Source organism: Lynx canadensis, chromosome D2, assembly GCF_007474595.2.
Source record: "Lynx canadensis isolate LIC74 chromosome D2, mLynCan4.pri.v2, whole genome shotgun sequence".
NCBI lineage: Eukaryota > Metazoa > Chordata > Mammalia > Carnivora > Felidae > Lynx > Lynx canadensis.
The window spans coordinates 69,503,427-69,637,609 of NC_044313.2; the positions used below are offsets into that span (position 1 = coordinate 69,503,427).

Genomic DNA, 134,183 nt, shown 5'->3' on the forward strand with positions numbered 1-134,183 from the left:
GGTCAGCATAGAGACCGACTCGGGGCTGGAACTCACGAACCGCGAGATCATGACCTGAGCCGAAGTTGGACGCTTAACCGACTGAGCCACCCAGGCGCCCCACGGATGTCTTTTCTTTTCATGTTCACATAGGTTGTGGGTCATAGCTAGGGCGGTCTCCCACTGAGGTTGTTTCTGGTCATCAAAGGGACACCTCCTACTGGTTGGGAGGTGGGGAGCTTGGCCCCACAAGGTTCTTGCTGGAACCCTCGTGGCCATCTTACCCAGTGCTGCAGAGGTGTGGAAGGGGAGGTTGAAACCACAATGAAAATACATTCTAATGAAGCTATAGGTTACCCTGGGGTAGCGGTTGAAGAGGAGGGCGCATCTGTGTTCCGCGTCTGTGGCTCTTGGTCTGTGAGCCCCGGGGTGGGGGAAGCCATAAGGCCAAGACGCTTAAAAGCCACAAAGTCAGGATGCTGTGCCCTCAGGCTCCTCATGTGTCACATATTTATCACCGCCATTCTCTCATGTCGAACTGCCCACTCTACCAGAAGCAATCCAAGTGTCCACTGATGGGTGAATGGACAAGCGAAATGTGGTCTATACATCTAACGGAATCTTGTTCAGCCTTGAGAAGAAAGGAAATTCGGACACAGGCTAACAACATGGATGAATCTCAGGGCGCCTGGGTGCCTTCGTCGGTTAAACATCTGACTCTTGGTTTTGGCTCAGGTCACGATCTTACGGGTTTGTGATTTCAAGCCCCGTATCGGGCTCTGCACTGACAGTGTGGAGCCTGCTTGGAATTCTCTCTCTCCCTCTCTCTCTCTCTCTCCGCCCCTCCCCTGCTTGTGCGCGCACTCTCTCTCTCCCTCTTCTCTCTCAAAATAAATAAACTTAAAAAAAAAAAAAACCAAACATGGATGAAACTTGAGGACATTATGCTGAGGGAAATAAGCCAGTCACGAAAAACCAAATATTGTGTGATTCCACTTATCCTTAGAGTAGTCAAAATCATAAAGATAGAACAGAAAGTGGTGCTTTCCAGGGTCTTGGGGGACAGGAAGGAATGGGGAGTTAGTGTTTCAGGAGCATGGAGTTTCAGTCTTACCAGATGCAAAGAGTTCTGGAGACGGGGCGATGGCAGCACAACCTTACCAACGTATGAAATACCGTGGAAGGGGTACACTTAGAAATGGTTAAGATAGTAAATTCTTCATTACGTGCATCTCACCATAATAAAAAAAAAAAAAACTGAGAAAATTAACGAGCCAATACGTTCCTTTTTTGCCTAAGTCTGTGTGGGTCGGTCTTTCTGTGACTTTGCAGGGGAGTCCCTCTGTACACCTTTTACATCCCGTTTCACACCGATCGTGACGGATGCTGTTGAACATGAAAGAGCTGTGCCCACAACTCCTTTAAAACCTCCCTTGAAGCGGACATCGGTCAATGAATCAATACACTCGGGTATGGTTATTAAACCAGTGACTTTCTCCACTTAATTATAAACAGCATATAATCCATATTTCTTTGCACAGCCCATAAGCATGTCATGAGAAATCGTCAAATTCCTGGTGCCCTTTCCGGACCTACCTGTCGAGCAAGGCCATCGAGGGGGAAGAAAAATCTTCTAAGTGACTGGTTCTCGCTGACCCCGTGCAGCCATCACCATTGACAGCACTGCGGGGGATGGTGATTTTCTCATCTGTGTGGTCTTCCTCGATGGCAAGGAGTTTGTAAAGACTCTTGGTGGAGTTTCTTAACTTGCTTGTTTTTTTTTTTTTTAAGTGATTGGTTGCAGGGCTGACCCAGAGTGGCTTAGACTCTTGATATTAAGAGAGTGGCACCATCGGGGAACGCGTTAGAAATTCAGAATCTCCAACTCCATCCCAGACTTTCCGAAGACACATCCGCATGTCAACAGGACCTCGGGTGATCTGCACGTTAAAGTTTCAGACGCATGGACTTAACCTTTCCAAAACGGAAGGGCCCCTTTGCCCGGTTCTTACCAACAGCGGGGGGGAGTCGTGTTCTGTGTTGTTGTCACCAGTTCACGTTTCCTGTGATCTCTCGGCATATGTCCTCTTGAATGGCAACTCTTATCGAAGAATTGATCTTACAACGCCCACGTTATTAAATAAAACGAAACAAGCTTTAAAGGTCCCTTGGGTTTGCCTCAGCTATTTTATTCCCCTGAACAAACCCTCTGGTGCAGAGACCTGCTTCCTGCTGTTACTCCCACGTGTCTGGACTGTTCTTTTCCCTTTGTGCGTGGCACCGGCCATGTTTCCATTGTTTGCATGCTGTCTTCAGAACTGTTGGCTCAGTGCTATGCTCTCTGCACGTGGGGGTTTATTTGCTAGGTACCACCCCCTTTTCTTCCAAGATCAATCGCAAATGCATTGTTAGAACTCTATCGGGGGACCTTTCAAACCTGTAAGAGTGCCTCCTCTTTACCGTCTCCTGACCCAAGAACGTTCTCATCTGTGCTCCCAAATCAATATTGCCTCTGAAATAAGTTTGCGTAAGATGCGTGCATCGTTAAAATGTCAAATAACGCTGAATCATTTGTAACAGAAAAGGATTAGGGGTAGTCTCTGCCTAAAATGAGCACCCACTGTTATTTGTTTTATGCTTAAGTTAAGACGCTTAAACATATGTTTATGTTTTTTTATGCTTAGACCGAAATGTCTTTTATCAACTATAAGTATAATCTGTTTTTTATATTAGACCAAAGACTTAGCTTCTTATATCGCTTTATCGACACCTGTGCTTGCTTCCCCCTCCCTTTCGACCACAGGTTTAACACAGTGTGGATCGAATCATTGTAATTATTACTTCATAAATATTGGGTTTTTAAAAAAAAATTTTTTTTAATGTTTATTTATTTTTGAGAGACAGAGCGACAGAGCATGAGCAGGAGTGGGGCAGAGAGAGAGGAAGACACAGAATCTGAAGCAGGCTCCAGGCTCCAAGCTATCGGCACAGAGCCCAACACGGGGCTCGAACTCACAGACCGCGAGATCGTGACCCTAGCCAAAGTTGGACGCTTAACCGACTGAGCCACCCAGGGGCCCCCTACTTCATAAATATCGTTAACTCCACATCCAGGTAGCATATTATGACTGTATTTCCTCTCCTCTATAATGTTTTTAGGTTTATTTATTTATTCTGAGACAGAGAGGAAGCAGGGGAGGGGCAGAGAGGGAGAGAGAGAGGGGAGAGAGAGAGAGAGAGAGAGAGAGAGAGAGAATCCCAAGCAGGCTCCACAGTGTCATCGCAGAGCCCAACACAGGGCTCAGTCTCATGAACCATGAGATCACGACCCAAGCGGAGATCGAGTTGGACACTGGACCAGCTGAGCCCCCCGGGGGCCCCTCCTCTCCTGTATAATTAATTGTTAATTCTGGGTTAAACAGTTGCATGATTTTCATTTTCGCTTAGGCTTTGAGGTACCTGTAGCTCAGGTTCTCACTTTTCCCACAGCCTCACAGAAAAATTTCCCACCTCGTCAAATAAATTTTAATATTCTTACGATTCTATGTATGGGTAGACAATTTTTCCCATGCCCTCCACAGCCTTTCAATTACATTATCTGTGTGATGAGAAAATCTATCCGTTCTAGCCACATCCGTTCCACAGGCCTCTGGCTTCCTGTTCCAGTCTGAACTAATTGATTGGTCGGCCACCTGCCTGCTAATATTTTGGGGCTTCCCTTCATTATCACCCGGCACATCAGTTTGGGTCCAATCACCAAGACAGAAACCACCTAGTCATTTAAAATCAGGACGTTTAAGGGCGTCTGGGTGGCTCCGTCGGTTAAGCGTCCGACTTCGGCTCAGGTCACGATCTCGCGGTTTGTGAATTTGAGCCCCGTGTCGGGCTCTGTGCCGACAGCTCGGAACCTGGAGCCCGCTTCAGATTCTGTGTCTCCTTCTCTCTCTGCCCCTCCCCCACTTGTGCTCTGCCTCTCTCTGTCTCTCAAAAATAAATAAAATGTAAAATCAGGGCGTTTAGGATAAAGGATTATTAAACTATTTCAGGAAAGTAACTACAATGATGTGAAGAAAATGGAAGAGGGTCCTCCAGGGGCTGAGAGAGAGTCCCCTGATGTAAAGAAAATGGAAGAGGGTCCCCCAGGGGCTGAGGGAGAGTCCCCTTGGAGAGGCAAACATGGAAGGGGGCCTCCTCATTGGAGAAGGTGTGGTTGCAGTCCCCGGATGGCAGAGAAGTCGGCTGGGCTCCCGGGCCGGAGCCAGCCCACAGTCCCCAGGTAAGCAGAAAACAGGTCTCTGGGCACAAGCGAGCCGAGGCTGGAGGTGAGCACACAGAGGGAATTGAGGCCCCACAGCAGTCTCCAGGCCTGTCGTGCAGTGTCTGTGTCAGGAAGGACACAAAGATGATCCCTGGGACCCAACCAGAATAGCAAAGTCTCCAAGGGGCTCATGCTCGGGGCATGTGGCTGGGGCAGAGCACCACTGATGTTTCCACATGAACACCTTGGTGGGCAGTGTGGGAGGAACACGCAAAAGCAACAGCCAGCAACTGGAACTAAGGAGAAAGGCTTTCTTCCAGTGCCCTCTACTGACAAAGCTTAACATCACAGTCACCGTAAAAAGAGGAAAGCTTCAAGAGCTGTGTCCATTACTGCCGAGCAGGTACTGAAGGGTGAATGTGGAGCTGAGAGGCTAGAAGTGGGTACCCGGCCGCCTCAGTCTTGGGACTACTTGGCTTCCTCATGCACTCTTTTGCACACGTGTGACTTTCATACAAAACCGAAACAACTCAGTGTTTCTCGGTAGGAAGATATGGTATTCCCCCTTTTAAGAGAAGTTCTCACCTTTCCCTCAAGAGAAGACACAGACTCCCAAGAGTTCTTGTATCCACCGCTGGCTAAATCTTCAAATTTAGTCATCGTCCCATGGAACGTTCTGTTACCTAAAGACTAAATGATAAAGCTGACTTCCAACAACTTGTATAAAAAATTAAAATGGGAAGGATACAAGAGAAGAAGAGGGCTGGTAGATGCCAAAAAACATAGGCACATAACAAGTGCAGAAAAAATACGCAAAGCTTCCACAGAATTCATTTCTATAAGTGGTCACATGGTTGTGCTATCTTTGGCTATCTTCTTCCACTGCCCACTTCATATTTTTCTTGCCCTCCCTGCTAACACCTCAGCTTCTCAGGATCCTTTACCTGGTATAGTGACCCAGATCTTCATTCTCAAAGGGCCCCAGTTGTCTTGCCTTTTTGTTATTGTTGTTGTTGCTATGTACTTTTCCATTAATCTTTACTGTTGGCCACGTAGTACTAAGAGAAGATTCAGTGAAGCCCCCTGGCTCCCAGACGGAGTCCTGTGTGCCTCTGTTGTATAGCAGCAGCCCAATTTACCCAGCTAATTGGGATCGATCACTTCAGCTGATCAGCATACTGTCATCAGTGTGGTGGGCCTGTGTGATGTTTTGTGGAATGTCAAGATGATGAGGCTCCCTGCAGACTACATTATGGCAGAAAGCAGGGCAACCGATGTGGCCCCGAGACAACACTGTGACGTCACACCATTAGCCCAATAATGGCAGACCAAGTGCCCAGAGTTATGCTGATTTGCTCCAGTAATGATGTTACCCTGGGTTCGGCAGCTCCATGTGGAGTCTTACCACTTGATTTAGTTTAGGATGATCCCCAGTCCTTCTCGAGGGTCCACGTGGCTTCTACACAGGCCAGATTGGTGAGTTAAGTGGGGGTGTGATAGCGATCGCTCCCCTTTCAAGCCTTCGACGGTGGTAGTAATCTCTGTAATCCACCAGGAGTACAGTATTGCTTCTGGCTTACTATTGTGGTAAGGAGGGGACATTCCAGGGATTTCTGCTTAGCATTTCCTACTACAATGTCCCTTGTTGCCAAGTATTCAGGAACTGGAGAAGTAGGCACAGAATGGGCTCACTGTTAGACTCCAATCATCACCTGACCACCATAAACCTCTGTTTTGGCTGGAGGCTACTGTGTCATTTTGAGCAAGTTGACCTTGACCCATACTTTTCTTCTGGAGTCCTTTGTCAGTTCTAAACTCACAGCTAGGAGGCTGGGAGGCTAAAAGAAAAAGCAGCGAAAAGGCTGAGAAACTGAGCAAAGTTTCCAGTGCTTCCATGGGGCCGGAGAGACAAATATTATGACCCACCAAAAAGGAGAGTCCCTGGTAAACCACCAGGGGGTGCATTTGGGACCCCAGAGGGCTATACGACGGAAGGAAGGGAAACCTGGAAATATACCTGCTTTCCCAAGAGTGGAGGTCTCGCTTCCAATCAGCTCCACCCTTGATTGGATTGGGATAATCTGCCCTGATCTGTCTGCAGCATAAAAACTAATCCTTCCTGGAAAAAGATTAAATCATTCAAAGCCTCAAATTATCCCTCAGAATTTTTATGCTCAAAGTCCAGTACTCAGTTAAAAATAAACACACACACAATAATGCAAAGATGAAGGGAAAGAATGCGTTTTATCTTTTTTCTTTTCATGTTTGTTTATTTTTGAAAGAGAGGGAGAGAGCAGGGGAGGGGCAGAGAGAGAGGGAGACAGAGGATCCGAAGGGGGCTCTGTGCTAACAGCAGACAGCCTGATGCGGGGCTCAAACTCAAGAACCACAAGATCATGACCTGAGCTGAAGTCAGACGCTTAACCGACTGAGCCACCCAGGTGCCCCAGGAATGCTGTTGTCAATAAACGATGCTGAATTAATTGCATATCCAAAAGGGGGGAAAAACTCACACCCTACACCAAAAATAAGGCTTCTAGAAGATAATGTGGGAAAACAACTTCAAGACGCTGAGTGGGCAAAGTAGGCAAAAGAATTTCTTAAACAGAACCCAGAAAACATTACCCATGAACAAAAAGATAAAGTATATCACATTAAAATTGGAACTTCTGTTCTTCAAATAACATGGTAAAGGGAATAAAAAAAGAAAGACACAGAGTGGGAGGGAGGAAATGTTTGTAATAATCATAATGAGAAAAGTCTCGATTCCAGAATACATACTTTCTAAAAATTCCAATACATCAAAAAGAAAAGGCGAGTAGGGGGATGGGTGAAACAGGCAAAGGGGATTAAGAACACATATCGTGATGGGCACTGGGTGATGTGTAGGAGTGTTGCATCATTGTGCTGTATATCTAAAACTAATATAACACTATATGTTAATTACTTTTAAAAATCTTTTATTAGTTTTCTTTATTTTTGAGAGGCAGAGAGAGACAGAGCATGTGTGGGGGGAGGGGCAGAGAGAGAGGGAGACACAGAATCCGAAGCAGGCTCCAGCGTCCAAGCTGTCGGCACAGAGCCAGACGCGGGGCCCAAACTCACAAGCCATGAGCTCATGTCCTGAGCCGAAGTCGGACGCTCAACCGACTGAGCCACCCAGGCGCCCCAACACTATATGTTAATTATACTCGCGTTAAAAAAAAGAAATGAGAACAGAGTGATTAACTAAATGAGTTCTATTTTCATATAAAAAGTATTTGAGATGACGCAAAAGAAAATAAAAGATCAAACAACCCAATATCGAACCAATATCAAAATGGGCAGAGTGGACTCAACCAAGAACTTCACAGTAGAGGACATTCGAAGAGTCGATAAGCCTATGAAAATCTGCTCTAGTCATAAGGAACATGCTAAAACTACAGTAAGGTTCTGATACTCATCCACTGAAACGGCCCAAATGAAGAAGACTGACCCCATCAAGCAAAAATGCAGTGTAACTGAAATACTCTGATATTTTTCCAGAAGATAAATTGGGACCACTTGGGGAAACGACGGGGCAGTATTATCTAAGGCTGAATATAGGCATATTTTACGGGGCAGCAAATTCACTTTTATTTACTTTCTTTTAATTTAAATTTTAGTTAGTTACCATAGCAATTTCACTTTTAGAATCTGTCTGTGTCAAGCAGAATAAAGCCCCCCCCCCCCCACCCCTCCAAAGATGTGCAAGTCCTAATCTCCGATACCGGTGATTAGGTTACCTTACATGGCAACAGGGACTTTGCAGTTGTGAGTAAATTGAGGCTCGTGAGATGGGGGGATTATCCTGGATTATCCACGTGGGCTCAGTCTAATACATGGGTCCTTACAGGAGGGAGCAGGGGGTCAGATTTGGAGGAAGAGCTGTGACAGTTGAAGCAGGGGTTGGATTGCTGGCTGAAAGGGGCCATAGGTCAAGGAAACATGGGAGGTATCTAGAAGCTGCAAGAGGCTGACAGATTGTCCCTTGGACTCTCCAGAAGCAATGCATTCCTGCCCAAACCTTGATTTTTAGCCCAATGAAACCCATTTTGGGCTTCCGATCTCCAGAATTGTAACATAATAAACTTTTGTTGTTTTAAGGCACTAAATTTGTGCTAATTTATAGTACGAGCAATAAGCAACTAATATCATACATAATAGAAATGAGTACAGATGTCGACTTGAAACAACAGTGTTTCAAGAGCATTATTCGTTAAATCTAAAACCAGAAATCCTCCGAACATTACTCAACAGTAGAATGGATAAAAACATGGCAGAATAATCAGGCAGTATAATACCATGCGGCAAGTGGAAATAAATGAATTACTGCTCCTTGCAAAATACGTCATATAGATGAATTCAGAGGCACACTGGTAAATGTCTAACAACTATCTTTCTGGGGAAAAGAATCTACATATATCTACACTTATTATAAATTTTACTATTACAAAGGATATATAGGACACAATCCACAAATAATAAAATCTATAATACTTATTGGATATTCTGTATTTCCGATCGATTTTCGGTCAATTTTGTTGATTTTCGGCTGAACCCTTGTGTCTGTGGCCGGCCTGTGGATGCAACTGATGAATAAATCAGTTCATCATGAATGTTAGTTGATCGTTTTACTGACATTAAAAAACGAGACAAAAGGAAATAAAAATTTTTGTCAAGACTTCTCTCACTTGTCAATGACTGACCATCCTCTATACTGAACGGATAATAGTTTTGAATACCGGAAGAATATTTCCTCAGTTTTTTGTGTGTGTTTTTCACAATGTAATGGCTATAGACACAACATACTTATATGTTTAAACTGCTCTCTCTCTTTCTCTCTCTCTTTTTGAGAGAGAGACGGAACGTGAGCATGAGCAAGTGTGGTAAGAGGGGCAAAAGGAGGAGAGAGAGAATCTCAAGCAGGCTCCACACCCAGGGCGGAGTCCGAGGTGGGGTGCGATCTCACAACTGTGAGATCATGACCTGAGCTGAAATCAAGAGTCAGATGCTTAACCGAATGAGCCACCCCGGCACCTCTATGTTTAACCTGCTCTCTTAATCAGCGTTTTCTCCATCCCTTTCTTAAGTCCAAACAATCAACAGAACACTACAAGGAAGCCCTAATTTATAGCATTTGCTAATTTCTGTGATGTGAATACTCCCACTGTGGTCAATTTCAAGCCACTAATGTGACACTGTTGAACACAAGATTGGGAAGAAAAACACAATACTGCTCCTTTCTACAATGCTTATTACATGCAGTTACAATTGATATAAATAACCCCAAGAGCAGAGGTAATGGTAAAGTGTAGTTGAATCATTAGGAAGCAAGGAGTTTTGAGTATTTATTACCTCTGTACCTCTGTTTTTAATGCAATTTGTTTCATAATGAGTTTTTATAATTTAACTTTTAATGTTTATTTACTTTTGATTTTTAAAAAAAATTTTTTTTAACGTTTATTTATTTTTGGGACAGAGAGAGACAGAGTATCAACGGGGGAGGGGCAGAGAGAGAGGGAGACACAGAATCGGAAACAGGCTCTAGGCTCTGAGCCGTCAGCCCAGAGCCTGACGCGGGGCTCGAACTCACGGACCGCGAGAGACAGACACAGAGTGTGAGCGGGGCAGGGTTAGAGAGACAGGGAGACACGGAATCCGAAGCAGGCTCCAGGCTCTGAGCTGTCAACACAGAGCCCGACGTGGGGCTCAAACTCATGAACTGTGAGATCATGAACTGAGCTGAAGTCAGACATTTAACTGACTGAGCCGCCCAGGCACCCCATAATTTAACTTTTAGTAAGTTCTGTTTGACAACTGGCTTTCAAAACTTAACAACCAGCTCTTCCAAGTTATTACGAGACACACTGCTGGACAAACCTCAAAAAAATAATATTGGACGAAATGAGGTAGACATAAAAGAATACTTGTTGTATGAGTTCATCTACAGAAAGCACTAAGAGAAATAAAACTTTATTATGTTAGCTGTTAGCTGTTAGGCTGTTAGCTGTTAGGTTATGTTATGCTGTTAGGGCAGTGGCCCCGCTAAGCCCAGTCCAAATCAACTGATCTCCAGACACATAAATGAACCCAAGTGAAATTAGCTAAACCGCACATCCATGGCAAGAGTGACTGCTGTCTTCAACGAGGCCTTGTATTTTGGAATGGTTTGTTCTTTGCATTCTTGTGACGATAGCTAACTGGTTCAGAAATTGTACCCCCTCCTTTGGGGAGGCAGGTGAGGACAAGGACCAGAAAGTGACACAAAGGAAGGGTTTGGGGCGTTGGTAATTCTATTTCTTGACCTCTGTTCTGGTTTACACGCCTGTGTTCACTTTGAGATAATTCACTTGAGCTGTGCTGATGACTTGTACACTTTTTACATGTGTTTCTGCGTCAACAAAAGAAGTTTACTTACGTATACAATCGGCAGATTAATCCATGGGAAAGTGCATTAGGGTTCTCCAGAGAAACAAACCAAATATGTATGTATACAAATATGTATAATATGTATTTGTATACACACACACACACACACACACGCACACTGGCTCACGAGAGGTTGAATAGTCCCACCATCTGCTATCCGCAAGCTGGAGACCCAGGGAGCCAGTCTAATTATCACAGAGACTTGGCCTGAGAACCAGCAGAGCGGATGGTGAGTCCCAGTCCAGGAGCTGGAGAAGGTGAGTTGAGAAGTCCCAGCACAAGCAGTGAGGCAGAAAATAAAATGGGTGAATTTCCTTCTTCCTCCACCTTTTGTTCTGTTCAGGCTTTCAACAGACTGAATGGTGCCCACCCACACTGGGGAGGGCAAACTGCTTTACCGAATCCACCAGATCAAATGCTATCTCATCCAGAAATACCCCCACAGACACACAGAAATAATGTTTAATCTGTGCACCCTGTGGCCGGTAAGGTTAACACAAAAAATTAACCATCACAGCCAGGAATCAAAGATATTAAAATTAAAATGAGTGTGTGTGTATTTTGCGTAACTAAAAGTTACTAAAATGAGCACCACCACCACCACCAAAAGAATGTAAAAAGCTTCACGTCGAGTCAGGTTTTGCTACCAACTGAGCTTTTCAGAGCTTTGTGGATTTTGCAGTTTCGGCTAAAGGATCACTGGCTGTAACATACTGCATCAGAACTTTTTTTTTTTTTTAAGTAGGCTCCCCACATGTGGGGCTCGAACTCATGCCCCCAAGATCAAGAGTTGCACGTTCTGTCAACTGAACCAGCCAGCCAGGCGCCCCTGCGTTAGAACTTTACTACCCATTTCCTCTGCCTGATCAGGTGGCCTGCAGAATATGCCCCTGGGGTATTGCTTTTGTCATTTCTTTTCTCCGATCCTTACCTCTATGCCCCGCCGAGGCCCTATTTCCAGGTCCAGATTTCTAGACACACAGTAGAAATCCATGCTGTTGTTCAACAGCTTCTTCTGCCAAGAACAAGCCCCTGCGTCCTGGGTTCCATTGTAAACAGTATCGTCCCAATCTTCCAGGATCATCAGATTTACGACTCACTGTTATAACTCAGTGCACTTTATTTACTCGGCAAATTCTATGTAATAAACATCCGCGGTCGTTAAGTCTTACATCCAGCTCTCTTCCTTAGTGTTTTCTCATGTGAATCACCAGGTACCCATTTCCTTGCTATAACTGCCTTTTTTCCATAACAGTTCTATCCAGGTAGGTGTTTCCCCTTTCTAACTCATATTCGGGGTTGTTGTTGTTGTTGTTGTTCGGTCTTTTTGTTTGTTTCAAGTTTTTGTTTAGATTCTAGTTAACACATAGAGTAACATTGGTTTCAGGAGAATTTAGTGATTCATCGCTTACATACAACATCTGGCGCTCATCCCAACACGTGCCCTCCCAACTCCCTCCAGCAACCCTCAGTTTGTTCTCTATAGTTAGGACTCTTTTATGACTTGTCTGCCTCTCTCTCTCTCTTCCTTTTCTCCCCCTCCCCTACGTTCATCTCTTTTGTTTCTTAGATTCACTCACATCCGGATTAAAAGGCTCTTGGTCTGATTAACCAGCCTTTCGGCAAATAATAATACAACAGCTGTTAAAATGGATATCATATGTTTATGTCACACCATGTTGTTTTTTTTTTTTTATAAAAGAGCTTCTTAAGTACTCTCAAGGATTTTATTTTTAAAAAAAAATTTTTTTTTCAACGTTTATTTATTTTTGGGACAGAGAGAGACAGAGCATGAACGGGGGAGGGGCAGAGAGAGAGGGAGACACAGAATCGGAAACAGGCTCCAGGCTCTGAGCCATCAGCCCAGAGCCCGACGCGGGGCTCGAACTCACGGACCGTGAGATCGTGACCTGGCTGAAGTCGGACGCTTAACCCACTGCGCCACCCAGGCGCCCCTCAAGGATTTTAATTACTGATGAAATTAGAAACTAGGATCGCTTGGCTTCAAAACGTCTGTTTAAATATAGGGAGGATGTTGTCAGAATTCCCGAAGGTAACACTGAGAGAGAGAAAGGGACAGTCTGGGTGTCCACATCAAGGCACCAGGGGTACCAGGATTGAGAAGGATGCTGGCAGACAGAGCTTGTTCGGACCCCCGCAATGTTGCTGCGTTAGAACTTTCCCCAAGCACCCTGATGCATCATGGCCCCTTTTCCTTACAAAGCCACCCACCTGCATCACTTCAATCTTGTGCAAACTATACAAGTTTGCCTTTGTAAGGCATTCTTTACCTAGGTTTTCTAGAATGTTCTCTATGGCCTGCCTTTACCTAAGAATGTGCAAGAGTTTTATAAACTGCACTTGCACAGAATTACAGATGCTTCAAATTTGACCCTGAGATCATTAAGTCTGCAAATGAAAGAAGGTGAGAATACTTCACCTCTTAACATGAACTGTCATAAGCTGATTCTCAACATCACACATCTGATTCTTTAAATACAGCTTAACCCGCGTCTGATCCGTGTGACACGGGGAGCTTCGGCAGCAACGCCAGAATGGCATTTCCAGTGATTTTGTGGGAGGACTTTTTCCGTGAGCTGAGGATTTGTGGCTTAGAGAGAGAGTTAAGAGTGATTTGGGTGCATCCCTCAACTTTTACTTTAGACTCCTAAACCTCTCTAAGACATTAACAACTTTCAGTCATAGGGAGATCACGGGTTTCGTATTTTTCTCCAATGCAGCATCATAATCTTCAAAGCATCTGTGTTTTGAAGGCATTAGTTATTGCATGTTATAGTTTGGGGGGAGAATGTGGGTGGGGGGTGATGGACTGGAGTGAACAGATCAGAAGTGACCTGCCCAGCGCTCTCTGTCAATAGCTCTGGTCAATAGCTCCCAGGGTTTGAAAAATGACAATTCCATCTGGACTCTCTTACCTTAGAATGCAGAGGGCAGACAATGGGAAATAAATGTCCAAATAAACAGCGTGGCTACTAAAAGCTAATATTAAAGATATGGAAACAATGAGTTTTAAAGGTAACATGTAGAGGTCAAGAATTCAAGAGAGTGACTAAGCATTCTCTACCACAATCACCACGATCCTTTTCTTTCATCCTTGAATCTCTCCTGGTGGGCTTTAGTTTTCTAGTGCTTTCCAACACGCATCCCAGGGATTTGCAGGAAGTCATAAGAGAAATGGGATGAAAGGCAGCCATGTTGTCCCTCCAAGCTCCCCCAGGCTGACCCTAACCTTATGCTACCGCCAGACATTCTGAGAAGGGATGACCTTCCCCTCTTGAAACAAGAGCTGACCATCTGTGCCAATTAATTCCATGTCTTGGCAATAAATTAGCCCAACTCAGGGTCTGCATCTGGCCTCCATGTTGATGTGCCTATCATAGCTCAAGTGGAAGCATCTAAGAATCCCACCGTCTGTTCCTGGAGAGGCTTGTCCCAGGATTGGCACAGAACCCAAAGCCTGGGGGAAATGATGCTGACTGATGTAACATGGGGCCCTGGCTACATCAGTGTTAGATCCTAGTGACTGGCTATGTGCTCTCCTTCCTGCTTCGCAGCTGCAGACAAAACTACAGGAGGGCCGGGTGGATGGATTTGTTACCTCTTGCTCTGCTGAAGGGGGCCACTGGCAAGACCCAGCCCCCACCCGTCTTCACCAGCTCCGTCCCCTGGTTCTCAGCGTGGACTTGGACATCAGGCAGCTTGGGTATACATCTCCCTTGCACTTGTCAGCTAATGATCTAACGTAACGAAACCTTAGCTTCCTCTTCAATGAAAGGAAATAGTATTAGCGACTCCCTCATAAGGTCATTTGGAAGATTGAATGAGATAATAGACGTAAAGCGTGTAGCACTCTATCTCATTAGTGTTGGTCATTGTTACTGGCTGTGGAACAGCAGGGCAAGGTCAAAGTGCATGCCTTCCCCAGCAGGTAGACCAACAGAGAGACCTTCTTAATGGGTGGACAGCCAATGTTAAGTAGGATTTTCCTCTCTTTGGGCACCAGGATGATAGTACCGCTCAGTACTTGAGAACGCAGGCTTTGGAATCAAGATGGAATTCTGACTTCTCTGCCTACAGCCCCATGACCTTGGGCAAAAGGCTTATCATTTCTGAGTCCCATTCTCCTTGCCTGTGAAATGGGGATAATAATACCTGTGCTTTACAGGCGTGGTGCCTAACCTGGTACACGGACAAATCATATGTGTTCCGTAAACTGGTTCCATAAATAGTCCTACTGCCATATTATTTTTCTTATCATCAGTTTCTCTGCTTCCGGCATCGTAGGTCAGGAAGATCAGTTAGGTTATGGAACAGAGACTTTTGCTCATGTGTGAATCATTTCTGATAAAATGAGGGAGGAAAATCTAGAAAAGCAGCTCTAAGAAAAGAGGTAAATGGAAGCAGGGAAATCCAGTTTTTTTGGTATCTGGTCTTTCTTCCCTTCTTTCATACATCATTTCTTTCAGTTTGAGCAAAGGAGTTTAGTTGAATGGTAATACATTTTCAGAGCATTTTGGGTTTTGTTTCCTGCAAAAAAAAAAAAAAAACAAAAAAACCTGTCAAGTATTGGTAAGTCATATGTCTGATAAGGGATTAATATCAAGAATATGTAAGGAACTTCTTCAGTTCAATAAGAACAGTAACACAAGCACCCCAATTTAAAAATGGGCAAAGGACTTGAATAGACATTTTCCCAAAGATATGAAAATGTTAAATAATATATATATTTTTTTCCATACACTAATCATTCACTGACTAGATGTGTAGCAAATATATTCTCAAAGGTTGTCTGTCTCTTTAGTCTGAGTCTTTGATTTGAAAAAAAATTTAATTTTCAAATTGTTGAGTTTGTTTAAGTTATGGCTTCTGCTTTTTCTTTAATAAATTCTTTTTTTAATTTCATTTTTTTTAATTTACATCCAAATTCTTGTCTTTCCTCAAGTCATAAAGATATTTTTCTATATCACTTTCAAAATGTTTCACAGAGATCAAGAGTTATATGCTTTACTGACTGAGCCAGCCAGGAACCCTCCCTTTTTTTTCTAATATGATTTTTCCTCTAAGTTTTCCTTTGACTGTAGAAATAATACATTCTTTTTATTCTTCTGCTGTTTCCTTAATGCTTATTTAATATATCAAAGCCTAGAGTTAATAAATATTTTTATCTCCTTCCAGTCATTTCAAGGATTTCAGAATACTTAAACTCCATTTGTCACACACTGAATTTCATGCTATTGTTTTTACGTATTTTAATTTTATATCATATTTAGACCCACAAAACATCACTGTTAAGCACCCCTTATAAATATTTATCCATAGGGGTGCCCAGGTGGCTCAGTCGGTTAAGCGTCTGACTTCGGCTCAGATCATGATCTCACAGTTCGTGGGTTTGAGCCCCGCGTCAGGCTCTGTGCTGACAGCTCAGAGCCTGGAGCCTGCTTCGGATTCTGTGTCTCCCTCTCGCTCTGCCCCTTCCCTGTTCTCTCTCTCTTTCAAATAAATAAACACAAAAAATTAAAAAAAATTTACCCATATAATTATCATTTTCTCTTTTTTGTTTATTTGTTTATTTTTGAGAGAGAGAACGTGGGAGCACGAGTGGGGGAGGGGCGGAGAGGGAGAGAGAGAGAATCCCAAGCAGGCTCCCTGCTGTTAGCACCGAGCCATATTTGGGGCTTGATCTCAAGAGCTGTGAGATCATGACCTGAGCCAAAATCAAGAGTCAGATGCTCAACCAACTGAGCCACCCAGGTGTCCCTATAATTATCAGTCTCTTTGCCCTTTATTCCCCGCATCTAGTATCACCTTCCTCCTACTTAAAGAACACGCTTTAAAATTTCCCTAAATTCTCCAGGGTCTGTTGGTGGCAAGCTCAGTTTTTATTAGCCTAAAAATGTCTTTACTTAGCCTTCATCTTTGAAATACATTTTGGCGGGAGGTGTGTGTTTCTGTGGCTGTGCACATGTAGTGATTTTCTGTCAGCACATTGAAAACATTTCGTTTTTGTCCAGCTTCTATGGTTGCCATCGAGATTCAGCTGATCTGATGGTTGTTCCTTTGAAGGTACACTCCGATCCCTTTTAAGACCTCCTTCCTGTCATTGTTTTTCTGTAGTTCCATTATGTTAGGCATTTGTTGGACCTCTGTCTGTGGATTTGTGTCTCTTGAAAGTTCTCGAAAAATTTTAGTCATTATGTCACTAAATATTGCCTTTGCTTCATCTCTTCTGTCTTATCTCTTTCCTTCCCTTCTCATGTTTTTGTTACACCCCCGCCACGTTACGGCTTCATAACTTTGCTTTCAAATGCCCCATTTCTTCCTCTTTCTGTGGGACATTTAGTAACTCCTTAAGATCTGCTTTCCTCTTCACCAATTCTCTCTTCAGTCATGTCTAATGTGGGGTTAAATTTGTGCGTTCAGCTCTTTACTGCGATTACTACATTTCTTTCTAGACATGCAACTTCGTTCTTTTTCAAACTGTTAAAGTTTGTTTATTTTATTTTCTAAAAATTGTTTAATGATTTTTTATTTATTTTGAGAGACAGAGAGAGACAGAGCATGAGTGGGAGGGGCAGAGAAAGAGAGGGAGACACAGAATCCGAAGCAGGCTCCAGGCTCTGAGCTGGCAGCACAGAGCCTGATGCGGGGCTGGAACTCACAGACCTCGAGATCGCGACCTGAGCCAAAGTCGGACGCTTAACCGACTGAGCCACCCAGGCACCCCTGTTTATTTTTTAACATCGGAAACATGGTCCTTTTAATTCTGCGTCTGGTAATTCCAGGATCTGAGATCTTTGCAGGTCCGTTTCTACTGTTTGCTTCTGATGGCTCTCGCTCATGCTACCGTGTTTCCTTGAACATCTATGATATTTTTCTGTGAGCTGCTTGTTTTCCTTGGAAATAGGAAGTTCTTTGAGAGTTAAGAGCTCCTAATTCTTCTGGAATTCAAGCAGATTTTCACGTACTTTGTCAGATGCCCAGGAGACTCTTAGCGGGGTATCTCTGCGAGCTGCATTTTACCTCGAGGGTTGCCCCCCCCCCCCCCCGGGCCGTGTGACACTGATGCAAATGTGTGCAAGGTCTGGTCTATCCATACAACTTCCTGTGGGTGTGGTCTCCCCGTCTGCTGCTGCGCACCAAGGAACTGGGTGATTTTCCCTGTGGTGCTGCGGTGTGGTGGCAGGGAGAGCTGGGTATATTTCCAGGTCAAGCTTACACGGAAGGTGTGGTTCTCTGGGGTCCCAGCTTTGTGGGAAGGGGTCTTCCTTGCTTTCCTCTTGTAAATTATGCGTCCTACTCTTGTAAATCGGGCTTCACCAATGAAGGAAAGAAAAGAGCATCAGAGGCAGGGTCAAGGAGATCCACTGGTTGCAACTTAGCGGCAGAAAGTCTACAATAATCACCTCATCCAGCAACTGTTTCTAACTTGTCTGGGAACTGTTTCCCTGTTCTGTTCCCAGGTGATGATAAAAGAATGTGATCGGCCATAAAAACTCTGCACCCCGGCTGTTCGAGGCCGCACTCTTATCAAGAGTGTTGGTCCCGATCGGTCGGCCTTGCTTCTCATTGCAATAAACTTTGTTGTGACTGTCACTGGTGCCCGTGGCATTCTGTGTCAGGAGTCGTGTGGATGCAACACTGTCCAAGTCTTGATGTCTTGCCAGCTCGTCAGCACTTTGAAGAAGACTTTGATTTTCAACGCTTCTATAGTTATTTTTAGCCAGAAGGGTGATTTGGGTAATTAGATTGCCATATTGCCGGAGAGAGAACCCCGCAGAGCTGGTCTGTGTGAAACGTAGAGTGAAGAAAATGACGCCTAATAAAATGTGCAGGTTGCTAAATAAAACTCTGCTATTAATTTTGTAAACGGGTCTTTCAATCAGATTGTGTGACTAACACACAAAGTGAGTTTTGCTTTCTTCCTAGGTGGTGGGACCCGTATGACTTCCTAAGGAAGGGAGAAAAGGCGTGCGTAGAAGGAAATTGATTACAAAATGCAAGCGAGTGGATTTCTTCCCCTTGTTTAGGATTGTGACAGTTCCTAAGGCAAGGTGAAGGAATCTGTACCAGCGCTCGCTAATTACACAAATAGTCTCGAACCAATAACATTAATCTTCTGACACTCTTAAATCGGACTTATAAAAATACGTAGAGTTCACCTGCTAACTTCCCCCTGAGTATAGTCACAGAAAGTAAACCAGACTTGAATCCTTTCCTCCTTCGCCCACGTATAAAAACGATTTTTGTCCAGGTGAATGCGGGAGTTCTCCTCCAAGTTCTCATGCTGAGTTCTCCTATTTTAACTCATCAAAAAAGTGAGCAAAACACCCCAGTGGGAGTCTGCTTTCTAAGGAACCGGGTGCTGTCTCCCCCCTCCATAGATGTTCCCCTTCCGTGCGGGTGGACACTGAGTTTTCTTCTTATGGAGGCAGAGGTGGTCTGCAGGTGCTACTAGGCTGGCCTGGGGGACTGGGGACCAGAAGTCGAGACCCTTCCATGGATCGCGTGTTTAAGCCGAGGCTCCATGCCTTGTTAGCGAAAGTATGAGCCGAATCAGATGATGTGCAATTTATTTGTAGGGAGCTTTTGTTCTTGTAGACTTTCATCTAGAGTCAGCTGTTTGACGACTCCTTCAGGAGCTCCTCCTGCCCTGTCCTCCCTCTGCAGGGACTTAGCATGCACCGTATCCTCTCCCAGAGCCTGGTCCCGCTTTGGCCCTGGGCTCTCAGCATACTTGCCCCAGACGGACTTCAGCTGCTGGAATGGTCCCATGGAAGGACTGTTATGAGGGAGGACGTGGCAACGGGAAGAGAAATTTCTATCTGGGGTGAGGTGATAGCAAGGCACTGGGAATGGAGAAGCCGGGCTCGCCTCGATGCTGAGCCCGGCAGGTGGCCTGAAGGACAAGAAAATGAGGATTCTGCTGAGTCAAAACTGACGTCCTCCTGCTGGAAATAAGCCACGGCGTTCATAACCTCTCCAGCTCAAATTCCTATCGCAAGCCCTGATCGGTTTCCGTCTTCCCAAACCTTGTTATTATCACCTAGCTCTCATGCCCCCAAATCGTTGCAGCTGCCTTCGGCCTAAGAAAGTCTGGTCCGCCCCGCCGAATATGGGAGGGTACAGCCCAGGGTGCTGATACCAGGACGTGGAAATCTTTGCAGTCACCCCAGAGGCTGGCTACCACACTGACCGACCACGCTTTTACCACACCTTTTAACGTCTTTGAAATTGGGACGCGTCTTACCGTGAAAGCTATGTCACGGTTTGACAGGCAAAATTCCCATTCAGTACCATACAAAATACGCATCTCATAATCGTGATATCCTAGCCAGGGAAATAGGGTGTGTGTACCTTCAGGATTTAGGGGGGCTGCCTGTCTCCGGGCTGCTTGCCGGGACCACAGTTTCTCCATGCCCCACCCGCCAGTCTAATCGCCACCCGCCGCAGGCACGCCACTCTCCTTCTGTGCCCTTGCTCCCCGAGCCATCCCTTCTGTCATGCCCTCTTCGGGACTCAATGATCGCATCAGGCACCGAATCCTCCAGGAGCTCTCCCTGAGCACTCAAAAGCATCACAGCCTCTCCTTGATACTCCTATGCCGGGTGGGTTTTCTTGTTTGTTTCTTACGGTCTTGAGGTCTTTTATTTATTTATTTATTTTACACTTCTCATGCCGTGAGGTCATAGGGCATGGGTTCCAGCAGCTCGGGCTCCTCTCCTTCGGTTCTCACGAAGTGTGCTTCGCTGGGTGGGGCCGGCTGGCGCTTCCGTTGCACCCAAGTATCTTTCTCCTTGGCTTCCTTCTTTCTCTGATCGCTTTCCTTCACGCGCTTCAGGAAGGTGTCTCAGCTCTTTGCGTGCTTGACGGGCTCAGCATGTGCATTAATTCTCTTAGCAAGACTCTTGCCCGCAGCTTGTTTCTTTACGCGATGCCAACAGCATGCTGGGTAACGTCGGAGACTCTTCCAGTTTTGCCATGGGAACACTTGTGGGGCGTTCCTTTGTGAGCAATGCCCATTCCCTGGACGTCCGCAATATCGCCTTTCTTGTAGATTCGCATGTACGTTGCCAAAGGAACAACTCCGTGTTTTCTGAAAGGCCGAGAGGACATATAGCGAGTACCTCTCCTCTTTCCCTTTGTGTGGGTCATTTTGGCGAGTCACTGGAAGATGGCAGTCCTGGCCGAAAGGAAGGCTAGAGGCCTGGTGTTTTTAAGAGTGGAATTTCTAGACTCTTCCTAAAACAGCTACAACACACCTCTGCTCCTCAGGGGAAACCCTCTAAGTAATCTTATACACACCAATAATGAACTGCTATCCAAGAGTGTACCAGTCAACTGTTATAAGCTAAAGCTGCAAAGATCCCCATTTCCAGCGGTTCATCAAACTGGTGGCTGTTCTCTTCTCTATGACATCTAGGTTCTAGGATTTATTTGGACATGGCTTCTATGCACACCATTGCACAGGATGGGAAAAGGGTGCCTGCTCTGTTTCTTTTTCTTTTTTTCATTTATTGTTTTGGAGAGAGAGAGAGAGAGAGAGAGACCATGAATGGAGAGAGGGGCAGAGGGAGAAAGAGAGAGGATCTTAAGCAGGCTCCACGCTCAGTGGGGAGCCGAACATGGGGCTCGATCCCACGACCCTGGGATCATGACCTGAGCCAGAATCAAGAGTCAGAGGCTCAACCAACCAAGTCACCAGTGCCTGCTCTATTTCTGCTAAAAAAAATAAATAAAAAATAAATAAATAAATAAATAAATAAATAAATAAAAATAGGGCTTTTGTCCAGCCATGAGGTTGAGAATAAAAGTTCAGTACTTAATGAAACTCTTTTTGATTTTTTTAAAACATTTTTTTAATGTTTATTTATTTTTTGAGAGAGAGACAGAGACAGAACGCGAGTGGGTTGGGACAGAGAGAGAGGGAGACACAGAATCTGAAACAGGCTCCAGGCGCTGAGCGGTCAGCAAAGAGCCCGACGCGGGGCTCGAACTCACAAACCGAACTCACAAACCGCGAGATCATGACCTGAGCCGAAGTCGGACGCTCAACCGACTGAGCAACCCAGGCGCCCCTCTTTTTGATTTTTTGAATGTTTATTTTTGAGAGACAGAGACAGAGTGAGAGTAGGGGAGGGGCAGAGAGAGAAGGAGACACGGAATCTGAAGCAGGCTCCAGGCTCTGAGCTGTCAGCACAGAGCCAGATGTGGGGCTCGAACCCACAAACCGCGAGATCATGACCCGAGCCGAAGTCAGACGCTTAACCCACTGAGCCACCCAGGCGCCCCAATACGACTCTTGTGTGTACTTTAACTTGTTGCCTTATCATTTCCTCAGGCTTGATTTAAACAGGTGAATTGATGCGGTCTACAGGAATCAGTTTGAAAAGGGGAAATGGATAAAACGCACGAACCACCATTGAAACTGATTAGAAACCCAGTAGGGGATGTTATTAAATTTGAGGATTTTCTTTCAGTTACTCGATCGGTTATTACCACTGGCCTGCTCAGAAGAGAAGCTATGCTGGACCACTGCCAGGAATACACTGGGAAAGATCCAGACTTGTTCTTCTCGGGGACTGGCTGGAAAGCATTTCTCTCATTGACTGGATGCATGGGAAGACAAATCATCGCCGTTACCTCACACCGTATCCAAAAATTAACTAGAAACGAATCATGGGCTTAAACATAAAGGCTGAAACCAGAAGACCTCCAAAAGAAAATGCAGGACAAAAATCTTCCTATCATTGGGGCAAGCAAAGGTGCATTGGGCTGGGTAGACTACTCCCTGGGAATCACTTCTCAATCCAGGGTGCAGGAAGCAAGGAGTCCTGTTTCAGTCTTAAGCCTAAGCCATGTTGACCCATCTCGCCCTAAACGCCTATCACATTTGATTGCATTCAGCTGTATCTATTGTCCGGATTAGAACCCAGAAGGATGATTCGTTGGCACCTTCCCTCGTCTCTCTCTGTTCTGACTTGTTGCCGAGGACCTGTCTTCGATCTGTCTTGGGATGTCTGTGTTCAAATGCACACAGTTAAATTCCTGGGCTGGTGGTGGGGGCGGTGAGGGGACGGTCGTTTGACACAAGGTGCCTCACCTGTTCTGTGCCCTCTATCTTCCTCCCTGGTCTCCAGCTCCGCTTTGGCGTGTGATGAGCAGAGTGAGCTCGCATGAAACTATTAAAGAATCCTCTCGCTGACTTCGCCCCGCGTGTCAGAAGAAACAGCCTGAGTCCCTGCCACATAAAATGGAGACGTGTCCCTGGCTTAGCGATGTAACACCCCATCCCTCCCACGCCGCACGCGGTGGGAAGCACTAATCATATCCATTAGGGACCCGGCTGCAGAGCGTGTATCAAAGGAGCAGGGCAGAAGCGAGGAGAGAGAATTGTGTTTCATAAACGAATTAAAACAATTATGCAGCCACCCAGCGAGTACAGACCTTTGAGCTCTGCTTCAAACGGGGTTTGAAAGAATCAACCGGGAAACTGTGGCAACCAAAGCTGGCCAGGTCTTTCAAAGAACTCTCACAGGGTCAGTACACGGACGTTATTGGTTAGAGAAATCTAAACTGGTGCTCTTTTATCAGATCTCTTGTGAATCTACAGTAAATGATTGTCTGTAATCATCAAGAACTCAACAATAACCATTTCAAGGCCTTAAAACCCCACCTCTGCCGGTCTGGCGACACTTCATCGTGTTTGTCATCATCTGTGACCGCCAGCATCCCTTGGACACTCTTCCTACATCTGAGGAATTTTCCCACGGTACCTTTTGTCCCCAGAAGAGAAGCCAGAAAAGCACTTTCTCACTCTACCTTGTCCCCGATGCAAGCTTAGCGACCTGAGCTCCGCCGATCACACTTACCCGCGTGAGGCTTTGGTGGGAGGGCAAGAAGCACCAATGGGATCTGCTTCTAAGGGTGGAGGCAAAGGACTGGAGTTTTCTGAGCAGCTGTCGTCGTAGCTCCATCCAGGGTGCACTGTTGGGGTGTCACTGCGGTATCTCCCCTGGGCAGTCCTGGGGTGGTACAGCCCCAAAACTTGGCCTGGGCCCCCTGCAGGCTCTTCGAGGCCCCTGATAATGTTCTAATAAAGTCCTTTGCCGCCCAAACTAGTTAGAACGATGGGGCGCCTGGGTGGCTCAGTCGGTTAAGCGTCCGACTTCAGCTCAGGTCACGATCTCGCGGTCCGTGAGTTCGAGCCCCGCGTCGGGCTCTGGGCTGATGGCTCGGAGCCTGGAGCCTGCTTCCGATTCTGTGTCTCCCTCTCTCTCTGCCCCTCCCCCGTTCATGCTCTGTCTCTCTCTGTCTCAAAAATAAATAAACATTAAAAAAATTAAAAAAAAAAGAATGGTGACGGATACGCATTATTTTTGAAGCTAAAATAATAAAATGATAGGGGAAGAACTAAAAGGGCTTTGAAACTTGTAAAAGGCTGTATCCATCTATGGGAGCAATTATAGTAGTTGGTTTTTAAAGACAAGAAGCATCAACCCGAGCTCGCAAATAAGTCGACCACTCACTAGCTTTGCTGAACGTTCAGCGTTCTAGAAAGTAATACGTGGGTCACGGGATAAATGTCATAGGAGTTTCTTTATGGCCACATGGCAGGGAGTCTTACCGGGATGATAAGATGGGTCTTCAGAAGTTTCCGAAGCTACTCTTAGTATAAGAGCTAACTCAGACCATTCCTGTCCCCCGTGCTCTGACATTGGACACTTGTCCTTTGGGAGGGCAGACAGTAGGAAACACCACATTGGTGGGCCCATGCAGGGTTTCAGGCTCGCCCTGGCTGAGGTCCCAGCCGAGAACCAGCATGAACCGTGAGACACATTAGCCATGCTCCTTCCTCTGTCCGGCTGAATAATATTGCATTGTATGGATTTACCACATTTTGCGTATCCGTTCATCTGGAGTCGGACACTTAGGCTGCTCTCTCTGACATGGGTCTCTCAATTCATTTTACCACAGCCTGCTGGGATGGCGGACAGAGCGATTCTGTGTCAGCTGCCACACGACCCAGAAGGAAGTCGGCTTCCTTGCCTTCCCACAGCGATTTTTCTCTCACGGCCTCATTGCCCCACGCAGGTTCGGGGGCTTGATTATCAGAGTGACTCTGGCACATGTCTGTGTTTGCCCCCACTCGGTGGAGGGAGAGGGTGCATGCTACCATCAGTGGGAAAAAGATAACATGGCTTCTCCATTGACTTGTCCATTCTTCCTTGTGGAGCCCTGTCTTGTAGGGAGAGTGAGTTGGGAAACTTCCCGCATCTCAGCACCTTCTCGTTTAAGTAGAATGTTGCAGACCATTCCAAGTGCAGCTCCCTCCCTAGGTGGGGTTAAACACCTCATCCTCCTCCCCATCGCGGGTCTGGGTGTAGGGTGGGTTGGGATTGGAGGCAGTGGGGCGCAAAGCCTTTGGTTTCCCGCTGTATCCTGTGTCACTGGAGGTCTTTCCTCACAGTGCTGGCTTGCGGACGGCCCTGGGGTGGGTCTCGTGGGCTCCCCTTGCTGGACACTGGCTCCTATCATCAAGTGCTTGCATCCTGTGGCCCCTCAACCCAGCCCTGTTCCTCTTGGTTTTGTTCTGTTCCTCGCCAGAAGCTGGAGGAACGCTGGGTCATCTGTATGCCACACACAGGCCGTATGGAGCCAGGAGCCTGCCTCGGCCTCTTCTGTCCAGCCAACTCCGCACCCTCCCCTCCCCCCCCGTACCTTCCTCCACCCAGACACTAAGCGTCTTGACCCAACTTTCATGACAAGAAGAACGTTCCCCCCACACTAGGGAAGAAACACCCCTCTGGAGTCCATCCTAGGGACTGGCTCCTCGTAGGCCTGGCTTCTAGAAGATTAAAAGGAAGAGACTTTTTCTAACTGTGGATTCAAAAAAAAAAAAAAAAAAAATCTCGACATTGCGACTCAGATGGTGAACCACTTCTTCGATTTCGGTGGTACCTGTGGTCTTCCCTGAGGCTTACGGCCCGGCTATAGGGACGGAAGTCCCCGTGGGAATGTCACCTCAGGCCCAAGTGGGATTACGTTGACTTCCTTTTTGAAAAAGATGGTCTCCATTACTTGATGTCAGTCTTAGAACAAGCAGAGCTGGGGCACTTGGGTGGTTCAGCCAGTGGAGTCTGACTCTTGATTTCAGCTCAGGTCATGAGCTTGCGGTTGTGAGATCGAGCCCCGTGTCGATCCCTGCTTGGGATTCTCTCTCTCCCTCTCTCTCCCCTCCCCTCCCCCTCAAAGTAAATAAATACATAAACGAAGATTCAAAAATAAAAATAAAAAAAGAACACGGAGAGTTGCTGTCCCCTTCCCTTTGGGACACTCTGCTCTGTTTCTGCGTATCTCCACACGCAATCCCAGCAAACCTCAGTGACCATAGGGAAGGACGGATGTGGGGTAGGGGGAGCTCTACTTAGGTGAAAACACCTGCTTATACTCTCACTGTCAAATGATGGATGGATACTCGCTTAGCTTTTAAGCGTCTTTTTAAGGACTTAAAATGTAAGTTGATGTTTCCATCTTCAGAAACCGAAACTTGCCAGCAACCCCCAAAAATGGCTTATCCGGGATACGTAACACTTACGCCACCTTCCCCAGCTCCTTGCCTCACTGACGACGTCCGCACCTCTGGCCCTGCATCCGTGAGAGCTTGTTTGGAGGTTCTAACTCGTATACCCTTGACCGAAGAACTGTCCTCTATCAGGGAAGGTCGTCCTGTTCGACCTAGTGCGCAGCTTCTGGAGGGACACGCACAGAGTGGTGAGGGGACACCTGCCTAGCCAGCCAGATCAGCCAAATCAACCCTGGCGATCAATGGGGTGACAGACGTCGCAGCCAGATCACCCTCACGTCCTGGCCCCGCATCCTGAATCGCCGATGAAGTCCGCAATCCTTTCACACGGCCCAGTTCACTCCCGGTCTCTGCTTTTTGAAAGTCTGGAAGGCACAGTAATACGTGAACCAAAGTCCTTGAATGGACACTCCTTCCGAAACACCCACAAATACCCTCAGTGCCTTCGGTTTGCACCTGCGTTCTCTCAAGGACCCAGCCTCCCAATAAATTTCTGTAAGGGATTTCTGTAAATCACGCCATTTCACTTTATTTTGTGTCTAGTTCATGCCAGACTAGAGCTGTTCTTTCCATTTTCCATGATTTTGAGTCAAATGTACAGTATTCAAAGTAAATGACAGATTGGGAACAGTTTTAGGAGGGGCTTACACACAAATCAGTTATTTTAGCCCACCAATTCACAAAATAACTTTCTTTAATATCATAGGAAAAAATATATAATGTCAGAAGGGCAGGGAGAACTTCCTCTTTGCTACTGTTTGTCTCTTGTGTCTTGTATAGTACCTGCTTACCTATTTATTTGTTGCATTTAGCTATTGATATGATAATATAATATGATGATTATATTTCACATATTCTATTTAGTGTGTCATATTTATATTAATATCATATATTATTTTATAATTCTGCATTATGTTATTACATATTAATACATATAGTAATATTTTGTTATATAATAACTGATATTCATATTGAGTATTAAATATTTATTGAAGCAGACTCCAATAAATATCAGTGAAATAAGTGAGGGTTCAGAAACAATAGCTTCAGACTCACACATCTGTCTGACAATGCCAATTTTAACTAAAGGAAATACTTTCTAAAAAGTTTTTTTTTTTTACTTTTTTTTTTAACGTTTATTTATTTTTGAGACAGAGAGAGACAGAGCATGAACGGGGGAGGGGCAGAGAGAGAAGGAGACACAGAATCGGAAGCAGGCTCCAGGCTCCGAGCTATCAGCCCAGAGCCCGACGCGGGGCTCGAACTCACGGACCGCAAGACTGTGACCTGAGCTGAAGTCGGACGCTCAACCGAGTGAGCCAGACCAGGTGCCCCTAAAAAGTTTTTATTAAAGTGACAGAAGGGGCGCCTGGGAGGCTCAGTCAGTAAAGCGTCCGACTTCAGCTCAGGTCGTGATCTCACGGTTTGTGAGTTCAAGCCCCGTGTCAGGCTCTGTGTAGACAGTTCAGTGCCTGGAGCCTGCTTCGGATTCTGTGTCTCCCTCTCTCTCTGCCCCTCCTCCACTTGTGCTCTGTCTCTCAAAAATAAATAAATGTAAAAAAAAAAAAAAAGGGACAGAAGCCCTAAGTCTGCTTGAGTCTCTCTGTCACCTTGAAAATCTATTGAGCAGAAATCCCAACAGCTAGAGGATTATGCAAAAGGAAGGCCATAGATTAATTTAGGGGTGAATCCTGGCACTCATGATTGTGTCTCATCATCTTGTAAGAAAAAAGAACCAAGAAAGTGTTTCATAGAAGAAAATAGAAGAAAGAATCATCACATGGTAGTTAGGGACATATGTTCTAGTCACGGTTTTGCGACTATTTGCTGTATGTCTTTTGTGAACACTTAACTTTTTTCTTCTCTTTTTTTTTTTTATTCTCAGAATGTAGCCCAATGCAGGGCTTGAACTCACTACCCTGAGATCAAGACCTGAGCTGAGATCAAGAGTCAGACGCCACCCAGGCACCCCATGTGACCACTTAACTTCTAATGAAACTTTATCAATGAAACAAGGAGATTCACCTATAGTCTGGAAAACTACCAAAACAGTACTTTTTGACTTTTGAAATCAATGGCATCCCCCTTTTTTTTTTTTTGAGCAAAAATACCAATTGATCGAGAGAATAAGAAGATAAGCCACAGAATGGGAGAATATGTTTCCAAAACACATATCTGATAAAAGAGTTGATATCCAACATATACAAAGAACTCTTAAAACTCAACGATAAGAAAACAGCAACCTTATTAGAAAATGGGCAAAAGACCAGAACAGACACGTCACCACAGAAGATCTACAGATGGCAAATAGCAAATGAAAAGATGCTCAACATCACGTGTCATTAAGAAGTGCAAATTGAAACTACGGCACCATTGCACACCTGTCAGAGTGGCAAAAAATCAAAACACTGACAACGTCAAATTCTGGCAAGAATGTGTAACAATAGGGACCTTCATTCATTGCCGGTGGGAATACAAAATGGTACCACCACTTCGAAAGACGATTTTGCAGTTTCTTACAAAACTAAACATATTCTTATCATCAGATTCAGCAATCGTGCTTCTCAGTATTTGCCCAAATGAGCTGAAAACATATGTCCACGCAAAAACCTACACAGAAATATTTCTAGCAGCTTTATTCATAATTGCCAAAACTTGGAACTACCCAAGATGTCCTTCAGTAGGGAAATGGATAGATAAACTATGGCGCATCCATACAATGGAATATAATTCAACACTAATAGTAGAGATCAGAGAAAGAGGAATTTGGCTCTCTCTTGTCTCTTCTCACAAGGGCACTAGTCCCATTATTAAGGCCACACCCTTGTGACCTAATTACCTCCCAAGGGCTCTATCTTTAAATATCATTGCACTGGAGATTAGGGTTCCAGCATATGAATTTTGAAGGGAGGATGCAAACATTCAGTCCATAGCAGAACCTAAATAAATTCTATTTTTAAAAGTGGGGGGGGGGGGAAATTAACCAAAATCCATTAATAGAAAAGCAATAAAAGTGCATTTTATTACTATAAATTCATTTTATAACTGCAAATGTATAAAATATATTTACTTAAAATAGTCAACGAACGAGAACCCTGAGGTGATAAAATGTGGAATCGGGAGTTGTGGTCGACAGTTTGAGCCAGAATCCAAACTATATCTGTGCTTTCTTTTGTGTTTACTTGTGTTTCTTCAGAAAATTTTGATTATAGAGATAAGTAATTGCAGATAAATGCTGACTCATGACAATCTCAGGGCACTCCTTAATTCAAGTGACCCAAAAGCTTGAAGAAAAGAATGATAGAAATCTTTGCTTCAAAGCTGAATCCCTAAGAATGCCAAATGCATGTTCACGTCCCTAAACGGAGAGTAGCTGAAATGTACACCGTGATGTGTTAGTCCCTCACTTGCTATCGTATAGCTGGCTATCGCGTCCCATTGAAAGCATGAAGACCTCAGGGACGAACACGAATCGAGCTATGCCCACTGGCGCAAACCAAGTGCACAAGTAGCATCCTGGTGTACGATTTTACAGGTTTTATATGCACAGATATCCACAGGCCTGAACGGTTTAAAAGGGCATCTCAGAGTTTAAATATTGCTAATGAACTGCGTATTGTGAAGGTCAAATATATGCACCACAATGCAGAGAAAAGAGATAGCTTCTGTACGAAGATGAATGAACGGTTGGCCGCATGAGTCAATGTGGGGGCGGCCGGTACTGTGTCGAAATTCAGGATATAGCACATCGAGAGTGTTGTCTTCATCACTTTGATAAAATACATGATGAAAAAATATTTTAAAGACGCGTGAGTGACGACTCAATGTGCAGTCTTATAGGCTATCAGCATAAAGTGAGGTCACATACCCATTAAATCTAAACTCAAGCAGCTTTAACTTCTCAGCCACTTCCCTAGAAGGAATTCGAAGGTCAAAGTTCACTGGAGCTGTTGCTGGCGCCTCCACCTTGCCGTGACAGAGTTTTGTACAAGTGATTATAGGATCACAGAGAAGAGCTGCATAAATCTGATTTAGGGGAAGAGGCTGAAAAAAATGTCAGGGAAGACTAGTGACCAAGTCTTTTATTTTCTGTTTTCTGATGCTTTGACAATCTGGGGCCTTGCTGACCCCGGAAGGACTGCCCCTCCCAGGGTTGGTCAATTCCCGGACGGAGTAAACAACACACCTGGGGGGGGGGGGGTGCTTTTTAAACGCAAAGCAATGAATCCAGAGTCGGATCCCTAACCTCCTCTCCTGTGGAGCTCGCACATTCAGGGACCAGATCATACCAGAGCCAGGTAGCAGCAGGGACAGCCCCTGTGCCCCAGCACCTGCTGAAAGTATTCAAACCAGCCGGTCCTAACCTGCTGCCCCTGCTTCCCCCATTCTACCTGCAGAAACCACAATAAAGGCTCTATCCCCAGCCCCATCCTGACAGACGCTGCTGCTGTCCTGTGTCCCTGTCCCATCCCTCCCTGGTGACTTGGCATGCTCCCTCCTCATGGGGTCTGTTAGTAACCAAGGGTCTTTTCAATGAAAGGTATCTCCTGATCTGTTGGCCTTACTATCCCTGAATAATAAAAAATCCATAAATCAAAACCGACTTCCTGGAGGAGGTGATGTATGAGGAGAGTACTGAAGAATGTCAGGGAGTATTTTTTTTTTTAAGATTTTAATGTCTATTTTTGAGAGAAAGAGAGAGAGAGAGAGGAGAGGGAGCAGGCGAGGGACAGAGAGAGAAGGAGACACAGAATCTGAAACAGGCTCTAGGCTCTGAGCTGTCAGCGTAGAGCCCTACGTGGGGCTCAAACCCACGACCCACGAGATCACAACCTGAACTGAAGTCAGAATGCTCAACTGACTGAGTCACCTAAGCACGCCATGGAAGGATTATATTTGTAAAACAAGCCAGCAAAGTGTTTTAGGTACAGGGAGCAGTAGGTGTGACCTCCTGGAGGTAAGAGATAGCCAAAGGCATCCAAGAATTCACAGCAGTTCACTGTGGTTAGAATACGGAACCCAAGGGGCACCTGGGTGGCTCAGCCGGTTAAGCGTCTGACTTCGGCTCAGGTCATGATCTCACGGATCGTGAGTTCGAGCCCCGCTTCGGGCTCTGTGCTGACAGCTCAGAGCCTGGATGGAGCCTGCTTTGGATTCTGTGTCTCCCTCTCTCTCTGCTCCTCCCCCGCTCACGTTCTGTCTCTCAAAAATAAACATTAAATTGGGGCGCCTGGGTGGCGCAGTCGGTTAAGCGTCCGACTTCAGCCAGGTCACGATCTCACGGTCCGTGAGTTCGAGCCCCGCATCGGGCTCTGGGCTGATGGCTCAGAGCCTGGAGCCTGTTTCCGATTCTGTGTCTCCCTCTCTCTCTGCCCCTCCCCCGTTCATGCTCTGTCTCTCTCTGCCCCAAAAATAAATAAACGTTGAAAAAAAAAATTAAAAAAATAAAAAAAAAATAAATAAATAAACATTAAAAAAAAAAAAGAACATGGAACATGAGGGAGGAGTGGATAAAAGTGGAGTTGGAGAGATCGTTAGGCACCAGATCTGTAAGGTCGTTATGTGCCACGTTCGGTAAGCAGTGGAAGCTAGTGGCCATTATGTTGCATCTGACCACTGTGCTTTCTCATCTTCCTTTTTCTGGGGACAGCATTGCATTGACTCTGGGTAATTTCTTCCATGCTTTACGGGGTCTGGGGACCACACACGTAAACACACACAGTGGTGGGTCCACCTGACTCAAAGAGGGACCAATCAGAATCTCCCGGGGATAGATATGTAAATGGCAGGAAGGAGAGGTGATCTTTTTAGTGACGTTACCGGCCTTGCTGGTGGGGATTCAGGACTTGGCAACGGCCATCCTCCCTAACACTCGAAGAGACTCTGACCAAAGAAGAAACCAGCCACATGAAGACAAGTAAACATGAGACACGGATAGGAAGAACATGTGTTCTGCTGATTTCCAGTCCCTAGTTCTTGACTCTGAAATTCCAACTCTTCAGCTCTTTTGATTTGATGAACCACAGTATCCTTCCCTATGCGAACCTGGAAATCCCTTTGTTTTGTTTGGTTTGTTTGTTTTTCCCTTTCGTTCCGTCCACTTCGCTTTGGATTGCTGTCACTTACATCAAAGAGTCTAGCAAAAGTCCTACACTAGGGAAACTTGGACATCCTTAGGAGGTACTATTTTCAATAGGAGATGGACATAATGAGATGTGTGTTTTAGAGTGGTCATTTTGGAAGAAGTGTAGAGGATAGATTGGTGTGGGGAGGGAAGGAAGAAAGGAGTATGGCTGGAGATGGGAAGACAGCTTGGAAGACTAGTTCTGGCAGGGTGTGGGGAGTGCCGGAAGCAGAAGGGAAGAAGGGGCAGTGGAAAGATTAAACACACACAGGGTGGGAAGATTAATGCGATTTCGTGAAATCCGAAATTGTTAGGCTTTTAACACACTTACTTTGGGATCTAATATTTAAATTTTTTTAAATTATCTCTGGTGGCGATGACATCATAATCTTTTCCGTGATTAAGAACTCTGAAATCTTGGGGCGCCTAGGTGGCTCAGTCGGTTGAGTGTCTGACTTCGGCTCAGGTCACGATCTCGCGGTTCGTGAGTTCGAGCCCCGCGTCGGGCTCTGTGCTGACAGCTCGGAGCCTGGAGCTGCTTCGGATTCTGTGTGTGTGTGTGTGTGTGTGTGTGTGTGTGTGCGCGCATGTCTGTATCTCTCTGCCCCTTCCTGTTCGTGCTCTGCCTCTCTCTCTGTCAAAAATAAACAACAAAACATTAAAAAAAAAAAAAAAGAACTCTGAAATCTTGATCTGCCCTGGTCTGTAGACTGTCAACTGGGGCTTGAGTGAAATGGAAAGTGACTGAAGGGTTTTACCCTGGTGAGTGGAAGGTGGTGATGGGATTATTTTTGAATATTTTTTAAGTTTATTTATTTATTTTGAGAGAGAGAAAGAAAGAGAGAGAGAGAGAAAAAGAGAGACACAGGGCTCGATCCCAGGAACCATGAGATCATGACCTGAGCCAAAATCAAGAGTCACATGCTCAACTGACTGAGTCACCCAGGTGCCCTCCTTTTGCATTTTTAACAGTTTTCTTTTTTTAATTTGTTTTTGAGACAGAGGGAGACAGAGCATGAATGGGGGAGGGTCAGAGAGAGAGGGAGACAAAGAATCTGAAACAGGCTCCAGGCTCCAAGCTCCGAGCTGTCAGCACAGAGCCCAGCACAGAGCCCGACGCGGGGCTCAAACTCACAAACCGCGAGATCATGACCTGAGCCGAAGCCGGATGCTTAACTGACTGAGCCACCCAGGAGCCCCTCCTTTTGCATTTTTAAAAGTTCACTTTGGCTGCTGTGTAGAGAACAGATGAGGCCTGCTTCGGATTCTGTGTGTTTCCCCGTCTCTCTGCCCCTGCTCGTGCTCTGTCTCTCTCTCTCAAAAATAAATAAACACTGGGGCGCCTGGGTGGTGCAGTCGGTTAAGCGTCCAACTTCAGCCAGGTCACGATCTCGCGGTCCGTGAGTTCGAGCCCCGAGTCAGGCTCTGGGCTGATGGCTCGGAGCCTGGAGCCTGTTTCCGATTCTGTGTCTCCCTCTCTCTCTGCCCCTCCCCCGTTCATGCTCTGTCTCTCTCTGTCCCAAAAATAAATAAACGTTGGAATAAATAAATAAATAAATAAATAAATAAATAAACACTAAAAAAGAAAAGAGAGAGAGAGAGAGAAGAATAGTTAACAATAGAAAAAATAAATTTGCTGCCCCCATGGAGCTTCCACTTTAGCGGCCGAATCGGAAAATAAGCAAATAAACACACACACATGTGAGATGTTGACAAGGACTAGGAGGAAAAGTAAAGCTGGGTAAGGGGACACAGAGGCTGGGGGCTTAAGGGAGCAGATTCGTATTTATTTCTTATTGGTATTTTATAGAGGACTGTGTCAGAGAAGACTCTCGTTTGAGCAAAGACCTGGAGGAAATTGAGGAACGAGCAATTGTGCTGTCTGGACAAGAACATTCCAGACAAAGCAAACAGTAGGCACAAGGTAGGAGCACATCCGGTGCGCTTAAAGAATGGAACAGAGACCAATAATTCTGGACAAAGAAAACGAGCAAGAGGGCAAGTGGTAAGAGGCACGTAAGGGAGGCAGTGGGGTCGTGTTCAGTCTCGAAGGCCCTGAGAAGGATTTGTCTTTAACTTTGTGCCAGACGAGAAGCTGTTGGATGGCTTTGAAGAGGCTTGACTTGACTTAGATTAGAAAAGAATTATGCAGGCTACTGTGTGCACAATAGACTTGTGGGGTGGGGAGCAAGGGTGAAGGCAGGGAAACCAGTCAGGAGGTTATTCGCATTAACGTAGATGGAGGTTTCATGACCTCTGTACTGTTGACATTTTGGGCCACATAGATTTTTTTGTCGTGGGGGCTATTCTGTGCACCGCAGGATGTTTATTTAGCAGGACTCCTGGCCTCTGACCACTAGATGCCAGCAGCACCCTTTCCCCCAGTTGTGACAACTAATACAGTCTCCAAGATTGTCAAAGTCCCCTCGGTGGACAAAACCCTCCTGGTCGAGGACCACCGATCTAGGGTGAGTAGAGTGGTGGAGGGACCGGAGTGGTAGATGTGAGAATGGGGAGAAGTGGTGAGATTCTGGGTGAATTTTGAAGGGCAAACTCGCAGGATTTGTAGGTAAATTAGGTGCAGAGTGTATGGAGAAGGTAAGAATTGGGATGATTCTACGATTCTTTGGCCCGAGGCACTGGAACAGCGAAGGTGCCATTTGCTAAGATGGGAAAGACTACAGGGGAGGCAGGTTTGATGGGAAACAGGGGTGGTTGGCTTTGGAAATATTACTTTTGAGATGGCGGTTGAACCCAAACAGGAATGCCAAGCAGGCAGCTGAGTACACGCGTTCGGAGTCCAGGGATGAGGTCCAGGCTGGAGACACAAATACGAGCGTCATTAGGATAGAGGTGATATTTCAGGACGTGAGAAGGAGTGGGCTTATCTACACAGTGAGTACGGACAGAGGTGTGTTCAACAGCCCCGTGGTGTCTGTCCCCTTGTGTTATGTCCTTTGAGTGTGGACGGGACCTAGGACTTGCTCTTAACTTAGTAGAACTTGGCAAAGTAAGAGGTTATCACTCTTATGATTACATCACATTAAATCAGACTCTGGTTTCGCACGATAGTAGGAGGATCTCCTGCTGGCCTTGAAGGAGCAAAGAGCTATGTTTCAAGCCACCTATGGCAGGGAACTGCAGGTGGCCCCTGGGAGCTGAGGATAGTGTCTGGTTCACAGCCGGAATCTCCTCCCGACCTCCCACCAAACCGTACAGATGCGAGGAAGTGAGTTCTGCCAACAGCCTGAGTGAGTTTGGAAGCGGATTCTTCCCCAGGTGAGCCCGTCGGTGAGAACAGCCTGGCTGACACCCTCACTTCTGCTTTGAGTGAGAGCTTGAGTGGAGGACCCCATAAGGCTGTGCCTGGACTCCTGGTGACAAATGATGAGATAATAAACTGGGTTGTTTAAAGCTACTCAACTTGCTGTTATTCGCTATGAAGCAACCATTAAAAACAAGGCAACAGGCCCAAAATGGCGTCGCTTATGCTAAGCGCATGTCACCAGACTGAGACTTAATTACAGCATGGGCTCCCCCCTCTCAAACGAGTCAATCAGGAGCCACCGGACCATCTGCATGATGGACCCCTGCCATCCCCTGAAGGAAAGTCACCTGGCCGTGACCAACCTGTCTTTGTTTTTGTTTTTGCCTGGTGTCGCTTCTATGCTCTTCCTGCCCTGTGCCGAACAAGCCTTTCATTTTATACAGCTCCTCAGAGCTCCTTTCGATCTGTTAGATGGGATGCTTCCCATTTCATGAATCATTAAAGAAAGCCAGTAAGTTCTCTAAAATTTACTCAATTGAATTTTGGTTTTTAACGCAACAGGAAACTCAGACCGAAGGTCTGGGTCCTGGAGCCCACTGACGTTTAAAGGTCAGGAAGTTCAGGAGAACCCAGCCAAGTCGACCGAAAGCAGCCATCAGTGACAAGGGTAGAAAACGAAGGAAGAGTCAGAACCTAGATGAATAAAGTGTAACATTCCAAGCAAAGTGAAAGGCCTTCTGTGTCATTTAGGACAGACGGGTTGAGTCACTTGAGATCTGGGAATTAATCATTGGATTCGGCAAGGTGGTAGTTCCTAACGGTCTTGTGATGCACCTGTACGGGTGTAGTCGCGAGACCAGAGCCTGTCTGCAGTATCTGAAGTGCAAAAAAAACTTCAGGTTTTGGATTCAAATGGGAGCTGTGGATATGAAGAGCAGTGATCAAGTCTGACATCGCTTTTGGGGGTAAAATCAGCAGGTTTTGTTGATGGATTGGATATGAGATAAGGGAAAGGAAGGAGTCATCTCAGGGGTTGAGGCTTTAGCCACTAGGTAGATGGGGATGCCATTTACTAATATGAGGAGACTGGGAGACGAGCTGGTTGAGGAGGAAGCAGGTTAGAAATCATGTTGAGGGACGCCTGGGTGGCTCAGTCGGTTAAGCTTCCGACTTTGGCTCAGGTCATGATCTCGCGGTCCGTGAATTTGAGCCCCGCATTGGGCTCTGTGCTGACATTTCAGAGCCTGGAGCCTGCTTCGGATTCTGTGTCTCCCTCTCTCTCTGACCCATCCCCGCTCACGCTCTCTCTGTCTCTGTCTCTCAAAAATAAATAAAAATGTTAAAAAATTTAAAAAAAGAAATCGTGTTGAAAATATGACTCTCGTGGGGCACCTAGGTGGCTCAGTAGGTTGAGTATCTGACTCCTCAGTTTGGCTCAGGTCATGATCCCGTGGATTGTGGGATTGAACACTGAGTCAGGCTTTGTGCTGTTAGCATGGAGCCTGCTTGGGATTCTCTCTCTCCCTCTGTCCCTCTGCCCCTCCCCCACGCATGCTTGCTCTCTTTCCTTCTGTCTCTCAAAATAAATAAATAAACTTAAAACAATACGACTTCCGTTACATATTCATATGGAGAAAAACGCTGTAGGCAGTTGGACATGTGAGTCTGGGCTCCAAGGGCAGGTCAGGATTGGAGACACTAACTTCAGAGCCTCAGTCTGTACAAAGTACTGAAATCAATAATGCCAGATGGAATCATCTAGAGCAGTGATTCTCAAACGGGGGTTGGGAGGCCGGGGGTTTGGCTCCCAGGGCAGATTGAACAATAGCTGGGGACACTTTTGGTGTTTTGAACATTGTTTTTAATGTTTTATTTATTTATTTATCTATCTATTTATTTATTTATGAGAGAGAGAGAGAGAGAGAACACAGGTGCGGGAAGGGGCAGAGAGCAAGGGAGGCACAGAATCTGAAGCAGGCTCCAGGCTCCGAGCTGTCAGCCCAGAGCCTGATGCAGCGGGGCTCGAACTCACGAGTCGTGAGTTCATGACCTGAGCCGGAGTCAGATGCTTCACCAGCTGAAACACCCAGGCGCCCCACGCCTCGAACATTTTTAAGCTGACGTCTGAAATTTGTAATTAGAGACTTTGCATCACAAGCTCGTGTATAGTTTATTAACTAGACATCGACAATATTTAAAAAAATAACATAGGAAAGGATTGACTTCACTGGAATAACATTTTCCTGATACCATGTCATTTTTTGAAAAGAAGAACAAGCTAGTTTTCTATTATTTTATTTACCAAACCACACTGGAACAGAAAGAAATCATTACAATGCTTACTTGTGTTTTTTTTTTCCTATTGTGTCCCTAAAGGATATATATATAGTTTAATTTAAATATAAAGGCATCCGTGTCACGAACCCGAACTGATCGTCCTTCTGATTTCGCAGCATGTCAACATCAGCCCAAACACCTTCTCTCCAATGCTAACCTTCAACCTTAATAAGGAGAGGAAGCACTAAATGCGGAGCCCCAAGATTACTCACTGAAGGGCATTACTTAAAACAAAGGCGGTGTTTCAACTTTGGTATCAGCCCAAGTCATATACTCTAATAAGATTTGGGAGGTGTATGTTGCTGTCCCAGGGTGTGAGGGGAGTATCATGATATCAGACCCATTCTCGGACATAGAATTATATTACAGAGGATATATGGAGTATGGATCTGGAAATGGACTCCCTTAAAATGATCTGGGCACACTGGGGCGCCTGGGTGGCGCAGTCGGTTAAGCGTCCGACTTCAGCCAGGTCACGATCTCGCGGTCCGTGAGTTCGAGCCCCGCGTCAGGCTCTGGGCTGATGGCTCGGAGCCTGGAGCCTGTTTCCGATTCTGTGTCTCCCTCTCTCTCTGCCCCTCCCCCGTTCATGCTCTGTCTCTCTCTGTCCCAAAAATAAATAAACGTTGAAAAAAAAATATTAAAAAAAAATGATCTGGGCACAAAGCATTTTTTTAAGTTTATTTATTTTGAAAGAGAGAGCGCACGCACGCATGTGCAGGGGAGGGGCAGAGAGAGAGAGAGTCCCAAGCAAGTTCCACGTTTGGGGCTTGAATTCATTAACCATGAGATCACAACCTGAGCTGAAACCAAGAGTTGGACGCTTAACTGACTGAGCCACCCAGGTGCCCCTTTTCAAGGATTCTTTAGAGAGTTTTCAAGTATCTTTGGGGACACGGTACCCTAATTAGGCACCCACAGGTATAGACAAATATTTTACAAGTTATACTGTGAATGAAGTGGGGAAAGAAATAAAGAGGTTGCTGTAGGAAGATGTAAGGTCAAAGGAAGTCCGTTTTGTTTTGTTTTGTTTTTAAGACAGAAGGTCAATTGTATGCTGACGGCAACAATCCATTGGAAAGGAGACCTTGATGTCCCTGGCAATGCCGAGAAAGAATCCCAAGCAGAAGAAAGGGCACCCAGCTGGGTAGGTTAGAGCTGGGGCACGTCCTCCCCTTTAATAGTCTCTCACTGCTCTTCTCAATAACCCCGAGCTATCTTCAGCTAACATTGTCTTTGTTTCTTGTACATTTCTCCAATTGCAATGTAAATTCCATAGTGACGGGGACTTTTCTGTAGTGTTCCCCACAGATTTGCAAACACTCAGGGCAGTGTGGAGCGCATAGCAGGTACTTACTAAATATTTGTGGAATAAATGCTTAGAAATGAACAAAAATGGATACAAATGCAGGTATAGGTTTGATTTGATGGTGACAAGAGGAATTCCTCCATAATTCGTTTTTATTTCCTTGAAGTGTGACAGTAGGCATGAGCTTAGAGGGAGGAGACATTGTTCAGAAGAGGTGGGGGGGGTTGTTGAGGCAAGTCTTGAAGATGGTCATCCATTAGAGGGGTAGCAAACCCCCTGGAGAGACAAGGGAGTTTGTAGTCAGTGTTGAATACCCATCGCAGGTTTGTGGTCAAGTGTTTCAAAGTACAACAGGTTGGCTCGGTTGTATGATTGATTCCCGGCTTTCTGGTACATGCAGTTGGCATTGGCGGAGGCCATTTGTAAAGAAACAAAATGAAGGAGAAGCAAGCCTTTCCGAAAAGATGATGTATCATCGTTTGGATGATCTTTGCAACATGCCGAGTTTTGAGGCACCGGTGGGATATGAAAGTGAAACAGTATAAGGAGGTGGTCAGTTACATGGGTCTGGTGGGGAGGAGAGAAGCCGATGGTTGGTGGTTAAGCAATTAGAGAGGTATTAGCTCGTGAACGGGAGCTGAAACCAAGGGCACGGTTGATCTCACGACAGGAAAGGGGAGCTGGGAAGAGAAAGGTTAACCGAACCCTGAGGAACACTGATGGGAAAGAGTCCTATACATTTGTCAAGCATGCCAGTGTCTACACAGATTCTTCGAACGCCTCAGGGCCACTGCCCGGTCTTGAACTTCATCCATTCTTTCCCTCGGGCATAGGACTGGGGCACAGAAGGTGATTCTAAAATTCACTCTGATTTGATTTCTCTGCACTTTCATTTACTAGAATCCTACCATAGTTTATTAATTGAAATGCTGCTTGTATATAATTTCCTTTTTTTAATACATATTTCTTTTTTTTAATTTTTTTAATGTTTACTTATTTTTGAGAGACAGAGAGACAGAACACAAGCAGGGGAGGGGCAGAGAGAGAGGGAGACACAGAATCCGAAGCAGGCTCCACGCTCCAGCTGTCAACAAAGAGCCCGACGTAGGGCTTGAACCCATGAACCGTGAGATCATGACCTGAGCCGAAGTCAGACACTTAGCCGACTGAGCCACCCAGACGCCCCAATAATTTTCTCAAAAAGATAAAATAATGACCTTTATGCAAACATAAGATGAACCCTTGTAAGGATTTTACTTAATTCGTTAATTAACAAGGGAACCACTAAGATGTTACCACCACAATTACGTACGATTTACAGAGTTGCAAAATAGCTCAAACACAAGAAAGGCACAGAATATCCCACAGAATCAGATAGCCCAGAAGGGTACGTGAGACAACACCTAACGTCCCTCTGAAAACACTACAATCTTTCAGGTTCATTTCATAGTCTTTCATGATTTTCCCCATAATGCTTTTAAAAAGTTATCCCCATCATTTCTCTTCTTTGAAGAAGACCGATAAAATGTTAGTCTGTTATAAAATACACATGGGAGAATATTCCGGTACTGTCATACCCCATTTGGGTACTCACTGATTGGGGGGAAGAGGCAGAATTTGGGATCCCTTAGGATTAATCTGTTTTCTAGTTGGAATGGGAAATATTTAAGAATCAAACCAAATGACCCCAAATCCACTCTGGAACGAAAGAGGGTATAATTCAATTACAGAAGATGTTGAAATGGTCTTCTTGGCTTATTGTGAGATTTTCAAGTTGAATGGAGCCCTCTGCCACGATGTCTGTCCTCCACACCCCGCCTCACGCTTGCTTTCCTGGGAATTTGGGGCTGGCCGACTATACATTCAGTTCCAGTTCAAAATGGAAACTCTCCTCCGGGCGCCTGGGTGGCTCAGTCGGTTAAGCATCCGACTTCAGCTCAGGTCACAATCTCACGGTTGGTGAGTTCGAGTCCGGCGTCGGGCTCTAGGCTGACGGCTCGGAGCCTGGAGCCTGCTTCAGATTCTGTGTCTCCCTCTCTCTGCTCCAACCCATTCTCTCTCTCTCTCTCTCTCTCTCTCTGTCTCTCTCTCTCTGTCAAAAATAAAAAAAAAAAATTAACATTTTTTTAAAAAAAAAATGGAAACCCTCCTCTCCTGCAGTAGTGAACAAAGACAACTCTGGTTGCCGTTGGAGGATTTGGCTGCTTCAGTCCAACAGTTCAGGAAAGGATCAGAAGGGGCAGATGGATGGTATTGGAGAAAACGCTCGTGTGAGTTCCCGGAGCACAATATTTCTCTTTGCGATTTTTGAGTGTTCCGCAGCAAAGCTGCCAAAAATATGAAAAGTATAAATAGAGAAGAGTGGGAAGGAGAAATGGGGACCTGTCACATTGGCAGAGAAAATAGGGAACTGAGAATTTTCCAGAGATGCAAAGTCACAGGGGGTTAACAGTTACTTAGAAATGAACTCGCAGGCACAAGCTTTAGAATGAGATTAAGGCAAGAAAGACAAATTAGGGAATAGATAAAAAAAAAAAAATGTCAATTTCAAGCCTCTCTCGTGAGGAAAGTACAGATCGGAGAAGAGAGGAGAAACTAGGATAGACTGACTGCCGATCATGTCTTTACTGATTAGGCTACGTACCTACTTTTTTTTTTAATGTTTATTTATTTTTGAGAGAGAGAGACAGACTGTAAGTGGGGGAAGGGGCAGAGAGAGAGGGAGACACAGAATCGGAAGCAGGCCCCAGGCTCTGAGCTGTCAGCACAGAGCCCAATACAGGGCTCGAACTCACGAGCTGTGAGATCATGACCTGAGCCGAAGTGAGATGCTCTCCATCAGCATCTGGGGTCTTTCCTGCAGCTCCTGGCTTTGATAGGATGCATCATTACCACAGCCTACGATTCCAAGCCCACTCTGTGGGGTCTTGGCTGTTCCCTATTGACTCTTGGGAGGAGAGCAGGTAGCGGGGTCTTTATCCTTCTTTGCCACCTAACCCCTTCAGCCTCCCCGACATTAGCACCCCAGGCGGCACACGTTCAGGTTCATTTCTTTACCAAAGGCCTGGCAATACTTGCGGAAGGGAATTATAATGGAGGTAAGGAGCAGTTCAACTCCTGGCTCAGCTAGAGTTCCTCAGCTTTCTTTGAACTATAAACCAAGGTATTTGGGAGCCAGGAATGATGCGGTGCCTGGGATTTGCTTTAAAATATATTCCAGGAACGCCTGGGTGGCTCAGTCGGTTAAGTGTCTGACTCCTGATCTCAGCTCACCTCACGATCTCGCGGTTCGTGAGTTCAAGCCCCACATGGGGCTCTGCACTGACCGTGCCGAATCTACTTGAGATTCTGTCTCCCTCTCTCTCTGCCCCTCCCCTGCTTGCTCTCTCTCTCAAAATAAGTAAATAAACTTAAAATATGTATTTTAGACACTCCCCCCCTCCCCTTGTTCGTGGACAGGCTCGGGAAGGCTTGTGCTCTCCACCCTTTTTTTTTTTTGCACGTTTGCAAAATTTCATAATAAGAGTCAACGAACGAAAACCAAATGCTGAGGTTTCCATTCCCTATAGCTGCAGAAACATAATAGGGCCACAGAGTGCGCTCCTCATAATTGCTCCTCTGGCACTTTATTCTGATTTTCTGGACTGACTCCAGCTCTCACGCTCTGTCACATTCTCTGAGTATTGGCTGGAAATATTTCCTTCGCGAAGCCTTGCCAGGCCCGATGGTAGGGAATAGGTTGTTGCAGATTCTATACCCACATGTTTAAACCGTGGCCGGTTTCCTGTCTGGAGTGACTTGAACACAAGACTGTCTTTGTAAGGCATTGTCTTCCACTGGTCCACCCCCTTTTTAGGACTATTAAGGGTTAATGGCATCTCCAACAGCAGCCGAGGCCTGGTTTCTTAAAGCAAGGCTGCAGGAAGCAAACAAAGACTTGCAGGGCGAAGAGTGTGAAGCCTGATTTGTGGTTTGAGTTGTCACAGATTCGAGGAGGAAAAAAAAAGAAAAATGAATCGTCATTTGACCATGGCATTCACACGAAAGGGCGGGGGGGGCAGCAGTGGGAGAAAGAACAAAGGAAGAAGAAAGAAAACCTCAAATAAATGTTGGGGATGGGTGGCGGCGAGGAGGAGAGAGAAAGTCTCAGAAACTGCGGGGAGGTGCGGCGATTGCACCAATACTGGCCACAAACACACACATTTGCCAATTCCTGGCTTAGATTAGAAAAAAATACGCATGCACTACTTGTCGGCTGTGTTTTGTCAGCAGGTAGCGACAAAATCTCGAGGTTTTAAGAACCCTGAGGACCCAAAGTTGTTCTCCGAAGCTGCCCACCCTGGACCTGAGCCCGAAGTGGAGCAGGTTTCTGCCCAGAGGACCTAAGGCTGTGTGCCCAGCTGCCCACCTTCCTCCCGGCAGTTCCCAGGATCGGAGCCCACGGGAGGAGAAGCTACGCTCGCCTGCGGGTGCCGGGGCTAAGGGCGGTGGCCCAGTCTCCCACCGAGGCCTCAGCGCCCAGGCGGCAGCGGCGGCGGCGCACGGGGACCGGAGGAGTGACATGGCGATGTGCCCAACTCTGGGAGACCGGCCTCAGAACCAAGGGGCCAGCATCCGCCCACGGCTATGCTCTCCGCGGAACAATCTCAGGGAGAAGACACGGGCTGCGAGCCGATTTTCCAGTGAAAAGGGTGGGGTGGGGAGGGAGCGCCCCTGACCCTTCCCGCCGGTCCCCTCCCGGGCTCACCCCGCCTGGCCCGGAGCTGGGCTACCCGGAGGAAGCGTGCGCGGGGCCGCAGTGCCGCCCTCCGACGCAAGGGGGCAGCACCACCCGCCGAAGCAGCGGCGGCGGTCCGCGCGCCGCTCTTGGCGGCCGCAGGCGGAGGCGGACCCGCGGCGTCCTCGCTCATTGGCCACGGCGCGGGCGCTGCCATGTTGGCGGAAGCGGTGCCTCTGTGCCGTGGAAACTGGTCGTGGCTGCGGCCGCAGCGTCCGAGCGCGCAGCCTCCTGCTTCTCCTCGCTCGAGTCTCGGCGCCGAGAGGCGGCGGCCGGCGGGATGGAGAAAAGTAGGATGAACCTGCCCAAGGGGCCGGACACGCTCTGCTTCGACAAGGACGAGTTTATGAAGGTGCGCGCCGGGGGCTCCGCTCCCTGGAGCCGGGCCGTGGGTGGTCTGCCCTCCTTTGCCCTCCGGGGCCTCTCCTCGGGCCTCTCCTGCGCGCTTCCCAGGCCGCGCCCGCCGCGGACGGGCCCTCGGCGGGGACCTCGCTGCGCTTCGCAGTGAGTCTCTTGGCCTCGGGTTTGGTAGGTGTAGCCTGGAGACAGCACTTCTGTGAAATCGCGCGTATGGAGTGAAAAGGCCTGAAAGTTTTGAGCTAAGCGTAAACGCCCCTGTTAGGACCCGACTCTGTTACCGCGCGGGGTGCGGTCAGATTGCCGGCCCCCTTGTCTGACAGCAGCTTGTTGCCAGTGCCTTGCCCCTAGAAGCTCGGTGAGCGTGTCTTGAAAACGTCTCTAAACGTACGTGCTCACCCAGGGATCGGGTCGGGTAAAAAAGGCCCTTAATCCAAAGTTTTTGCCTGACATTCGTCTACAGCTCCTGGAATGAGAGATATAAAGACTGTACTGTCCTTACTTCTGTTTCAGGGCTACAGAGCGGACCATTGTCCTTTTCTAAAATTGCCCCATTTCTCTTCCTAAGGTGAACTTGAAACTTGTCTGCGGATAATTGTAGGACATAAACGTACTGATTAGAGATCTAAACTGAGAACGTTTTACTGACGATAAAGGTTCATCAAAGCACAGCCTTGAAAATGTCCAAGATTTGAATCAGAGCCAGGAGGAACTTTGCATACCCAGTTTGTGTATCCCTCTGGGTCTGTACTTAAACTATCAAAAAAAAATATGTGTACTTTTTAAGGATTGGGATTTTTGACACCACTTAGTAGCTGGCTTCGGTGTTAAAAAGTTAAAAGTTTCGGTTCTGTAGGCACCTAAAATTTTGAAAGAGTGAGTTTAAGTGTCTTATTTTTTGGTGGCTTCAAGTCCCAATATTTTTTTTTTTCTTTCCTTTTCAAGGCTAACCAGCTTTTGATATTTGCATTCAGATCATATCTCTCAAACTCTGGCCTTAAAAAGCATTTCTATCTGGATCCTCTGTATTGTGGCCATTGTTGTTTTTAATATGTAGGGCTGTCTAGACTGAGGAAGAAGGTACTCTTGTTCTTGTACAGTGGTGTTTCTAAACCACTGTAATAAAAGGTGTAACTCGAATGGAATGTCTAAACTTTAATGTTTATTTATTTTTAAGAGAGAGAGAAGGAGATAGAGCATGAACAGAGGAGGGACAGAGAGCGAGGGAGACACAGAATCTGAAGCAGGCTCCAGACCCTGAACTGTCAGCACAGAGTCTGATGCGGGGCTTGAACCCACGAACCGTGAGATCATGACCTGAGCCAAAGTCAGACGCTTAACTGACTGAGCCAGCCAGGTGCCCCTCGAATGGAACGTCTAAAAGAGAGTACAAAGTGAATTCACTGATCCGGAAGCCCTTTGCTAACTAAGGATACATGATGACGAGACATCACAGGAGCATTTTCTCAGACTTCCCTAGCCCCGCCATGTTTCTCACTGTGAGCTGACAAAATGCTTTTGGTCAAAGCAGGTTCAGAAAATAGAACTCTCAGAATAGAAGTCCTAAAGTAGCGCTTCGAGGTAGGGAGAGAGCACACTGGCCAAGTGGCTGGAATCCCAGCGGCTCCGTGTTCTCTCACGGCTCTAAAACTTCCGAACATGCCACACAATCTGTAGGGCTAATTAACGTGACCACTTCGTTGGTAGAAGGAAAATACACGGAACAGCTGTTCTGTGTATTTTGCTATTGATTTTCTGGGTGGGACCTGGAGATAAAGGTTACCTGCAGCGTGGGTTTCCTTCAGAGGGACGTTTTAGAAGTTACAGTTCCGTGGCAGAAAGGATGGGTGGAGAGCTTCCCGTCGGCGTTCTGTTTCTACACGTTTTGTAACTGGAGAGGTTTTGTGCCCGAGGGAGAGGGAGAGAAAATCGTATTTTCACTGGGAGAGCGGAGGTAACTTGCAATCCGGTCAGTTGACTAGAAATGGGCCCTCAGTCGGTCACACGCGAGGTGGACCTCCTTGGGCAGTGGTAGCAGTTGCTCATCGGTCAGCAGACACTCACTGATCACCTGCTGGGTGCCAGCCAGCAATTTGGACGTGGTGGTACACACATTGGCATTGGCTGTTGAGCATGGTGGTAGGACGAACGTGTGTGCCCAGAATCCACCCTTAGTCCAGAGAGGCCGGGGCCTGGAAGAGTGGCCAGGAATGAGACCAGCAAGGAGGCCAGGTGCATGGGGTGGGCTTGCAAGTTGTACCTTGAAGGCTGCAGCCAGGGGTCTAAGTGGAGACAGTACTCATCGTGGAGTTACAGTCAGGTTTAAAGCAGGAAGTTACGTGGTCCCGTCTGTTGCATTGGAGCTGAGTGGCGGCAGGAGACTGCTTACAAAGTTATTTCAGTGGTTTTTATGAGACCTAACGAGAAACACAGAGGAGGGGAAAGGTTTGTGAAAGACGTAGGTGATCAACACACAGGAGCGGCAGATCCGGAAGGGCCACTTGGGGCCGAGGGGGTGGCAACATCATTCTTTGTGACCTTAAAAATACCAAGATCCTTAGGCCTGACAGCCAACTCATAGACGAATAGGACGTAAGGTGTTGGCAGTAGGGAGAGAAAGTGGCAATGCTGACCAAGGTAAGTTAGACCCGTTTGCGTGGGTGTGCTGTTGACGTCATGGCCCTCCCCTTCCATCCCGATGTATGACTTCATCTCCAGTTTGACAGAAAAAATAGCGGCCATCAAATGGGAACTCCTCCGTCTTGCTGATAACAAGCCCATCCTTGTGTTTGTTCCCTTCCCCTCCTTCCCTGGTCTGTGGAGGGGCTCTCCTCCCTCCTCCAGGTAGCTTTTCACCCACGCCTGGAGCCCGTGCCCTCTTGCTTCCTCAGCACCCTGTTCGCATCCTCTCCTGCACTCCTTCCTGTTGGTTTGCACCCCTGCTCCTCTTTTAGCCTCTTCCACTTGGCCCTCCCGCCTCGAGGGGTCGCCCTGACACTGGAGCACATCACAGCCCGTGCTCAGGGGTCATCTTTACTTTCTCACTTGTCGCTCTTAAGGCACCCTCATCCCATTAAAGAGTTCTTAACGAAGTTAACCGGATGTAAGTCAATCCCGCTGGCCTTTTTTCTGTCTCCTTACTTGCCCTCCCGGCAGACCAAATGCTCTGCATTGCTTTCTGGCTTTCTTCCTCTCTCTCTGGTCCGTCTCCTGTCTCCTGTAGCTGATGAATGGCTGGTTATGGGCTCAGTCACGTGTCCTCTCTTTGCCCCAGGTGGCCCTTCATGCAGCTTTAGTGACCAGCTGTAGGCAGGGGAGGCAGATGCCTCTTTCTGGCCCAGATGTCCCCTGAGCTCCAAACCTATGTACTGCATTTGTTGTCTCTTCTTGGATGTCTCTGTGGTCCCTCAAACTTACCATGTTCGAAACTGAATTGGTGAGCACCTCCTCCCCTGAAAGCCAGCTTTCTTGTCCTATTGCCCGTCTCAGAACATGCTCCACCATGCATCGAGTTGTAAGTCAGCAAACCGGAAGTCCCCTGCTCCCTCTGTCGCCTTTCCAAAATCCAGTCTGTTACCAAGTCCCGTGGATTTCGCTTCCTGAATACCTCTTGAATCCATCTACTCTCCATCTTTTCGCGTACCTTCACGGTGCTGTCTGGCCATCACACCATCAAGGCCTCTTACCCGGTCTCCTTGCACCCGTCCTCGCCTGTTTCTAGTCCCTCGTCTACACTACAGGCAGAGCGCTCTTTTCGAAACACGTATCTGGTCTCGTGTAACAGGTGGCTGGTTAGTCCACAGGCTCATGAGGAAACATTTCCGAAACATTTGAACCTATTTCAAAGAGGCTCATTCCCCTGCGGGATAGTTTTGATTGGCAGGCAGTGTAGTGCGTTTCTATGCTGAGCCAGTCTGCTTCTTCTGAACTGTATCAGTTCCTTTCCTGCACCCCCAGCGCATGGTGGCTTTGTTGGCACCCTGGGTAGGCACACAATACCTTTTTAATGAGAAGCGCCATCAGGAACCCTCTTTATGGTGACTGTAAGCATCCACGAGAGAATACAGATCTAGGGGGTGAGTCACTGAGGCTCCTCCCTTATTGTAATTGGGTGAATTGGGGATATTGAAGCAGGAAGTGTGTCAAGGGCGTTCCTGTTCTCAAGGAGCGTGTATTCTAATGGGGAAATAGAAAAGGGAAAAATGACCAGCTGCTCAGATCTTGTATTTTGCTGGTTGAGTGGCTGTGACCTGGAGACAGTGGGTCCCACTTTCAGCCCTGCTGTCCATTGGCCTGTGACTTGGGACCGATCACTTGCCTCTGGGCTTCGGTTTCCCCAGTATCTGCATAATCTCTGCGGCCTCTTCCGGCCCTTGACATTTCATGCTTCTGTGAAAGAAGGACGGTAGTCACTTTTTCCAGTTCGAAGACAAGGAAACTGAGGCCTGGGGTGTCATGACTTCCCCTAAAGTCACACAGTTATTTGGGGGCACATCACGGGCCTTATCTCCTGACCCCCATGCTTCAGTCTTGGGAAATAATACTGTATAACGTGTTCCTTTCCAGAGGCCACAGGTGGGAACTTTGGGAAGTGGGATAACCGGAATATTGAGAACAGCCCAGAAGATGGCACAGAGTCTGAATGCCTGCATTCCACCAGTACGGAAGAGATCGAGGGCTGCCTCCTATTTTAGAAGAAATTCTGACAAGGCTGGTGATCTGGACTCTTGGCCTATAGCTTAGGTACAGTAGATGAGACGAGAGGGAAAAGGTGGCCTGTTCGAGGTGGACTTCGTTGACGGCACCTAGAAACTGACAGAGCGACTGACGGAGAAGGAAAAGAGGAAAGTGGTGAAACGCAGACAGTCTGAAAGCAGGTCCGCAGCCGATGCCCAGTGACCTCCACCCCGGGGAGTGCCTTCATCTCACAGGAGCTGAGAGCTCTACCTTGTAGGTTCTTAGTTTGATGCCACGTCTCGATGAAAAGATTCCTTTCTCTTCCGCATCAGTTTGAGACATCATAATATTTTTGAGACTGACTGCCACAAAAAAATTGGGATTAGCCACATCTAGAACTTAGGTTACATTTCATTTTCATAGAAAAGTTTACTGATGTGAACTACTTTGGACGATAGGTAAGTGACGTTGGACAAAGTTTATTTGATTGGCACTTTTGCAAGACGAGGTTCTTGCAAAAAGAAGTGGTTTTTTGGTTGTCCTTGCTTTTGATTTTCATCTTTTTTTTTTTTATGTGAGCAGTCCTCTGATTTATAAAAAGATCCAACAAAATTTAAAATGATACAAAACGTCAGTTTCAAAACAACATCAGAAAGTGAGTATTTAACCGTACTCCGCTCGTAACAGAGCAAATGGGTAAGTAGGATAATTCATGCTGTGGCATATTGCTGTACAAAATGGAAGCAAAAAGTTGGTAAAGGAAGGCTCAAGAACCCTCTCTTTTAAGAAATAGAACTGAGGGGCTCCATAATCATCGGGCATCCGCTCAACACTGTACCTGTGGTTAGAAATGTACGTGATGGGAACTCCAGGGATCTTCCAGATCCTTCCTTTAAGGTCTGGGTTCACTGAGGCCACAGTGTCAAACTTGTTCTGAATTACTCCCTGGACGAAGCAGTCCTCTGCATGGGTCCCTTTGTGTGTGCGTGGTCGTCGTTCACATCTTGGATCCTTGGCAGTCCTTAGAGCCACTCGTTCTGCCCGAATTCCTCAGTTTCAGCCATTACACAGTCCGTTCTACAGGGGATACACTTGGCATACACACAGTCCATCACTGATTGTACTAAGCCAAGTTTGGCTTTCGTGGAAGAGTTGGTAAAGTTGGCATCAGCCAGGATGTGGTTGCATCACAAGAATAAGCAGGAAGGGTGTTGGGGGACTTCTCCTTGAGTGCACTGAGATCTTTCTTTTCTTTCCTTTTAGGTTTTAATCCTACTCTTCAAGCCTCTGATCTCAGAGACTGAGCATTCGCTTCATGGTCACGTACTTTCTTGCTTTTGCTTCCCCGTGTTCACGCTGCAGTCTTGTTTTCCTTGCTTTTTTTTTTTTTTTAATTTTTTTTTTTCAACGTTTATTTATTTTTGGGACAGAGAGAGACAGAGCATGAACGGGGGAGGGGCAGAGAGAGAGGGAGACACAGAATCGGAAACAGGCTCCAGGCTCTGAGCCATCAGCCCAGAGCCTGACGCGGGGCTCGAACTCACGGACCGCGAGATCGTGACCTGGCTGAAGTCGGACGCTTAACCGACTGTGCCACCCAGGCGCCCCCCTTGCTTTTGATTTTCGAATCCACTCTTTGTAATCCTGTTATAAAATTTCTCATTTGAATAAAATGTTGCACTTCTAGCCTACCGAGTTATTGATTATTAGTAATATTCAAAATTTGAGAGCAAGAAGATCTTTTTGTTATTTAACTAGTTTGATAGCATTTAGCATCGAATTTCTTAAAACATTTAAACAGATTAATCACAAACTGGGACATGGGCTCTTTTTTTTCTTTTTTTTTTAAGATTTTGTTTTTAAGTAGTCTCTACACCCAACATGGGACTCGAACCACGCCCCTGAGACCAAGAGTCATACGCTGCACCGACTGAGCCAGCCAGGTGCTCCTTGGGCTTGGGCTTTTTTTTTTTTTTTTTTTTTTAAAGTTCCTCAAGCAATTCTAACGTACGACCGATGTTGAGAACGTTGGAACTAGATAGTTCCACTAAGTAGCTCAAGAAATTAAGATGAAAAAGTAAACTAAAACCCAACATAGATTATGATTAGTGTTAAATTGAGGGGAAAAGGAGAGAGAAAGAGAGGAAATCAGCTGGAACAGAGCATAATTAGGTGCTCAAATACTTGTTAGATGGGTGAATAAATTTACAGAATATAGGTTTCCTTTGCCTTCTCATAAGTATGTCAAACGGGTATATACATATATATATATGGAACGAAGGAGTTCGATATAAAATTGATTAAAATAATGTTGGAACAACAGCAACAAAATGTTAGAACAGATGTTGCTTAGAATTTAAGTGTTACTATTTCATGATACTTTTAAGATGATCTGTCTATAGATGGTGGAAAGAACTCATTAGCGTATGTTTTTAAACTTCTCAAGCTTGAATAGCTTAGTAACCAAATAAAGTTGTCTTTGGGAGGCACAAGTCCTAGGCTATGTCATGTGTCCGTCACCCTGCCACAGTGAGAGATTAGAGGACAGGGATGCGAGGGAAGAGCTCCAGGGACCTTCTTGCATACATGCTGTTCCCTCGGGCAGGAACACTGTTCCCACACTTTCCCCAGGCCAGCTCCGACGTGTCATTTGGATCTCAACTCAGATGTCTTTGTTCTGTGTCTTTCCTGGTCATGCAAGTTCAGGTACCTCCCTGTCTCATCACTCACCTTCACAGTGTCCCATTTTCTTTGTAACTTTGATCACTATTCATTAGTATCACATTTATTTGTTTACATGTTTGTTTTCTCATTTCTGCATTAGAATATATGTTCCTTAAGAGCGGAGACCTTCTCATGGCTGTGTCCCCAGGTTTTAGAGCAGAGCTCGAGTTGCGTGGTCAATATTTAAGTAATATTTTGGGGATATACAAGGACTTTTATTCGTCTCTGTTGTCCTCTGGTCTTCAAGAAGGTTGGAAACACACATGGGCTCACACTAATTTCTTAGGTCTTTTGAGCTGTATTTTATGTAATGTGTGGGTTAGCATTTATTTTGTATTTGTGTTTCGATGAAATGGAATCTGTTTCAGGGCAGAGATCATAAATTTTGTGTGCCTTCTTCGTACCTCCCATAATTTGTAGGTGCAGAATGGTAGTGCCTGGGGCGAGGGGGGGGGGCGGGGGGTTCTGTTGTGGATGTGGTAGGTAGTGACTTTACATTTCCATGTATTTGGGGGAATGTTCTGCTTGGCAGCTTAGAGCATTTTGATCTTTCCACAGTCTTGCACAGTTATCACCGTGTTAAGGATACTGATATTTGGGTCTTTGGTAAGTTTTAAATGCTTAATTCCCTGGTTATTTTGTATTCGTCTTTGTTTGCCGTCCCGGAATGCAAAGGCATTAAAGTAGCTCAACTTTTAAACTCTGTTTGGTTTTAAATTTGAGTGATGTCACCGCTACTCTAGTGGTTAATGGTTCTTAATTGTCTGCAACTGGTCTGTTTTGCTGATTTAATATCCTGTGTTCTAGCGCCTCTTGTGATTTCACAACTTCTGGCCTTTTGGGGCATTTGTACTTTACCTGGGTTCAAGCAGGAAATACCGCTGAGGATAAAGAGAAACTATTTTTCTTCTTATTTCAGGGCTTACAGACCTCTAGTCTTAACTCCTTCCAGCTTTTCGGACATGGGAGGTTTTAATGTTTATTTACTTTTGAGAGAAAGAGAGAGAGTGCGAGCGAGAGCATAAGCTGGGGAGGCACAAAGAGAGAGGGAGACCCAGAATCTGAAGCAGGCTCCAGGCTCTGAGCTGTTGGCACAGTGCCTGATGTGGGGCTTGAACTCATGAATTATGAGATCATGACCTGAGTCAAAGTCAGATGCTCAACCGACTGAGCCACCCAGGCGCCCCTAAATTAGTGTTTTACTTTAGATTTTTTAAAGTATCTGCACATTTGACTTGTTGATGCTTAAGTTGTTTCATTTTTCCTTGAGCTGTAATTCACGTGATACAAAATTTACCGTTTTAAACTGTATTCTTCACTGGTTTTTAGTACATTACTCCACTGTGCATCCGTCACCACTGTCTAATTCTAAAACATGTCCTTCCCCCAAAAAAGAAACCTATCAGCTCTGATTCTCCCCTCCCCCCGTTCCTTGGCAACCACTAATCTACTTTCTGTTTTTATGGATTTGCCTGTCCTAGAACATCTCCTATAAATGGAATCATATGATATGCAACCTTTTGTATCTGGCTTCCTTTAACCTTAGAGTAGAATGTTTTCAGGGTTCATCGATGTTGCAGCACGTAACAGTACTTTATTCCCCCCCTTTTTTTTTTTGGCTGCGTGATAGGCTTCACCACCTTTAAAGTATCCTCATCAATGGACGGACATTGGGTTGTTGATACTTTTTGGCTGTTATGAATGATGCTGTGAGTGTTTTTTGTGTGTGAGCATCTGTCGTCAGTTCTATCAGGTATATGCCTAGATGTAGAATCACCGGGTAGTTGTATGTTTCACTTTTTGAGGAATTGCTGAGCTGTTTTCCACGTTAACTGCACCATTTTCCATTCTCGCCAGCAATACAGGAGGTTCCAGTTCCTTTGCCTTCTTGCCAACACTTGTCTTCGGGGTTTTTTTGTTGTTTTTTTTTTTTTTTTTTCTTATTTTATTGGATCCTGGTGGGTGGGAAGTGGTAGGTCAGTGTGGTTTTGATTTGCATTTTCCCTAAAGACTAATGATGTTGAACATCTTTACATGTGCTATTGGCCATCTGTGCGTCTTCTTTGGGAAAATATCAGTTTGAAGTCTGTTGCTTGTTTTTAAATTAGATTATTTCTCTTTTTATTGTTGAGCTATAAGGGCTTTTGCATATTCAGGTCATTAGATCCTTGTCAGATATACGATTTGCAGATATTTTCTCCCATTCTGTGGGTCGTCTTTTTTACTCTCTCAGTAGTATCCTTTGACACACAAAAGTTTTTATTTTGATCAAGTTCAGTTTACCAATTATTTTTTATGCTTTTTGTGTCATGTCTAAGAAAGCATTATGTAATTCAGAGTCACACAGGTTTTCACCTCTGTTTTCTCTAAGAGTGTTATAGTCTTTGCTCTTTTATTTAAGCTTTTGATCCACTTTGAGTTACTTTTTTGTGCATGTGTGAGGTTGGTGTTCCAAATTCATTCTTTTGTGTGTAGATATTGTCCCTGCAGTGGGCACTTGAAAAGACTGTTTCTTCCCCCAGCCATTGGTCTTGGCATCTTTTGAAAAATCAATTGACCATAAGTCTATGGGTTGCAAAGTCTTCCTTTTAAATGTTTAGCAGATTTACACTATAGAGTAAAACCATTCCTGGTAAGTGAAGTGTGTCTGTTGCTCGATGCCGCTGTGAGTTTGGGCTTGTTGTCACAGCAAAAGCTGCCTAATTCAGTATTCACAGATTACTGGGAAGTGATTTAGTCTTGTGTTGAGCAACATTTGTTTATCTGAGAACAAATACATAAATGGCAGGTTGAGAACTGATGCTACCTAGTAGCATTTGTTCAAGGGTCTGAGTTACATGATTTAGAATGCCATCGTCAAGTTCAGAACTTCAGAGAATACGTAATGAGGCAGGAAAAATGATCTACCTAAAGGCATACAGCTGGTTAGTAGCACGGCCAGGATTCTGAGCTGAGTCCTGCCTCTGCATTCCTTCTCTGATGTACTTCATAGCCATGAATGTAAGGTGTTGTCTGAGGTGGTCTCAAGAGGCAAAAGTCCAGGCTAATTCTGGCCCCAGTTTAAGAAGCAGGTGGTTTTTCAGTAGATGGCTGTGAAATTATGGTTTGGTATGAATTGCTCTTCTCTGACACTATCAGGGTAGGTGTTTGGCTGATTAAGAAAGTCAGTTGAAACAAGTAACTCTTTTTTTTTTTTTTTTTTTTTAATTTTTTTTTTTCTTTTCAACGTTTTTATTTTATTTTTGGGACAGAGAGAGACAGAGCATGAACGGGGGGGGGGCAGAGAGAGAGGGAGACACAGAATCGGAAACAGGCTCCAGGCTCTGAGCTGTGAGCACAGAGCCCGACGCGGGGCTCGAACTCCCGGACCGTGAGATCGTGACCTGAGCCGAAGTCGGACGCTTAACCGACTGCGCCACCCAGGCGCCCCGAAACAAGTAACTCTTAAGGAATGGTGCATATGGTTCTTAGCATTTACGTTAACATTTATGCCAAAATGTAATAAAGGGGAAACAAGAGTGTAACTAATCTGTGAGACCGGTACTTGGAAATTGATTATGAAAGGTTCTGAACATCTGTTCAATGGAACACTTAACATCCATGTAAAATATTAATACAAATGTATACATTTTATGAAAAGACATTGAAGTTACATTTTTAAATGGGAAATAACAGTTGAGAAGAACATGAATATTAAGCTGCCGTGTGTGTGTGTGTGTGTGTGTGTGTGTAGACACATAAAGAAGGTCTGGGTTTCAGTTCAAGATGGCGGTGTAGGAGGATCTTGAACTCCTCTCCTCCCACGGATACCCTGAACCTACAGCTACATATGGAACAGTTTCCTCTGAAAAGTACCCAAAACTAGCTGAGTGACTCCTACACATTAGGTGAATAAAGAAACAACCTACGCTGAAGTGAGATGCAGTCTTGCCATAAATCCCACCCCTGGCACAGTGACCCACAATTGGGAGGGAGCTCACAATCCAGACTTTGCCCCTAGGAGCAATGGTTTGAACCCCACATCCAGCACCCCAACTTTTAAGACCTGCACTTCAGACACAAGCCCCCAGAACATCTAGCTTTGAAAGCCAACAAGGCTTGCATCCGTGAGACCCACAAGGCTGTGGGGAACAGAGAAACAGTTCTTAAAGCAGTCACGTGAGTGGAGTCCCCCAACTCCAGGACTCAGCACAGAAGTAGCCGATTGGAAAAGGTTCAGATTTTCTGTAAAAGAGGCCCATTTGCTTATCATAGAGCACTGACGGGCTGGCATCTAATTTAACACTCATCTGGGGCCCACTCTGTAGTCTGCAAAGACGGAACTGGCAGGTGTTACCTTTGTGCCGTCTCTCTGCCTCCCCCTGCTCACTGGTATCTCCGGAAAAGAAGCTTGAATGCTCATCTGGTGTCCATGTTTTGCAGTCGCCACCTAAGGGATTCCTCTAGGTCATGTGGCTCCAGTGACCAGCAAGGCTTACGCTCACAGGCCCCTCATGTTTATTACAGTATTTACAACAGCCAAGACTTGGGAACAACTTAAGTGTCCATCAGCGAGTGAATGGAAAAAGAAAATGTGTGTATATACAGTGGAATAGTATTCAGCCATAAAAAGAAGGAAGTCTTGCCATTTGCAACAACATGGATGGACCTTGAGGATATTATGCTAAGTGAAATAAGTCAGAGAAAGACACATGTCGTGTCATCTCCCTTATATGTGGAATCTGTAAACAAAAACAAAAAATGAAGTCATAGAGAACAGATTGGTGGTTGCCAGAGGTGGTGGGGAGGGGTGTGGGGAGGGAATGGATGAAGGGGTCAAATGGTACAAACTTCCAGTTAGTAAGATAAGTTTTGGGGATGTGATATACAGCATGTACTTCTAGGAAATACCATATGGTACATTTGAAGATTGCTAAGAGTAACTCCGAAATGTTCTTATCACAAGAAAAAATGTGTGTGTGGTGATGGATGTTAACTAGTCTTGGGGTGATCATTTCACAATAGATGAAACCATGAAATCATTATCTTGTACACCTGAAAGATTATGTGTCCGTTGTATCTCAACTTTTGAAAAAGTAACTTAACATTTTAAAGAGAAAAGACCAAAATACAACAAGTCTGGGAGGATGTGAATCACAATGTTAAATAGTAGGTGGGCGGGGGGGCGACGTGAACAGTGTTTATCCGTAGAGCTTCAGAGAGCAGATGATTTTTTACACTCTTTAATATAATTATTTCCTTATTGGTTGAAAGTTTGCCATTGAGCATTTGTTACATTTAAAATAAAGAAGCAAAGGCTGTTTCTGTTTTGAGACAAGCCTCTGAAATGTATAATAAAAAAAAAAAATCCCTTGTGGAACTTAGGCAGCAGGAGAGAATGGTCTTGGTGAGGCCCCCTTTCCCGCACCTCTGTGACGTGAGCAGGCGCCCTGGTGTCACTGTGTGTCCCTAGACACTCCCCCCCCCCGCCCGCCCCGCGCAGCCGCAGAGCCCCTTCTAAATGAGTAGAATGGCGTTTCTCTCTCTGTCTCTGATTTGATTTTTATACGTAAAATGTGATGTCATTGGCGATCATTTTTTCTTTGTGGTTTGATTTTTCAGGAAGATTTCGATGTGGATCACTTCGTGTCCGACTGCCGGAAGCGCGTGCAGCTGGAGGAACTGAGAGGTGACCTGGAACTCTATTACCGACTCCTCAAAACAGCCATGGTGGAGCTCATCAACAAAGACTACGCGGATTTTGTCAACCTGTCCACAAACTTGGTAAGCCTGAAATCCGCAAGGCCCTCTCATCCATATTTATTCTTCAGAGTGGAGTGTACTAAAAGAAAGCTTTCAGAAAGTCGATTCCCCCTGCGCCACCCCCCCCCACCAAAAAAAAACCCTAAAGAGATTACTAAGTTCACGAGTAAAATAACTAAACTGTTTGGTGTGCATTTGTTTGGTTCTAGTGTTTAAATTCATTTCAGGCCGCTCTAGCTTGATTATTTTTTTGAAATCGTTAGTAAAGAGGTCAACAGCAGAGGATAAGAATATCGGAGTCGTCGTTTTTGGTAGTTGCTAAGTGATTACCCTGAAGTCTTACTTGGTTGAGGCTAATTTGCAAGAGCAGATACCAACCATTCTGAAGGAAGTGTCGAATTTACTTTCAGGTGGATGCGTTAGCCAGAGCTAGGTTGAGGGGACGTGGGCCAGTATTGATATTTAGAAGGCGTGGTTTTATAAAAACATAAGAATGATTTGTAGTGAGCATGTCAAGTGTTTGTGAAAGCTGTTTAGAAATGCTTGGGTTATAATATTTGCAGAAAAGTCTCCTTGTTCTTACTTCATTTTGTTTAAAATCTGCCGAAAGTCGGCAGCTCCGTGGGGATTTCAAGAAGCATTAAAATAATGAGGCATATTTGCTTTTGGGAAATACACCCCTAATATAAATGTTCCAGTGGGATTAGAAACCCAGATAATTTGATTTCTGTTCTATTTAATTTGGATTTTTCTCAAGGGTTATAATGATGCTTAGGAGAGACATAGCCCATTGGCCTTTCACATCAACTGGCTGGGTATCATAAATTACGGACAGATAGCTGTGCCCCTTCCGTTACAATTTTTCACATTCATTTAAAATGGCATCTAAAGGCAAATTGTTTGAAGGTTTCATTTATTAGGACTTCCCTTGTTTGTATAGTTTCATGTATACCAACAGATTTTTTTCGTATTCTATGAACAACATTGATGGCACAGTAACATTTCCGTTATTTAACTAGTTACTCAGCAAAATACAGTCATACCAAAAAAATAACTTAAGTCTAGTACTGCTTTGATCATTAAAAGATACTTCACTGTTATTCCTGATTGTGATGTGTGTGTGTGCCAACGTGATTTTGCCTTTAGGTTGGCATGGACAAGGCCCTCAATCAACTTTCTGTGCCTTTGGGACAGTTACGAGAAGAAGTTCTGGTAAGTCCCTACATAGTATAAAACAAGCTACTGGAAAGCATGTGGTCCTCGTTTGCCTTCTCCAAGAAGAATTCCTTTCATCTGTCAGCTCGTGGTGCGGTGGTTGTTTTCTCATGGTTTCATGATTATTGTATTTGCCTTCAGAAAAGTTGTAAATGATTTTCTATATTTGCATGTGGTATTATGACCTAAAAAACATGTTCGATCTGAAGAAGACAGATTCTCAGAGTAGACAGCCTTAAAATGTCAGGGGAGAGGAAGAATATTTCCAAATTCAACTTATTAATGCCACCTGACTCCCATGTAAGTGGTTTCCAGCTTCTGAATGGCTCATTTGAACAGTTCCTAATTTGTAAGTATCCCCTCCCCTCCCAGACAGTAATGTACAGCTATGAAATCCTTCATGTAACCGAAGGATGATATAGATGTAATATCTAATAATGTTTCTCTGAGAAAATCCCTGCTGTGGGAATAGAACTCCCCACTCCCAGACGTTGGGAATGGGAACTCCGCCTGGTGAACAGCGGAGGGGAACTTAGGGCATCACTTCCAACAGAAAACTGTGCCGTCCTGTCCTCCCCCACCCCCCAGTCTGTGTCGATGCCCTGACTCGCCCCCCCCTCACCCCCCCGACCCCTCTGTTTGGATGCACTGTTGTGAACTTGGTGCTCTGCACCGTCCTGTCCTGGGTATGTCACCCCTAGCTTGAGTGGCCTCGTGCATCAGCCCATAAGACAGCGCCTGGAACCTGAGGAGATACTAGAAGTGGAAGATGATCTAAGGGAAGGCCCGGTGCATGGATAAAGCTGGAAAAAACGTGGAGTCCCAGCAATGTCAGTGCTGAGAAGCCCAGAGGAGGGGTAGGCAGGAAAGAATTCATAGAAGAGGGAAATTTGGAGCCGTGCCTCGAGCTAGCTAATACTCTTCCTTGTTTATGTCTCGTTTGAATGTTACAAAATCTTACTGAGATGCTTTCCCCCGGAAGGGAAGAGTGATTTTTGTGGTCCACTATTGGATTCCACGCCTGCTGCCGCGTGTCTCTCCTGCCTCCTCCTTGGTGTGCCCCTTCCTCCCCCAGCCCCATAGCCGTGGTGTCCCCCGAGCCCAGCCTTCGTTTGGCCTTCCGCTCCTCTCTGAAACCCCTCTCCCCAAAGGTAGATTTGCTCTGCCGACTACTGCTCTCGCCTCGCACACAGGTTCCTGTCCTGCCTCGTCCCTGCGAGCACCGTATCCCCTTCCTTTTCCACAGCCGTCTTTATAGCTGCTTTTGTCCTAATGAGCCACAGACCTGACCTTCCTTTCTGGTCCCAACTCAGAGACCAGATCTAAGATTCTGAGAGATTCTAAGATCTTTAACGGATAAGACTGTTTCTGTCTTCGTTGTTGTATCCTCATGTGCTGTCACGACAGCTGACATCTAGTAGGTATTTCATGATGTTTTCTGAGTGAAATAATTCACCTTTCTGTAGAATTTTTGTGATGTGTCCAGTTTATCCCAGCTGTTTCATGAGCCTTTGTTTTGGCTCTAATTCCTGTCTTCTACTTGGTTTCATTCCTCAGCTTCCGGCCCTCTTTCTCCACCTGTGAGCTCTCCCTTTTCCTGGCCATTCTGTTCTTACTCCTTGATTCCTAATATTTCCAAAACATTTCCTACGATAGGTCAGTGCTTCAACAGTCTCTAGTTCTCCAGAATGTGTGGAATCCCGTCTAAAGCCCTCATCTGAGTGAAGTCCTCCTGAGTTGACCCCTCCCTTATTTCTACTTCTCTCCAAAACGAAGCCAACAGCGCACCCGGGTGCATGGCTGCGACCCTGAGTGTGGACGTGTCTACACCTTCTTACCTCTTGTCTTCTGAAGATCCTCTCTCCGCCCATGCACGGCTTCAGAGCCGGGTTTGAGTCCCACCCCTTTTCCAGACTCTTCTGTACTTTGCTTCAGACTACCTATTCTCCACTCTGACCACCCATGACATTCACTGTATATGTATTATTATTCTTCTGGCCGTTAATACAGTGCGACCCTGGCTTTATGTCATTTTGCCCCTAAATCATGAGTACCCTCAACAACATTTGTGTCTGATATTTCGTGTTATTGTCAGTGTCTGCATAATACTGGTCTGCAGGTATTAAGTTCTGTGAGGTTGAATTAAATGTATAAACCTGATCATGTTACAGAACAGTTTCTGCAGTATACTTTGTTTATGCTTTTAAAGAGCCTCAGGTCATCTGTCAGTGAAGGCATTCGGGCAGTGGATGAACGGATGTGTAAGCAAGAGGACATCAGGAAGAAAAAGGTATCCCTTAGTAGATTTCCCACGTTACGTGCCGGTTACGTGTCCCCTCCTCGTGTCCCTTCATGCTTGTCAGTACTATGCAGCTTTGTTTTCAAAGCTCTTTTGCATGTGCATATTTCGCATTATAATGTCACGTTATCTACTTGAAATAGTAAGACGGAATTTTAGAGGTACCCACATGGTCTCAAGGTCCCTCACTTTTTCCAGAACAAGAAATAATAATAACTGATGTCAGTGGAGCACTTGGTGGTTTAACAGCCACGTAAATGTTCTCCACCCCTGTATTCTACTGCAGGTTAGTTGTTCTAGAAAAGGCGGAGTATTGCTGTCTCATGCTCGGCCATGTTTGTTTCTTTTTTCGTTTCCCTTCTTTAAATACACGTCTGCGTGCACTGCCTTTACTGTTTAGTGGCCCTGGATTTTAATTTTATTTTCTGATTTTTTTCTTTATGCTCTGGTTTTAGCTCTTATTATTGGTTTTTGAATCCCAGTTATCAACATACAGGGTTATATTAGTTTCAGGTGTACAATGTAGTCATTCAGCACTTCCGTACGTCAGCCGGTGCTCATCACAGCAAGGGGACGCCTTCATCCTCGACACCTGTTCTTCACAGCCCTGGTTTTATTCATGATCATAAGGATGTCAGGGCAGAGTTGGAATTGGGATTCCAGACTTCTGACTCTATCCAGTGTTTTGTACATGTATTTATTAGCATATTTTATTATTATTATTTTTAGTATTTTTTGAGAGAGAGAGGGAGCAAGTGAGGGGGAGAGAGAGAAGTGGGGCTTACCCGAAGTGGGTCTCAAGTTTACCCAAAGTGGGGCTCGTGCTCACCCGATGTGGGGCTCGAACTCACGAACCGTGAGATGCTTAACTGACTGAGCCACCCAGGTGCCCCCTTATTAGCATATTTTCTTAAATCTCACGGGGGAGAAAGAAGCTTATTTTAGAGACTGTCTATTTCTCCTTTACTTCTTCTCCCAGCTTTTGTCCGAAGAATTCATGTGGTGTGTTTCTAGACAAGATTGTAAGCTTCATGAAAGCAGACATTTTTCTAGTTTTATTCACTGCTGTCCCCACTGTCTGGAAGAATGTCTAGCTCCCAGGAGGGGTTCTCAGGTACTCTTTGTTTAACGGGTGACTTTGTATTTTTCGTTCTTTTAAGGATAAGAGTTCTTATAACGTCCCTCAACCTCTTGGCAATATTTGTAGCATAAAATGCCTTCAATGAATTGACACTAGGGCATATAGGTGTATCATGCGCATGTAAACCAAGAGGATAAGTACGATCAGAAACTGAAAAGGTGAAGAAAGGGCCATAAGAAAATAAATGGACTGCCCATAGAGAGATTCAGGATGGGAAAAAGAAGAAATAAGAGTACAGAGCAGTGAGAAAGCAAAAGTCTAGGGGTTTTTCGTTTGTGTGTGTGTGTGTGTGTGTGTGTTTTTTACTACTAATTTGCAGTAGAATATTGAAATATGCTTGTTCCAGAAAGCCAAAATTAAGATTTCCATTCTTGGCAATTCAGTGTTTTATAGAAATATTCAAAATGTAGGATGCTCTATATATTCAAACTTGACTTTTGGTTTTATATTTTCTGGCACTTAGCATGGAAAACAAGATGATTAAGGTTAAACATTATAATAACTTTTTTGTTTGCTTAATTTTTATCTTTATAGATGTGCGTGTTGAGGCTTATACAAGTTATTCGATCAGTTGAAAAAATTGAAAAAATCTTAAATTCTCAAAGCTCTAAAGAAACATCTGTACTAGAAGCAAGCAGGTAAGTATTTTTTTTTTTTACTAAATAGCACGTAAATTAATACTTCACATCCAGTTTAAATATTGTTTTGTTTCGTTTTAGTTAGAATTCATTTCTGAATAAGGAGAAAATCCACGTCTGTAGCTTAGCGTTTTCAAACAAAGCTCCGGGAGAGTAGAGTGCATGAAATGGTAAAGTTTATTATACGTCATTTTAAACCCTTTGTGGTCCTAGGCCATATAGTTCCAACACTGGGGGTCAGAGGCAGTGTGCCTCCCGTGGAAAGTTTTTACATTTGGAATCCCCTTCCCTATTAGAGCTAGCAAAATCCTTGTTGATCTTCAAGGTATAGCCTTCATCTTTCTCAGATTTTCTCTAGACCTGCCCAGAGTATTAACCATTGATGTGTTTTGCACCAGCATTATATCGTTAACAGAAACAGTATAGGGCACGTCTAGGTGAAATGCACAAACGAGGAAGAAAAAGCTTCTGAAATCAGAAAAAGATGACCGCTGTCTGTGTTACGCTGCGACTTACCGCCTTCTTAGTGTGAATTTTCAATCAGCCGGGTAGATGAGGGACTCGGAAAATGAGTTGTCAGAGCACGGCGGCACCAGCGGGACGCGCTGTGGAACAGTGGGAAGAACGCAGGCTTGGGGAGCCCGAGTCCAGGTCCTTCGGTGCCCTGTGTCCCCTGGAGTGTAAGGCTGACAGCAACCCCACGTGCAAGGTTGTCTCAGCCAGTGAGGGACTGTCGGCCATACCTGGCATACACAGGCCCTCCCCCTTAGGAAATCTGGGTTTAACGTGAGCTGTCTTGTTGAAATCACCCTGATAGCTGTAGCGTTTTTCCACGAGGAATACTGGATCATTGAGGCAGCACCACCCACAGCCAAACTGAATATACCTAGAGTTCAAAGGTTTGGTCCCACCAAAAAGGCATGGGGGATTTCTTAGTTTTAGGAACTAATGTTTTAGATTCGGAAAGGTGCCCAGAGACCCCACGCTCCACATCTCTCGTTATGGAGTAAAGAAAGGAGACATCCCAAAGGAAGGGGGTTCTCGGGTCCTCCATCTCTGCCTCCTTTCATAATCCAGACGTGAAAATGGGGACTCGCTGCCTGCCGGGTGTGTTTCTTCGGCCCACTGCTCTTGTGCCCCTGACCCCTTCGTCACTTATCAGACACCCCGGGAACGTCCGTTCCCGTCCGTCTAGTGGAACCGGCTCGTCTTCAGCTGCTCTGCTCTGCTGACGGTCCCTCTAGCCGCATCCTCATTTGGCCTCTCTGTTGCTCCGATGCGCGCCTTCCAGTTTTCTTTGTTTTTGCCCGTTCCTGCTGTGTTCCTTCGATAGAAATCCCTCAGTGGTTTCTGTTTCTGTAATTTGTTCCTTTGGCAACTCTGCCTTTAATGTAATAGATATTATGCTCTTTCTTGCTCAGAATCACCTTTGAGGCTTTTTTCTTTCCTTTTGAACAGCAGCTTTGAGCTGTAGACAAAGGAAAACCAGAGCCATGTTGGTGAATAGTAAACAGATCATGCTTCCTAGGCCAGGAGACGTTGAGATAATTGGTAAACAACACGTCCACGCTAGGTTACTCAAGTTAGAGGTTAAGCTTCGGGGTTGGTCACGCTGGGCACTTTCCCTCTACGCTCGTTTGGATGCTGCGGAAACAGGGCCGGGTGGATCACTGCTGGTCTGCATATAGCGTTTTGTATTTCCTGATGGTGTGGGTTTTCCCCTCACTGCCTGCTTGTGCCTCGTCAGATGTGGGATGCCTTAGAAAAGCCCAGCGGGGGGGCGCCTGGGTGGCGCAGTCGGTTAAGCGTCCGACTTCAGCCAGGTCACGATCTCGTGGTCCGGGAGTTCGAGCCCCGCGTCGGGCTCTGGGCTGATGGCTCAGAGCCTGGAGCCTGTTTCTGATTCTGTGTCTCCCTCTCTCTCTGCCCCTCCCCCGTTCATGCTCTGTCTCTCTCTGTCCCAAAAATAAATAAGCGTTGAAGAAAAGCCCAGCGGGTACTTTCAGTGCCTTTATGGTTTTCATCTTTCACTATTCAGCTTCCTCTTAAGTGATGTTGATGCTTTATAACGTGTTTGGAGGGAGGGGGAGTACATTTATTACACGTGGTAGCCGATACAAACGCGTGTTTTCTCGGTAGGACCCGGAGCATGTGGATTGCTCTTTCTGCTCTTTGGTACACGCAAATTTAAAGTAAGCTACTTTGAGGTGTTTCATTTATTGCTGCTGGAGGGCCAGTTTTATTTTATTGAAGGGACAACAGGATTTGGTGCCTGAGACGTATTAGAGGTCTTTTGGAAGGAGGGAGAATGAGGCAGGTGGAGAAGAGGAGGATTCAGCTATGAATGATGGGAAAGGGCAAGAGAGAGAAGGGGGTTAGAGATGAAGACCTCATGAATGGGAGAGCCTGAGGAATGTGGTGGAAACACGCAGTTGCACCCACACTCCCCCGGTCCGGCTCCTGCTGCTCGTGTGGGCCCTGTGGCTGGGGCCAGGCAGTGTCAATGGCTTGCTTATACGTGATGACCTCCCCACCACGCCTAGAACATGCTTTGCTTACGGCTTGTAGTGAAAATCCACAGCACGGAAGATACGTTAGCTTTCACCTTGTGACAAGGGGTCTGTGGGAGAAAACACCCTGAAGAAAAGTTACGACACCGTGGGTGCTAAAGCCTCCCTGTTGCTAATTGGGTGATATCGTCTGTTGGAAGTTAAATAACTCTGGGAACTAAATTTCTGTAACTGTCTCTACTAGCCCACTTTTGACTGGACAGATTTTGGAGAGAATTGCCACAGAATTTAACCAGTTACAGTTTCATGCTGTTCAAAGCAAAGGCATGCCTCTTTTGGACAAAGTAAGACCGGTAAGTGTTGGTTTAGATTTTCACAGTTTGCTGTTTGGGAATTTGCTGAATGATTTTAGTTAAATCTCGTATTGCCCCTGATAATTGTTGCCGTAGAGGACTTTGAAACCAACGTTGAATTTTTTCTTTCAGTTTTTGTTTCTGGGGACCCTGCTTCTCTCATGTCATGTTAGAGAGATTTTGCGTAAAGTCACAAGCATATTCTCCAAATTACACGAGTAAAATGAATTCTGAATTTCATGTAACTCGACACATTGTACGAGGTAGTCAGAATTAATTTACCCAAAGCCCTTGGCTGGGTTTAAACACATTTGTCGGATTTACTCTGTAGCTTAAGAAGAAAATAACTTTTTTTTGTCATTTCTTAGATGAAGCAAAGATTTACTTGTAAAGAAATCGTGGGGAGAAGAGATATCACTGTTAACTCTCCAGAAAATGTTAATCTTTTAATCTTACGTATATTCTAGTAGAATAGGAGGTCTGTTGTATACATATTTGAATTTTTAGCAATTGGTCTACCTGGAACTTTCCTTACAGCTGTTTTTGCTTGCAGCGGATAGCCGGCATTACAGCCATGTTACAGCAGTCACTGGAAGGCCTGCTCTTAGAAGGTCTCCAGACTTCCAACGTTGATATAATACGGCACTGCCTACGGACCTACGCCACAATTGACAAGACACGGGATGCCGAGGCCTTAGTCGGTCAAGTTCTAGTGAAACCCTACGTGGATGAGGTGTGTGCACTCGTTTCTTTGTTCAGACGCTCCTAGAGCATCTACTCGGACTTGGATTCTTCACTGGCTGTGGGGGGATAGATCAGAGATCTTTCTGTACAGTCTCATAGTTACCGCACTCTCGGTCCCCCCGTTGGTTACAGTCAGAGTGCCAGGAACCGAGCATGCTCTCCAGTATTCTCTAGTGATGTCATAACCCAGGGATCATCCTAATACCATAGGGATGAGGGTCTTGCCTAGGGAGAAGGTCCGGATCCGAACATTTGCAGGTCAGTTTTAAGTTGTGTCAATTCTACGTCAGTGAGGTTGTGAAAAAGCATTTTTGCACTGCCAGGGTAGAGGAGTAGAACAGTTAGGCCGATGACCGCTCCGCAGCACGTGCCTGGTGGCGGAGTGTGTGGACAGCCCCGTGAGCTTGGAAAGTCCGCGAGGGAGGTGTCTTCCCAGAATAGATTGGGCCTAAGTGTTGAAAACCATGGGGGCGTCTGCCAGGCCAGGAAGTGGGAAGGAGGGAATGTTCAAAGATGAAGGGCTTTTCTGGGCAGATTAGTTCCTTAAACCCGAACTTGGTTGTCCAGGACCCTTCACCTATCGGGGTATAGTTAAGTTACAGGCAGGGAGTATATCCTGCCTTTGAGGAGCCAGAATATAGGTCGTATCATACAAGGTTGCCAACACTCAACAATTTCCGGCTTAGAAAATGGCAGTTCCGTCTGGTTCAAACCGATAGAAGCCATAAAGCCAGTCCTCAGTGTTTGAAGACCCTCTTGCAGTCACCTGTCAGTGTGAATGTTCTTCCTGTCCCAGTCAGTACAAAGCTTCCAAGCCCTGTGACTTCAGGATGAAAGCCTTCCATTTTTAAAATGGGACAGTGAATCCTGTTGGTAAAAGTGAAATTTAAGGCTTAATTTCAGTAAGCCTCTCAACTTCATTAGGATCACTAAAAATAAATGATCTGCCAGTTCCCTGTGTGTATCCTGTTCTATTTCATGGCTATTTTTGTGGGGATGAAAAAGACCGATTAACTACGTTATGCTTTATCCGTAAGTGAAAGTAGGGTAGTTCCTAATGTATGCTTTTTTCATTGAGCTGCATCTAATGTGCCAAATTAAGAAAATATTTTAAGTTTCAGTGGCATATTAAAGGGACGATGGCCACGTTTGTATTTTAAGTTTGTGTGCTTGTCCTTTCTTTACCTCTTGACTCTCAACCTTCCCACAAAAAATAAAATAATAAAGTAAAATAAAATGTGTTTTCTTCCATCGTTCTCTGTCCCAACCCTTTCCCTAATCTGGTGGTGGTCGGCTAGGCCAAGGTCAAGACAGTACAGAGCTGTTGTCGGGACACACAGTATTTTGCTTTCAAGCTCAAGACGGGAAGCAGATGAGTGTGTGTGGTGTTTCGGCTCTAGGCCAGTCTCTGTCACCCAGCCTGTGTCTCCCCCGGGTCAGAGCTGTGTCCCCTAACCCTAGGAGCCGATGTTGAGTGAAGGTGTGCTTTACCTTCTGTTTCGAAGGCATGTCAGCTGGGGAGGAGGGTGGGCAGAGAGGAATTGTGTTTTTAAGGTTTTCTCTGTTCTTTCCTCTGTAGTATATAGTTCATACTTCTCTTTTAGGTGCTTTAAAACAAATGATGCTCCTTTTGATAGGTGATTGTAGAGCAGATTGTTGAGTCTGATCCGAACGGCCTTCAGATCATGTATGATAAGCTCCTGGAGTTTGTTCCTCACCATTGCCGCCTTCTTCGAGAAGTCACAGGAGGGGCCATCTCCAGGTAACTGAAACCGCTGAGCTTCCCGGTCAGCGCAGCTCGGCGATTGCACTTGGTGGCTCCCAGTGCGTACTGCTTACTGGCTGTCTGGTCTGAACTGGGAACGAGTCGCTTTCCTATTTAATTGTTACCAATGCCATGAGGCGGGTGTTGTTAGCCTCGGTTTCTAGGTAATGGAACTAATAGTAGGAACTAATCTTGAAGGTTGCATTTCTCTGAATCCAAAACCCCTTTTACCTTCTCTATACTTCTTCCTTAATCGGGTTCGAAATCAAAATTGGTTTCCTTCCATTATTCTGATGTCTATAAATATCAATTCAGCTTTAAATCAACAAGTTGGGTTTTTTTTTTTTTTTAAGTTTATTTTAAGGGAGGGAGAAAGGGGGAGAACGAGCGAGCGAGCGAGCATGAGCAGAGGCAGAGAGAGAGAGAATCCCAAGCAGGCTCCGCTCTGTGCTCTGTCAGAGCAAGCCCCATGCGGGGCTTGAACTCAGGAATTGCGAGATCATGACCTGAGCTGAAACCGAGAGTCTGACGCTTAACTGACTGAGCCACCCAGGCGCCCCTCAGCTTGATTCAATAAGTTTTATGCTAATAGTGATTAAGGTTATCTTCAGTTTCCCCACCTTCTTTTACTTAATTTCCATGACTTTCCAGTTCTGCTTCATAAATATCCCATTCCATTTCACCATCGCCCTGGTCCAGGCCTTTGTCATGTTTTCTCTGGAATAACAGGTTCTCCCCTCCTGGCCTCCCTGGCTCCACCTGTCCCTCTTCATTGCAGCCCTTGGCTGTCATATCTGCCCAGAGCTCTGCCACCTTCGTAAGTCTTTAATGGCTTCTCGTTGCTTATAGAGGAACATCCAGTCTTCTTGGCACAGCCCGTGAGGTCCTTGATGCTCTGGTCCTGGTGGTTCTCCACTGTAGACCTTTCTACTGTGGAACTCCACCCCCCACCCCCGCCCCCGCAACCCCACCCCGTACCACTATGGTCCCTGGCCAAACTGTAGCACTTGACCTTCCCTAACACAACTTGTACAGAAGATCTCTGACTTCACAGCGGTTCAACTTAGGACTTTCTGGCTTTACGATGGTGCAAAAGCGATACGCATTCAGCGGAAACCATATCGCAGACTTCGAATCTGGATCTTTTCCCGGGCTAGCAATACGCAGTAGGATCCCCTCTTGTGATGCCGCGCAGTGGCAGTGAGCACAGCTCCCAGGCACCCACGCCATCACGAGGGTCCACAACCGACACACTGAAACCCTCCGGATTCTCACTTTGAGTATAGGCTTCAGCAAGTTGCATGAGGTGGCCAACACTGTGTTGTCAAATAGGCTTTGTGTTAGGTGATGTTGCCCGCCTGCAAGCTGCTGTGAGCGTTCTGAGCACATTTTAGGTAGGGTGTGCCGAGCTCTGATGTTCAGTAGGTTGGGTGTGTTTTCATTTTCAGCTCATGATATACTTACGAGGGGTTTATTGGGATGTAACTCCATCGTAAGTCAAGGAAGAGCTGTACTGTGGGCTTCTGTGGTTTTCCTCGTTGCCTCCTGTGCTTCCCGTTGCCTGTGGCTTTTGGTTAACCTGTCAACTCCATCTGAGCTCCCGCTCAGATACCACTTCCTTCAAGAGACAGCTTTCCCCTGATGTTCAGCATTCACCATGTCCTCGGTTCCAGTACATGTTGGCTCTTAACCTCTGTGGAGGGGTCATTCCCGGAGGCTGAGGATGTGCTCTCCTTCCGCGCTGCCCACACCTTCCTCACCTGTCACCGTGTCTTGAAGATAGCGACTTCCCCGTGTTTTCAGAATGAAAGACTTGGTCCATTTTCATCGTCAGAAAGGCAGAGGATGGGGCGCCTGGGTGGCGCAGTCGGTTAAGCGTCCGACTTCAGCCAGGTCACGATCTCGCGGTCCGGGAGTTCGAGCCCCGCATCAGGCTCTGGGCTGATGGCTCAGAGCCTGGAGCCTGTTTCCGATTCTGTGTCTCCCTCTCTCTCTGCCCCTCCCCCGTTCATGCTCTGTCTCTCTCTGTCCCAAAAAAAAAAAAAAAAAAAAAAGTTGAAAAAAATTAAAAAAAAAAAAAAAAGAAAGGCAGAGGAGGTCTCAGATCTTTACGAAGTAGGCAATCAGTGCATTTGGTCTTGAATTTTTGTTCTTTGGAAAGGGAACTTTTGTTCTTTGGAAAGACAAGAAAAAGAAAAACTATATGCCACCTGACCTTTGAAGTACCCTCTCTATTCCCACCACGTGATTTCGGCCTGGTTTGCCGCTTGTGTTTAGTCATCATGAAGATTTAGTTGAATTTGGATTTGGGGTAAGAAATCAGTAGAAGTCGTGATGTAAAACTAAGGAAGCCGCAATTCCGAAACAAAACAGTCATTAGATTCGACAAGGCCAGTCTTGGTCCTGAAAATGCCGAGTTTCAAAGCTTTGTGAAGGCCTTTCCATAGTTTTCAGCATGGCAGAATTCACGTCGAAGCCTCGGAGGGTTGGGGAATCTAATCCGTGCGTTGGTAGGTCGTCATTTGCTTCAGGCACCTTTGTCCTGCTGGCCCTGACCTGCCCTCGCTCGGCTCCGGCCTCCAGGATTCCCCACTCTCGGTGCTTCCCTCGCACGTTCTGTTCTTTTTCCCTCGTGTCGCCCTCTGTATATGCCTTTTATATCTGTAGCGGCAGCAGCATGCAGGATCTGTCTTCCAGAGAATGTGGATTCGCTTTTCTCATTAGTCATCTGTTTCAGCTGTTAATCTTGTAGATGTAAGTTTTCTCTTTGGGGCTTTAAGTAGATATTTGCTTTGGGGATGAGGGGATCTTGTCATTTGATATTGCTTATATTCTGTGCATCTGTAGTTTTAAAATTCCCAGTTTTATTCTTCTCTTCTCCAGGTACCTTAATAGAGCTCGTTCTTAGCATGGCTGAAAGTATAGACTGCGAGGTGTGGAATTGGGTATGTGGGAAATAGACATGTTATTGGCCCTCCCCAGCCCTCCTCCAACCGGCCAGTGATTTCTTACCAGTACTTAACTATAGTAAGATTGTTTGGTAGCCCTTGCTGGCCAGTAAGGCCTGGCTTCCTGGATAATCTATCTTTCCTGGCAATTTTTGCTAAGGAGGAAAATTAGGAAAGCTTTTATCTCTGTTTTCATTTTTTTTTTTTTAATTTTTTAAGTGTTTGTTTATTTTTGAGAGAGTGGGAGGCACAGAATCCGAAGCAGGCTCCAGGCTCTGAGCTGTCAGTACAGCGCCCGACGCAGGGCTCGAACTCACAAACCGCAAGATCATGACCTGAGCCGAAATCGGATGCTTAAGCGACGGAGCCGCCCGGGTGCCCCTTTTTTCTTTATTTTCAATACCCAATTTCATATCGCAATATAGCTACAAAACTCCCAGTTTTGCCGAAATAAGATCGTATATTGGGGCACCTGGCTAGCTCACTCGGAGGAGCGTGTGACTCTTGGTCTCGGGGTCATGAGTTTGAGCCCCTCGTTGGTTGTGAAGATTACCTGAATAAAGACTTAAAAAAAGACCATATATTGAATTGCTGGCCATTGTTAAAGAAAGTTATCTTAAAACTGAGCATTCAGTGAGATAGTATTTACCTAGGAGTTATTTTTGTGTCTTTAAGTGCAAGAGAAAACTTGAGCAATCTGCCTTACTTATTTATTTACTTATATATTTAAGCTCTACTATCACAGCACTTCCTGTATGCTAGGCACAAGCCTAAATGCTTTACAAATATTAACCCATTTGAAGATGCGCTGATCTCCATCCTGTCGTCTCAATTTAAAGGTGAAGAAAACAAAACAGAGGGTAAAAGGCCCACCATTTGAACCCAGGTACTCTGGCTCCTGAGTGAATGCTTTCTTCTCAGTGTTGCCTCTCATCTGAGTCTGTGAATTAGAAATCCAGAGTCTAGACTTTTGCTTAAAAAAAAAAAAAAGGCGAAATAAAGCATGGATACACAAGAAAACACGACTGTGACAAGTTTTTTTGCATCAGGGTTTGGAATCAAGATTTTACATGGAATAGTCACAGAATTTGAGAACTGAAGGTAATCTTAGAGATAGCTTAATCTTCACGAAGCTGTTAGTAACTGGCAAATTAGCATGATTTACAGGGCTTTAGAGCTTAGTGGTATTAAGATTCAATGCAAAGAGGGGCGCCTGGGTGGCTCAGTTAAGTGTCTGACTTCAGCACAGGTCATGATCTCGTACTTTGTGGGTCCAAGCCCATGTCAGGCTCTGTGCTGACAGCTCAGAGCCTGGAGCCTGCTTTGGATTCCGTGTCTCTCTCTCTCTCTCTCTCTCTCTCCACCCCCCCACTCATGTTCTGTCTCTGTTTCTCTCAAAAAAAAAAAAAAAAGATGAGGAAACATTAAAAAAAGACTGCATGCGAAGATCGCTTTTCTTGTGTTATTAGACTACTTCTTTTCCAAGATAGAGTGTAAATACGATAGCCTGCTTCCAGGGAGAAATCCTGCCAAGGCAATTCGATGTAGTAGTTTTGTCTTATCCTTGACACTAGCTTGCTCTCCTATGTGATAAATACAGGAGTCAGAATACAGAGGGCGTTCAGGTTCAAGGTGAGACTGGGATCAAGGAGTAAAATAGAAGTTGAAGGCTATAAACAAGCTAACTGACGTACAGTTTTTTAAAAAGGTGGAAGTAAGTTTTAGGCTGAGGAACTTTGAGTTAAAATACCACTGTAGAATTTTGCCCTTTGTAAATAGGAGGGTGCCATGTATCTGACTGAAGTGTTGCTGTTTCTTACAGTGAAAAAGGCAACAGTGTTCCTGGATATGATTTTTTGGTGAATTCTGTCTGGCCAGAAATAGTACGAGGATTAGAAGAAAAACTGCCTTCGCTTTTTAATCCTGGAAATCCCGATGCGTTTCATGAGGTACTTTTCCTCCATCATCCTGATTCTCGAAGATATTAACCAGAGGCTTGAGAAAAATCATGCTTTCTGCACAGACTTCGTTCTGTGCTTTGTTAAAAATAAAAATCTGAGTTTGTGAGTGAGCATTTCCTTAAAATACACAAAATGTTTCATCCAAGTAGTAGTCTCTGATACTGTTGGGACTATATACTATAATTTTAAAATGCAGGGTAAGATTCAGCCTAGGTACCAATGTGACAAGATGTGTATGCACATCATTTTCTCGCTTTTTCAAAAAGATCCTCGAGACCATTAAAAGCCAGTCCCTTTGCAGTGGTTTTCTATGGAAAATTAGGTTTGCAAATGTGTACGGTATAATTTTAAAGGAAAACAGGGTATTGATTGGATTTTAAAATCCTCATTAATTTGTAGTGTATAGAGGCAGACGGTAAGGTGTGGTGAGCCTGGGGCCTGCTGGCCTTCAAAACAGACGAGAAGACACATTTGGAGCCATAGTGTCACAGAAATACCACTTCCCTGTTCCGACTAATTGTGCGACGTGACAGTATGCTGAATCATGTGATCACATGCTATCGTTTTCAGTGAGTCGTGTGACAGTGATTTTTATTATTTGAAAACAGTAGGGCTTTTAAAAATAGACCCCAGAAGCAGAATGATACAGTGGTCTTAAGCATTCACCATTTAAGACCCTTTACGTTTTGCTGTCCTCTGGAGTTGTGCTGGTCACGTTATGCTCAGGAGATGTTTCAGCTCAGAAAGGAAACTTTCTCGCAGAACTTTGACTTCAGAATTCTAAGCCAGTCCTTAACGTGGCTGGGTCTGTTTCCAGTGAGCACAGCGTCGGTCAGTTCCTTTCACAAAATGCTTTCAGCTTTCAGTCTTGCTGTGACGTGCTTCTCGTGAGGAGAGAAATATCTCGTGTTCCTTTAGCGTCTCGTCGTGTGCAGAGGTCTGTCTACTTTTATCCCCAAAGGATGAATAATACCTTGGTCTCAACTCCTCAACACCTCGCCCAACCAGTTGAAAGAAATGAAAAGCCTGTAGTGTAGAGTGAACTAAAATTCCTGCCCAAGCGCAGACGTGAGGAAGTTTCGGTGAATGGTTGGGTGACCCAGAAGGATATGGAGTGTCCACACATGTTCCCTGTAGAGCCTGGGCCCTGGTGGGGGGGGACCAGAGGACCCACGGAGGAATGCGCATTTCCGACAGCTGCGGTTCTGCTCTGCTGACCAACCAGGGTGCTGTTTGCTCTATTTCTCAGCTTTGTCTTTGGGTAAATTCTCTGTGAGCCTGAATAGAAGAGGAAGCGTCATCCTCCAAATGATAATAACAGTAGTTAACCTGGGAGGGTACTTTTGTGGGTCACGTTAAAGAATACAGTTTTAGGCACAGCGCGCGGGTGATGAATGTTAAGTAAGTTTCAGCCACGGCTCTTCATGGTGTCGGTAGCTTCCCGTCCGTTTTTGTGCTGTCTGGTCTATGGAGATCATGTGATGGCTCACCTGCCTTTTAAAAATGTTCTACTTTTAATGTTCTTTCCTTTTAAAAATGTTCTACTCCTTCCTCTGGAGTGGCAGTGACAATTATACCACTTAATTTACTGGCTCTTCCAGTTCCGGTGGACGAGGTTAGGGGTGCCGAGAATACGAGAGCTGTCGTTTGCAGAGCACTGGGTTTCCAGGGAGGCTTGCCGCGTAAAACCTCGAGCGTGTCACCGACCCGCTTTGGGCAGTACCGAATTTTCAAGTCAGGACCTCGGACGGGCGACCCCTTTCAGGTCTCTGTCAGTTTCGGAAGCTACGAGTCAGAGTGTTCTCCTTCTTTATCTTGATTACAGTTTTCCCTGTATGTGCTCGTTCCTGGTTAGTTTCCTCACAGTGAAAATTCCGCCTGTTCTTATTTTAGAAATACACCGTAAGCATGGATTTTGTAAGAGCATTTGAACAGCAGTGTGGAACACAGGCCAGCGTGAGGAGATTAAGAGCACATCCCGCCTATCACAGCTTCAGTAATAAGTGGAACTTGCCTGTTTATTTTCAAATAAGGTCAGTGATTTATTCCTCCCCCCCCCCCCCCCCCCAGCCTTCTGAAATGGGACTAGAATACCAGGTCAGGGTGTTGCCTCCAGGAAACAGTCCTCGGAGATGATCGTGCTGTTCCTTGGGAAACAAGATCGAAAGTGGAAACGTGCAAGAAGTGTCGTCATTGCCGGCGTTCTGGTTGGCATGACAGAAAAACCATTTGGTAATTAAAGGGCTGAGGACCCCGGCCTCGGACCGAGGTGGGCCCCGCGCCCAGCTCCGTCCTCCTGCGCTCCGTCCGCGGCAGCCTGTCCGTTTTGCCCTTCTCCCCACCCGCCTTCGTCAGGCAGCAGGCCCGGCCCACGTGGGTCTGTTGTTGGCTTCTCTGTGCTGGTTTTTCCCTGAGAGTGGGGAGAAGCGTATTCTTCGCAGCCGGTTCCGTCAGTCGGTTTATGAGAATCCTAGTTATTATTTTGGCCGTCTCTGACATCTTTTGGATGTCTTTGACATCTGTGACATTTGTTCTCTCTGTTCTGGAAAATGGTGACACTTCTAACAGATGTCGTGACGATACCACGTACGTAAATAAGTGCTTTCATAAACTGGGGACATTTAGGATAAACTCTTAGCAACATATGTTCTGTTAGAAAAACAGACGAAAACAGCCATTTTTGCAGAGTGTCTTGAACGAGGTCATGGTAAGTTCCTTCATCGAATGACATTAACTAGAGCATTTTACTTAGGAAGGTCTGGAAAGAGTTGCAGGCTTTTTGTTGAAATCGCTGAGTGCTTTCATTCATTACGATGCAGTCCTTTTCCCTAGAGTTCTGGGGGGAAATTACAGAGGGGGAAATATGTTAAGGATTAGGTCCCTTGATTGTAATTGCTTGCCGTGATTGAGAATGTATGTAATCATCTTCTGATAATGAAATCACAGCTATCAGAACGTTAGTGAGGCGCCCTTGCTCGTACCACACTGTATTTTATGCTTAATTTTGCCAGCGTGACATCACCACGGAGCTTGTCTCTCAGTAGGAAATGAAGGATTTGTTCTTCTAAGGTGTTCATGGACTGCACTGGGAGTGGTTGTTGCAGGGTAATGAAGATCAACCCAGGGCAGGAAGCCCTTTTGATGCAGGAGCGGAATTTAAAACAGTGAAGTATTCTTTCATAGTATAAGACTGCAATAGAGGGGCGCCTGCGTGGCTTAGTCGTTTCAGGCCCAACTTTTAATACCAGCTTAGGTCGTGTTTCCGGGGTCATAGGATCGAGCCCCGCATCAGGCTCAGCGGTGAGCATGGAGCCTACTTAAGATTCTTTCTCTCTCTCTCTCTCTCTCTCTCTCTCTCTCTGCCTCTCTGCCCTTCTCCCCTGCTTGTGCCCTTTCTCTCTAAAAATAAAAATAAAAAAAATAAAATTGGGGACTAACGTGTATGTATGTATGTACATATGTATGTGTGTGTATATATATGACCGCAGTGGAGAAGAAATGTCTAGCATTTCTTCTGTGGTCCGGGTGTGGAGTTAGATTGCTTTAGATGTCCAATACTGTCACATCATGTAGTCTCGCCTGCTGCCTCCAAACTCCTCTTCCTAGTCATTTCCCCAGATCCCGTGACCCCACCCTTGGGGATCCTGCACTGTCGTCCCCTCCTCGCCCCTCCCCCCCCCCCGGACTTGCCCCCCAGGAGCTCTGGTGGCTGTTTCGGGGCGTGCTCTGGGCTCGCCAGGCCGGACGCCACAGCGACAGCACACCCTCCCCTCAGCCGCCTCTCACAGGGCCGGCAGCCGAGCTGGGTTTAAAGTCAGCCAGTTCCCTGAATGATTTTGTACGTCCACCAGATTTTAACAGTAAGCAATCAAAAGGATCGGTGAGCCTTTCTCTGTAAACCATTTTACTTAAAATTTGTGAAATTTGTAAAACATCACGTCTGAGTTGCGAAGTGTGGAACTTGTATTCACTTATGTTTGTTTTTCCATTAAAAAAAAAATAAGTTCAAGTAATACTTTGTGGGACTGCCCTATTGATTTTTACCAGGCGTCACATTGTTTACTCTGAGTGACGACCAGAAGTTTCACAAACATGACTAGGGTCAGAGTTACATTGTGAGGGGATTCACTTCAGGGCCATTTAAAGGAGGCCCAAAACCCGTGGGGTGGCATACTTTGACATGTTCGTAGGGAGGAACATGAACATTGCTCTCTTGGGAACAGGCTCACGCCACTGGTCTGACGGTAAACCTGTATCCCGTCATCCTAGGAACCGAGGTGGCCCTTCCAGCCAGCGCCATCCGGGGGTGCACTTGAACCCCTCACTGTTCCCGATGCCCTGCCTGGCCTTCATGTCACTTGTTCCTGTAGGCGTAGTAGAAAGCAGGTTTAGGGGCGCTTGGGGGGGGGGCTCCGTCAGTTAAGCGTCCCACTATTGATTTAAGCTCAGGTCATGATCTCGCCGTTCATGAGATGACAGCACGGAGCCTGCTTGGGATTCTCTGTCTTCCTCTCTCTCTGCCCCTCCTCTGCTCACGCTCGCTCTCAGAATGAATGGACAAACTTCAAAAACAAGAAAAAAGGTTTACAATTCAGTTTCTCACAGGAAGAAAGTAAATGCAAGTATGACCCAGTGGTCTCCAGTGCAGTGAGCCGGTGGCTCCGCAAAGACTGGGCTCAGTCCCTGAAATGCCGTAGGCTAAGTTCTCCGCCATCTTTAATTGAAGTCTTTCTAGAATATTGTATACACCCGGAACATTCACTGTAGATGTATTGCATTCAGTACATGCTGAACATAATATAGCTCCTCCTAGCGATGTGGGCTTTCTGCAGCATCGACGTGCTTTCCCTTTGCCCCGGGTACGCGTGTGTGTGGAGTAGACGTGTGCCCCGCGACGCTTCGGATACTACGGGGCAGAGATTGCAACGCCCGGCAGTGTTACCTTCACCGCTTTTATTTTTATGGAAGCGCTTTGCGGTGATTGCGTACCTGTGGCATGCGTGGAGGGATAGGTCTAGAGGCCTCCCCCAAACCCAGATTTCAGAGTGTAGAAACATCCTGTCTGGGGTCACCTCTGTTACAGATACCCTAGCAAGTGCTGTGGGCATCACACGCGCGTTTACAAACTCCAGCGTGGCTTCTCAAGGGTCCCCAAGGTGGCCTCTCCCTTTTTGCTGTTTTCCAAGAACGACAACACCTCACCTTAGTCCTGGAAGTTAACTGCCCAGCAGAGCTGCGCGAGGGGCTGCTGCCGGGCTCCCGGCTGGGGAGGCACAGCTCTGCCAAGTGACCTGGGCAGTTTTACTTTGATGGGTCTTCCAGCGTGGTTGCACGGTCAGATGGCTGTGTCGAGGCTGCGACATAGCACCCGTGCCGCTCACTGGCAGGTTCCCCTGGGCAGTAGGAGGGGGCTTCCTTCCCCAAGGGAAAGCAGCCAGCTCTCGCAGTTCGGGGCGGCCCGGGGTCTGGGGCTCTGGGCCGTGTTGCACGTTCATGGAGGGCACGGCTGCTGCTCTTGGTCTGACGTGCTGTTCCTTTCACCCTCCAGACAGATTCCTTAAGCTCAGGCTCTGAACTGCTTTGAAAAAAATTTGTACTATAAAAAACCCAAAAGGCTCAGGGAAATTAATCTTCAGCAGGTGTCAGCATGTGTTGCCAGCAAGGGAACTAGCAGGTGACGGGTGTGCTGGGGAAGGTCCGACGGCGGAGGTTCCGTAGTTGGGACCCGATGCCACGTGCGCAGCTTGTTTCCAAAACACAGCATTTTCATGTCACACAGCCCTGAAAGCATGCCCACGCAGTTACTAAAACGGAATTCTGTGACGGGAGAAGGCACTGCCTGGTGGGCCAGCTGACAACCCAGGAGGACTGACCCGGGAGGCGGGGGCCGGACAGCACGGGAGGCTGGGCAGCAGTGTGAACAGCACACGCAGCGGGCTTTTGTAATGTTCACCGGCTGCTCGCCGTGACTTTTCTCAAACTGCAAACAGATCTGGAGTCCAGCCTTCCCATTCCTTACTTTAGAAACGTTTCCTTTTTTCCCTACGGCAGCGTGAGTCGAGGTGGATCGGAGATCCCGCGGTCTTGTGGCCGCGAGGCGACGACACCAAGTACAGCCACGTGGGCCTGGCCTGACACGGGCATCTTGATGGCGGTCTAACCGGGTGGTTTGTTTAGTTCGAAAAACACGGGGTTGGTTGTGATTCCAATCAGCCGCAGATAACAGAGAAGCCCTGCCTGACGGTGGCTTAATCGGGAGAAATTTATTCCTTGCTCAGTTGAAAACAGTGGGAGAATGGGCTTCCTGGGGCCGGCCGGCATCTGTAAGGGTGTCTTTGGGACGCTCTTCGGGACAAGCCAGTGGAGGAAGTTCCTGTGGCTCAGGAGGAAGGGAGAACGGGGAGGTAAAGGCATGCAGCAGCAGCATAAACCCTAATCTGTGCTCTTGTTTTTCTCTCAGATTTAGAGAGATCGCAGGATCCTTAGAAGCAGCACTTACAGCTGGGTTGGAGGACGCTCCAGGTAATTTCCGTAAAGCGATCAATGGCGGATGTCACGCAAGGGGTTAGTTAAGCTCAGCGCTTACCTAAGCCTTCGTTTTCTGAGGGTACTTTCACCTTCTTCTGTCGCGCAGTAGGTGAAAACATAGCTTAAAAACACAGCTCAACCTCTTTTTTTTTTTTTTCTAAAATGCTAAAAGTATATTTTTTGGTCCATAAAGCTTCTTTCCTTATAGAGAGGATCAAAAGAACGGACTATTACGCAGCCATAAAAAAAAAAGAACAAAATCTTGCCGTTTGCAACGACACGGAGGGAGCTAGAGAGTGTAATCCTAAGTGAAATAAGGCACTTGGACAAAGAGAAATACAACGTAATTTCACTCATAGGGTGGAATTTTAGAAACGAGACAAATGGACAAAGAAAAAAACGAAACAAACCAAAAAAACACAAGACTCTCAGATAGAACAAACTGGTGGTCACCGGAGGCGAGGGGGGTGGGGCGGAGCAGGGGTGAAGTAGGGGATGGAGACAAAGAGCACACGTATCTCGAGCACCGAGCGATGTATGGAAGTGTTGAATCACTATGTTGTACACCTGAGACTAGTACAACACTGTATGTTGACTCCACTGGAATTAAAATAAGATTGAAAATAAATGCTTTAAGAACATAAGAAGCAGACCTCAGTTTTGTTTCTGAATATAACCTGTCACGGGGGATTAGCCCCTGGTGATCAGCGCTTTTTATAGAAAACTGGATTCCGTCCGTTTTCCTCCCAGGCTAAGGTAAAGCGTCAGGATGGCCCTTCCCTCCTGGGGGATGATTTACAACTGGGGCTCCTGCCTCAGGCCTCCTGAGCCCTCGGCCCCAGTCCTGGGACACTGGGCAGGTGACGGTGGGTCGTGGGTTGCAGACAGGTTTGGTTTTCTTAACAGCCTCATTGATCTCGTGTCATGTAGTCACTCCCAGTGGCCACTCACGTAACGCACGGCTGTTTCGATGGCCACACGGGTCTCTAGGCCACTCCCACTTAAGTTTCTGCTCCCCTCTGTGTAGCTAAGTCAGCCTGACTGCACCGTTTTAGGCTCCGAGGTGGTTTTCCGTCTGTCTTTGCAAAACATGGTCCTGTGTGATCGACTTCCTGTATGTAGCGAGTTCCGGTAGAGGAACGGAAGAGCAGACAAACGAAACTGGACAAACTCAGAATTGTAGTTGAGATGCTTGCAGGGGACCACTCCAGCTTGGGTTTGTGGATTTGGTACAAAATACCTGTTGACAAGTGATTTCCGAATGCCATTGATGTTCAATCTCAAACATCCGGAAGGGGGAATTGTGTAAAATTAGAAAAACGCACTGCCTCAAAAGATGAAACAGCATGGATTATGGCCGCGTTCTTCACTCTTGAATTAAGCATCGGAACTATTAGAATTTAGCTGGGAATTGCCTGAGATTCTTTACGTGTCTGTCTGTTTCTCTAGCTGGCAGTTCGTTTTGCCTTTTGGCTTCTCACAGAACATGGAGCAGCCTTCAGAGGTGCTGGTCAGATGAGATGTTCTTGCCGGTGCTGGCGCATCGTCTGTGGAGGCTCACGCTGCAGATTTTGGCTCGGCACTCCGTGTTTGTCAGCGAGGTGAGGGCTGGCCGCGTAGCTCGTCCAGAATCACGACCATTGGGAATTAAGGGGGGGGGGGGGCATCTCGGTGGCTCATTCAGTGGAGCGTCCGACTCCGGCTCAGGTCACGATCTCGCGCTTTGTGGGTCCGAGCCCCGCGTCGGGCTCCGTGCTGACAACTCAGAGCCTGGAACCTGCTTCGGATTCTGTGTCTCCCTCTCTCTGCCCCTCCCCCCCTTGCACTCTGTCTCCCTTTTAAAAATAAGTAAACATTGTTGGGGCGCCTGGGTGGCGCAGTCGGTTAAGCGTCCGACTTCAGCCAGGTCACGATCTCGCGGTCCGGGAGTTCGAGCCCCGCGTCGGGCTCTGGGCTGATGGCTCAGAGCCTGGAGCCTGTTTCCGATTCTGTGTCTCCCTCTCTCTCTGCCCCTCGCCCGTTCATGCTCTGTCTCTCTCTGTCCCAAAAATAAATAAACGTTGAAAAATTAAAAAAAAAAAAATAAGTAAACATTGTTAAAAAATATTTAAAAAGAATTAAAGAGGGACACGTGGGTGGCTCAGGTAAGCATCTGACCCTTGATTTCGGCTCAGGTCACGATCTCACAGTTGGTGGGTTCAAGCCCCGTCAGTCAGGCTCTGCTCTGATGGCACAGAGCCTGCTTGAGATTCTCTCTCCCTCTCTCTCTCTGCCCGCCCTCGCTCATGTGCACACTTTCTCTCAAAAATAACTATTAAAAAAAAAAAATTAAAGATACCTTAAAGCTAAATACGCTAAGACTCTTAAAGGCCAGGCTGTCATGAGAGGTCATTTGGAGGACAACAATCGACTCATTTCTCAAGTCTGTATCCAGTATTTGTTTCCTTTTTCTTGCCACCGTTGCCTGTATGGGTGGGTGTCTATTATCCCATTGTCCGTGCTTCCTCTTGTGGAAAAGCACTGTCCCGACAAGCTCATTTTCCCATCTCAAAGCCAGAATCTTCGAGATGCCTCGAAATTAAGACAGAGATGCTCATTTTAATGAAAATGAGTAGAAATAAAAACATACGCATTTTAATCATATTTGGAAGTTTTAAAAAATCGTATGATCATCTGGACTAAAAGGTAATAAAATTAATTAACCTTCCCTTCATTTCAGAATACCCTCCTTTTCTCCTTGTCGAGTAGTTGACTCTCTTAAGTATCCGCATGCCTGTGAAGATGGATCAGGTGTCGCGCACACAGCCGTAGCGGTGATCGTACGGGTCAGCCCTGAGCACCCAGGCAGGCCCCGCCCCAGCGTCTCGTGCTCAGAGAGGCCCTGCCCCCTCCTGGACAGTCGCAGGGGACAGACAGACATGCAGCCTGTTCACTGTGCGTGATGAGTATGAAAATGGGCCTAGGCGTGCGTAAGTTGTCAGGAAGGAAGGTGTGACAAAGCCTCAGCTATCAGAAGGAATGCAATCTTGAGTTGGAGAGGAGAGCCCGGTTTGTCTTGCAGGGTCTTCTAACGGAAGGAGCACTGGCTTTCATGGCAGACAGACTGAGGTTCTGCCCCTTTTTTTTTTTTTTTTCAAGTTTATTCTGAGAAAGAACGCAAGTAGGGGAGGGGCAGAGAGAGAGAGAGAATCCCAAGCAGGCTCTGCACCGACACGGGGCGCGAACTCATGAACCGTGAGATCAGGACCTGAGCTGAAATCGAGGTGGCCGCCTAACCTCCTGAGCCACCCAGGCGCCCCCAGGTTCTGCCACTTTGAAATTTTGTGGCCTTGGGAGACTTAGCTCTAGGGGTCCCAGATGCTTCACCTGTGAAATGGCAAAACGGTTTCCATACGTGAGCAGTAAAAAGGGATCTGTTGACCAGCAGATTGTTGACGGAAGTGCCTGGCGGATTCTGGGAGCTCGGTGGAAGCTAGTTCTCTTTTTCCCTTCTGCCTTCCTCTGCTCAGAAGGGTTCTTTTTTTTTTTTTTTTTTCAATTTTTTTAAGTTTATTTACTTATTTTGAGAGAGACAGAGACAGCACAAGTGGGGGAGGAGGCGGGGCAGAGAGAGAGCGAGAGAGAAACCCAAGCAGGCTCCGTGGTGTCAGCTTAGAGCCCAATGTGGGGCTGAAACTCAACGAAATGTGAGGTCATGACCTGAGCTGAAACTGAGAGTCGGACGCTCAACCGACTGAGCCACCCAGGCGCCCCCCCCAAGTTTATTTACTTTGAGAGCAGAAGGGTTCTTAACAGACCACCCTGTCCACCAAGCGGTTTCTGAAGACCCCTGTGCAGTTGATTCCGGGGAGGCAGCGGGGTTGATGTGATTCTTCAGTTAGGCCTGAGTAGGCTGGGTCCTACATTCTTACCAGCCGGTAATTCTCAGGTCTCTAATAAATTATGTTGCCTCACGTGTTCATTATTCCGTTTTTTCCTTATGCCGGGGGTACTTCTCTTTGATTTTTCCCTTGTAACAAATCATTATGCAAGTAACACTTTTGTTGATACTATTTGAAACATGGTGAAGTTTGGATTGTGGTTTTTTTATCCTTATTAATTAATTATAATTAACATTACATAAATTTACCGGGCAAACCTGGTAAATGATTTACCTAGTTGAGCTAATGAATTTTTTTGTAACTGTGATATTCCAGAAATTAATTTTCGTTTCGTTTAGGGACCTGTTTTGTTTTCTGCCTGTTACTTTTAATCACCAGAAAGTAGACACGAGCTTAAGGAGGACAAATGTCCGTGGGGTTGTAGTTTGGCTTTGTTTCTCCTTGTTGTTCTTTCGTTGGTAAACTTTTACTGAATACTTTGCAGATGGTGGGCCACAAAACTTAATGCTCAGGTATGTGGCAGGTGGAAAAGTAGTTAATCGTTGAAACGGTTTTTCAGCTTTTACTCAGGCCCATCTCTAATGAAAGTGCCAAGGATATTAAAAAGCCTTTGGTAACTGGTGGCAAAGACCCTTCAGTTACCCAGGGAAACAGTGAAGACCAAGCAAGTGGCCCCGCGGAAACAAGGCCCGTGGCTTCCATTTCCAGTACGCAGCTTATATATGTGGTCGCCGACCTGGACAAGCTTCAGGAGCAGGTAGGCCTGTGTCCCGGAGAAGTCCAGGGGCTCGGTTCGGTGTTTTCGTAGAAAGTGACATGTGCGAGGGTCTGACCCCATATGGCCTCATGGGGCTTGGAATCGTGGGGCCCAGGGCCTCCCGGAGAGCACAGGTTCGCCCGCGCTCCGAGCGGTCTCTCCAGCTTTCCCCCGCGGGGGGGCTCTCTGCCCGCTTGCTTGTCGGTCTAGTCTCATATTTTGTGAACCGGGGGGGGGGGGGTCTCTGCTGCCTTTTCAGTGTTCCCGTCACAAGTGACGAGTGAGCCATGCCCCACTGTTCACTAGCTCTGCGTCTTGGCATGATCGCTGGCGGGTTGGATTTTAATGGGTTGTACCCCCACTTGACCACGTATTTCCTGGCAACAGTTAGCCTTCGCGTGTACTTTGAAAGTGAACTGTGAAAACTTCTCCCCCTGTTTTCTCTGGGGATGTCCATGTTTGGGGCCTTTATCATTAGCAGGGCTTTGTGGGCCGAATTTGTGTTTGAGTGCTCTGATACGTGAGTCTGTTTTCCGCTGGTCTTTGTTTGGTATCGGGGAAAGCCACAGAATAGAAAATGGTTTTGCTTCTTCCCTGGGCCTGTCAATAGCCGGGGACTGCTGTTCCCCGTGTTGCTGGATTCTGTTTTAGTGAAAGCGTTAAGAATTTTGCTTTCTTCTGATGAAAACTATAGGAAGTCTTGAGTTTAGTTTCATTTTTCATTAATAGTATTTTAGAGTTTATAGGTGCAAGTTCAATTGCCTCTTCCTTTGATTTATAAAAAGTAACTGAATATATAAAGTGCATATATTTATTTCAGCTTCCAGAACTCTTGGAAACAATCAAGCCAAAACTTGAAATGATTGGCTTTAAGAATTTTTCTTCTATCTCAGGTAAAAATGAATCTTTAGACTCAGCACATCTCTGAATAAGAAATAATTTAAAATAAAACTTTAGAGCCTATAGCATATATTTAAACTACCATTTTCTTTTCTAGTTGTCAATCCTTGGTTGTTTCTATATTCTGTTCTGTGATAACTTCTCTAGATGAGATATTTTGTTTAATTCTAATAAGTTGATTTGATTCGGCTTATTGTTGTACACTCTGTAAATACTGTGACAGTGTCTAAAATAAAATTCGCACCCGGGCCTCAGTAAGTGGCTAAACTCAGTCTCTGTGTCTGGACAGCAGCCCTGGAGGACTCCCAGACGTCTCTGTCCGCCTGTGCTCCTGCCTTGAGTGACAGGATCATCCAAGACTTAAGTGAGTCTTGCTTCGGCTACCTGAAGAGTGCCCTAGAGGTCCCCAGGCTCTACCGAAGAACCAATAAGGTCAGCACTGTTCCCTGGAACGCCTTTTGAGGTGGGGAAATACATGACAGGAAGGCCACAGAGGCAGGGGGGTTGTTGAGCGAGACCCAGAAATGAGTCCACAGGGGTAGCCCAAGGCAGGCCTGCCCAGCCTCCTCCCGAGAAGCCTTATCTGTGAGAAGGGGACTCTGCAGGTGGATGGTCAGCTGCTTTGGTAATTGGACTCACACAGCACGGCCTCTTCCCGGATTCCCTTGGCCTTCAGGAAAGATGGTAGTAATTTGAAAAGAACGTGTTTTAACAGATACATATTTTTAATGTTTTTTATTTATTTCTGAGACAGAGAGAGCATGAGCAGGGGAGGGGCAGAGAGAGAGAGGGAGACACAGAATCTGAGCTGTCGGCACAGAGCCCGACGCGGGGCTCAAACTCACAAACCGTGAGATCGTGACCTGAGCCGAACTCGGGCGCTCAACCGACTGAGCCACCCAGGCACCCCTTAACAAAATATTTTTAACTCCTATACTTTGATTCTTGTATTTGGAAAAAATTGAATCGACCTTGCTTCCTTCATATCGTCCTAACAAGTGCCTGCTTTCTGCTGTTCTGTAACTCGAAAAGATTCCAAAAGCTGCATCAGGAATATGAAAAGCATCTCTGAGATGAAAAGGGTGCGGGCACACTGGGGTTTAAAATCGAATTCCCCCGTTGTCTCATTTGGCAGAAAGGCGACTTGGGGAATTCGTTTCGACCAGAGCTGTCGTTTCCGTTCCTGCGCCCTTCTTTCTGTGCATTTATACGCACCTTTCCTTCTTGCTACATCTCGCTTAATTTTCCATCGAGTTTTCTTTTTTCTCCAGTTGTAGAATTGGGTGTCAGGCAGTTTAGCACCAAAGTGATTTGCAGGACCTGTTGTTTTGGGGCGGGCGGTCTCTGTGTGCCGAGCACGGGCGTCTTGCCCCCCCCCCCCCACCCCCCGCCTGCGTGACTCGGTGCTCTGGAGGCAGTGAGTGCTCAGCGGAGGTGGACAGAGTCTCCCTTGTGGCTCTTCTTTTCCTTTTCCCAAAATCTGGGGCGTGCAGTAGGATTACAGCTTCCAGCAAGAGGACTTTGCCACCTGATTTTCCCTTTCTGGTCTGCCTTGAAGCTCCCACTTCAGAGCGGGAGAGAGAGACCTCCTCTGTATTCCTAGATACATTCATTTTCTTTGCGGAAGCTGCCAGCTTTCCCGTCTGGGGTATTGACCGAGTGCTTGCGGGCCAGATCCGGGGCGCTGGCGGTCAGATGCTCTCGTTTGCTCTTCTCCAGAGTAGGCACCAGTGTCCTTGTTTGCAGACGAAGAAGCTAAAACAGAACAAATTACTCGCCGTAGATCCTTGCGTCTCACTCTGTCGACCAGCAGCGTTAGCATGACCTGGTGGGAGTCCGTTAGAAATGCACGGCCTCAAACACAGCTCTCCCGGCCCCCGTAACTGCGCACTGCAGTACTTGTTCTCTCTGTCCTTTTCTCTCTCTCTCCCTCTCTCTCTCTCTGGCTCTAAACATTATTTTCCCTTGCTGTACTCTTCCTGACCCCTCCTGTTCTCAGATATCTTTCGGGAGACAACCTTAGTGTCACTATTGGGGAGGGATGGGGTTCGTTCATGTCTCCAAACTGACACATTAGTAACATCCTTCCGAACTTTGAATAACTCTTTTTTTTTTTCCTATACATTTTTTTTCAACCCCTACCGTCATTACTCCAGGAAGTGCCAACCACAGCCTCCTCTTACGTGGACAGTGCCCTGAAGCCATTTCGCCAGCTTCAGAGTGGGCACAAGGATAAGCTGAGACAGGCAGTAATGCGACAGTGGTTAGAAGGCGCCCTCTCTGAGAGCACTCATAAGTAAGTACCTTAGAAGTAGGCCATCCCGGACTTGCTTAGGGAAGCCCCGAGTCAGAGACCGCGGAGGCCATCGGAGGGTGGCACGTGGCTTGTTGACGACGTCAGATGGCCGCGTCGCTGGACGAGTCGGGTGCAGGCACTCACACCTGAGTTGGTGGCTGAGCTGCTCTGGCCCCACCCACCCCCTGCCCCCCTGCACCCGGAGTGCGATGGGCCACCTGCCCCCCAGCCGCCCGGGGTTCCCCTGGCCCCGCACCTCCTGGGTCAAGTACTTCTTGGGGGCGCAGGCACATCCCACTCCCCCGGCACGCCCAGCTTTTGGTGTGCAGGGTGCGTTTCACGCGGCCCTCTTTCTGCAAGGCCAGGCACATGTTTTCCTGTAAGATCCGCTCTCTCCTGTGTCCACAGTGGCTCTGCTCGCGCCAGATAATCGAAAGCGCAGACTGGCGAGACCACTGCAGCCAAGGAAGAGAAAACACACGTTCTGAAGCCTGATTGTAACTGATAAGCGTTCAGTATCTAAAACCCTGCAACCCGTGAAAATCCAGGAGGTCTTCGGGATCCCTTTGGTCGAATGTCTCTTCATTTCTCATTCAATAGACTTTTCCCCAAATGCCGGCATTGAGTTATGTCAAAAGCATCTTACTCAATTTTGCTATTGGATTTTGTTTATTTTCTGATGGTACTTGATTTATTTCAATTACTTCTGAGTTCAGGAACATTTGTGGGTTAATTTAGAACATAACAGTGAATTAGAGTCTTGTTTTTGTGGGCAAATATATACCAAGCACCAAGTAGCCAGCTTGTAAACAAAGTTTTGAAATACAACTCCTTTATAATTTGCAAATTATATTGAGAGCACCGTGAAGGTAATTAGTGTTATTTAAAAATTTGAAAGCTTTCTGTTCTTAAGATGAACTGTTCCTAGAACTGACCGTAAATGAATCTGTTACTTGCACTTGGGGAATGAGCTCCAGCTGTTGTCCCCTTCGAGTAGGAAAGATCATTTGGCCTTTGATGTTCTCTTGTTGGTGTCCGGGACGAAAATTGTAAACAGAGTCCACGTGTGTATTTCATAAGTTCTGAGGGATTGTGATGCTAGGGTGTCAAGGCACCTTTTTTTCAGTCTTAAGAAACATTGGTAAGTTCACCATGGCCGATTTCTTTTATTGGAAATGAGTGTTGGTCTTACGAATCTCTTCTGTTGGCCCACCAAGCCAGTTGGTCTGGGGATGCACGCTAGCCCCTCGGTCTCACCAGTAAGCGTGTCTTGTGCCCAAGGTACTACGAAACCGTGTCCGACGTTCTGAACTCGGTGAAGAAAATGGAGGAGAGCCTGAAGCGGCTGAAACAAGCCAGGAAAACCACTCCCGCCAACCCCGTCGGTCCCGGTGGCGGCATGAGTGACGACGACAAAATCAGGCTGCAGCTGGCCTTGGACGTTGAGTACTTGGGAGAGCAGGTAACCGCCGAGCCGTCGTCAGGTGCCTCACCTGAGCCCGGGCGTGCTGCCGAGGGCGGGCGTGTCCTCCAGGGGCTGGAGGGTGGGGTCAGGGCCCCAGAATACTTGAGGGGAAAGGATGTGCGTAACGAATACCGGAAATTGACCAACTGGTCTTTGGTGCAGTTGGCATCCACTTGGCTCACGGAGCCCACTCGAGGGGCAGCTCCCAGACAGAGGCGGCGTCCTTTCTGTCCACCGCCGGGGAAGTGCCTGACACGTAGTCAGGCGGTTAGAATAAGTAGAGAAGCATTAGCCCGTGGATCTCTCAGTGTGGCCCCTGAGAGGTCGTCTAAGCCTGACCTCTTTGCTTCCCTGGCCGAGTCTCCTCTGTTCCCATAAAACACAGGTTTTGGAGTCCCAGCAGGCGCAGGAGCATTGCTGGACATGGTGTCACTTAGGAGGCAGACGTGGGTTGCGTGCCAGGCCTCTCTTCACACAGGTGACTCATTCAAGGATCAGGAAACTTCTCTCGTTCTTGAGAAGCTGGCTTTCTAAACTGTTTAGGGTCCCCGTATAGCACACACCCTCCAGGAAGATCTTGCAGCTGGAGGAGAATTTCCATCCGGAAGTGCTTGCTTTTCTAGCTGACTGAGGACTCTTGCACGTCAGGGTCCTCCCTGGAGATCTAAATTCTGCTGCTTTGATGTGAATTTAGAGATCTATCCCGGCGGAAGTCCATTGCCCTATTTCTCTCTCTCATAAGAGAAACTTGCAGTCCTTTTACAAACCAGACAATCTGGTAAAGAAATATGAAGAACAAAGAAGCCAGAGAAAGGGGGGGGGGGGTGCAGGAAAAGAGACGGCACTCCTTGGTCGCCAGCCCCCAGAACGAACGGCAGCACGCTGACAGATGCTAAATGCTTGGTGTGGGTTTTTCCAGATTTTCCTGTGCGTGTGTGCGCGTGTGTGTTGCCGTTAACAAAAGCGGGCACGTGGTTTGTCACGACTCAGTTACCACGGCAATCCACGGTAGTTGCTCTGCCACAGCAACCACGGTCCATCAGATTCTAAGAAAATCTGTCGATGACCCGTGAAGACATTAAGTGCTCAGGCCAGCGCTTTTGTGAAAACTCTCCACTTAAAAAATAGTTCGCTTGGTGATTTCTTTTCGTGCGCCTCCTTTGCAGGCCACAAAAGGGGCTCTTCCCCTGGCAAGAGCCTGATCTGATGGACTGAGATAAATGAACATACTGGCGTCTTTGAATGCGCAGGGTTTAACCCCCAAAAGCGAAGCTCTGCAATAAGCAGATCCTTCCTGTGAAGGGAGAAGGCTCTGCCAGCCTTTGGGGAGCTGCCCTTTTCAGATTCCAGGGAGGATGGGGGTGACATCCCGTGTGTTCTTTATGAGGCTCTTTTTTTCGCGCTCAGCTCACACCGCGGTGCCTTTATCCGCTCTCGTGGCCTTTGCAGATACAAAAGATGGGCCTGGCGACAAAGGACATAAAGAGCTTCCCGGCCCTCGCCGAGCTGGTTGCCGCCACCAAGGACCAGGCAACGGCAGAGCAGCCGTGAGCATCTTGGAAGAGCCCGCGGGGAGGGGAAAGCTGGACGTGGAGCCCGAGGGGAAGAAAGTGGCTCTGTCCTCGGGCCCAGTCTCCGCGGCCAAGAAGTGCTTCCACGGCGCCCGGCGTCTCGAGCAACACGCCAGGGCAGCTTCTCTCCGCACACTGGGGTCTCCTTTCGCCCAGGACAGAACACAGAAGCCTTTTTCCGTTGTATGGAAGATAGTTTTTAAGACACTTGAAACTTTCTACTCTAGTTTACAGAGCAAATTATTTTATTTTTATTGTAAATCTTAGCGCGGAAGAGCTGATTTCTAAAATACGACTAAGGTGAATATATACGTAGGACTCTGGAAAGCTGGGCCCGGGCCCCGACCCCGCTGTCGGAAGCGCCCGCCCGCCGGGGGTGGGGGGCGACCGTGTCGGATGGCTCCCCCTCCTCCGCCGGGAAAGCCGGTGCGCGCGGTGACGCCTCGTGACGCCCTGAGAGAGGCGGCAAGGGGCGCCCCCTCCGTTCTCCCTCGGGTGCTCAGCGAGAGTGCTCCTGGTCACGCTGTCCCGGCAGGAGCTGGAACCTGTAGGAAGATGCATTTCCTGAATAAAAGAAGTGTCTGCCAGAAGCACGTGGGCTCGTGTTTGTGAATCCGGTGCGGGTTGAGTGCTCTGGCCGGGGGGTGGCGTGTCGGGCACGTTTCCTCGAGGGCACCTGCCTCTCGCTCTCCTCAGCGGGTCCTCCTCCTGCAGGTGTGGGAAGCGACAAGGCCGCGGCCCTCGTGTCGGGAGGGACAGGCTGCGGGGATGTTGGGAAGAGGTAGGCTCCCGAGACGGGCCGCCGAGGCAGGGGCGCTTCTCCCTCGAGCCTGCGTTTCATTGCATCTCCGTCTCCTGGCCCGGAGGTCAGCTCCAGGGAGAGCAAGGAAAAGGGTAAGCGATCGGCAATCAAGAAAGCAGATCCGGGCGCTAGCAGAGATTTTGTCTGTATGTGTGTGAGCGCAGTGATGAGGCAGCGCGGGGAAATAGGGAGCGTGAGAGGAACCCCCGTAAAAGCGGTGAGAGCAGCGACTTCGGGCGCGTGTCCTCCCCGCCCCTGCGGCCGTGCGGCCCCGCGAGTGTTCGGGGCTTGCACTCTGGGCCTGCCTGTGCTCCCCTGGAGAGCCGGTGCCCCAGCCTCAGCACCGAGCCCTGCCCCGGCTGGAGCGGGACTGACGGGTCGGTACTGGGAGTCCAGTCAGACCCCGGCCCGTGGGTGCAAGAGCAGAAGGGATTTGGCATCAGGCTTGGACCTCGCGGTGCTGGGCTCGTAGGCGGCAGGGGGCAGGGGGCAGTCAGGAAGGAAGCTGGACGTGAAGTGAGAGAGGGCAAGGCCGACCTGGAGCCAGCGGGGATAGATTGGCACCCACGTTTATCTCTTGCCGCCCCCACCCGCGTCCCCCAAGTTCGGCGATGGGCCTGCAGAAGTTGAGCTCGCGCGCCTGGCCCAGGATTTGAGGGAGGTCCAGCAGGGCCCGCGCGTCGTGCCGGGAGCCGTGTGAGCCACTCGGTGGCTGGGCCTGCGGGAGCTTCTGAGTGCAGACATGCCCTTGTGGGCAAGGCAGACCTCCCACCTTGCCCAGCAGGGAGCTCTGGGAGCTCTGGGAGTGGAGACCCAGCCCTGCCAGGGTGACGAGACCTGCCTACCTGCCGGTGGTCCCCCGGTTTAGCCACATGGCTGAGCGCCTCCCTCCAGCCCGACGCTGGTCAACGGTAGCCCCAGTGTTTCCTTTCTCCTTGACTGCTCTTTCTCGTTTGTTTCAAAACGTGGTTGACAAAGATACAGTGTATTAGCCCCTCCAACTCCAGCCGGCTTATCCCCATTATGGAGACGAGGAAACGGAAATTCAGGAGTTAAAATAGTTAAGAAATGGAATTTAAATCCAGGGAAGATGGTTCCAGAGTCCAGGTTGCTCAGCAGCAGGTAATGCTCCCTCCTTGATATGAGCATCGGAACAGAGGGGCTGATCAGGCAGGGTTGGGGCCCAGGGCATCCATTTCCCGGACACCTGTCAAGCCCCAGGCTCGGCCTGGGTTCAGTAATCCCACATTTCTGGGCTTGTTCTGGGCGACGCCCGTGGTGTCCCACTCCTGTTTCTAGGCTGAAGAAACAAGAACCTTTAGTAAAAAGCAGAACGTTCCAGAACACTTATCCCTGGCTCTCCAGAACGTTTCCTTCATTTAACGTGTGTTTTCTGAGCTTTGCCTTGAAGAGTCATAATGGAACAAAGTTTATGAAGACAAATCATACATTTTTACAGTAAAACTATAATATTGTTTTACTTTATAGCCTACAGAATCTAAAAGTCTCAAGCAGAGGAGTCTTTCTGGCCAACTGGTCATGTGGTGCCAGGGAGGCAGGGGATGAGTGGGTGGGGGTGCTCCACACAGTCCTCAGGGACCCAGGCTGCCTGCGAGGCGCCACCTCCATCCTTTGGCTTCCGTGTCCCCCCCCCCCCCCGGGGGTCACTTCCTGTTAGTTCCCTGTGGCTGTTGTAACAAATTACTGCAAACGGGATGGCTGAAAACGACAGAATTCTCTTCCCTCCTGGTTCTGGAGGCGGAGTCCAAATCAGGTGTCGGCTGGGCCACACTTCCTCTCCCCCTTGCCCGTCCCACTTCTCGTGGCTCGAGGTGTCCCTCGGCTCATGATGGCACAACTCGGCCTCGGCCTCGGCCTTCGCGCGGCCTCCTGCTCTTCTCCGTGTCTCCTCCTCTGTCTCCTACAGGAGCACTACCGTTGGATTTAGGACCCACCTGCGTAATCCGGGAGGCTCTCGTCGTGAGATCCCCAACTTAATCGCATTTGCAAAGGTCCTTTTGCCCAGTAAGCTCACATGCACAGATTCCATGGGCCGGCATGTGTGCGGACCTTTTTGGGGGCCCACCATTTTGGCCTCTGCTGCAGCCAACCAGGAAAGGAAAAGCACATGAGGGCCACCCGGGGGCGGGGGGGCCGCGGCCCCGCCGGGGAGAGCTCCGCACGCTCCAGGGGCTGGAAATGGGTCTAGTTGTGTGTCCAGGAAGAAGAGAAAAAAAGCAGATTTTAGAGCTTCTTCAGTTACACACCCCGGTGTCCTGTTGGGGGTCTTTGCCAGTATTTCTTTGCAGCTCCCTGGCACTACTCTGTGGAGTTGCCCTGTGAGAGCCACTCAGCCACGAACCTGCCTGTGGAAAAGGGGGCCCCTGGGTCTGCATGCCTCGCGGGCTAAGGCAGGGCAGCCCCGGACCTCCGGCACGGAGGAGGCCAGCGTCGAGCTTTAAGGACAGCAGCCGCCCTGGCGGTGTGATAATGGGCGTCCACGTGACCCTCCCATTGACCTTCCCGCTCAAGTTCATGTTTCAGAACCAGAGAATGGTGCCGAACTTCAGATGTCGAGCTAACGGTAGAGTCTATTTTTTTTTTTTTTTTAATTAATGTTTTTATTTATTTGGAGAGACAGAGCAGGAACAGGGGAGGCACAGAGAGAGAGGGAGACACGGGATCCGAAGCGGGCCCCGGGCTCCGAGCTGTCAGCACAGAGCCCGACGCGGGGCTCGAGCCCGCAGACCGTGAGATCGTGACCTGAGCGGAAGTCAGACGCTCAACCGACGGAGCCACCCAGGCGCCCCGAGCTAACGGTGGGTTCTGAAGCAAGGCCTGTTGGGGGTTCTTACCTGAAGGCACCATTCACGTTATTAGCGCGTGGCATCCTCACCCGTGAGAGAGACCTCTCCTCGTCAGCCACCAGACATCCCAGATGGAGCCTCCACCATCTGAGAGGACGCCGGCCTCTCCTGGTCCTCCTCCCACCACCTCAGGTTAGGCAGCTGTGAAGGAGACGCTGTCTTTGGCCCGGGCGAGCCTTCCCGGCACTGCCCACCCCTCTTGAAGAGCTGCCGGGCGTCCTGTCGGATGGCGGCAAAGGCCGGTCTGGACCAAGGGAAGTCACACCTTCCCGTGACTTTGAGAAATGCCTCCACGCGCCACTCGCCCCGTCACCCCTGTCACGGAGTCCCAGAACAATCCAGATTCTCCTCTTTCCCTCGCTCTCGTCAATGTTGGACTGAAATGTGTTCTTGATCTTTGGGGTGGCGTTTTGATTGTGAAGTAACCCAGTAACGAGGACCTGAATCTCTGTCCCACCTTAAACAACTGAACACCAAGGCAAGCGTCTGAAACGGCACCGTGCGGACGCTGGACAAGAGCAGTGTAGGATCCCAGAGAGAAGGGAAACAAGGTGGGCTGTGTGTGGACAGTGTCCAGGCCCGGGCACAGGGGGACCCGGAGCCGGTGACTCTGATGTGAGAGAGTCTGGAGTGGGGAGGCGGTGGGGGTGGGGGGGGGGTGGGGGGAGAGTGGGGCAAGGAGTCTAGACCTTGGGGGGCAGAGTATGGAGAGGAAGGTGGCTCACTTTGTATAGCCGGGTGCTGGTTAGCCGCTGGTGGGGCAGGAGGCTATCAAGGCGAGGAAAGCAGTCCTAGAAAGGAGCGGCTAGAATCATCCTCCAGGCTCAGGGGACCCCGGCGTGTTCCCGCTGGCAGGATGGAAAGGCTCTGACAGTGGCCGCAAGTGGCGCCCTCAGAAGGATCGGCCTCAGGAGCGGCACCAGATTGGCCTAAACCAAAGGCTGGTCTGGACCCGCTTAACAAAGCTTCACAGCGAGCCTCAGAGGGTAACTTTGCAGGTAACTCCACGGAAGCGTAGAGTGACATGGAATGTAGGGAGGTGGGCTGTGGGACCCGCCCCCCCCCCCCCCCCCCCGCCAAGTGTTGCGAGTCACTGACGTTCACCACCCGCGGTGTTTGTGAGAGCCTCTCAGAGGCACCCAGAACGTCTGCTCGTCTTGCAGCTTTAAAAACCACATGGCGAGCCTGTGTCCACACAAAAACCTGCACACGGATCACTGCCCACCCCCCCACCCCCCCGCCCCAAATTGGAAACAACCAAGTTGTCTTTCATGGACGGATAAATAAACGGTCCATCCGGACAATGGGATGTCGTTGCGTCCTGAAAAGAAATGAAAACATCTGGGGGAATCTTAAACGCATATTGCTAAGCGAGAGAGAGGCCAATCCGAAAAGGCTGCACGTAGATCCTAGCTCTACGGCCTTCTGGAAGAGGCAAAGTTACGGAGACCGAGAAAGACGAGTGGTGGCAGGAGTTGTGGGGGATGAACAGGTGGGGCACACAGGATTTTTAGGACACCGGACGTCTAACCTATCATTAGCATGTGGGAACTACTGTGTGCTCGGTTTTGCCGGGAGCCTAAAACTGCGCTAAAAAGAGCGAATTCTATCAGGAACCAAACAGACAAACCAACCCACACGGGATGGTCCTCAAGTCCAAAACCTGTCCCAAACCTTCAGTACGTGTTTCGGTGCCTAGAATTTTTCAGATTTTAGAAAGGCAAAGTGGTTTGCATCCTGCGTGCCATGTGGCCACCCAGCGGGCTCCGGAACAGCACCTGGGGGTCACCCACGCCGGTGTCTCTGCAGCAAGGAGAGGACGCTTCACACTCGAAGCTTCTGAAGCGGGATTGTCCTCGGCAGCCTCGTGTCTGTTCGGGTTGGGGGTTGCCGCGCGGATCCGGCAAAAGTCGTGTTCAGGTCCTGAACTCCGTACAGGCTCGGGATCTGGTGAGCGTCCTGGGTGGGTGGGCCGTGGGAAGCTCTAGGTCCTGAGCAGAAACCTGAGGCCGGAGGGGACGGGAGCTGCCGAATCATTCCCCGGCCCTCCAGGGAAGCGCTTTGCAAGCCCAGGACGACTTGGAACTTAGTGAGGAAAGATTTCGGAGAAACAGCCCCCCCCCCCCCCCGCCCCCCAGAATTAACACAGTGGTGTTAAGTAATCTGCCAAACGGTGGCGTTTTGTATCCTGGTAACATCCTGACCCACTTCCCAGTTTATAAAAGAGCCGAGGACAGAGAACAGCAGGGGGTCGTTGGCAACCGGGTACTGGGTACTCCTAGCAACTGTTCCAGCCCCAGCAGCCGGCTCGGTGGGAGCAATGGGAGAAATGCGCTCGCCCCGGCCAGTCGCTTTCTGAAACGAAGTTAGGATCGCACCGTGTTCTGTTCCCCCAGCCGCAGCGGGACGGTGCTGTCTCAGGTCACTGGGGACGACTTCAAAACCACGGTGCATGAATCAGGAGGACGTCGGTGGTGGCGCCTGGGGCTCCGTGCTGACCCTGGGCACCTCACAAGTGTGTGTCCGCGCGGAGAGGGAGGTGCTGGGATGGGGTGGGAGGAACGGCTCTGAACCCATAGCGCGCGCACAGATGGACCGTTTCTCGTTTGTGGTCTTGTTAGGTACTCACGGGAGGAACCGCCACGGCTCCGGTTCAGATCGATGACGTGGCATCCCCCTGAGAGCGGGAATCCAAGAGGGGGCGCTGCCGGTTGTGGCCCCGGCTCTTCTCGAAGCCTGTGGCTGGCAGCGCAGATTCCGGGCTGGCCTCAACCCTGACCCGAAAGTCTAGTGTGCGTTCCTGGGCTCCTGGTGACAATGCAGATGCTGAGGATGGGGTCTGGATGGGGCTGGGTGGCACCAAGGGCCACATGGAGTCATGAGACTCTGATTGTGCTTATTACTTCTTTAGAGAGAGAGAGAGAGAGAGCGTGTGGGCAAGAGGAGCAGAGGGAGAGAATCCCAAGCAGGCTCCATGCTCAATGTGGAGCTCGATCCCACGACCCTGGGATCATGGCCCAAGTCAAAATCAAGAGTGGGACGCTCAACCCACTGAGCCATCCCGGCGCCCTGGGTCGTGACTCTCTAACGCGCTCCTGCTTCCTCAACTTTCAGTTCCCCCCCAGAGACCTGGCATCCAGTGGCCGTTTCCAAAAGCCCAAACCAGCGAGGAATCGGATGCCAGCTGCTGCCCCCGCCGCTGGACCTCTGAGAAGAGAGACCCAGGGAGGGCAGAGCGTGATGGGAGGTAAACCCAGGTGAAAGCGGGGCTGGGCCGGGCGGCTGGGGGGACAGAGTCCCTGCCAGCAGTGAACAGGGGGACCCCCATCGACACCCACAGTTCGACAGGGCTCCTGGACTGCTGCCTATTCAAAGCGACCAAACAAAGCACGGGCGCTGTTGCTGTGTCTGTCCCGCCGGGGCCCTTGTCGCTCAGCCTGACACCGGGTGAGGTACTGATGTTTGCGGGGAAACTCTTGCCCGGGCTCATTCGCTGCGCATTAGAGCCTCAAAGCAGCCGTCCATAGCTGTGTGCCATGCGGCGGGGGCCCCTGTGCGGTCAGGGAGCAGAGGCTGATCTGGGGAAGGGGAGGCGGGTCTCCAGGCACTGAGATCTTCACCCGCAGCTTCAAAGGCAGGGAGGGGTTTGCGAACTCGAGGCCCCCCCCAGAAGCTTCCCCTGGGACATTTCACCTCCTCCGCCCCCCAGGTGCCAGCTGGTCCCTGTATGGCCAGTGATCCTCTTTAATGGATGGGGGGGGACCATCAGCTCTTGAAGAGGTTGGAATGTGGGGAGAGAGCCTTGAGGGTCCCCCAGCGGTGCCGGATAGGAGACGTGCCTGAGTGTTGCCTTTGGCCGCCATAGCACATTGCCACAAGTTTATTCCCTGACCGCTCTAAGGCCAGAAGTCAACGATGGTTGTCACTGGCCAAAATCAAGGTGTTGGCCAGGCAGTGCTCCCTCCGGAGGCTCCAGGGGAGGACGCTTTGCCTGCTGTACGTTTATGGAACAGGACTTCAGACAGGGTAGAGGTCCTGACTTCACTGTGGACTGACTGCCGTTGACATGGTTGCTGTTACTCTTTTATTCGTTCGGGTATTTCCCACTTTACACAGAAGGGCAGCGCGGCCCAGAGGGGCGATGTCCCCTGCTCCGGGTCCCAGCACGTGTTGGATCTGGGCTTCCTGCTCAGCCCGCCCATCTCTGGCACCCACGTTCCCGAGCACCCACCAATGCTGCCTCTCATGTGCCTGCCACCGCCGCAGAAGGGCAGGGGGGCTGGGGGGGACCAGCTGTCCCCTTGACCTTGACATCAGAGCAGGGAGCTGCGTTCCAGTCTGGCAGGGCGCTTGGGAACGTGAGGGGGACACTGGGGCGTGGAGGGCGTCGTTCCTGTTCTGTGGCGGTCCGAGCCTCAGAGGAGCAGGCCTGCCTCTCATAGCACGTGCTCAGTTGGCCCCAGCGCCCTGGACTGTGGCTACGGTGCCCTGGGCTGTGGCTACGAAGCCCAGGAAGGGGGGTGGGCGGGGCCTGGGCACCAGTGGGCAGCGCAGTCACCGCTCAAGCAGAACACGGGATGCTTCTGCTTACGCCTCTGAACGCGCATACCGGCAAGAACTGGGTCGCCTTTGAAATCGTCATGCCCACTCTTACCCCCCCCCCCCCCCCGGTGACTGTCCAGCAGCCGTCGTCGGTGGTTACCGTATTACGGAGCCTGCCTGGTTACTTCAGCAGCTGTGGGAGGGAGGAGGAGACGAGGCTTTGTGCACATCAGGAAGCCTCTTCACTGTTACCAGCAACAGCGTGGGCCTCCGGGTGCCCAACTCCTCCCCAGTCCCCGCCCGAGCTTAGGAACGCGGGCGTCTAACCCGCTCAGAGACACTCAGCAGACGGAAGGATTCGTTTCTCTGTCTTCCAGTCCCTGGGCGATGGGAGCAGCGATCCGACCCTGTGTCCCCAGAAGGGAAGAGGTGCCCACCTGCCCCGTTCCTTCGCAGCTGCGTGTCGCGGCATGGGGCCTACCCCCCCCACCCCCATGCCCATCTGCCATTTAGGGATGGAGGCGTCCAGAATAAAGCATCATCTAAAACCTCTCCAAATGACGGCCAAGTACCGGCCCGCACCTTCCAGGGAAGTTCCATCCAAAATATGGCTCAAAGCCCTTGAACTCACTTAGCATTTGTATGGTCTGTTAAGCTAAATGGCATGTATTTGTTTTGCTGCAGAGTGAAAAGAATTTTCCTCTTTTGCGTATTGTTACAAGATGTTTATTAAGAACACAAGGGATGACCAGCCGTGGTATTAACATTCTAGTACAAATTCAGACGCTTGTGTTTTTCCAAGATCACAGCATCCTGGGGAAGACAACCAAGAAACCAACAAAAAACTAAGGCATCGTGGAGACCGTATGCAGGTCGTGCGTTCGTATTCCGTAACCGAGTGTAAACCCAGGGCCGTGAAAACTATAATTTTAAAGCCCGATTTCTGTTCTCTGATAAAAAGGAAAGCAGTTTTTGGTTTCACGAACCGGTTTTAAGTCTGTTTGCACTTTTTCCTGAACAGTCGTCCTGTGCTAATAAACTCTGGTTCTTGGCACCGCCCCCCCCCCCCTTCACGTGGCCCAAGATAAACCTAAGAACCCGGGAGGCCTTCTTCCCAAAGGTTCCGCTGCTCATGATACACAGTGCCACGTTTACCAGGGAGAAACAGCTTCCTTCCCGTTCCGCACTGACTCACTGGAAGGAAAAGTGGAAGACGGGTGACAAATCGGCGTTACTGTGTGCCTGTTGCTCACGGTGACAGCCGCGGCTCCGTGGCGGCCCAGGCCTCACGCCGCGCTCAGCGGGTTGGCCACGCGGCCCAGGAAGTGGAGGGCGGTGGAGTCTTGCTCATAAATGGCGAACAGGAACGGGCTGTTGAGGGTCACCTCCAAGGCCTCGGGCCCGTCAGGCTGCTGGGCGGACTCCGTGGGCTGTTCTCCCTCGTCTGCTTTTAGTTCGAAAAGAACGCTGTTCAGCACCTGCAAGGCAGCAGGTGTTGGGACGGCTCCCGAAGGCCCTCGGGCCCAGCTGTGTAGTGCTGTCGCTGGAGGGCATTTCTCCAGACCGTGCACGCCCCGCCCCTCGGTGTAGACGACCCCCACTCGGCCCAACCCACCTGACAGCTCCTCCCCAGAGTCCCTCCACTTCCCACCTTGCTGTTGCCATCCAGGGCAAAACCCCGGACCCTCGGCTGCGGGCCCCTGTGCTCGGTTCATCCCACTCACGTAGCACAGGGGCTCGTGCCCCCCAAACAGTGGTCTCCAAGGCCAGAACTGCAGCCCTTCTTCTCCCCAGCAGAGCGTCCAGGCGGCCCCGCTGCAGAGGTGCGTCATTCCAGACAGCAGAGCCACAGTCTGCCTACCGCTGAGCGTTTCCCTGAAGCAGGCGGCCCTCTGGCAGGGCTGGCACTGGGCCTAGGGGCACTCACTGTCGTCGCCCAAGTCCTGGCCCTGCTGTAGGATCTGGGAGGGACCCTGAGGCTAGGCCAGGCTGGGCAGAGCCATAGAACACATGGTGGGGAAGGGTTCGCTGCTCTCCACCTGTCCCCAGAAAGCCCTAGAAGGCTCTGGTCACTTCTCTCCCACCCTGGGTGCACACTTACCTGGCCGTGCTCTCCTCTCCTACCCCGCCCGCCTCCCGGGAGCTCCCCCTGTGTCCCTCCTGTCCACGCCTCCCACCCTGCGAACCCACGGAATCCGCTCCGACACAGACAGACACCTCCCGCACGGTACCTTTCCGACTCTGAGCTGGTCGTCGCTGATTTTGCCCAGGTTCGCCTCCGCGCCCAGCAGGGTGGGCAGCCTGGCCTGGGCCAGCAGGTCCTGAAGGTCATAGGAGCCTTGCAGTGTCAGCTGGGGCATGGTCAGGCGGATGGCCCTGGGAGGGTGACACACACTTAGGGAGGTCCCGGTGGCCCCCACCGTGAGGCCCTGGGCCCCCCTCACCCGGCTAGGCCATCTTGGGGAAAGTTTGTCAGCAGCAAACGTAACAAGAAACTTCCGTGTCCTTGGGAGTACGGTGAGAAGGGCATACATTTAACAGCGGTGCTCTCTGGGTGTTTGTGGACAGTCTATGCTTCCATTCTGGGTTTAGGTTGGCTGCACTGAAGGTGTATCACCTGGAGAACTTTAAAATGCTATTCTCTGAAATGATGCATCCTGTCTTACTAGCTACCTTTCAGTGGTGTTCTTGACATAGAAACCCCCCACCGTGGGGGGGTGGGGGGTGGGGAGAGAGAGATAGGAGGGATGTCCTGTCACTCTCAGTGGTGGGCACGTTCCTTAACATCAGCTCAGTTGACCTTCCTTTGGCATCCCTGAGAGCCCATGGATGTTTCCAGTGACGTACCAAACCCTCACAAGAGGTGACAGTGGACCCATGTCCCTAGTAGCATTATTCACGATAGCCAAAAGGTGGAAGCGGCCCAAGTGTCCACTGATGGATGAAAAGATACACAAAGCACGGTCCATCCGTATAATGGAATGTTAGCCTCAAGGAGGAAGGAAATTCTGACGCAGGCCGCAACGTGGGTGAACCCTGGAGACAAGATGCTAAGGGAAATAAGCCAGTCACAAAAGGACAAATACCGTATGCCTTCACTCCTCTGAGGTCCTAGGATAGACACATTCAGAGACCGGAAGTAGAAAGGTGGCGGCCAGGGGCGGGGGGAGGGGGAATGGAGAGTTAGTGTTTAATGGGGTCAGAGTTCCAGTCTGGGAAGAGGGAAAGATCCTGGGGATGGGTGGCGGTAAGGGCCACGCAACAGCGTGGATGTGCTCGGTGCCCCTGAGCCGTGTACCTAAAAGATGGGTCACGTGGTAAATGTTAGGCGTTTACCAACCACCACAACCAAAAATGATCTAGAAAGGAGAGCTGACCTCAGGAGGCCACTGGCCCCCCCCCCCTCCCCGAGTGCCTGTCTCGGGGCAGATTTCCGAACCCCACTGCCCTGCACCTGGGTGGTAGGTCAAGTGTAGCGCCCCCCAGCGGAGAATTGCTTTCTTCCCCACCGCAGGAGTGGAGCAAACCAGGGGGCCTGTGGGGTCAAGGTCAGCTTCGCGAGAAAGCCCCTCCCCCGGGTCTCTCGGAAGGGTACGAACCCTTCTGGGAAGTCGGCCCCCCAAAAGCTCTTGGTCTGCAGCAGATTGTGTGTGTTGGGGGGGGACGGGGCTGGGGGAGGGGGTGGCGTCAAAAGGGGCAGATTGAAACGCGGGCATCCAAAACCAGCGGGTGAGCACAAGCCGAGGAAGGCGTGCTCCCCGCTCGTGCTCCCGGAAGAAGCCGGTAAACCGAGAGCCACGTCAGTGGATGGCTGGAGGGGTGATGGGGGGATGCCCAGGCCCTCCAGCCCACAACAGCAGGGGCCGCCCGGCCCGCCCCTGCTCACCCCACACCCCCCCCCCCCCCCCCCCCCCCCCCCCCCCCGCTTCCAGGGGGAGCAGCCCCAGAGGTGCCGGCGGTTTCCCGGGAGCCTTACCGGGGAGAGAGATTCTTCAGCCACGTCAAGAAGTTGTGCTGGAAGCTGAGGGTTTCCACCTGCTGCAGGCCCGACATGCATTGCGGCTGCACCAACAGCAGGCAGGCGCTCCTGCCCAGGGGCACGCGGGTCATGGAGATGTTGTTCTGGGCGTCGCTCCAGTGCTGGAAGGTGCCCGTGCCCGAGAGCATGGGGACGGGCACTGCCGTGGTGTTGTCCACCCAGAACTCCTGGAGCCCCTCCAGCAGGGAGAACCCCTTCAGCTTTCCTGCGGACCCGGATGGGAGACAAGAGGGGAAGGGTCAGCTGGGGCAGGGGCAGGTGGGTGGGCTCGGGGTGGGGCGCCGCTGAGCAGGGGTGGGGGGGGGCGAGGCCTGAAGGGCAGATCCCGGAGGCAAGGCGCGGCCCGGGCAGGGGGGCATTCTCCCCGCCCAGCGCATCACCAGCCCCACGGCCCCAGGGGCCCGTTCAAGTCCTCCTCCTGCAAGATCACTGCGGTGACGCCAGCCGCCAGCGGTGAAGACGTTGCACCCGCCAGGTGCCACCCTGGGACTTTAGACCTGTCGCCTTAAGGCCCACAAAGGAAGGCGGAGAATGGAGGCACCTTCCACCACGACTGAGTGACTAACTCACCCCAGATCTGCCCTGGCCCAAAGCCTGTGGGCTGCCATGCTCACTTTCTTTTTCTTTTTCTTTTTTTTAAGACAAATTCAATTGTTGGGTTCACAGCAAAAGCTAGAGGAAGGTATAGAGATTTCCCGTGTTCTTCACCCCCCCACTCCCCTGACAGGCACAGCCTCCCGCCCCACCGACACCCCCACCAGGGCGGGACATCCATTGACGCTGATGAAGCGACACGGACACATCGTCATGACCCAGAACCCGTGGTTGACATCAGGGCCGTGCATTCTCCGGGTCTGGACAGACGTGCAGTGACCTGTATCCACCATCACCGCGTCATCCAGAATAGGGTCACGGCCCGACACGCCCCCAGTGCACGCTCGCTCTCCAGCCCGCGAGCAGGGCCGGCCGTGACAGAGACTCCCTTTCTCAAGTCCTAGGACGCGGAGCTGAGCACACACCTCCTGTCACGAAGGCTACCCGTCTCGGGCCCCTGTGCTGCCAGGGACACCCCTACGACCCGGCGTGACCAGTGGCTCTGAGCAGAGGCGTTCCGTGCAAGCCGGCACCGGGCCTCGCCGGCGAGCGGTGAACCCTCTCTGGTGCCCTCGCTCCCGCAGGGCTGTGCACGTGGTGGCGGAACCGAGCTGCCACCCGGCTCAGCTGTCCTGGGAGACAGGACGGACGCCTGCCGAAGGCCCTGTCCCTGGGGGCCTCCCTGTGACCGGAGCCCCTGGCACAGCCCCTCCCCCCTGCAGTCTCCTCGGTCACCGTGAGTGGCCCACGTCGGGGTTGTTTCTGGGGGAATGAGGGGAGGGTAAGGGTGAGTCTGTCACAGAGCAGCTGGGGGTCTGAGTAAAGGCAGCCTCAAAAGCCACGGCTCCCTTTTCTGGGAACAGAGGTCTCCAAAGTGGAGGGGTGGGGGCTGAAAGGACAAGGGTGCCTTCCCAGGGCCTGGGTCTGGCAAGAAGGGACCGCCAGACCCAGCCTCTCCCTCCCCCTTTGTAGTCGGGCCTTGGGGAGACAGGAGCGACAAGCCGTGATGTCCTTCCTCCCAGGCTCCCCCAGGCCTGGCAGGGGACTCGTTAGTTCAGGGGAAGAAAGGACTGACTCTTTTCCCACCAAGACAGAAAGACGTGAGACTCTGCACCGGAGGCGGCTGCCCGGTCCCGTCTGCTCATCTGAAAAGCACAGCACACCGTCCTCGTCCAGAGGTTAAGTAAATCCCTCAAGGTTAAGTCAGCTGGCGTCGTGGAACCTGTCAGGGCCAGCACCCAGCTTGGGATGACAGCAGGGCCTGGGCAAAGGGCGCACCCTGGAGCTCGCGGGCTCCCAGCCCCCAAGTGCTCGCCAGTTGGGAACGTGCACCTGACCTCCGCTCAGGTCACGCACGGTAATAGAACATCATCGCCAAAGGGGAACACAGAGCTCCCAAGACGTAAGTGGACGCGCCGCGGCGGACAGGTGCGTCTCTGTTGGATGGAAACTGAGGCACAGAAAGGTCAGGGAGGGAGAATCAGAAGCGGGGATGTGGTGGGGCTGGGTGACCATCCAGGGCGTCGGAGTCCTGAGCGCGGTTCTGCTTTTCTCTTCGTGGCTTTCCTCGCTCCCCTCTTGTCCAGCCCCATCATGTGAACGCGTGCACGGGGGCTTTTCCAGAACGAGTCCCCGTTTCTGGCACCTGCGGCTCTCTAGCTTTGCCTTTTGGGGGCACGACTTCCTCAGTGAGCTCTCCTCCTGGGGCTCCTCTTAGGAATGGCGAGCTGAGCCCGCGAGTCCCCTCTGTCCTCCGTGGGGGGTGGCGCCCCCCCCCCGGCCCCCCGCTCAGCTGGATGGCCCCAGTGCTGGACTCTGTTCCCACGACCTGTGAGCACTGGGACCTGAGCATTCCAGGGTCTGCCGTCTTCCTCCTGCACCCAGAACAGGCTGGAGGTCCTTCCCCCTTGCGGTTTACAGGCTTCCAGAATGTTTTCAGAGTAACAAAGTAGCCATGCTCTGTTAAACCTCTCTCTCTCTCTCTCTCTCTCTCTCTCTCTCTCTGGCTCCGGTTTGGCTGCTTGCTCGCTTGGCTCGCAAACGCACCCTCCCCGGCCCCTCAGTTTGTGGAGTCACTACCTTAGCGTGTGCTCCCGGGAGGGTTTGCCTGCCCCGTTGAGCAGCCTTCCCGGGAGTCCCCCACCCACCCACCCACCCTGCCTTCAGTGCACATGGCACAGGCCGCCTGGGCGACCTCTGAACAGAACGCTTTGCCCGCTCCAACACCCGCCAGCCTTCCCAACGTCAGATTCCAAGTCGGAACCCGGCCCGTCTTTCCGGCCCCGCCTTGCACCAGCCACGCTCGCTCACTCCCAGCTCTGGCCAAACAGAGCCGCCCTTGCCCTGGTTCCTGGCCCCGAACTCGCTAGACTTTGCTCACATGTTTGTTCTTCTCCACTGCAGCCCCGCTCCCCGAGCCGCCCCCAGGCCTCTGTCCTCTTGCCCAGTGACCCTCCCTCCTCTGGGTGCTCAGCCCCCCCAGATACCTTCCTCGGGCACTTTTATCTGCAGCTCTGTAGCCTGGGCATTCGCCTGTGGGACCTAGCTGCCCTGCTGAGGCTCGAATAGGCAACCTGGGGTCGGGACCTGTGCGTTCTTCCTGCCTGGCCCCTCGGAGACGCCCCACTCGGGGAGTTTGCATGTGAACCTCTTCCGTGACTATATATTGAATGAGCGAACTGTCTTCGTAGGGATTTTTTTGCAGGGGAGGAGGGAGTAATGGCCCCTCCCAACATGAAAGGGATTTAAGCAAACAAACGGGCTATGTTTGCATGGACATTGACCTTCTCAAGAGACAGGAACCCCTCCCTCCTGAGCGTAGAGCTGGGCCCCAGGGCCAGGAGGTGGGGGCTTGGGTCCTGGGACACCCGCTCGTGCCTGTGCCTTCTTGAGGAGGCCACCGCGTTGTTGTTTTTTCCTCTAGGGGCAGTAACACCTCTCCACCACACGGCCAGGGGATTGAATGAGAAAAGTAGAAGGATTTACTTTAGTAGCTGCACAGAGTAGGGCAGCAGGTAGGTGGGCCGATAGTTCTGCCTCCTCGAGAGTGACTCCTGGGTGCTCCCTCACATGCGCCACCCTGCCCTTCTCCAAGGCCTGGCCCTTGCTGAGCTGAAATGTTGGGCATTACAGCCACAGACGCAGGGAACTGTCACCCTTTGGAACCGGCCCGGGGGTAGAGCCCACCCCACCCGCAGGGTTTGCCTTACCTTGGAAGCGGACATAGGTGTTGAAAAGTAGGGTGCTCCCTGGGCCGACTCCTGACAGGGGGCTGTTCAGTTTCCACCCCGTCACTGCCTGCATGAACGCGTTGATCTTCTCGGCAGCAAGATCTGGGTCCGTGGACAAGTCCAGAGAGCGCTCGAGGGCGATGGGGGCAAAGGGAGCCAGGCCCCGCACAAATGGCTCCTTCAGGCGCAGGCCGGGGGCTGTGAACAGGCCCACCACCGTGGAGAGGAGCAGTCTGGGCTGGCCGCTGGCCCCACCCTGGGCGACCAGAAGGCCCTGGATGGTGTGCAGGGCAGAGAGGACCTTGTGGCCGTCCAGCCGGGACGTGCAGCCCTGATCCTCCCCGGGGACGCCCAGGAACGCCTGTAGTCTGCTGGCCGTGGGGTCCAGGGCGCCCAAATAGAAAGAGGCCAGGGTGCCAAAGAGAGCCGTTGGGGACAGGATGGCCGCCCCGCTGGCCGTGCTCCACGACTCACTCAGCATCCTGTACATGTGGAAGCCCAAGAAGTTGAGCATGATCCCCACCTTCGCCGCCCTCAGCCTGTCTTCCTCCTCCAGCCCCTCGGTGGCCAGCACGAGCTGCTCTCGGAGGGCCTCCTCGTCCACAGGGGTTGTCTTGGCCTGAATGGGGACCGGTGTGAAGGTCGGCTCTTTGGGCGCCTCCGCGTTGGACTTCTCCAGCTGCTCACAGCTGCTCTCGCTGTAGACGAGGAGGTGAAAGGGGTGTATGTACACCCGGTCGGCAGCGGCGAGGCCGGCCCAGGCCAGGAGGCAGAGGACGGCGGCCCTCAGGCTCGCACCAGCAGGAGCCATCGCTGACGGGGGCGCTCACTTCCGCGGACCCTGCAAAAATGTCCTCTTGTCAAGGGTGACAGTTCTACTCGGTGTGGAGGTGCCCTCTAGCCAGACTTTTAGCCGTTCCAATATTCCCTGCGATCGTTCAGTCCAGGAGAAATCTATCCAAGTCTACACACGTCGAAGAGAAGTGGTAAATTTCAAAGCTCTGGGGAAGACACCGCGCAGGTGCAAAACACCGCTGTGGGCTGGGCTGCGCTCTCACGGGGCTTATTTTGGGGTGGGCTTCGTGTTTTGTTGTGTCTAATGTTTAAATTTTTCTTTTTTTTTTTCTTTTTTTTTTTTTAATTTTTTTTCAATGTTTATTTATTTTTGGGACAGAGAGAGACAGAGCATGAACGGGGGAGGGGCAGAGAGAGAGGGAGACACAGAATCGGAAGCAGGCTCCAGGCTCTGAGCCATCAGCCCAGAGCCTGACGCGGGGCTCGAACTCACGGACCGCGAGATCGTGACCTGGCTGAAGTCGGACGCTTAACCGACTGCGCCACCCAGGCGCCCCTAAATTTTTCTTTTAACGTCTATTTATTTTTGAGACAGAGAGAGACAGAGCATGAACGGGGGAGGGGCAGAGAGAGAGAGAGAGAGAGAGGGAGACACAGAATCCGAAGCAGGCTCCAGGCTCCGAGCTGTCAGCGCAGAGCCCGACGCGGGGCTCGAACTCAAGGGGCCGCGAGATCGTGACCCGAGCCGAAGTCGGACGCCCGACCGACTGAGCCACCCAGGCGCCCCGGTTGTTTTGTCTAATTTTTATAGCGGTGGGGATGTCTTGGGATTAAGACCTCTGGAGAGTTTAAACAGAAATAGGAAATCGTCCGTGAAATCAAGGAAAAATGGTCACAGGCGTTTTCACAAAATACTGGAAGCACTTCTCTCCAAGGATATATGAGTGGCTGATATTAATTTTACGTTATGTTAATCGCTGATCTTCTGCCTCCATCAATAATTAGATGTTTAATAGAGACTAATATGGAAACACTCAAGCTGATGTTTAAGGGACCACTTTCGGCAATAACGTATCATGATATTAAGGCAAAAAATGTTTTAAGCTATTTGTTGAAATCCCAGTCCCTCAAAATGTACTATACTTGGAGACATAAAGAGGTAATTTAGGCGAAATGAGGTCATCGGGGTGGGACCTACTCCAATCTGACTGGTGTCCTTCTAAGAAGGGGAGATTCAGGGGCGCCTGGGTGGCTCAGTCGGTTAAGACCGACTCTTGATCTCGTCTCAGGTTATGACCTCACGGTTCGTGAGTCTGAGCCCCACATTGGGCTCCATGGTGACAGTGTGGAGCCTGTTTGGGATTCTCACTCTCTCTCTCTCTCTCTCTCTCTCTCTGCCCCACCCTCTGCTTGTGCACTCTCCCCGCCGCCATCAAAAATAAATAAATAAACTTAAAAAAAAAGAGAGAGGAGATTAAGACACAGACACATCCAGAGGGAAGACACTGTACAGACTGAGGATGGCCACCTATCTAGAAGCCAAGGAGAGAGGCTCCGAAGAAGCCAGCCCCGCTGACACCTTCGTCTCAGATGGGTAGCCGCCAGAATCGTGAGATAACATCTCTATTAAGTGACCCAGTCTGTGGGGCTTTGATATGGCCCCTAAGCAAAGTCATAGATTCACGTGCCCCTGGCTGTAAGTTTTCCCCTCGAAAACCAAACGTGGACCAGACCGCCGGTCTCTTGGAGGCCCCTTGGCCCCAGGGTAGGCGGTAAACCAGTTTGGAATACAAAACTAGCACACACAGGGGCACTTGGGTGGCTCAGTTGGTTGAGCGTCCGACATCGGCTCAGGGCAGGATCTCGAGGTTCGTGAGTTCGAGCCCCGCGTCGGGCTCTCTGCCGTCAGCCTGCCAGTGGCTCAGTCAGTCAAGCGTCCGACTCTCGGTCTCGGCTCAGGTCACCATCTCACGGCTCGTAGGATCGAGCCAGCCCCGAGTCGGGCTCCACGCTGACGACATGGAATCTGCTTGGGATTCTCTCTCTCTGCCCCTCCCCACCCCTTCAAAAAAAATAAATTAAAAAAAAAAAAAAAAAAAAAAAGCTGGACCACACTGAGTTATCAGGAAAGCTTGCGGAAAGCAGAGTGCCGGAGAAATCTTGCAGTAACAGGCACCCCGTCCAGGGTTGGGGCCGGGCAGGTAAGCACAGCCCCCTCCCTGCTCCACCCCTCCTGCACCGTCTCGTCTCGGCACCGTCTGGTGGGGGCGGGGGGGGGGGGGGGGAGCAATTTCATGGATCACTGTCGTTGCTCTCAGCTGGCATCAGTTGCTGCTGCCCCGGCTGGTCCTAAGTCAGCACGCAGCAGGAGCCTATGATTCTCCCCTCCTCCACCACCCTCCCCCTCAGCCTCCCTCTCCCCTCCCCTCCTCCAGGTATCCCGACTCCTCCTCGTGGTTCCGTGGCCTGATGAAATGGTGAGAGCGGCAACCGACACTAATACAATGCTTATCATTGCTGGGCGGTGTTCTAGGGCTTTCCATAGACTCGTCTCATCCTGCTGGGGCTTCCTTGACCCCGCGTTTCACACCGCAACCGTCCCCCGCCACGCCTGACACTCTGGGCTCGCTGATCCTGCTTTACTTCCTTTTCCCTTAGCGCCGATCACCCTGTAACCCTCTGCAGCATGTAATCTGTTTATTTTTCCGTTTTCAGTTCTGTCCCTTTGCACATGAAAGCAAACCCCATGAGCGCGGGGTCCTCGCTCGGTTTTGTTCGCTGATGCATAGACACCGCGGTCCCAGAAATGCGCCTGGGACCTCGTAGGTACTCGGTACATCATTGTCAAATGGAGCACTTACCGCTGGTTTGCAGAGGAGGTCCGGTGATTTGCTCTAGGCCACACAGGTCACGCAGTTCTATCGGAGAGACAGAACTAGGATTCAAACCCAGGCCCTCCCCCCCTCCCCCGCCCCTCCCTGACGCCATAGTCCACACGCTTCAGCACCGATCTGTAGTGCCTCTTGAACAAAACAATAAGACTTTGTCTTTCTAGTTCATCCTAAAGTTTAGAAAGCACTCTCACGTTAGATGAGCTCTTTCGATTTACCTACGCCCTGGTTCAGGAGCAGGGAAGGCCAGGCATTGCCATTTGTCCCATTTTACGGCCGAGCCACCCGAGGCTCGGGGGTACCGCGTGATGAGTGCACAGAACACAGCCTTGAACGCAGAGACGGCGCTGCCTCGAGGGAGGGGCGGGGAGTCAGACGCCGGCCACTCCTCATCCGAGCCCCGTGGGGACGCGGCCCCGGGGGGCCAACTGAGTCAGCCTCCCCCAGCTCCGCCACCTACACGGCAAGTTTGCTCTTCCTTCTGCTGGCAGGGGACCCAGGGGACTCTAGGCCACCATGACTCCGCTCCTGTGCCAGCCCCTGAGGCCCGCCAGCCCCGCTCATGGGCGGCAGGAGGACCCGGCCACTCTCTTCCCTTCTGCCGGGGAGGCACGGCTCCTCTGATGGGAGCTGGGGTGTGCTGAGGGAGAGGACAGCCCCCACGTCTGGATGTCTGCTGTGACAGGAGGGGAAAGGCAGCCTGTGTGTGAGTCTTCCGTGGTGATGTCCCCGTGCTGCAGGGACCCCTGGCTTCTGGCCCTCAGCAGCCCTTTTCACCTCCCCACAGAGGCCCCCCACCGGCTTCTCCCCCCTGCATATGACTCAGCTGCCCCGAGAGAGACAGGGAGGGGTGTGTAAGGAGAGGGCCTCCCAGCTTACCTTCCGCCTTTAGTTCCCCCAAACAGAGGCAGCCTCTTCCCCTGGCAGGGCCGCGGAGGCCCTATTTATATGGGAGGGGTGGGGACGGCGCCGTTCCCAGAGCGTTCTGTGCCCAGGCTGGGGAGGAGGGGGGGGGGGGGTGACATCACTTGGCCCAGCGGTGGGGGTGGGGGGGCCTCAGGCAGCCAGGCCGGGCTGGGGGACAGGCGCCAGAGCGACTCATGCAGGGGCTCCTTCCAGGAAGTCAGGGTGATCGATAACACACTTTCACTGCTGAACAGGACGAGCTGGAATGCCGTCGAGTTACACATTTACTGAAGTTTTCCTGCACTGGGGCCGCAGGTCCGGAGCACAGGAGCGTCCCACGTAGGGGTGTGATGTGTCTCTGCCCTGAGGCTTGGCAACCCCAGGCCAGCCACCCAAGCCTTCTCTCTCTCTCTCTTTTTTTTTTTAAAGTTTATTTATTTTGAGAGAGACAGAGACGGCGTGAGTGGGAGAGGGCAGAGAGAGAGAGGGAGAGACAAAGAACCCCAAGCAGGCTACGCATTGTCCACAGAGTCCCAAGTGGGGACCGAACCCACGAAACCATGAGCTCGTGACCTGAGCCAAGACCAAGAGTCGGACACCCAACCGACCGAGCCACCCAGGCGCCCCTAACCCAAGCCTTCTGACGGAGCCCTGTTTGGGGCGTGCTTCAAAGAGGCCCCAAGAGTGCTCTTGGAGGCCCCGTGGGCAGGGGAAGGAGGGGCAGCCTGGGGGTGACATCTGACCCCATGGCCTTGAGCAGCTCAGGCAGCCTTTAGCACCTGCTCCATGAGAGGCCCTCTGACGGGCAGGGGGAGGAACGCGCGACCAAGCAGAAGCACCTTCTAGAGACTCGTGATTTAGCTGGGGAGATGGTTAGACACCAGCCGTGATACAGCCAGATGGAAAGGCACCAACAAAGAGCTTTCAGATCACGGGAGGGAACAATCCGTTAAAACTGGGGAAGGTTTCAGGCAGAAATGTCATTTCAGTCACGCCTTGAAGGGTAAATAAGCTGGACTTAGAAGCTGAGGAAGGGATTTTAGAGGTTTATACGATGGGAACAGAGGTGGGGAAGCGTGGAGCCTGTTTGGGGGACGCCTGCAGCCCTAAGGTGCTACAGGGGAGGGCAGGGGTGACAGAAAATTGCCGCTGCTTCCTGTGCTTGTCCCCAGGGACCACGAGGGTGCCGAGTCTTTCGTGGGTGTCCCCGGATGCAGGGCTTCAGGCCAAACTCTCCAGGATCGGAGCCAACCGCCCAAGACGAAACACACATGCACCCCCAGGTCTGGGGCGTGTGACCGAGTGATGTGGAAAGAAAGGACACTGGTTGGAGCCTGCACACCAGCTCAGAGGTCAAAGTCGATGCCACAAGAGGGAGGGACTGAAGATGTCTAAGCAGAGGAGTGCCATGAAGCCGGACTTTTAAAAAAAAATTTTTTTTTTAATGCTTCTTTATTTTTGAGAGACAGAGAGATACAGAGTGCGAGTGGGGAAGGGGCAGAGGGAGAGGGAGACACAGAATCCAAAGCAGGCTCCAGGCTCTGGGCTGTCAGCACAGAGCCCAATGCAGGGCTCGAACTCACGAACTACGAGGTCATAACCTGAGCCGAAGTTGGACGCTTAACCGACGCACCCCTGAAGTTCAATTTCCGATCATGAGTCTTAGCCCAGCTCTCCAAAGGACGGCAAATATTTCACAGTATTCAGGGGCAGGAGGACATCTGCTGTCTAGACAAACCATAGTGCACACATTTTTATGAAACTAGTGAAGTCTGGGGAAGGGTCCCTGAACCCAAAATATGTATAAAATTGGTTTCACTGTATTCTTTCAAAATGGCCCCAAACAGTGGGTACATTAAGGCATGAAGAGCTGAATCACGGGACCATAGAACCGGAAGGGGCCTCCCAAGACCACCACCCTTAGATCCTGCCAACTATGCCCTAGAGCACCTTCTTCTAACCTTCTTAAGTCCTCTGGTGCCTGGACTGGTAGGGAGACAGAACCACAGCCTGTGTGGTCTCTGTCCTGGCTCTCCCCTTTAATGCAACTCCCCCCCCCTTCTACTCATCCCCCACGTTGCATCAGGAGGTGACCAGACGTCTGAGTAGCTCTCAGACTCCTGCCTGTGGAGCCTCCCAGGTCTCGGAGGGCAGTCTGCTAATCAGCTCACCCTTGCCGACGGGCACGAGTTTCCTTCACTGACATTAAAGAGCAGGGTCCCCGTAAGATCGGACTGCCAGAATGGTACTGACATGCTCCTCTTTGGAGAACTCTCAAATCACGCATGGGACTTCACCATGGGAACTGGAACTCGGGGCTCTGAGCTACCAGGAGCCACTGCCGAACCCCGGGCTTGAGGGTCCATGTACCTGCTCTCATCCATCTCTGTCCCATGTATCCTTCTGAGGGTGACTGCGGGCATCCTTCTTCTTGTGGACCCCCTGCCTCTGGCCCTCAAATGCACACCCTACACGCTCCCCAGGCTCTGGACCAGTCAGGCTTGCTAACTGATCCATCTGACCGATGCACCTCAAAGCAGTGCAGTGACGTTGTGCCCTCCAGGGTGGTCTCCGGCCATGCCAGACGAGGGAGGGACGTTCCTTGGGACGATGAGACCCCCCCTTGCCCTCATACCACGGCTCATCGCCCATCCTCCCCGCGGGTGTCGGGTGCAGAAGGCAGGTCAACGCTGGAAGAGATGATGCTCTAGGAACGCACCCTTCCTGCCTGGCCCATGGAGCTCAGGAGAGGACACGATTAGAAGACGTGTTATTCTGTTTATGCCATAAAAATCCCAAACAGTTGGGGTGCCCGGGAGGCTCAGTTGGTTCAGCGTCTGATTCCCGATACCAGGCCAGGTCATGATCTCGTGAGTCGTGAGTTCAAGCCCTGCAGAGGGCTCCATGCTGACGATGGAGAGCCTGCCTGGGATTCTCTCTCTCCCTGCCCCTCCTGAATGCTCTCTCTCTCTCTCTCTCTATCTATCTCTTAAAATAAATACACTAGGGGCGCCTGGGTGGCTCAGTCGGTTAAGCGGCCGACTTCAGCTCAGGTCACGATCTCGCGGTCCGTGAGTTCGAGCCCCGCGTTGGGCTCTGTGCTGACAGCTCAGAGCCTGGAGCCTGTTTCAGATTCTGTGCCTCCTTCTCTCCCTGACCTTCCCCCATTCATGCTCTGTCTCTCTCAAAAATGAATAAACGTTAAAAAAAAATTAAAAAAAAATACACTAAAAAAGAAATTGCAAGCAGTGAAGTTCACATGACCAGAAAAAGGATTCTAATTCAGACTGCCCCCTTGCATTTGTCATCATCAACCAAGTACAGGGCAACCTTGGTGAGTCGTTGGGAGCCAGCATCCCCAGATGGTGCCACTGAGGACACAGCTTCCAGAGTGACGACGTGGTGTCGGGGAACTACAGAGGCGGGAAGGTCTGTGCTGCCTCAGCACAAACAGGCTTGAGGCGCTACCGATGCGCTGCGGCGGGTAGGAAGTTATCCAGTAATGTCACACTTGACAATAAAAAACACGAAGAACCTTTGCATTCACTGATTAGACAATAGAGCCATAGGTGCCTCTTCTGTAACCACCGTGCTAAGTCTGCATTAAAAAAAAGTCACTACCTCTCACGGTGGCCCATGAATTCTGGGATGGAATTCTGTCACATAATTTTAAAATTAATTTGCTTGTATAGATAAGTCCCCCTCAAAAGTGACTTGTCTGTGGCCCCACATGGCTCGGTGGTGGCCTGGCCTCAAGGGAACATCCAAAGTGTCCCGCCTCTGAGTGCTCACCGGCTCCCTAGACCCGGGCCACCTCCGCCCGCCCCGTCGGCTAGCTTCTGCAAACCACGCCCTTGAGTCCCTTGGAGCGATTCCCCCCTTCTCGCAATTTCTTCAGTCCTGAGAGTCCCTGCCACACAATTACAGGCTTTAGTGTATTTGAAAGCAGCGTCTCAGAGGTTCCAACACACGTCAAAGTTCATTTCAGACTTGTTGCAAGGTGGAGAGAGGTCTCTAAGCACAAATTTCGCTCTTGGTAATGACAGGTTATTGGGGAAAAAATAAGGAAGCAGTCACTGTTAAGTTGGACACAGTAAAGGATGTCTGCGTCAACTTTTTTCGAGATTGGTTAAAGGCCATTAATCAGCTCCCAAGGCTGACCATCGGCTGGGTGAATTTTCGATGCCGGGCTTTTAAGCTCATTAAAATAAATCAGAAAATTGCTAGAGCATTTTATCCAGACCGTAAATTATTCCCAGAAGAAGTAGCCACTCAAACAGGCTATCAACTTTTGACCTGGTTCAGCTTTAGAACAATTTCTTTTTGATAGTACAATTTCTCTCTTTCTTTTTTCGTTCCTGGCTTTTAGTCTGGCGCTGTGTGGTTCTTTGGGGATTTAGTAGTATGTTTACTTTCTTGTAGGTATGTATTCTTTCTGTCTGGATTGTGGCAGGTTTATTTGTTATGGTTTTGTCTGTGTTATGTTAGTTCGTGTTGTACATTCCCTTTCTGTCTTTTTTTGTCTTGCTGTTATTCTTTCTTTCTTTCTTTCTTTCTTTCTTCTTTGCTTCTTTTTCCCTCTCTTTTTCTTTCTTCTTTCTTTCTTTTAATAACAGGTACAATTTCTCGTGTGTTCACTCCATCAGTGGAAGTTAGGTACAGTTTATCTGTGGCTCCAGGAAAGCTGTTGAACAAAGAGGAAATACTGGCCATGAAATTGAGTAAGCCATCCCTCAGAACTGGGCCCATGAAGGGAGCCATGGATAGCAGGCAGCGTTGGACCGCAGCGATGCACTCAGGCTGATGACATCTGGGGGTCAAGGCCACTCTGTGGTGAGGACTGTGGTGAGGACTGAGCTGAGGGTCAGTCTGAGTTAAAACTCCCCCTCTCCCCGCTCCTGACCAACCAGCTAGCCAAGGGACAAACACAAACTCCTACTCTAAAGCAAAACAAAGCCAAACCGGGAAAGTAGGAGACGCTTTCTTTATGTCCGTGATGCAATCGGACTCTGAACCAGGTAGAACGAAGTAAGGAAAGAATGTGGGGTAAACACAGGAACTGGGTTTCTGTTTTTGCTTCTGGGACAAAACTAATGATTTCACGGGGGACTTGTCTCTGCCTGCATCAGAGCTCTTGTCCCACGGATGTGCCTGGTCCGGGACACATGACTACACAGCACGTCATTTACTGGAACCAGGGAGGGAGCCGGGAGGCGGGCCCTGTCCCACGTCCAAGTTTTTCTTTTTATGACAAGGACACGTTCCACGACTTGTGAGTCCTCCTCACTGCTCCTCTGCGCCAGGAGACCAGCTCTTGGGGCTCCCAGTTTGTAAAATGGGCTCATTAGGGGGAAGTCCATCTCCTTCCAATAAAGAGTACTCAAATGCGAAGACGGGTTTCTCAGCTCACATGGGCTTTAGACTCCTGGTAAATAAAACAAAATAGTCCCCCTCCCCCACCTCACCAGGAGGCATCTGCCCTCCCTGTTAGGTCTCCCAGACATCACAGGATGCCCTGGACCCTGCCCCGCACACCTCCGTACTCAGCCTTTGCATGGTGGGTGCGGCTGCTGATTTAGACGCAGCAAAGATCGGGCTGGAGGAGATGTGGATTCGAGATAACAAAAGTCTGGGAAATCTTGGGACTGGAGCGTATTTCAGAGATGACAGCCCAACAGACGCTTTTCCTGGTCACCGATGACTGTTGTACACATAAGAAGTGGGTTATTTATTCCTACCCGCTTCAATATTAAGTGACACAGCAAGTGAATCCAGTTCCGGGTTGTTGTAAAAAGTAGCAATGAAATTTATGCCAAACGCTGTTGGATGTGGACCTCTCCTCTCCCCTTACACCTTTGTCCTTTGTCCACATCCGCGTGGAAATTGGGAAAAGTAATGAGCCACTTTCGTAGCCTCCTCGATAACCATTAATTACATCAGTGGTCAAGTAAGATGGTTCTGGCTGGTAAGACACGAACAGAAATGTGAGGGCTTGCTTCTGGGAGTCTTTTTGCTTTCCTTGTGTAAGCAGACTCGGTGGCTCAGACTTTACCCCTTCTTCCTCCCTCAAAGGTTGGGTAACGTCCACGGACAGGCCGGCCATCTTGCAGCCGCGACACAACAAACATAGAGACCAAAGGCCGACAAACTAAGAATGTTAGAGAAAACCTGAGCTTTTGATTGGCCCAGAGCTGCCCAGCCAGCGCCAACAATTGTCTGTCTCTGGACCTCTGCTTGTTTGAGCACAATAGTAGCGTTTGTAGATGACAATGTGTAGTTGTTCAGCTAGTAATAGGGACTTCATCCCTAATAACATAACCTTCATTCCCACCGAGAGGCCAAAAATTTAATTCTGCCGAGTACAGTAAATTTCCCATCAAACTTTAGCCTCTTTGTAATGGGGTTTCCTTTTCACATTTGTTTGAGTTGGATATTTGGTTTTTCTTTCTTCCTTCCTTCCTTCCTTTCTTCCTTCCTTCTTTTCTTTCTTTCTTTCTTTCTTTCTTCTTTCTTCCTTCCTTCCTTTTCTTTCTTTCTTTCTTTCTTCCTTTCTTTCTTTCTTTCAAGTACAGTTGACACATGGGGCACCTGGCTGACCCGGTTGGGTAGAACTCTCGACTCTTGATATCAGGGTTGTGAGTTCAAGCCCCGCATTGGGCATGGAGCTTTTGTATTTACGGGAGTATTCTAAGTCTAGAGTGTAACAATTTCCCAGTTAAATTCAGAACCTCATCTGTTGTGCCCAGATGAGATTCATGAAAACTCTAAGCCTGGGATGAATAACAAGGCTAGCATCATGCTGTGCTTTGCAATTCGTTTTTATTTTGGCATGCAATATGCTCCATTTGTAATTAACCCTGTGATGAAGGTCTGGAGGGTCATTCTGCCTCCATTTTGGGGGGGGGGGATGCGGTGCAGAGAGAGAGGGAGAAAGAGAACCTTAAACAGGCTCCACGAGCAACGCGGGGCTCGATCTCATAACTGTGAGATCATGACCTGAGCTGCAATCAAGAGTCAGACACTTAACCGACTGAGCCAGCCGGGTGCCCCTGCCTCCATTTTCAGTACGATGGGAATACGATTATCTTCCCTTTATCCCTCCCCAGGAGGTTTTACGGTTCTTGACTTAATTCCACAGGGTGATGAGCTCCTCTAAGAAAACTGGATATGACCCTGCTGATACACATATTGCTGGTGTGCGAGGCTCTGATCCTGAGAGGCTGGGCGAAGAGAAACCATTTCTAATGTGCATTCCAAGAGCTCTCTATCCATCGTAGTCTACGGTCAACCCCAGCAAGTCAAGGATCCTTTGATAAAATAACAGAACAACATTAACCTGTTCCAGGGAGTGGCAGGCAATGGCACACGGGCCAAATCTGGAGCACAGCTCTATAGATAAAGTTTTGTTGGAGGACAGTGCGCTGTCACTTCACACCAGTCACAAGGGCTAGCATCAAAATACAAAATCTAGCAAGTGGTGGCACGGATGTGGAGAGAAGAGAACCCTCGTGCACTGTCGGTGGGAATGTCAATTCACGCGGCCCCTGTGGAAAACAGTATGGACATTCCTCAAAACAATTAAAAATAGAGGGGTGCCTGGGTGGCTCATTCGTTAAGCATCTGACCGGCTCAGGTCATGATTTCACGGTTCGTGGATCTGAGCCTCTCGCATCAGGCTCTGCGCCCTCAGCACAAAGCCTGCTTCGGATCTTCTGTCTCCCTCTCTCTCTGCCCCTCCCTCCCTCCCTCGCTCGCGCGCGCGCGCGCTCTCTCTCTCAAAGTAAATAAACATTAAAAAAAAAATTAAACCTAGAGATGTCATCTGAGGCAGGGTTTCCACTCCTGGGGATTTACCTGAAAAGAAGGAAAACACTTCTTTCTAATTCAAAAGGACGCATGCACTCCTATGTGTACGGCGGCATTATTTACAATAGCTAAATTGTGGAAGCAACTCGAGTGTGCATTGATGAGATGAGTGCGTGAAGAAGATGGGGTGTATCCACACAATGGAGTATTAGGCACAGAATGAGATCTTGCCATTTGTGACAACATGGATGGGTCTGGACAGTATCGTGCGAAGTGAAATACGTGCGGCAGAAACAGACAAATACCGTGCGATTTCACTTACGTGAGGAATGGAAAAAATACAACAAGACAAAAACCAGACTCTTAAACACAGAGAACAAACGGGTGGCTTTAAGGTGTTGAGCGCTGAGTAACGTAGAGAGTTGCTGCATCGAGGTCAGGCACCTGAAACCAACATAACATTGTGTGTTAATTACACTTCCATAAAAAAATATAAATAACAAAGTTTTAATTGAGCCCAGGCACGCTCATGAGTTTGCATACAGTCTATGGCTGCTTTCAGGCTGCAACCGCGGAGCGGAGTGGCTGCAACAGAGAACGTACGGATGGCCCTAAAATATTTATTACCTGGCCCTTTGCGGAAAAAGTTTGCTGAACCTAATCTATGTCGTTAATTCAGAGCGTCAGTGACAAAGGTATCTATCTATACTTGTCTGTCATCCTTTTCTTTGAATATTAGCGTTGGAAACATCTACTGTGCTTACAGAACCTATTTTGTGTATAATTTTATTATTTTATGCCGGCATGAATGGAGGACTATCCAGAAAATTCCGAACAAAATGACTCAAAAAAAGTTGGATGACCTATTTTATCCACCCCATGATGAAAAGGACGGGTAGAAAGGATTTACATAACCTATCCAGACGATGGCTAGAACTCCCCATTACAAACTTGGTCATCGACAGAAAATTTTTAAAAAATACCATTGGCAAATTCAGATCTGCCTGAGACATTGGACTTGACCAAAGGGTGAGTAGGGGAGAGAAAAACAAAAGGAAACTCTGGGTAGCAGCTGCCGTAATCAAGACAATTTGATGAGGACCAGAGCGAATTGATTAATCAGCTCTTCACGATAAATTTTAAATGGAAAAGAATGTATCCTGATGAAAATCCCTTTTGAGAAATAAAAATGGAAAATGTTTCATTAACTTAAGAAAAATAAAGACGATTTAACGACGCTATATAATAGAAATTGATTAGTGAATTACAATGGGCTTAATGGCTTTTATTCCAGAAAATATGTTTTCAATGAAAAGTCGCCAGTAGTCACAGCAGTTTGACTACAGTATTTTTTTTTTTCAACGTTTATTTATTTTTGGGACAGAGAGAGATAGAGCATGAACGGGGGAGGGGCAGAGAGAGAGGGAGACACAGAATCGGAAACAGGCTCCAGGCTCTGAGCCATCAGCCCAGAGCCCGACGCGGGGCTCGAACTCACGGACCGCGAGATCGTGACCTGGCTGAAGTTGGACGCTTAACCAACTGCGCCACCCAGGCACCCCTTGACTACAGTATTCTTATTGAAGAGGGAACGTTCTCGGGCGTCCTAAGTTTGTTTTGTGGGCTCCTCTGCGTTTCGGAGATGGTTCTGGACAGGCTCCCTTTCTGTGTCAGTAGACGGAGGTGCCATGAACGAACATACCGATGGTGTTACTTTCTAAGTCTATTTTCTCCCTGCAGACCGTCTTGCGCCTGTGTTACTGCAGCGATGTGGCCGGACTCCAGTGTTTCTTTTGGCACCCGTGTGGTTGGGAAAAGTCTACAGAACCCAGTACTGCTCCCCATTTAATAAGTTTAGATAACGAATGGCTGTCCAATGGAAAAATGTTGTCACCCTTTTCCCACCAAAGCGCCAGAACTATGATGACAGAAATGCTGTCCTTCTGGGCCTGAGACATATCTCTTGCGAAAACTGAGTGCCAGAAATAGTATTTGCTTAATGATCAGCTTTTCTGCCATGGAAAACTTTGCAAAGAAATTTGGGAAGAGAACGATTAGGGAGCGACTGCAAACAGGAAGGAGGGGAGAAGTCAGAGTGTGTGTGGGGGAGGTGGCGGGGGAGTCAGGCACTGGAGGAGCGTGGGCAAAGGCTGCTGGCCAGAGCCAGCCCTACAGTGGAGGCCGGGACCCCTGGGTCACCACTGGGGCCTCCCCCCGGCTGTCGTGGAGAGAGCTAAACCTCCTTAGGAAGAGACGTACCGACCACAATTGCTTTGCCCATCTCACCAACAGCGGGGCCAGTGGCCTTGTAAAAATAGCTCCCTGGCAAGTGGTCAAGCTGTCTGGACATAAGGGCTTGGTCTAAGATGTCATGCGATGAGCCAAAGAAGAAGAGGGTTCGATCTGGTTTGTACTTACAATGTTCACAAACAAACAAACAAAAACATTTCGCTGGGCGGACCACTTCCGTTACTTTGTTGTATCCTTAGTCAACAGTAGGGAGTCTGATGGGTGCATGAATCTCTTCTCACACCCTTTCCAAACATCCCTGCTCCATAACTCAGTCAAGAGTCATCTGTGTCTGTTCTTCAGACTGAAGGAATCACAGAGCTCCAAGCAATCCCCAGGACCAGCCATCTCGTTTTCCCTCTTGTCTTCAGTTTTTCTCCCCTGCCCATCCCACAGAGCCTTACTGAGGGAACTCAGTCGCTGTCTCTCCCCATCCTTGTTTTTCCACCTCATGTCATTCTCTTGGATCTCAAGGTATTTTCCCAGAAGACGCCATGGCTGTCCAAGTAAGGAATAAGGACTTTGGATCAGGCATCCGGAAGCCCTCCCTTCTCCCTTTCTCCTAGATGGTCATGACAATGGCGGCCTTCTGGAGTCAAGGTGGCATTGTGACTGATGAACGGTCGGACTTTCTGGCAAAGTTGCATGAAATCGGCACCCCTGTAGGCCTCGGAGGGCCCTAAAATCCCACCGTGGTGCTCAGGTATGACTCTGATGCCCAAAAGAGGATGATCTCTCTTCCTCAAGATGGTAGGCCAGAGAAAAATACAATTCTCTTCAACTCCTTGTGCCAGTCTTAGTGATCCCCTGTGCCAAGAACTGCTTGTCATACCTGAACCGGTTTCAATGATTTCCCAGGCCGGAGCAGAAAGACCATCACATAACACCAAGCATCCAAGCTGTGAATCCCAGATGTCTTCCCCCGGAGACAAATACCCAACGACGCTTGCTGGGTTCTTCCATGATCATAAGCCAAAACTATCGATCAGACTGTCAGTAAATATTGACTGAACACATATAAACAGACTGCAGTTACAAAGGACATTAGGAAATTGAGAGAGAATACTGTATAAGGGTTTATGCCCGGAAGCATAAAAACCTAAGTGATAATGACAATTCTCTAGCAAAATTCAAATAATCAATACAGGCTCGAGAAGTAAGAGAAACCTTAAGCAAGTAACTGAGGAGGACATACAAAGTTCTGTTGAACTTTTATCCTCCAGAAAGACACCATGCTTTGGCAGGGCGGCAGGGGGGTGGGGTGGGGAAGGGGTTGGCGGGGGAGGGGAATGGCAAGTTCTAGCCATTTCTAAGGGACCAATAACCCTCATCCTTTGTGAACAACTATTGAGCACGTATTCTGTATGAGGTCCTGACCTGCCACTGGGAGGCACAATACAGGAAGTTCTTCAGCCTTCAAGGGTCTTATGTCAGGCTGGCGAGGTCCTATTTATGCACAAAGATGTCACCCGTGAATCATAGCAACAACTCTAAGATGTTGCTGCTTACTAAGCACTTTTAATGTACAGGTCACCCTTCTAAGACTTCACATCTGCCAGTTCATTTCCATGATCCATAACAGGGCACGTGGTAAAAGGATAGACCATATAATACGTGCTATAGCGCTTTGGGCACCTGCATTATTCTTGCTCTCGTGTCATATACTCTTTCCTTAAGGTTAGGGAACATAGCAGGCTGATTTTTACATCCTCTGCCATCCCCAGTAGAAAAATTCCTATCTCAAGAGTCGTAATGAGGATGAAATGGGTTAACATATGTGAGTGTTAGGCACGCAGTGTGAAAGGGCAGCTGGGGATGTGGTTTTTAAGCCAATAGGCTGGAGAAGGAGCTAACTTGGCTGGGCTGACTGCAAACAGAAACGCAAAGCCAACCTGACCCTCCACCCGACCCGGAGCCCTATAGGGTTTCTGTCTCGTGCACTTTGCCCACCATCTACCTCGCTGGGCTCCCACACTGCCCTTTGACCTCCATTTTCCATCTGTCCCTGGACTTTCGTCCATAGCCAGCAAGAGCCTGATGGCGCCCAACTAGTCTGCAGCCCAGCTGCCCCGTGCTCCTGGGCAGTGTTTCCCACACACTGAGGGCCGTGTAAGGACAAATTCAGATTATAAATGAGAGACCCCGTTCTCCCTGTTGAGAATGGGAGAAGAGATCTCCCCACCATCTGTTTTCTAGAAAACTTGTCATTGCCAACACTTTCTCTTCTTTTTGAAATGCAAACATTAAGGGCCACAGAGCCCTGGTCTCCCAGGCCCTGTGTGCAGTCGGAGACTAACGTGCGTGGCGCCTGGCTCCACGTTATGAAATTACCTCCCGTCATACAGACGTGAGAAGCGTGTCTTTCCTTTGGATAAAGCCACTTAGCTAACACACATGGTCACCCCAGTTACCAGGGAAAGTTAGATGAACTCTGCGTGACCAACAGTGCCATCAAGTCCTCTTACTTGAGGACCAGTTATCGTCTGTCTTGAGAACATGTGTGTAAATGGTCGTGTCTGCTCGGCAATCTTTTCGTGGATTCCCTGTGATGCCCATCACATTCGGGCTTAATGCTTATTCTCTCATCAAAGTATTTTCTTTCTCCACTACTCTGCGGAGAGAATTTCTGGGTTGGGAGAAGACCCTGTTTCTGATTCAATGTCCCCAGTGGTGCCCCATCACCGCTGGTCGAATGCATGCATGGCTCCCCCGGATGTCCCACTGGCCACCTTCCTAGACTCTCTGCTTCCTGCCATCTGTTATTCACACAGCACGCAGTGAGCTCTTTCTTCCGTGTAAATCACATCGTATTCGCTCGAGGAGCAAGACTCTCCAATGGCAGCCCTTGCATTTAGTGACAAATCAGAATCCTTGCCACGCGGAGCCATTCACACAACCTGACTTCTGCCTTCCTCTCTAAGCCCCACTCACTACATGCCCCACCTTGTCCTCTGGGCTCCAACCACTCTGACCTCATTCCTGAACCCCTGGACACGGAAACCATATATGGCCCGCTATCGAGCATGATTTCTTCCTAGATCTGTGAGCAGTGGCTCATTACTCACCTATCAGTTCAAATTTCTCCCTTCGGAGGTCTCCGTGAGCACCCCAGAGAAGCACCCTGGCCCCACACGTCCCTTCCCACCTTATCCCACGACACCTCTTTCCCTCTTTTGTACCAATAAGCATCACATGAAACTATCTTGTTTGTGTATTGCTTTACGTATGATGAGCTCGCTGAGCGTTGATTTTGTTTGTTGCAATATCTCCAACACCTGGAACAGTGTCTGGCCACAGGAAGGTCTTAAAAATCGGTGTGCTCACCAAGGGGGATCAGCCCTGGCTTTCTCGGTGGACAGAATGAGCCCAAGGAATGCAGGGAGGTACCTAAAACCAACCCGGGGCGTGGGTGGGCTCAAACAAATAGTTGGCCTATTAAAATTCAGCCCTTTTTTGCGAAAATTCCTTCTGACTGAAATGATAGGATATTTCTGTCAGCTCCTAAACCCAGGTCGTTACGAGTTGTTTCCAAGCACACTTTTACACGTTCACCTAATTTAGTTTAGTTTAGTTTTTAAAGTTTATTTTGAGAGAGAGAGCGAGAGCACGCCTGGGGCAGAGAGAGAGAGGGAGAGAGAGAATCCCAAGCAGGCCCTGCGCTGTCAGCACAGAGCCCGAGGTGGGGCTGGAACTCGCAAACCGTGAGATCATGCCCTGAACGGAAACCAAGAGTCAGATCCTTAACCTACTGAGCCACCCGGGCGCCCTGTACGTGCTCACCCAGTTTAAAACAGACAAAAGATCTAAAGGCTAAAGCTTGTGGAAGCAAGTACCTGTGAAAAAATACCATCAGGAAACCCCAACGAGCCCCACGAGGCTATTGTTCTTACCAGGAGATTTGTTTGCACCCGCACCCCCAAAAAGCTGTCTCATTCGCGACAAGGTAATAAACCCGGTCATGCCAAAATGGCACCTTTACTATTCTGTGAAAAATAGGAAGCATTTGAAGGACCGACTTCTCCTCTGGAAAACGTGGCAACGAGGCCAGATGGGGTGAACTCTTCTGATCACGTGGATTTCCACAACTGCGTCACCCCAGGCTCTGCCCGCTTGTGACATCTGGTTTGGTGGGGCCACTGGAGGGCCACTATGATGAGGACTGGAGTCTTCATCTTGGCTGGCCTCCCACTGGGTCACCCCCGTGCCCTGTCTTCTACCTTGTCTATCCGGAGTCCACCTTCTGAAGACTTGTTCTACCAGGCATTCAGGGACACCACCCTCCCCCTCGAGGTGAGAGGCAGGGCTCAGGCAGCAGCCTGGGATCCACTTCTATGGAGCTGAACTCAAATCCGTCGAAGCTTCTCATCCCGTCTCTTACACACGCGGCACACGTTTTTTCTATTTCTCTCGTACAGATGCTCTTTCGTCGTCGTATGGATGACCCCTGGTGGGGTCACAGGCACACACTGGAGTTTGTGTATGAGTGTGTTTGCATTATGTTTGTTTCGTTTATATTCCCTGTGCTTGGTTCACAACAGCCAGCAGGCGAAAGCAATCCAGGTCTCCACCGATGGGTGAACGGATAGGCAAAGCGGGATGTATGCGCAATGGGAGATTGCTTGCTTTCAAAAAGGAAGGAAATTCTGAGACAGGCTACGCATGGATGGACCTTGAAGACATCGTGCTGAGTGAAATACTGTCATTCACCAAAGGGCGAATACAGTGTGATTCCACTTATACGAGGTCAAGTTCGCAGTAACAGAAAGCAGGATGGTGGTTGCCAGGGCCTGGGGGAGCGGGAATGGGGAGCTGTTGTTTCATGGGCACAGAGTGTCAGTTTGGGACGATCATAAAGCTCTGGAGGTGGATGAGGGTGATGGCCAACACGGCATTTTGGACGTACTTTAGTTTGTTTATTTTTGAGATAGAGAGACAGAGAGAGCAAGCAGGGTAGGGGCAGAGAGAGAGAGAGAGAGAGAGAGAGAGAGAGAATCCCAAGCAGGCTCCGCACTGCCGGCATAGCCCGAGCGGGGCTCGAACTCACCAGCCACGAGATCACGACCCTCTGAGCTAAAACCAAGAGTCGGAAGCTTAACCAGCTGAGCCCCGCAGGCGCCCCCTGGTGAATGTACTTTAAAGCCACCGAACTGTACGCTCAAAAATGGTTAAGACGGTAACTTTTATGTTACACGTATTTTACCACAAAAAGTCTCCGGTGAAGAATGTAACTCGTACATTCTATAAACAATCGGCTAGGCTGTTTCTCCTTCGTAGAGCAGACCAAGGCGTCATTGCTTACCTCTAACTAGATGATTTCTAAGCCGTGTTTACTATTTTTAACTTTTTAAGATCATTGTCAAAATTCATCGACGGTCCTTTTGAAAACCTCAGTACAGAGGTTACATGAGGGGAAGGTGCCACCCTTGTCCCGCTTGGCCCCCCACCAAGGCCCTGCCCCACTATCGGAGGCCCGAACCCCTTTGAGCACTTGGGTCTTGGGCTGTCTGATCCGGTTGTCCCTCTAGATGGACTTTCCAGCCTTCACCGCCCTGCTCTTTCCCCCGGGAGGCTGATCTGCATGGATGGTGTCACAGGGCTCCCTTGGCCAGGCTTCCAGTTGGTCGTTGCCAGCGGGGGAGATGATCATTATTTATCCTGCCCACCACCCCTGCAGCCCCTGATTTCTATAGGAGTCCCTCCGGGGAGTGCACCTTCTTCTATCAGCTCCTGCCCACCCCCCACCCCCATCCTGGAACCACCCCCCTACCAACCCCCTCCCAGATGTGGAGGTTCCAAAGGCGCCCCCGATGCTCCAAGGTTGAGCCCCAGCTCAACCTATTGTGTTTTCCCTGCCCACATCTTGGTAAATAGTTCATTGATTAAACTCTTCTCAGTTGCCCCATTGGGTATATCGCCTATTTCTTCCCAGGACCCCGACTTTACCATTTAAAAGAAAAATGCCACGGGGCATCTGAGTGGCTCAAGTCAGCTGAGCATCCCACTTCGGGTCAGGTCATGATCTCACGGTTCGTGGGTTCGAGCCCCACGTCGGGCTCTGTGCTGACAGCTCGGAGCCTGGAGCCTGCTTCGGATTCTGTGTCTCCCTCTCTCTCTGCCCCTCCCCTGCTCGTGCTCTGTCTCTCTCAAAACTAAATAAACATTAAAAAAAATAAAAATAAAAATGAAATAAAAATGCCTCCTGTACATGTCGGGGAGTTTGGAAAAGGGTATCAAAACTCAAAGAAAGACGGGGCGCCTGGGTGGCGCAGTCGGTTAAGCGTCCGACTTCAGCCAGGTCACGATCTCGCGGTCCGTGAGTTCGAGCCCCGCGTCGGGCTCTGGGCTGATGGCTCGGAGCCTGGAGCCTGTTTCCGATTCTGTGTCTCCCTCTCTCTCTGCCCCTCCCCCGTTCATGCTCTGTCTCTCTCTGTCCCAAAAATAAAATAAACGTTGAAAAAAAAAAAAAAACTCAAAGAAAGACGATACCCTAAATCCAAAGTTTTCGCGTATCTTTCATCTATTGATGCAGCTGAGAAAACATGTGTGTTTAGTAATACTCAGCCCCTAAAATAGTTTTCTGCCTCCGAACTCTGAAACAGATTCTTTATATGTAAAGGTTTAACGCAAAGTTGTTGTTGTGGTTGTTGTTTTTAACTTGATTGATTTCTCATTGTTTTGGTCTCTATCAGAAAAATTATTTCAAACATTTCTGTTTCCCCAGGATTTTCACCACATCTGGAGCATGAACACTGGTCCAAAATACAAACAGGGGCCGAGCAAGGAGGGAGTGTGTTACTCGCGTATTCAGGGTTTAATTAAATGTTTTCTCTGCTCCAGATTTATTTTTCCTAAGTCAGCCACATGCCTCTACACTATCTAATGGGATTCTGCGAGCAGTACTTTGGGGCCAGATTGAAACTCTGGAAGCTCTATTTCCTGATGGGGCCACAAGTTTCGCCCTGGACCGAACCAAAAATGTCCCTGGAGACTGCAGTGTGCTCCAGTCTCTTTTCGGCACCCGGACCCCTATATGGTTCTTTGGTAGCATCTGGAAGGGTCTTTAGTTGGAAACTCTGCCCTCCTTAGGCTAACGGGCAGTCATCTGAAGCCTGAATCCAAAGCACAGGGGTGGGAACGGTGGGGACAGCTGGGTCCCATTCACCCCGGCTTCCAACCCTGCTTTGAAAATGTTCCTGTTCCCTGCTCTTGGATCTACCCCACCTCCTGCTCACCTCTGTGTTCCGTTCTTAGTTTTGCCAGCCATTGTCCATTTTCTGGGCTTCCCGAGCTCTTCTGGTAAACGCTTTTCTGCCTGACTTACATGCACTGATCTGCATAACTTGAAGGAGAACGTACAGGACTGCGTGCAGGGGATGGCCAGGAATCCTATGCGCTGGTTATTGCTTGTACCGCTTTTACGGTTGTTATTAAACCCTAAATCACATTTGCAGCACATAACTTTATAAAACAATATCAGGGACAAAATGGAGCACAGAAGTCACACATACCTTTCACAAACGGCTTCAGTGAGATATAATTCACACATTACACAATTCACCTACTTCAAGGACACAATTCAACAATGTTTATTAGGTATGTGCAACCACCACCACAGCCACTTTCAGCACATTCTCATCACAGCAGAGAAACCCCGGATCCTCTAGTTATCACCCCCACCCCCTGCTCTCCCCTAGCCCCGGGCACCCGCTAACCTATTTGCTGTCTCTACAGATTTTCCTATTCTGGTCATCCACGTGAACGGAATCCTAGAATATCTTGGTCCACTTGGGCTGGTAACAAAAATGCCGCAGACCGTGTGGCTTGAACAGCAAACGTTTGTTTGTCACAGATCTGGAAACTGAGAACGTCCCAAGTTCAAAGCACCGCCAGATCGGGTGTCTGATGAGAACCCATTTCTTGGTTCGCGGATGACCGTCTTTTCACTGCGCCCCCAATGGTAAAGGGGACGAAGGAGCTTTCTGGAACCTCTTGCAGAGGGCAGTGATCCCATTCATGAGGGTTCCACCCTCATGACCTAACCACCCCCAAAAGCTCCACCAGCAAATACCATCGCGTCGGGGGTTAGGTTTCAACACATGAATTTGGCAGCGGGGGGCGGGGGACACGCAGACGTTCGGTCTATAGTGTATAATATGTGGATTTTTGTGACTGGCTTCTTTCAGTTGGCACAACATTTCCACGGTTTCTGCAGTTGAGCGTGAAGTGTCCTCACTTCATTCTTTCTTATGACCTGCTCATATTCTACTGTGTGGCTACGCCACATTTTGTTTATCCATTGAGCAGTTGATATGGATTATTTCTACCTTTGGGCTACTGTGAATAATATGGCTATACCCACTCATGAACAAGGTTTCGTGTGGACATATATTTTCATTTTTGGGGGGGCGGGGAGATGCCTAGGCATGGGGTGGCTAGGTCCCACGGTAACTGTGTTTAATCACTTGTGGAACTGCTGGACCATTTTCCGAAGTTTTACGTCCCCAGAAGCTCACGCATTTTTTAATTACCTAAGTTAAGCAGGAACCTCTATTTATAAATCAGACATCGCAATCGAACTTGTTACTGTAGTAGCTCCTACCACAGTACTCTGGTGACAAGAGCCCCATCAAAAAGAAGCGATTATTATATTCTTCTATGCCCTTATAGCTAGGACTGACAGTCAGCGACTTTATAAATTATCTTTCCATGGGAGCCTGAGCTAATAATAAATCCCCTTTGCAAGTTGGAGCACAAGGATTGCTCTGAGATTTTATGAAGGCCATTAGCTCAGAGGAGACAAATAGTTCTTCTCCTGAGCCATTCATCCTGCGCAAACGTAGCATGTGTTTGCTACCTAATGGCGCCTTTCCCAACGTGGGAGAATACAACTTACGAGAATCTGAACACGATGTGTCAAAAGACTAAACGAAAAGTGACGAAAGATGAGACGCAGGAAGATAAACCTGTACCACGGAAAGAGACGGGAATTAAATCAAATCCGTGCCAATTACTCAAGATGCAGCTGGGTGTGTGATGTACGAGAGGGCGCAAATGGGGGTCTTTTCAATTAAATTAATTATTTTAATAAACGTGGCAGCATTGTGGAAAATGTGCAAATGCCTACGATGAGAGGATTTTTCTTTTTTTTATTCCTTCCCTTTCAGCTACAGAAAAGCTACACAAGCTTTGACCTCTGGTAGCAAAGAACCTTGTTTGTCAGCAGTAATTCACAAGAATGATGCTGTGGTCACTATGCTCCTGCTTCTCTCGAGCCATGATTTCATCAGTGTTCCCTGTAAAATAATAAATGCCCAATCAGATGATATCGTTGATAATAAGATAGATGTGAGGCGGAAGTATCTTTTTGGTTTTGATCATCGTTTTGTATTACTGAATCTCAAAAATCACAACAGCAGTAGACGTGGATGCCACGTTGGAGATGAGTGGTTTTTAACTCCAGGGAAACAAGCTCATTGGGGAATCCGGTGAAAACTGTGGATTTTCTACCTAGAAAAATGAGCAGGGACCATAGATTATTTCGGGGTTTCCGGTTTGGCATCCCTGGGCCAGCCTAGCCGGCAGGGTTGCGAATGACAACCAGAGAATCTTAGCTGTAGATTCTCACACAACAGATGTCTTTGGACTCTGCTGACTGGGCAGAAAAAAGTCCCAGGTGACAGGAACCTGTAGGACAGGCACGAAAATCACCTCCGGTGACTGTCCTTCCTCCTACACGATGGGAGATGCTTTAGGACATTCCCAACTCCGCATTATTCATGCCCAGAGCCATGTGACTTGTTCTCAAAGTCCCCTGGGGCTTCGGGCCTCCCTTATTCCAATCTCCCTAAAAGTGAGCTCAAAATAAAATCAAGGTTCATGATGTCTGACGTTCCAGTAAATCCAAGGGCTCCTCAAAGCTAAGCTGGACGCATCCCAGGACCCTGGGACAGGCTGTGTAAGTAATTGTGAGGCGTCCTGGACTGGGGACGATCGAGGACAGTTGAGTGTTCTGCCTGGATGTTCTGGGATAATTCCTCTGGTGCATCAGAGGGTGCCTGATGTGGTGCTTGAACTTAGGATAGAAGGATCCTTCAGATCCTTGCAGAGCAAATCCCCCATAGTATCTCTGGAAACGAGGGAAGGAATCTTCCAGACTCACCCCAATCCATGTTTCCGTTGGGTGATGCAGCGGAGAATCGGGGCGGGGATTAACATCTGAGATAAGGGATCTTACGCAGCGGAATTAGGGTCAGGACAATTTACACCCTCACAGAGCCAAGGGGATCAATGCCACAGGGGAGAGTTTCTCTAGCTCTGGTGTTCTGCTTTCTCATCCAGGCCAGGAAGCCCCAGCGACGGCGGTGACCGCCCTGAGAGACCCCCGGCCGTCGTGGGTCGACCTGTGGAGACCTTGTACAACCCTCAGCAGAGCCCTCCCCAAAACAAACTGACCTTTCTCATCAGATCTGCAGACTGGGAGCTCAGACCAAATTTATTTATTTATTTATTTATTTATTTATTTATTTAATGTTTATTTTTGAGCGAGAGAAAGAGAGTGAGCAGGGGAGGGGCAGAGAGAAAGGGAGACACAGAATCCGAAGCAGGCTCCAGGCTCCGAGCTGTCAGCACCACAGCCCGCTGCGGGGCTCGAACTCACGTGAGATCATGACCAGAGCTGAAGTCGGACGCTTGACCGACTGAGCCACCCAGGCTCCCCAGACCAAATTTATCTGATTTAGAAAATGATGCATAACGGGGATTTTTCAAAATTATTTATTCACTTGGTTTTTTTTTTCTTTAGCTAGAGAAAGCGCGTGAGTCAGGGGGCGGGGCAGAGGACGAGAGAGACGCGGGGCCCGATCCCACGCGCCTTGGGATGGTGACCTGAGCCAAAATCAAGAGTCCGATGCTCAATCCACTAAGCCACCCAGGCGCCCCCAGGGATCTTTTTTCAACGCTAAATCCCAAACCAGAGGGTGTTTACCGCTCCCCCCAGTCATGCTGAGCTCCTGGCTACCTCAGGATGACGGGCCCCCATATTTATTGTTTCCTGGGAGGTGTATCAGTTAGCTTTCGCTGCATAACAATCCCCCTCCAGCTGAAGGGCTTTAAACAGCACATTGTCCTTCATGAGCCCGTGGTTGGTGTTTCACATGGGGCTCAGCCGGGCTTCCTGTTCTGGGCGGGCTCTGCTATCTCCACCAGAGCTGGCTCGGAAGGGCACGACGGAGCTGGGATGGCTCTGGACAGCTGAGATGGCTGGACCCTCTCTCCCTGCGGCCCCTCGCGCGGCAGCACGCTGGCCAGGGCTTGTGGACACGGTGCCACAAGGGTTCTCAGGACCGGGCAGAAGTCCCAGGGTGTCCAGGGGCCCGGGGACTCACACGTCAGTGCATCTGCAACCGTGTCCCGGTGCAGACGAGCTCGCAGGCCGGGCCCAGACTCAGGGTGGGAACACAGACCCTCCTCTTACCAGAGCGGCTGCAAAACCTCCGTGGCCACACTGACAATCACCTGACAAGGACAGAAGCCAGCCAAGGGCCCAGCCCTGAGCTCCCAGACAGAGATTGTAAGTCCACAGTGAGGAAAGTCTGAAGCTAAGCACATTTAGTCAGTTGAGAAGGCATTTTCTCTAAGCTTCCCGAGCTACCTTACATACCTAGAGCCAAACCTGGCATACTAAGGTCATCGAACCCCCTCTCTAAGTCAAAAAGTCCAAGAGAAGGAGTGTAAGGGCATAAGAAAAGTTCCCACAGGGCACGGAGAGGAAGGGGGAAGTGTTCCTGGTAATGGGGTGGGGTGGGGGTGGGGGGGGCGGTGGGGAGAAGTCAAAGGTGAGAATGAGTTCCACGTCTGAAGTCATTGCCTCCACCCACCCAACACTCCTCTCGGTTCAACCTGCAGACGGAGCGCAGTAGAAAACCCCAAACGTTTGTAGAGGACTCTGCAAACAGTGCTCTCTGTGCCGGGTGCCGTTTGCATCTGTGGGAGCAGACACCGGCCCCAGGATTCCTAGTTGCAAGCCACCGCGGCAAAAGTGGGGCTCCTGGTGGGCTCGGACGGTTAAGCATCCGACTTCGGCTCAGGTCATGATCTCGCGGTCCGGGAGTTCGAGCCCCGCCTCGGGCGCTGTGCCGACGGCCCGGCGCCTGGAGCCTGCGTGGGACTCTGTGCCTCCCTCTCTCTCTGCCCCTCTCCTGCTGACGCTCTGTCTCTTTCTCTCAAAAATAAATAAACATTTTTAAAAAGTTTTTAAAGAAAAAAAAGCAAAAGAACGTTAGTTAAAGGGTACAGGGAAGCCAGAGGCCCAGAACAAAGCCAGATGCGATGGCCAGCGCCGTCATGAGGCTTCTTTATAGAAATGTCACTGGCCGGCAGAGACCTGGTGTCACAGGCCGACACGCTGGAGGCTGACACAGGATACCGAAAGCTTGCCGCACACAGGCCATCAGGCCCAGAATGCCTCCACCAGCGCCAACAACACACACAAAACAAATTCCTTCTCTCCTGCTTCTCCACCTGTCGCTCTGAACCAGTCTCTCCCGGGGGGTGGGGGGCATCTGAGGTGCATCTGAGCTTGAGTTACGTAGCCTTGGGCAGCGAGGAAGACCTGGGGATCAGGTCCAGGAAATGGGGTTTCTAAGAGGGGAAACTCTCTAGTTGCCAGAAGGGGGTTCGAATGACGCTGGACAGCCCGGCCGTGACCGCTTCCACGGCTGAGAAGGAAGGGTCACCTTTGCCACCGAGGCGTTGCCCTGACCAGGGGTGGAGGCGGCAGAGCCGAGAGACCAGCCAGGGTTCGAGCCCCGCAGACGGTTCCGTGCTGACACCGTGGAACCTGCTG

General features: G+C 48.9%; 2 protein-coding genes and 2 pseudogenes across 6 annotated transcripts; 1 reads left to right on the forward strand and 3 right to left on the reverse strand.

The window, feature by feature from the left end:
• Nucleotides 1–20,378: 20,378 nt before the first annotated feature.
• Nucleotides 20,379–20,860, reverse strand: LOC115527721 (annotated as a pseudogene).
• A 23,415-nt stretch (nt 20,861–44,275) lies between these two features.
• On the forward strand, nt 44,276–91,168 carry COG2 (component of oligomeric golgi complex 2). 4 transcript variants are annotated; one of them, XM_030334312.2, is made up of 18 exons: nt 44,276–44,458; nt 57,466–57,627; nt 58,753–58,818; nt 61,031–61,111; nt 62,796–62,899; nt 65,654–65,762; nt 66,316–66,495; nt 68,144–68,268; nt 73,042–73,168; nt 75,074–75,213; nt 79,641–79,702; nt 81,158–81,309; nt 84,149–84,346; nt 85,167–85,239; nt 85,536–85,678; nt 87,403–87,542; nt 88,824–89,004; nt 90,457–91,168. In XM_030334312.2, exons 1-18 carry the CDS (start codon nt 44,387–44,389, stop codon nt 90,556–90,558), a joined length of 2,217 nt encoding a protein of 738 aa, XP_030190172.1. In that variant the 5' UTR covers nt 44,276–44,386; the 3' UTR covers nt 90,559–91,168. The 4 variants fall into 4 exon arrangements, with proteins under 4 accessions (XP_030190172.1, XP_030190173.1, XP_030190174.1 ...); XM_030334313.2 differs by having other exon boundaries at nt 85,539–85,678; XM_030334314.2 differs by lacking the exons at nt 73,042–73,168; nt 75,074–75,213.
• Nucleotides 49,731–50,472, reverse strand: LOC115527000 (annotated as a pseudogene).
• Nucleotides 91,169–99,497: 8,329 nt separating the features above from the next.
• AGT (angiotensinogen) lies at nt 99,498–111,291 on the reverse strand. Of its 2 annotated transcripts, XM_030334316.1 has the most exons (6): nt 111,218–111,290; nt 110,309–110,365; nt 106,632–107,493; nt 102,766–103,033; nt 101,021–101,165; nt 99,498–100,267 (listed from the first exon to the last, which is right to left on the reverse strand). In XM_030334316.1, exons 3-6 carry the CDS (start codon nt 107,461–107,463, stop codon nt 100,076–100,078), a joined length of 1,437 nt encoding a protein of 478 aa, XP_030190176.1. In that variant the 5' UTR covers nt 107,464–107,493; nt 110,309–110,365; nt 111,218–111,290; the 3' UTR covers nt 99,498–100,075. The 2 variants fall into 2 exon arrangements, with proteins under 2 accessions (XP_030190176.1, XP_030190177.1); XM_030334317.1 differs by lacking the exons at nt 99,498–100,267; nt 101,021–101,165 and adding an exon at nt 101,966–102,087 and having other exon boundaries at nt 111,218–111,291.
• Nucleotides 111,292–134,183: the final 22,892 nt, after the last annotated feature.

Excerpts from the sequence above, each read along its gene's own strand:
- COG2 (XM_030334312.2), top strand. The coding sequence starts at position 44,387 with ATGGAGAAAAGTAGGATGAACCTGCCCAAGGGGCCGGACACGCTCTGC. Across the intron at positions 58,819-61,030 it reads AGTTACGAGAAGAAGTTCTG|AGCCTCAGGTCATCTGTCAG; the intron begins GTAAGTCCCTAC and ends ATGCTTTTAAAG. Across the intron at positions 84,347-85,166 it reads TGGACAAGCTTCAGGAGCAG|CTTCCAGAACTCTTGGAAAC; the intron begins GTAGGCCTGTGT and ends TATTTATTTCAG.
- AGT (XM_030334316.1), bottom strand. The coding sequence starts at position 107,463 with ATGGCTCCTGCTGGTGCGAGCCTGAGGGCCGCCGTCCTCTGCCTCCTG. Across the intron at positions 103,034-106,631 it reads CACCTATGTCCGCTTCCAAG|GAAAGCTGAAGGGGTTCTCC; the intron begins GTAAGGCAAACC and ends CCGGGTCCGCAG. Across the intron at positions 100,268-101,020 it reads ACCAGCTCAGAGTCGGAAAG|GTGCTGAACAGCGTTCTTTT; the intron begins GTACCGTGCGGG and ends GCTGCCTTGCAG.